This window comes from Falco cherrug, chromosome 3, assembly GCF_023634085.1.
Source record: "Falco cherrug isolate bFalChe1 chromosome 3, bFalChe1.pri, whole genome shotgun sequence".
NCBI classification, from domain to species: domain Eukaryota; kingdom Metazoa; phylum Chordata; class Aves; order Falconiformes; family Falconidae; genus Falco; species Falco cherrug.
The window spans coordinates 102,073,547-102,215,678 of record NC_073699.1 but is presented as its reverse complement, the minus strand read 5'-3'; the positions used below and the strand labels follow the sequence as shown (position 1 = coordinate 102,215,678).

General features: G+C 42.8%; 5 protein-coding genes across 17 annotated transcripts in view; 3 read left to right on the top strand and 2 right to left on the bottom strand.

The window, feature by feature from the left end:
- Window positions 1-23,681: 23,681 nt before the first annotated feature.
- On the top strand, window positions 23,682-27,648 carry LOC102052753 (U6 snRNA-associated Sm-like protein LSm5). 6 transcript variants are annotated; one of them, XM_055705753.1, is made up of 5 exons: window positions 23,682-23,765; window positions 24,459-24,554; window positions 24,770-24,797; window positions 25,450-25,522; window positions 27,335-27,648. In XM_055705753.1, exons 2-5 carry the CDS (start codon window positions 24,500-24,502, stop codon window positions 27,365-27,367), a joined length of 189 nt encoding a protein of 62 aa, XP_055561728.1. In that variant the 5' UTR covers window positions 23,682-23,765; window positions 24,459-24,499; the 3' UTR covers window positions 27,368-27,648. The 6 variants fall into 6 exon arrangements, with proteins under 6 accessions (XP_055561728.1, XP_055561726.1, XP_055561725.1 ...); XM_055705751.1 differs by lacking the exon at window positions 23,682-23,765 and adding an exon at window positions 23,810-24,032 and having other exon boundaries at window positions 26,798-27,648; XM_055705750.1 differs by lacking the exon at window positions 23,682-23,765 and adding an exon at window positions 23,821-24,032.
- A 15,717-nt stretch (window positions 27,649-43,365) lies between these two features.
- On the top strand, window positions 43,366-102,729 carry KIAA0319 (KIAA0319 ortholog). Of its 2 annotated transcripts, none has more exons than XM_055706277.1 (21): window positions 43,366-43,588; window positions 56,078-56,243; window positions 64,082-64,854; window positions 73,125-73,308; window positions 75,509-75,613; window positions 76,270-76,367; window positions 76,749-76,836; window positions 77,402-77,494; window positions 78,096-78,228; window positions 80,104-80,332; window positions 82,145-82,268; window positions 83,334-83,466; window positions 84,346-84,494; window positions 87,577-87,728; window positions 88,851-88,989; window positions 90,803-90,962; window positions 92,231-92,373; window positions 93,734-93,856; window positions 95,272-95,362; window positions 96,938-97,026; window positions 97,907-102,729. In XM_055706277.1, the coding sequence occupies exons 2-21, from the start codon at window positions 56,195-56,197 to the stop codon at window positions 98,083-98,085; spliced, it is 3,234 nt and encodes a 1,077-aa protein (XP_055562252.1). In that variant the 5' UTR covers window positions 43,366-43,588; window positions 56,078-56,194; the 3' UTR covers window positions 98,086-102,729. The 2 variants fall into 2 exon arrangements, with proteins under 2 accessions (XP_055562252.1, XP_055562250.1); XM_055706275.1 differs by having other exon boundaries at window positions 96,935-97,026.
- A 2,116-nt stretch (window positions 102,730-104,845) lies between these two features.
- Window positions 104,846-115,683, bottom strand: ALDH5A1 (aldehyde dehydrogenase 5 family member A1). Its single transcript, XM_055706278.1, has 10 exons — window positions 115,359-115,683; window positions 115,180-115,263; window positions 113,554-113,724; window positions 113,144-113,260; window positions 112,565-112,708; window positions 111,541-111,684; window positions 110,109-110,267; window positions 108,573-108,742; window positions 107,750-107,808; window positions 104,846-107,595 (listed from the first exon to the last, which is right to left on the bottom strand). The coding sequence occupies exons 1-10, from the start codon at window positions 115,656-115,658 to the stop codon at window positions 107,390-107,392; spliced, it is 1,554 nt and encodes a 517-aa protein (XP_055562253.1). The 5' UTR covers window positions 115,659-115,683; the 3' UTR covers window positions 104,846-107,389.
- Window positions 115,684-116,649: 966 nt separating this feature from the next.
- Window positions 116,650-140,872, top strand: GPLD1 (glycosylphosphatidylinositol specific phospholipase D1). Of its 6 annotated transcripts, none has more exons than XM_005434923.3 (25): window positions 116,653-117,218; window positions 120,015-120,070; window positions 121,110-121,188; window positions 123,726-123,823; window positions 125,011-125,121; window positions 125,398-125,446; window positions 125,952-126,006; window positions 126,894-127,001; window positions 127,717-127,744; window positions 127,832-127,971; window positions 128,892-128,957; window positions 129,286-129,406; window positions 130,139-130,278; window positions 131,426-131,612; window positions 132,625-132,735; window positions 133,751-133,825; window positions 134,200-134,356; window positions 136,218-136,359; window positions 136,888-136,987; window positions 137,069-137,162; window positions 137,765-137,941; window positions 138,245-138,405; window positions 138,675-138,701; window positions 138,827-138,877; window positions 140,004-140,872. In XM_005434923.3, exons 1-25 carry the CDS (start codon window positions 117,122-117,124, stop codon window positions 140,079-140,081), a joined length of 2,508 nt encoding a protein of 835 aa, XP_005434980.1. In that variant the 5' UTR covers window positions 116,653-117,121; the 3' UTR covers window positions 140,082-140,872. The 6 variants fall into 6 exon arrangements, with proteins under 6 accessions (XP_027654991.1, XP_005434980.1, XP_027654990.1 ...); XM_027799189.2 differs by having other exon boundaries at window positions 116,656-117,218; window positions 129,283-129,406; XM_027799190.2 differs by lacking the exon at window positions 132,625-132,735 and having other exon boundaries at window positions 116,650-117,218; window positions 129,283-129,406.
- Window positions 140,873-141,966: 1,094 nt separating this feature from the next.
- The window catches only part of MRS2 (magnesium transporter MRS2), a 12,231-nt gene continuing 12,065 nt past the window's right edge, over window positions 141,967-142,132 (bottom strand). For both annotated transcript variants that reach the window (XM_055706281.1, XM_055706282.1), the window contains exon 11: window positions 141,967-142,132. This exon is cut by the window's right edge and continues 1,192 nt beyond it. The gene's annotated coding sequence lies outside the window, so the exon portion shown is untranslated.

The window sequence follows — 142,132 nt, the reverse complement described above, 5'->3', positions numbered from 1 at the left end:
GAAAAAAATGTTATTTGTCCTTGTTGCAGGCAGAGTATATCAAGCCTAAATGCATATAGAGAGCTGTTGCCTGAAAGCCATGATATCATAAGAAATGTGTGGACTTTTTATTTCCTTTCATATAGATCTGAAGTCCAACAAGCACTTGAATGTCCCAGCAGAAAACGTTCCATGTTGGCTGGTGAATCAAGAGTACTGTTTGGTGCTGCAATGCGCAGCAGAAACAATTATTGCTATACGAGCTACCACATGGGTATGATGCCCTTTAAAAAGTGCTAACTTTGAGAAACTATGAATGTATCAAATGAATAGACACCATCCATTTGAACAATTAAAGCAGCTTTGTCACAGGCATATGCTTTGAATATCATTAAAAGATCACAGCCCCTCTATTCCTAAAAGGGATAAGAACAACCAAATGCCTGAGGGCACACACATCCAGAACTGGAAACCTCACCACCACCTCCCGGCTAACCGCAAACCCTCCCCAATACTCATTCTTGTAACATTAATTTTTCCAAGTCACCCATTTGGATACACAAACCCTGCCACGACCACGCTGAACAGCCTTTTGTCACTCCTCCATGTAAAGTGGGGAGAAGCTACACGTGTCGGCATTTTCATTGCTCAGAGTCAAAACCAGACTAACACAGCCACCAGTTTAACCCAGAAGTGCTTACGTGCCATAATAACATTAATACCAATAGGATTTATCAGCTCCCAGGAAACACATAAAAAGTTAGCAGCTTTGTGTATGGAAGTGCTGCCGCTTCTGAGCTCACCCGCAGCAAAATGCTGCTGCGAGGGCTGATGCTCTGCTGGCCCAGTTCATTCTTGCAGTAAAATATATATTATACAGGCTCACACTGTCCATCGCCCGAAAGGCCCCACAGCCAGGAGAGCTGCAATTATGGTGAAACTGAACTACAACTAATGTTATGAAAGGGACCAGCAGCTCCCTCATTAGTGGGCACAGCATGAAACTTCCTACAGAGGGCTTAACCACATCACACTCCCAACTGTAACCAGGAGAGCTGGAAAGTCAGTTGGATGGGCAACAACAGCCAAGCTGCTCAGGGGCCCCAGCACACATTGCACCTTCGCCTGGTATCGGGGTGTAACCCCGGCCGGCAACCAAACCCCGCGCAGCCACTCACTCACTGCCCCAGTGGGATCAGGAAGAGGATCAGAAGGGTAAAAGTGAGAAAACTGGTGGGTTGAGATAAAGACAGTGTAATAGGTAAAGCAAAAGCTGTGCACACAAGCAAAGCAGCAGGAGGCACCCATTCCCCACTCCCCAGGGGCGGGCAGGAGGGGCTCAGCCATGCCAGGACAGCCGGGCTCCAGCCTGACGGGGGCTTGGGGAGGCAAACGCCATCACTCCGTATGTCCCCCCTTCCTCCTCCTTCCCCAGCTGTACATGCTGAGCATGAGGGCGCATGGCCTGGGACAGCCCTCGGTCGGGGGGGCAGCTGTCCCAACCGTGTCCCCTCCCCATGTCCCGTGCCCCTCCAGCCCTCTCGCTGGCAGAGGCCGAGAAATGGAAAAGTCCTTGACTTGGTATAAGCATCACCCAGCAACCGCCAAAACCATCAGTGGGTTACCAGCCTTATTGTCACCCCAAATCCAAAGCACAGCACCGCACCAGCTACTGAGGAGAAAATCAGCTCCATCCCAGCTGAAACCAGGACACCCGGCTTGAGCACATTGGTCTTTGCCTGGTCGTGGCATGAGGAGGACTCTTCGCTTCCCAAAGCCAAGTGCCCTCATGCCCCCTACTGAACAAACACCATGTTGTATTTTTTTAATTTCTGTAAGCGGAACAAAAGGCAACACAGCAGAATTACAGTGTTTTACCCTTTCGTCTTCTTCATTTTATCAGCTAATTACCTGCTCAGACTTAGGATACAGTTTCTAGGTGGGGCTGGCCCATAACTCAGCCTGGAGTGCCCCCAGTTTCCAGTGAAAAGCCACCTGAGACACCTGAGCACCAGCGACCGCATCGAGCTCTTCCCTCCTGCAGCCAAACTCTGCCACAACCAACGCGAGCAATGAGCCAAGGGCACTTCAGCACAAATTAAAAAGCTTTCTTAGTACTATCTGTTACTCATCACCAACATTGAAATAATGACTTTTTATATATATGTATATTCACTTAAATTGCAAAAAGACTCTATTCCAGTGCACAAAGATGCTGCCGCTTCCTAGCAATGCTGCTAAAGCTCCGTATCTTCCGCCTTAGGCGTGTGCAGTCATGGGCACGTAACATTTCAGGGGTAAACTCCTGAAGCTGTACTGTGACTGGAAACATACCTCTGCATTCCACCACATCAGACTGAGATTTTTTTCAGCGGAACAAAACTTGTTACTTTTTCACATCTCTGCCACCACTTAAGTTACAGCAAAACTGCAAGGCGGCTCCCCACAAGTGCAACAAGTCCTTCATGATGTCAGGGGAAAGACAGTGTTAGAGTAATTGATTTCTTTCATGGATTGGAAGAGTGTTTTCAATATATTTTGATTTTTCTCCAGCGATTCCCCCTTTCTATTTGATTGTACCTGTACCAGATACGAGTGGCAGACACCATTTAAAAGGAAAAGGAAGGGGGGGGCTGTAATTGTCATTATTCTGCTCTGTTGCCATCTGTTCCACCTATGGAAGAAAAAAAACTTTTATTTCATTATCAAAAAGGTTGCAGAAGTGCAATTGATTTTGTTAAGAAGCAAAGACTCATTATCGTTCTGAAGACTGGAATTGTGCTCATTCCCTTGGACTCCCTAGATAACAAAGAAATAAAATTCAACCCAGCAATTCTTCCACCAGCAAAATTACTTGTAACTGAGGGAGGTCATCTTTTAGAAAGACTTCAAACTGAGTTTAAGTCCTCAGCCAATGAAGAATTTTCTTCGTCTCTTCAAAACTTTCCCCATTACTTAGTTATTGCCATTGTTTAAAATAACTGATTTATTACCAGACTGAGAGATACCCTCACATGTATTTCTTCATAGAACTAGATATGCTTTACTGTATTGTTATGTGTTTGTATTTTTCAAATGAGAAATGGGAAATAAAGTATATCATCAAATTTACAGCAGCAGCATGGAAAAATGAAGGGGAAAAAAACCAACCACAAACAAAGCACATCGGTTCTCTATACTGGAATACAAAAGATGATTTTAGTAGGATTAGCTATCCAGCTCTTCACACATTACTGCCTTCATTGTGGAAAGGTGACTTTTTTGCAAATGCTTGAACTTCAAAGTGTGGGAAATAGTTAAATATTTTGTATTAAAGTGTAACATCATCCCCCAAGGTATTTGGGAAAAGAAGGCAATAAGTCTTTGTCCCACCAAACAGAAGACACAATTGCTCGTGCCTGCAGTTAGCATGCTTCACGGTGCTTCTGAAATGAAGCGAATGGATTAGTCTTGTGAGCAGAACAATTTTTGCTACATATCTTATGGTTCCCAGGCTTCCTCCACTATTTAAAAACAATCTATATGATATTTTGCACCGTAAGCAAGCACAGGAGCGTGTCGGGGATGTGCAGGGAAGGGAAGGATGGAAGCTGTAAGGGAAGGAGACGTGGATGGACAGAAGGGAGATAAAATCTCCACTTACTAGTAACTCTTGTGGCACGGAGCTGACACGGGTAGGACGGACCCTGACTTGGGGCGTGGGTGGAGGTGAGTGGGCACCCCCTTAGCCTGGGCCCTGCAGCACCCAGGCGTTCTGTGATGCCAGGCTCCACAGCTCGCCGGCCATCCCCGCCACCAGCCCGCAGTGCCGGCAGCCGTTCAGCAGGCGGGCGACGTTGCAGCCTACGTGCTGAAAAAGAGGACGGGTGACCAAATCATAGGGCATAAAGGGTTAGTGTTAATGAATTTAAAGGAGAAACATGATCAGGAAATAATAGTGGTATTTTTTTATTATTATTATTTATTTATTTTTATTTTTTTAAAATATTTTTTAACTTTTTTAACTTTTTTAATTTTTTTAAAAAATTACACTCAGTAGAGCATTTCATTTACAGTCAGAATACTCTCCTCCTTTGCCAAGAATATTCACCTTGACTTCGTAAATATGCTGTCATACCTCAACATGATAAAACTAGTGAAATAAGTCATACAATGACACTAGCAATTTTTGTGATGTGTTTTTAGTGCTACTGCATTGCTTACTTTCAGTAAATTGGCTGTTCAGAGCTATTGCATTGCAGACCTGACTTTTTGTAAAGCTGCTGTTAACCGGGAACAAGTGGAAGCCCAGCAAATTAACTACCCAATTTAGAATGAGGGGTTGAGATGACAAAAACAGAGCAAAAATTAAAATTAAAACTAACTAAAGCAATTTTCAGTACTTCACCAACATAGGGATGGAGGGGAAGCTTCTGTTACTGTGACTGAAATAAATTCTAGAAATAGATTTATTTTAAGCCAGTGAGTGTTACTGACCACAAAAACAGGTATTTATGGCATTTATTCTAGAGATAGAGCAGTCTGCTATGAGAACGAAACCCAGAAAACTAGCCCTGATGGAGCTGAAAAGGGTCTTTCAGAGAAGTGTTTAAAATGTTCCCGTCTTTTTGCATCCACGTCGCTGCAGTTGCAGGCAGAGGAAAACGCAGCTCTGACAATCCCTCGTGGCATGAGATGGCCAGGGTCAAATCCAGGGCCACTATCCCTTGTGCCAAAAGATCCCAGGAGATGCCTCCAGCTTCTCTTAAACCTGTAGGAAGGAACCAGTTGCCACTGAAGGGGGAAGGTGACTCATGATCAGCGATTTTTTCCTATGCCTTCAGAGATACGGGTCATTGATACTAAAATAATAGAGTAGGATCAAGGCAAGAGACATATTTCATCTCTGACACAATGTTATGGGCAGAAAACTGATTTTTTATGTTTTCCCAACTATTTCAAATATTCACAAAAATAGTTTGAGCCTACTGTTAGTGAAATCCAAAACCAAACCCCTGGATTCTTCACAAATATCACCAACAGGATAGTACCCCATCACTTTGTGTGAGAGGGTTTTTTCACACACACACCCCATCGGGTTTTACGTTCATTTTGAAAAATCTGAAACTTAGTTGAAAGCCTTTGGTACCAGAAGCAATTTTGTTCCAGCAACAAACTTTGTTCTAAAATGTAGAGAGCAGGCAGAAGGAAACCTCCTTCGGTTAAGGAGCATTAAGAGCATTAAGGAAACATCTAAGAACCTTGCAGGTAAGGGAAAAAGCAGAGACACTAAGGACCGTGGCTGCTGTGTGATTAATTACTCATAAAGGCTGAACAGACAGGAGCGGATGAAGACTGCAACCGAGACAAAAGAAGCTAAAATACTCAAACCTGGCAGGGAACCCGATAACCTGCTAACACCATTCTGCATGAAGTTACACTCACGCCTCACTGTGCTCAGTGCTCAATTCCAGCACTGCTGGGGTTTTTTTATTGTTGTAGATTTTATTCCCCACTCTACTTATAATGAATAAGGTAATGATTAATGCTGCAAAGGAGAGGCTGTTGTTCAGTGCTGCCACAAAATCAGCATCTGGATCCCTAAATCTGTTAGTGAGGAGCATGGTAAGATACAAGTGATTGAATAGATTGAAATAATAAGAATATCCTAAAACTAAAAAATGGGGTTCAAAAGCAAAGCCTGTGATACTACACAGATTTACCACATGTGCTTTTGACCAGCTAACCTGTAAGACTTTCTCATGGCTCATCTCTAGTCCATAGGTCACTCATCAAAACAGTTGGAGAGATTTTCATATATACTGCAGGTTCTATATTTCATTGCATGCATTTCACAGGACATTGCTAAGTGACATCTGAGGAACTAGTTCTATATTTGGGGTAAGGGGACTCATTTTGATAGAGTTTATGTAAGGCCAGGCTTTGTACACCATGGCTTAATAGCCCCCAAAGATGAGTGTCCTATCATCAAAACACTATTTTTTTTTTTAATAAAAACTTTGTGATTTTTCAAATTAGTTTTCTCTCTCATCCCTAAATTTACACAGACTTCTTCCCATTCTTTCCCATTCCTTCCAGGGACATTTTCCTGGATGATAATGAGTGTCTCTATTCCCTTCAATTCTTGGGTCACTAGAGTGGCTAGCTTCATGTTGTGCAATTCTGTAACAGTTTTATAATTTCTCATACCGGTGGCTACTTGCTCACAAAATTCCTGAATCACAACTGATTTTTTTTATCTTGTTTTATTTATTTATAGGCTCTAAGCTGTTCAGTCTCTTCATAATATGTCTCAACCTAAAATAAAGCTCAATATTGTCCCAGTACCTGTTGCAGACAGCTGAGCTATGAAGATATATGTTAGGAAAATTAAAGAGACAATACATAATGGTCTGAAAATCACATCCCCGCAAACCCCTGTAGAATCTTCTATGCTTATTGGAATCTCAACAAAATTCAGAAGCTCACTGAAATCTTAAAAAGAGCCGCTACAGCTAGATAATTACACTGCTCTTCACTAACATTAAAAAAAACCCTCTGTACCATACCTACTTAAAATGACTGAAATATTTCAACTCTAAGAGACACGAGATCAGGCGCAAACTGGACAAATATCACATAGCTCACAATGTTACACAACTTTTCAGCCCTCCACATGAGATGGACTCAAGAGAGGGCTCTCATTACAACACTACTTAAAGCAGAAGCTCCCACCCTTCACTTTCTCCAGCTACTGTTCATCTCAGTTGATCCACAAAAGCCTTTCCACAGGCGACCGTCCCTCCAGGCTGATAACGTATTCGTGAATGCTCAGAAAGCAGCACCAACAGGGATGTAAGCTCAGCTACGAACTCACGCCCCAGCATTCCAGGCTGGACTTTGCATATATGCCGTCTGCTGGAAGAGCAATCCCTGAGACTCGCTGCGGAGGACAAAAGTGATTCTTGAAGAGCAGCAAGCACTCTGGAAATGTTTCTTCAGTTCATAAACTTTGCTTACTCCTCCACCTATTCCATTTATTTTAACGCCTTTAATTGCGCTGTGAAATGCAGTCTCTCACATGGCATGTCAGCTCTCAGAAAATCTAACACTGTTTGTCCAGTGCTCCCAGAGCAACATCCCAACCCTCAGCACCAGCTTTCCAGAAATACAAAAAACCCTTCAAAATATCACTTTTCCTCCAGGTCCATGCCACTCTTCAATTTCTCAAGCTACACCTTTCCACAACCAGCTGTTACTTTGGTATTCTTTAACATCACCAGCATTTAAAAGCATTTTTGAGTAATGCAGCCGTTTGCGAGACACACGTCTCATTTCAGTGGCTTGTGACTGTCGGTCCTGGGAAAAATTAACATGGATATCCATCCCCCTTCCCTCCCGCTGCCTAACACCAGGCATCCTGCCCTTCCACACCCCCCGCCCTGTCAGCTGCCAGCGGTGCTCGAGCCACCACCATGGGCACCGAGGGTGCTGGCTGCATCGCACCAGGGGAATGGCCCTGCCCCCGTGCCGCCAGCGGGCCCTGCGGATGGCTTTCACCCTCTGGCTGTAGAGATGCTGCCACTTCTAGTGGTCTGTATGCACATAGCACACTCCAGGACAATTTCATAAACCAAGAGCTGTATTTACATAGCAGCAAACAGCTATGGCTGTATTTCCTCAACTGCAACAATCAGACGGGACAGTGGACACCCAACACGCACACAAGGAGTGGCCTTGGCAGTTTATGTCTCCGTGCACGGTGTGCACCATACAGCAGGGGCATAGAAGTAACTAAAATATTACTTACAAAACAATCAGACTTAGATATTTAGGCACTCCAGGTTTTTATAAGTCACCATCAAAGGGCTAGCCCTGCTTCTGCAACACTCACGGTGACAGAAAATTCCTCTGCAGTCCTTACAGGCTCCATACGTGTGCAATAAAGCACATTTCATAACTGCAGAGCTCTGACCTACCTTGAGGCTGCTTTTCAGGAGCAGGTCATTTGTGACTACAGGAGTTTGCACCGGTGATCTCTTAGGGCTGTACATGATTCTAGGGCATTTTTAAGACATTTTCAGTTTATCAGCTGAGAAGAAATTTTGTGGCAGGAGGACATCTAGTGATGTGATATATATTTACATGCTTAGCTGCTTCCACGCACAGCTGAGTCATGGAGGGTTTGAAGGGTCTTTAAAATGTGCGGGTGTGCACTTGACTCTGCTAGGAAATAGACTCGGGGATTTGATAGGATAGCATCCGAAACCGCGGCAGCTATTTAACCACATAATCCCGAGATCAACCTTTTCAAAATGAAATGCTGCCAAGATTTAGTGATTATCGCCACACTTCTCACTGACATTGATATGCCACCTCCAAACCTGGATTTATACTGGCACTGATCACACAATCCATGCAAAATGACCATTAAAATCATGATACATTTAGCATCAAAAGCTTCCTATTGAACTACCCATAGGCTCAGCACAGCAGCAACTCTGACTGATGGCTCTTCTTAAATTTTCTCTTTTTAAAGACAGCTCTTTTAAAATTGTTTTTTAAATAGTCTTTTTTTTAATTCCCCTGAAAGCAAGAATTATTACATCTCAGACTGATAAAAATCAGAGTAGTTATTCTGCATTGTAACTCCCCTGAACTAAGGTTTTATCAGTGAAGCACTGGAAATTCAACACTATAGACAGACAAATACAATAAAAATCAAAATAGTCAGTTAGTACACGCTCGTGAACAGAACATTACTTGTAGAAAAAATGCCATATATCACAAGTGTAAAACAAATATCAGTATCAAAGTCATGTGGAACTATTAACATCTGCATTTATACATTTCCAGAGTGATATCAAAATATCCCTTACATATTTTTCAAAATAGAACAAAGTGATTATGGTAAAATAATTAAGGAAGAGAGTCAGTTAACCATTTATAAGAAAAAATAAAATACACTATCAAAGATGTTGGTTAAGTAAGGACTGATACATTTTTATAGCCGTAGAGAAAGTCTACAAAAACATGTATTTGCTTACATATATTTCTTCATTGTTTTGTGATTTAGGGGCTAAAACTATTGCACCAGTAAATCTATATGTGCATCTTGAATGTGCTGATTTTTCTATTGTACTCGCAGTGTGACCACCGTGTCCCACGGAATCCACTTTCATGCCTGATATAGAAGGATTACCTTTGAAGGATGTTGCCAAAAATGCATTTGCACGGTGGAGGAAACAAGAGCTGCTCATTGAGATGGCTCCCATCAATGTGCACAACAAAGAAAACACCCACAGCCAAGACAGCTTCTGATTTCAGCTTTTGCATGTGTATGCATGGGAGAATATCTCCGTAATTTGTATTACTAGTATTACAGAAAGAAATGACAATGAAAAAAATAATCAGAACACTGTATTTAGGAAGCAGCTCCTGGGAAAGCCACGTCATAGCAGAAACAGCAGAAATACCAGAACATCTGGGCAGCTGCGGTGCACTGCATGTGGCTACGAGCAAACCTCTCCAGCCTGAGCATCACCACCTCATCCCCTGTTCTGCAAGGCAGCACCCTCGCTCGCGATCTTGCTCAAAGTGGGCTCAGGGAGCTCATGAATGAGTAGGAGATACTGACATCACCACGGAGCCAGGCCAGCCCCTTTGCGGTAAGGTGCACTCCTGCACACCTTCGGTCTGGGGAACCCCTGCTAGCAGCACAGATCGTGGTGGGTGTGTTTGCAGAGCTGGGAACTGCCTGGGTTGCAGTTACACATGGCAAACGCAAATACAAGTAAATCTCAGAGTCACAGGGCACATCCAGAAGGATTAAAATGTTTTTTCAAATCATATTAAGTAATCACATCCCTGACTCTGGACTGAAACCCAACCGTTTGTACCAGAACAAAACACAAACTCAAAATGGATATTATTTTTTTTTTAAGAATCGCTTAGATTGGCAAGTCCTACAGAGTATGAACATTATAAGACGAGATATTCATAGATAATATCAGAACAAATAAAAAGTCATATTGGGGCAAGAAATTACCTGCTATTTACTTTGACAGTTAGCTGCTTACTGCTATAGCTTCAGACTTACACAGAAGGCAGTTCTCGGTATTTCAATGCCCCTTGAGTCATTAACACTTCAGATAAGCAGGACATGTGGGTGCACCACTTCAATCTTCTTCATAAGAACCATAAGCTGATGGAATATTCCTCAGGTGTTTTCCAAAACCTCTTAAAAAATCTCTGTAGTAACCACAGGACTGCAACTACTGTGTTTTTTCTTCAAATAATTCTATATTGCCTGATGCAGCTGTGAAAAGCTTTGTTATCCATCAAACTGGGGTAAAAGAAAAAAAATATTAAATTAATAATAAATAATTTATCACACATTATTAATTTTAGTTCTTTGCCTTGCTTCCTCTATTTCAATTATTCACACATATTATACAGCTTTTTTTTGAGGCTCAGAAGGTTCTGACCCAGAACCAGGAGCAGATTTGTGGGAAGGCAAGTCCTAATGGTGCTGAGCTGGTTAGATTGCCCAGGGCAGGACAGAGCACAGCACGCACTGGCACTGCTCTGACCATGTCGTAGTATTAATGACTGAATTTCTGATTCAGTTTGTATTGCATACAATTTACCATGATGAAAACCGAAATTAGGTTTTCAATGAGAAGATATGGAAATGTGAAAACTTTGGAGGTTTGGGGCAATACAGTGAATGAATACAAAGTAGTTTGCTTTTCAGCATGTTATTTATCAGATTTTTTTTACTGCTTTTAATTACTGTCCTCACATTCAAAATATCTTCTATTTCTGCTAATAGCAAAATTGTTACTGGAACAGAAATATTTCTTGTAGTTTATTCCAAGTTGTACACTGAAAGAATTAGGAACTATATCTCCAGCAGAAATAAAGTTAGATAAAAAGTAAAATCTCCCTTTATCCCATTGCAGAGCCAAACCAAGTGTTTTTCTCAGTTTATGCTACAGGAATTTATTATCCTGGAGACTGTCTGAAGACATCTTTAAGGAAATCAATTTAATTTTGTACCGATGCCTTTTGCTGCATTCCCTCAATAACTAACACTGGTATACAAAGCATATGGGTGTTTTATATATACAGAAAATGACTCTAAATTTTGTCTAAAAGACTAATTTTCTTTTATTTTAGTTGATATAGTCCACTGAAGTTGGCAGCAAGGAGAATACTGAGCAACTTTTTAAGGAAAAGTAATGCTGGGTGCCTTGCAGTCTTATTACCATAAATTATTCTTAAACCCCATTGATTATTGAAATAAAAATTCCATTTCCCTTACACACCAACAATTTCTTTCAGGGAAAGGGGAAGTTTCTTTGTCATACAGAAAATTTTCATTCCAAAGTTTTCTAAACAAAATTGGCATTGACATTGCTGTGATTATTACAGTCAAGCTTCTGATTTTTAATATTTTCAACCTGACAGATTTATTTCTTCTCAAATAAAAAAAAAAATCCTTCTCAGAATAAAAATATATAGCTTCCTTATATTTCCTGATTCTGAAAATTACCAGGTGCCAAGCTCTGAACATAAGGAAATTGAAGACCCTTGAGGGTGACCTTAAGAACCACAAAGGTGGGGAATTGTGATATAGTGGTTTAGGCAATTTCATTGCAGCTGCTTGGTGCTAGAAAAATGAGAAATGGGTTTTCTATTACTAAATATAATGAATTCCCTTTCTGTCCTGTCACAAATTGTCAAACTTCATTAATGAGAAGAAAGATGTGGTGCATACATATACAAAGGGTAATATGAATATACATAGTTAAAATGGAGAAATGCTGCATATTGCTACAGGAGGGTTCTTTCTCTGTATCAGATATTGCATAATTCTTTCTAAATAAGATATTTCAAAATTAGCTGGCATAGCAATCTAACGCAACTTCTTTATCTTCAAAGCAATTTGCTATTATTTGCAAAAAATGGCTACATGCCTTTCAGGTGCACAGATGCGGCTCAGTGGCTGTATTTCAAAGTAATATTTAAAGCACATTTAACTTTAACGCTGTGGCTATCCAACGGAACAAGGTAACTGCTTTTAGTTACAATTAAGTTTAAATATCTTGCTGAATCAGGGTATAAAATACATCATCATTCCATAATAAAATGACTTGCACTTTTAACTGTCTTTGCAATTACATTAAATTCAGCATGGCTCATCTTGATTTTTGAGGACGGTTATGGCTGTCTTTTATTCTTTTATGCAGTACAGGAATAAATGAACTGTCAATAAGAAATGCTCAGATTTCACTTGCTAATCACTGTAAAATACTCTTAAGTGTCATTTAATTTGGAGTTATGACAGTAACAAAAGTGAAGGAATCCAGCTCATAAAAATTTCAGTTTATCCCCAGTCTTAAGCCTAGACTTTTGCTAGTTAGGTCTTCTGGGGATGAAGGAGAGCCTGGAACCATGCAGGACCCTCCATCTGCCCATTCCATAGAGCTCTATCAACCCAGCAGGTACCCTGAGGGGCAATATGAGCTTACGTGTGTCTTATAGGCAGGATGAATTCCCCTGCGAACTGCAACCCTTTCTGGCACAAGACCCAACCTACATTTCTCAATTCTATCAAGAATAAATTATATCTAAACTTGCCAGAATGTAGGAGTAGTGTTTAGACATTTAGTAACAGCAAGACTTCTGCATCAACAGAAGTGAAGCATGCCATGCGCTTTTTGGGTCCTTGTCGGCAAGCAGAACACAACAGGTTTGTGTACAAACCTGTACCAAAACACAGGGACGCCGGCAGTCACTGAGCAACTTGAACACATCTAATGTCATAGTAGGAAAAGTGCTTCATGGTAATTCAAAATACCCTACTTATAGGAAACCTGAAACTGCAAGCTCTGAGCTAGCAGCAGCGGAGGAGTCTGGCCACCTGGGAAGGAGTTTTTCTTTATTCCTCACTGGGGTAGACCAACAAACCTGCAGTATGTGCTCAGAAACCATGCAGCCCTGGGTTGTATCGCTGTATTCTGGTCACGTCCTCTCCTCCAATAACCCTGCTCACAAAGTACCAGCTCTTGAGGTTCGCTGAAAGTGAGGATTTTTTTTCTTTCTGTGCTGTTCTGCAATCACAGGCTCCACAGGAGGTTGTGTCCCTGTATCTAACCTCTTTACTCACCACCCAAATCCTCCACAACATTAATTAGATTGATGCTGGTTTAGAAAGGATTTTTTTTCTTTTTTCTTGTCTTCTCTGCAGTTGCCTCAGAAGTGTCAAAGCTACATCAGAACTGATCACTGGATGTGCTCCATGGCCTCCCTCAGGGCTCCCGAGGTCCACCTGTCCTCAGCCCACACATCCAACCTTCCTACAAGTGGAAACCAAGGCAGAACACACACGGCAGGGGGTAGTTCAAATGCACCCAGCTGTTAGTTGTATGCAAAGTCAGCGCAACAGCCTTCCGATTTAAACCTAGCCAAAGGGGTTTTGCAAATCACTTATCCCTCAGCAATTTTGCTCTAGCACTTTTCCCTCTGTTATACACTTAGAGCATTCTCTGTCCCATTTATGCAGGACGTGCTCATTTCTGCTTCTTGCTTAGCAAATCTGAATTTGAGACAGTCTAGAAAATCTGGTAAATGTTTAAGTTCTGGGAATCAAAACAGAAACAGAATGTTTGCATGCAATAATAAATAGGAAATTAAATTTCAGTTCTGCAGAGAAAGACTATACCATCTTCCTGAAGCATGCAGGAGTCTGTTGCTGTTTGCGCCCATGTTCCACCTTATAATGCTCTTTGAAGCAAAGCAGGCTTAATTATCTAAATAAATGTGAATTAAGTTAGGGTGTGTACGATGTCAGGTATTTGTCATAAATGGCTACCCACACTGGAGACATCACACAAACAAATGCAGTTACACAGGTCTGAGAAAGGGAAGTTCCTCCCAGTAAATCCAGTTCAAGTCATCAGTAACCCTGCTAAAATTAACAGGATTAAAAAGTAGCGAAATCAGGATCTGTTAAGGGTAAAGGATCTGTTCTTAGAGTGAATGTCCTTAAGAAACCAAAGATGCCTCACTATTAATTTTTAAGAGTGGCTGCTGTTTGGTCCTTCTGGTGTTCATATACCCATGGAACAGGGATTAATCCTTTTAACTGACGATACCAGCTGAGGTCCTCACCTGGTGCAGCACCACAGAAAGCAATCAGTCACATGTAAACATTGCTACATATCAACGTTAGGGCAATCGGATCTACTTACACTACAATTATAAAGCAGCAATGCAGCAACTGTCTCTCAGGCAGTTGTTTGCATGGAAGCAGATACCACAGCAGCCGTTGGCAATGGACATTATTTTCAGATGTTTCTCAGTGCTGCCCGCAGAGACATCTAGCAGGGGAAGACCAGCAAGGCTTCAGTTCCTTCTGAGACCACAAAATTGGACAGACTTCATTTTTTTAACCGCCCTGCTAATCCATCAGCGCTCTAAACAGACCGCTGCTTTTCTGCATAAGGAGACCCAAAGCCCCATGAAGGAGCAGTGCCGGGTGATAAGCCGAAGCCATCAGCTCGTGTGGAGTGGGACGGAGATCCACTGGTGGCACAGCCACGCATGTGAGGTGGATCTCACCAGCAGCCGGGCTGAGATGTTCAGCCTGCCTGGCAGCTGGAGCTCGGATCCCAGTCTCCCCAGTTGCTGGCACCTGGGCATAGGGGACCTTAAGGCCACAGCCCTGCTCCAGGTGCTGGTACAGACCATTTCACCAGCACGTAGGCATGCACGGGCACCCAGGCTGCCCTGGTCCTGCAGGCACACACGTGCATAAGGGTCTCATTCCTAGAGACCCTATGGTCTCCCCATCAGCTAGCTGGGACTCTCCCGGTCCCCAGCAGTCCACTCCACTGTGGTCTCATCTTTTAGAGCCACCCACCTTTTTACCTACACCCTGTCTGGTCACACTTGATGTGTGCTAGTGTTCACACACCTACTTGCACACCCAGGTGCCCAGGGGAACACACATCCCTGTGGCCCATGGTCCTGTCCCAGGGGCTGGCACTTGGTTTCGGTCACTTCAGTCTCTCCAGTGGTTGGCACCAACTCTGACCCGTGGTCTGGCTTCAACCAGTGCCACCCAGAGTCCCCCCAGTGCAGAGTCCCTCATGCAGGGAAGTTGTTAGAAAGGGATTTAGTAAGAAGATGGGACAGACTACACTGGTCAGGAGCAGGGCATGGCCAAATATACATGCAACTAGCCCTTTTATTTCCTTATGCGTCTGTTTTCCCCATACTTCTTCCTCCCCAAATCATCTAAATTCCTCTCTTTTCTCACATTTGCTTTCTCCCCTAAGCACCCCATAATAATCTGTGCAATTTGAAAATGCTCTAGCCTTGCATCCCATAATGTGCCCCATTTCCCTAGGCAGCAACTTCCCTCAGTCCAAAGGTGCTGCAGGGTCGGCTCCTAGTGATGGGTATCACGCCGGCGGCACTGGGGCTGAGGCTCGCCTGGGACAGCCCTGGCAGGGACCAGGAAGGGTGTCCCCCCGCAAAAGCCACAGTTTGGGTTCCTGTCTGCCTTTGTGGATCCCTGGGCTCCTCTGGGCTTGTGGCAGTGGGCTTTTGGTGGGCTGCTGGCACCTGTGATGGGCCTGGGAGCAACCTGGCAGGGTATTATTTGGGTTCCCCCCACCCACCATTGTCTCCCTCTTCTCCTTTGTGGCTGTGCACAGGGAGCTTTTATTGCATAACCTAAAGGACAATACATTTATACTTTCTTTATATTTAAAATAACTTACAAATGTAATATCTCTTTAAAGTATTTTTCAGAAATATGAACACAGATGTTGTCAGTATTTCTTTCACTTTTTTTCAAAAATGTCTACATTAAAATCAAATAGAAGTTTTTGTTGAATTTCTTAAATGCAAAAAAGAACTTTAGTTACAGTATACCACACTTCCTAAATGGAGTATTTTGGGTATTTCAAAATACCTTGTTCAAATCAAATACCTTATTTAGAACTCATCAGAAATGCAAATCTGGAAAAAAAAAAAAAAAATTATATCCCTTTTTGTCCATGTTTTCTTAGATTTTTTTCCCTAAACATGATCCATTTGGGCTCCACAATATCCTCTAGCAACAACGAGACTCCAAGTCAGGAGACCAAGCTTGAGACCCGACGTCCTGTAAGAGCAGCTCAGGCTCCATCGGCCAGACCACCCCTACCACGTACAACTACTCCTGTGGGGCAGCAGACAAGTAAGGGGTGATGCTCCTGAGGATTTACTACTTCTGAGCTACTGCGATCTGTTCAGTGAATTTTAATGAATTGGCTTTCCAGTTGAAGTATCCTTTTCCAGTTATACAAAACTGAAGAAAAGAAAGAAAGACCAGAAACATTTCTTTACTCCTACGCTAAATGTGTGTATCTCGGCATCCTCAGGAAGTAGAGAGCTTTCTAGGAACAGGCATATATTCACGCATACTTGCCTTATGGATTATACTCCTATGAACAGCTCGAAGGTCATCTCTGAACAATCTTATACTCTCCATCTTCCACTTGGAAACAGAAGCACAGTGAGAAATCACGTTGCTTTACTCTGAGAAGATGCTGGGACAGCCTGATGCAATAAACTCACCTCCTCCCTGTAAACAATGGTGCCAACAGTAATAACTGGCAAAACCATTAACATGAGAAAGTACAGAACAGTTTTGCGTAAGATTCAAAGGTAATGAGTCAATAAATAGTTTACACTAAATTGTATTGCATGTTTCCTAGGGACACAACATGACTTGGGTAACTCCTACTGACAGATGACAGATTGTCTCCATAGAGTTATGGGAACGATGTTCTGCAAAATACTGCTCACTACAGCAAAAGCAGTGCTTAAGCTAAAATCTGATAGGTGCTTTTTCTTTTTGTCAGGGTTCTTAGGTTAAAGTATCTCAGTCCAACAAAGTGGGGCAAATAGTGTAAATGCAGATTTAGAAATATTAAATAAATTTTGTATCGACTAGTGTGCCAAAAGACAAGCACAGATGATTGATTTTTTTTTCTATGGATGTTCATAGTAATAAAAATTATTTTTCATTAAAGTATGACGTAGCCCTGGGATATCATGAATAACAGTGCTATACTACAGAAATTGCATCACATAACTGATAAACTACCTCACTGAGAACTGCCAGGCTGTAGCTTATTTTAGGCTGGTATGATAAGGAAATGTACAGGGACTTTTAACAATGAGATCTTATTAACACTTAAATGTTGTACAGAGCTTGTCACAGACCTATTTTTTATTGTTATTACACATCTATTTTTTTTATATAATATAATATATATATATATGTCACTGAGCAGTTATCACAAACTCAGCCCCAGATTTCCTTCAGGCTCTGTAACAGCCTGCCTCTGCTGTCTCGCCTGAGCACGGGGGGCTTTTTCAAGACCTGGGGTTTTCAGCTGACCCAACAGGTAGATGTTCTTAGCTGCACCAAGAGAATAAAATCATCTTTAATGAGTGAGAGGCAGCAAGTGGGCAGCATTAAAGTAGTTTCTTACAGGAACAGTCAGCCTCAGGAGCAACAAAACCGATGACCAGTATGATAATCCCAAGGCAGGGTCCCAAGAATCACACAACTTGCATTACATGCATTTGGTAGCCCTGTCCCAAAGGCCACCCCAGATCTCATGTATCTTGCTGTGCCATGGCTAGACAGCTGGAGTTTTTCTCTTACCACACACCCCCAGCCAGCAGAGGTCTTGACCAGGTAGGTTTTTGTATTTCTTTGCTTGCATTGTTTAATAAAAGAAGCCCGGGAGGCAATCAAAATTTCTGGCTGGGAGACATCCAGCCTGCAGTGAAGGGAGAATGGGGAGAAACTGGTAAAACTGACGAAAACATCCGAGGTTTACCCATGGTAAGAGGCAGGCAGAAGCGTTGTATGCCTTCAGCACCAGGTACATGCATTAAACAGCCTGTTCTAGTAGGCGGTTGTGCAAGACCTTAAGGTTGGGCAGGGGTTGTAGTTTATTTTTTAAAATGAGTGTTATACCACTCAGAAAGAATTAAGAGTACTAACTCCATTTATTTTCTCTGGTCTTAAAATTTAAGGTGTCCCTGAGAACCCTGGTGCTAGGCAACTTCTTTACACTTGCCTCCAGATAATTAATTATGTTCATCTGAGGAGACTGCAAACAATTCGTCAGTGTCAGTCATGACAAAACCAGTCATAGACAAAAAATCATACATGCTGAGTATTGAATTCATATGACATAATTTTCACAATTGATTTACAGGATAAACAAGCACAGAACAGGTAGTAATATTTTTTTAAAAAATGAAAAAATGAATCCACTTGTCTCGCTGCTTGGAGCCTTTCACAAAACAGAAAAAGCTTGTAATGTGCAATAAATTTACTACAAAATGCATCACGCACACATACTGAATTACATGTTTGTATTATCACAGCACTTCAGTAAGCCCTAATCATGAACCATGACAAGCCACTTCAATCAGCGTCATATAAATGAAAAAAATTCCACTATTCCAATGCAATTACTGTAAGAAATGTCCCAGGAGCAGAGTGCAACAAGTGCTTATAAGCATCTTCCCCACAGCTGAAATCTTAGCAGTATAATTGCGCTGCACTGGTAAGATTATGTTAACCTAGTTTTCAGAAGTCAGACACGAGAACAGTGAGGAACTGGATTACGGTATGTGTAAGAAGCCATGGGCGACCGAGCCAGCCCTCCAGAAACTCTTGATTATTCCATATCCGAAAAGCTGAGCCTCTTTGCTCTTTCTTGCAAGCAGTGTTTCACTGTGCCGCACTGACACGCCTTTGTGTCCCGTCCCAGAAGATGGCAGCAGTCCCACAGTTTTTCAGATTTAGAGCTACTGTTTGCTCTCCTCTGGATGTGCTTTTAACAGGTAACTTTCTCTATTTAACCACTAAAGAGCTAAATATTCTTTATCATCACTCTGCTGTTACATACAGTTTGTAGCCTGACAATTTATCACCTATTCAGTTTTTTTAAAATTTATTTTATATGAAACTAAACCTATTTGTTTTACAATATTTGATTAATGACCTTCTAAAAGGCCATGCAATGTTATTTATTTACTATTTACTGGCATTGAGATACTAAAAAACGCTAAAAGTTCTGTGCTCATCATAAGCATTACATTCTGCTCCTGCAGCTCTTCCATAGAGGTTCAACAGAAGCCTGACAGGACTATGAATACCAAATAATGTATTAAAAAAATAAAAAAACCCACAACAACATTTTCTCAGATTTGCAATGGAAGAGCATGCGCTTGGTTTCAACAAAACTGGTTGGTCTTTTTTTTTTAAGGAGGAATAGTTTAGGTTAACATAATGTCTGTATTAAAGCAATTACACTTTTTGTATCATGAAAGAAGGGATAAAATGTTCATACCATATATGACCTGTAACTAACTATAAGAATCTTATCATTGTTTATATGTCAGCAGTGCTAAATGACACACACTAAATGCTACAGAAGTGCAATCCCGTGACAATGAAGTGCCCTGAAATGCCTTGCTACAGGCCAGACGGGCACAGAAACAGCCCAGGACTGTATAGGGATTTAGTGTCACAGACTAGAACTGCAACTACTAACTTTATTTGCTCATAAATTTTAGAACCACACCTATGATCTCTCCTTAAAATCTGTTTCTTGGTTTCACAAGGAGCCTTCAGCACATCTTGGAATGCTCTGAGCATGAACTCAAGACTGAGAAAGACCCTCTAAACTAAAAATTTTCTGTAAGAAGTGAATAAATACAAAAAAAGTGAAGAAAAAGGTGGAAACAGACAATGTAAATACCTGCAAACACAGTCCTTACTACCAGCCGTGAAGAGGTCAGATAGCAGTGCTTGCAACCTTTAGCACGGAAAGATGGAATCTCACAATGTTCATATAGACCAAATACTTCAGAGCTTACCGTTCCAGTTTTCAAAGATCTTTTGATTATGTAAGGGAACTTCTGGCCTAAATAAGTGCAGAGATGATTTTGAAAAATATGTGCCAAACCAAGGTTCTAAAAAGCTACAAGGCAACCTCCACTGTGCTCTGTCCTTGCAGAGTTCTTGGGCACCTTGTCACCTGGCGTCTGCCTGGCAGTTCTGAAAGGGGCAATGAATGAAGCAACCGGAATTCATGTTTGGGACTGAAACCAGAACTTTGGGGTCTGTGGCATTTATCTCACTTACCTTTGAAGGAGCTTCGCTTAGAGAACCTGAAGTGAATACAAAACCACTGACCAAAACCTAAGAGCCTTCAAAGTCTGCCTTCAGCTTCTCCATTTCATAACTTCCCATAACACTCCCTAGAGCATCTCTGAGAGCTCTGATTCCTGAAATCTATACTAGATGTGAGGTCCACTAAAGAGCGATGCTGCTTCCCTCCTGGCACTGTATTCTTTCCCTTAAATGAGCTGGCATCAATGAAAAATGTTTCTTTACAAGGTTGATGGGGGGCTGGGGGAGCTGGGGGGAACTTGCAGGGGGCGGGGGTGGGCAGCCTGGAGAGGAGGGGGCTCATGGGTACCCTGATGGCTCCCTACAGCTGCCTGACAGGGGGCTGTGGGCAGGGGGTCGGTCTCTGCTCCCAGGGAAGGAGCGACAGGAGCAGAGGGAACGGCCTCGAGCTGCGCCAGGGCAGGGTTAGGGTGGGGGTGAGGGGACATTTCTTCCCTGGAAGGGTGGTCAGGCACCGGCACAGGCTGCCCGGGGAGGGGGCACCCACACTGGGGGCATTTCAGAGACACGTAGATGTGGCGCTTGGGGACAGGGTTTAGCGGTGGCCTTGGCAGAGCTGGGTTAAGGGTTGGGCTTGGTGACCTCAAAGGATCATTTCCAACCGAAATGGTTCTGCAATTCTGTTCTATGAAAAGTGATAAAAAGTGCTGGCCCTGAAACACCTTCACAACAACGCTATAGAAAGGTAGGAAATCTCTATTCTCCTTTCACTCTTAATGCAACAAACTTAGAGGTGGAAAAGATCAATTTTAAAAAAATAGTGTTTTCCTATCCAGCCATGGATGCTTTCTTTGAACTTGCAGAGTAGCCTTCATAAAGCAGTGAATTAACATAATGAGCTAATGAGAGTTAAATTTACACCTATTTTTTGGTTATAAGCATGTGTAGTTATTTACATTTCATACATAATAAAGTTAACAATTACAATTAATTTTTTTTGTCATAAACAAGAACATACCAAGGGAATGCTTCTTTCTCATACTTCCCCTCACACTTCCATATGAAATATGTCTTTATATCAATGAAACAAAAATTATGTGGCAAGCTATGAAATTTGCTGTCCAATAATTTTACTTTTATACTTGTCATGTGTTGGGAGAGAGGGGTTCTGTATGTGTCAGACTCCTGAGCAAGCAATGCAAAGCACTTATCATCTTGCACCGTCTACATTTCAAACAAACTGCTGTTGCGACGGAGGGAAGACACAGTCACTCAATATGAGTGATCAGCAGACTTCGTTTATTGTCTCTTACAGTCACCTTTTATGCCTTCTTATAATTAGCTCATACATATTACAAAAGTTAAGCTCATTATTGGTTAGTTGCCTAAATACCAAGCCCGCCCCTAGTTTCTCTTCTGTAGTTATCTGTTCCCACCTGCAACATTCTTTTCCCACCGCGATCTTCCTGTTATTATGTAACAAGAACAGCCAAGGATAGTGTATTTTGCTTTACTTCAGATAAGCTGAGAGCGATGTGCATTTTTGTTCAGCCAGCTGGACTATGTCTATGTGACCCTTTTCAGCTAGCCAGTTATCCACAAACTGCAAGCAGGGACTTTTGTGCTTGGTTCAAGTAAGCCAAACACCTGCCGGTGTGGCAAGATGGATCTGCTCCTTGCCCATCAAGGAAGTTTTAGGGAAGGATGGAAATGCATGGCTGGGTGAAATGGAGAAATGATGAAATGGGGAACAGAGGAGAGGGCAGAATTACCCCTTCCAAAAGGTGCGAACTGGAAGCTTGGATCAACCTATGTCATGGCGGGGATGCAGCTGCACAGTGCCTATGAACCCTCTGCTTAGCCTTTTAAAAGGACGGTCCTACAACGCTCAGGATCCATTCTCAATTAGGAAATATTTCTGTTTTGGCAATGTTTGGCACAGCTGAAATACAAAATGAAAGTAAAATAAAATCTCAAAAAGCTGATACCATCAGAAACTTGTTCTGGAAATACATAATGATTCTTCAGCTCAGGCTTCCACCTGCACACTGGTCATTCAATAGATGTATCAATACACAAATATATGTGGGTTTATTTGTGTTTAGGTCTTAGTTATAAAAATGGAGGGCTTGGGGTGTTGGCTATCCAGGATGTTTTAAGTATCTTTAAGTGTCTGTAAGCTTCACCTTTCTAATATTATTTTTTACATCCAGATTACGCAATATCCATATGATTGTTTCTTAGTGGATATATAGAAGTACATGTAAGGAAGCAAAGAAAACATGTTCTGTTGTACTTAAAATTGCTCTAAGGTAAATCATTACAATGCTATGAATCTTTTTACTTTTTTAAAATATTTAATATTAATTTTAACACTTCTCTCTTCTCCCCCAGTCACTGCTGAGTTACTAAGGCAAAGGTCAAGTGGCAAGAAAAAAAAGGAAGTAATCATCTCCTATTAGTCGCTGAGGTGGGGCCAACTTTATTAGTACAAGTTATTTATGTTTGAGGAAGACACATGCCAGTTATCTTCAGTCTGTCTCATTCACAAAGTGTCAATATTTTGGCATTTTATAATCAGTCAGGAAAATTTCTGTACCTCATTGTGAAATCACCTAGCACTAGATACATCTTCATATATTATTTTCAACGCAGAGAAATAGTTGGCAGTTAGATCATAGCAATCTTACTTACCGTTTAGAAATGTTGACATCCTGAAAAACTGAAATTTCACTTCACTAATTGGCATGATTAAAATCTCATAGTCAGGGGGCTTAATACGAAATGTTGCTGTAAGCTACATTAATCGTGTATTCTCAAACTGAGAGTCAACAGAAGGACTTATTCTGTCCTGATTAGTCAGAAATTAAATAAATAAATAAATATTGAAGGTACCTTGCAAGTGATTTACCTACAAGGGAGTAGGGTAACGTTTCTACATGGAATCAGAGGGATATCATAGGGAAGCAGTTCAATTTTAACAGCTAAAATGTTAATTTTAACATACGAAAGTCATTATACTATTACCAAGCAGAGATGTCATGAAAGCAATGGGCAAAACATCTCTAAAATTGTGATAGCACATAGAGATTGTTCTTTTACGATATTTCCTTTGGTAGCAAAGTCAGCTTATGAAGTTCCTGCTCCTCAGTGCTCCCCTGGCTCCTGCAGAACCCCTTTCCCTACCAGATGTGCTGGTAAAAATTTTATGGAGCACTTTGTCATTGCAATGATCTCCACTAAAATAATCAGCCCTCAAAAGCAAAGTCATATTTTTAGATGGTCTTTTCACCAGTCTTAGTCTTTTGTATGGGGAAAAAAAAAAAAAAAAGACTGGTGCAAATGAGGGACAGCAAGAGACAGCACACAAGCAGGTACCACAGGACAATGAGGCCCCGCGCTCGGGAGCCGTGCCTGCGGCCGCCCGGCCTCCCAGCGCCCGGCACCGCGGGGTGGGCACCGCCGGGCGGCTCCGGTCGGGCCCTCCCCGCCACCCGACATGGCGCCACCAGCCCTCCCCGCTGGGGCCTGAGGGCTGGGGAGCGCCCGAGGGGCCGCTGTAAGCAAGGCGGCGCTGCCGGCTGTAAGAGCGGGCAGGGGAACGGGGCTTTTCTTCTGAAACTCTACGGGGACGCACCGAACGCGCACGACTCGGAGGCGACAGGGCTGTCGCGCCTCCACCTCCCTCCCGGCACTTGCGGGGCAGCGCCGGCCGCGGAGCGATGGCTCTGCGATCGGCTCGGGGGGCTGCCGGGCCCTCGCACCTGCGCGCGGCGGCAGCGACTGGTCAGGCCTGGGCGCAACATGGCGGCCCCCGCGAGCACCAACCCCTCCCAGCTCCTGCCGCTCGGTAACCGGCGCGGCCGCCGCGCTCTCCCGGCGGGCGGGCAGGGGGAGCCCGGCTGCGGGCGCGGCGGGGTGAGGCGGCTGGCGGCGGGCGGAGCGGGGCTGGCCGGGCTGTGGCGGCTCGGCTCGGGGGGGCTGGCCTGGGCCCCGCCGCTCGCACCGCAGGGGCCCGTGCCTGCGCCGGTGGGCCTGATCGCCTCAGAACCGTCATCGCCAACGAGCAGCAGTCAAGTGTGCAATGAAACCCTCTTAAAATATATTTTTCTTGGTTTTGGGTGGTTTTTTTCCCTCTCTGTTTTTTGGGGTTTTTTTACTAGCGCCCGTGGCAATTACTTTTGTACCATCACAATGTCGGGGGGGTTGTTCTAAAAAGTACACGTTCTCTGAAATAATCTCTTGTACCTTTCAGTTTGTTTGTTTTTATTTTCAGAGCTTGTGGATAAGTGCATAGGTTCGCGCATTCACATTGTGATGAAGAGCGATAAAGAAATTGTTGGAACGCTCCTGGGATTTGATGACTTTGTCAGTATCCTTTGAGGGAGATGTGAGGCCGCTGTGGGCTGTTAATTCATTTGTTGCCTGTGAGAGGTTTGAGTTCACTGGATAAAACCTTTTTGTACGGTTTAATTGTATCTGTTTATTTTCCGGATAAAATCACAGTTCAGTATAAAATGAAAATAACTTTAAATATTTTGATTTTTAACTTTATGGGCCTCACTTTCCTTGAAAGTGGATTTTCAGATATGGTGTTAGAAGACGTTACGGAATTGTAAGTATAGTTTCTGCCTCTTGTTATTTAGTGCTTGGTTTCCTGAGGAAAAATACTGTGTAAAATTTGTAAGCGAAGTGGTTTTGTACTTTTTCGAATACTTCCCAGCTGAATAGTTTATACCATGGAGTTGAACTACAGCAAGTGATCTGTTCCAGCCAGCCGTGTCATAGAGTAGCTGTTGCATGATTTATACTTGTAATCAGGCTCCTAATTTGTAGCCTTAATTCTACACGGTTTGTATGTTGAACTTTCCAGTAGTTTGTTTGCTTTTACATCTCCTTGAGGCCTAGGCAAATACTTAAAAAGCCAGCAGACTTGGGGATCAGTATTTATTACTTTGTTATGCCATGTTGCTATTTGAAACCTATTTTGACTATAGGTGGTATGCCAGAAATTGCCAAGATTAGAGGCTAAATCTGTATAGCTTTATGTACTGAGCAGAAAATTACAATGTATCTTTTTAGTTGCCAGCTAGCTTTCTTGACCCAGCTGGTCAATTTAGCAAGATTATGCTGCGGTGTGGCTAATGTATTTGTGAGTTCCAACGAGTGTCATCTTAACGCAGAGATTTATGTCAGTTCTGTAATCAAAACTGTAGTCATTGTCCCTGGTTATGTGTTCTTACATAGTTTTTCTAATGCTGTTTCAGTGAGATTACACCTGAGGGCAGACGAATCACAAAGCTAGACCAGATTTTGCTAAATGGAAATAACATAACAATGGTAAGTCATCGTTGTTAAAAAGCTGCATGCATTTATCTTCTGTACTGTAAATTGACTAGTAATTGAGTTCGACTACTTCAGGCTTAGCTTCCCAGGCAGTTCTGTTAAGCTGTTTCCCAGTGGCTTCCAGGGTATGGGTGTGTATGAAAGTGCTGGAAAAGTGATCTTGCTGCCTTACTTGGTACATGTTGCTGTAAACATGAAAAGAGCATGGCCCTGATTTTTGTTTGGGTGAATACGTTTCTGGTCTTCAGGTGTGCAAGGGCATAGGTGATCTTGTTGTGCGCATTGTAGGCTGGTTCATTCAGTGGCTTTTAACTTCTGAGTGTTTGCCTGCACTAAATACGTAGGTGGGGTACATCTATGTTTCATCCATTATCTTACGTATAAATGTGTTTGCAGCAGTTTGGATGCTTCCAGACTCACCAAGTCATGCAGCAATTATGTGATGCCCAGAGAGCTGTACCTTAGTGTGCTCTGAAAATAATACTGGAGGTCTGTTGGATTACACCAAATTAGAAGTATTATGATTTTTAGTTTATCATGTGCTGGTGTATGTAGATCACAACTGAAACAGTAATTAAATATTGTAATTCCGCAGCTGCCGAGCTCTGCAGTTCCTAAGTACTGCAGAATCATACCCACAGCAGTTCCTTGTTGTCTGCATAAGTGTCTACAACATCTGGACTTCCTGCATAGGGGCATTCCTAATTTTGTGGGAAGGGGAAGACTGACTTGAGTCTTAAGTTGGCTCTGTATGAATGAAGAATAATCTCCATTTTGCAGTTTCACATACCTTGCATGTCCTTACTGTGTTTCTGAGCAAGTGCTGTCTTGGCTTAATTTCAAAGCCTTTTTCCAGTTTGCTTATCCTTCTGCATCCCTGAAGAATAGTGCATATTCTGGTAGAATTACAACTGTCCAGTTAAGCTGGTGGTATACTGCCCTCAAAGCAGAAGCTGCCAATAGTTAGAGTGCAGATTTTCAGCAGAACGTAGATATGTTTATGTATTAAACCTGTGTCTCATTTGGAGACGTATCTTTCCACATCAGGAAGGCTATGCTTTAGACTCTTTCTTGCTTCAGTCCGAAAAGCAGTGAAGCTCTTTGTCTTTAGAAGTGCTCAGCTAATTATTAAGAATATATGAAAAGAAATGATTAAAAAAAAAATATATAAATATATTAAAAGGAATATATAAAAAGTAAAAGGAATTATTATCCTCTTCTTCCCCCCCTTCATGTTTTTCCTTTTTTATTTCTTTTTCTATTGTTTAGTTCTTTACTTTCTTCATGCGAAAATGCTGACTTAATCCACACTGCCTGTGGAAGGGTTCAAGCTCTTTGTTATTTTTTGAGCTCTGTTCAGCAATAGAAGTTGAAAAGAGGGAACCAACTTCCCAGTATTGCAGCTTCTTCCCCAGAATGTCACTATTGGAGAAATTCTTCATGAAAGGAAGTATATTCTTTGTCTTTTTAAAAATTAACTGGTCTGAACATAGAATGTTTCTAGACAGAATCATCTCCTTAAAGTTCAGAACAAAAGACAAAAACCAAAATGTGTGTTATCTAGGATCTCCTTATGTTTTTTGTTAAACATTCTTTGTATTTTGGAGATTCTTTTTGGCATGGGCTTCTCTGGCAGTAACAAACTTCCTCTGTTGGGAGAGGAAGATAATACTGAATCTAAAAAACGTGTTTGTGGTCTACCATGAAGTCTCCATCTGCTAGAATGCTGTAAAGTGGTAACTGTTATATACAGGTTTGTAGAACTCGGATCTATGGCACTCACAAAATTGTCTTATTCTTTTATAGCTGGTTCCTGGAGGAGAAGGGCCTGAAGTATGAATTGATACAGTTGTTATCTATGAAGACATGGATTTTTTTTATATATATATATAATCTAAATAGAGCTTTTGGGGTATGGGTGTGGGTGGGTTTTGGTGTGGGTGGTTTGTTGGTTGGGTTGGGTTTTTTTTTTGTTTACACATTCTTGCAGTTGAGATTTGATAAAACACAAGGATTTCTTCTGGAAAGGTGCATTGATAATGATAATGCTTAAGTTGTGCTCTTTACTTTCTTGTAAAGATGCACTAATCTGTTCTGAATAAAAGGCTTTATTTTTGTTATTGTGTTCTAGTATGTATGTGTGCAAGTTGGATAGTTTTGTAACTGGCTGATGGAACAAAAAGCCAATTGTTAGATTTCAGTTGCTGTCAGTCTTCAGTTTTTCTACATCTGTTGCATTTGTTTGTCTATGTAAAACACAAGTCCTGAGCCAAGAGATTGTTATTGTTTGGAGTAGAAGCAGATACTAAACTGGATCGTTTGTTTAAACATGGCCTCCGGCTGTGTCACCAGAATCCGCGTGTTAGAGTGCTAGAGAATGCTGAAAGCTCTTCAAAGTGGATGCATCTGATGCTTAGCAGCTTTGGTTCTGCAGGCTTTGCCGTTCAGGTCTTCGGGACTTCTTTTGCTTGGTAGATATACTTTCTTACAGTAAAGGTACTTTCATGATATTTGGCCAGTGAGGATGGACAGACCAGATCTGGTTCATGTTCGGGGGGACGGGGGAAGTTTAAAACCAACCCCAAAAAAAAAAAAAAAAAAAAGGGCGGGGGTGGGGAAAGGCTGGTGTTAAAACTTGTCATTCTTGTCAGCGGTGCCTCCTCTTTCACCACGAAGTGGAGCTGTGCTGCCCATGCCTGCTTGTGTAGTTGGGAGTAGTCATTTTGGAGTAACTGTTCTTTTGGCTGCATCTGTTCTCCCGTGATAGAAAAAGCTGACAGATAGTGGGGGCAACTACTACTTTAGGAGAATTTATATAAAGTAAAGAATTTCCTTTTTTATTTTTTCATGATGGACAAAAACATAATTGAATCTAAATCCTGTTCACTGCACCTTATGCTTTCATAATAGCACTACTCAACTGATTTGTATGTGTAAATATCTTTGGAGAAGAATCACAGGTGCCCGCTGTTAGTGTAGGGACAAGCAGGGTACAGAGTGGGTTCACAGGGACAGGAAATGTTTTGCCTTCCCATCACCAGAAGAATAAAGAAAAGTTGAGTAAGGGGGTTCTTACAAGAGCTCTTATAATTTGCTTATAATAGCAAGCAGCGTCCTCTCTGTTTTCTTCTGTCCCTGATCTTCACTTTTAGTTACCTTTTGACTGTCCGCCTTTGAGGCAATTTTCTCCTCCTGTTTTCCTGTCTCATCATGAGCTGTGATAGAAGCAAAATAAGGGCACACTGACAAGATACTTTCAAAAGTGAAAAGCTACTCTCACAATTGCTATATGTGCTGTATCATACTAATTTATCTTGGAAAAGTGTATTTTTAAAGGCACATAGATGGCAGTTGCCAGTCCTTAGTGACCTTCTTTGCTTGTGGGGTGTTTTTGAAAATTGCCATACGTGTATTGCCATGGCAATGAATATTCCTCTTTCAGAAGTGGTATATTATTAATAGCTGATAACAATACGTACAAGTAGCTGCTTCTCTGCTTCCTCAAAGTGCTGTCCAAAATGCCACTCATGCCCTGCCCAGAACATTTTTGTTACCACAGTACTTAATGGCACTGTTATGGTTTTTGGCACCTGTCTAGCAAGAGCCAAACTGCTCTTTTCACAAGTAATTTGAGTAAATCACAGGCCTTCCTCTGATGCTTTGATTTAATTTTGCTTGTTATATCTATTGAATGAAAAATCAGAATTATATGTTACCAAAAGCAATCATTGTGTAAAAATTCTTGGCAGACATATTGCATCTCCTCTTTCTATTTATACATTATCCTATTAAGTATGGGCAGTAGATCCATGGCAGTGTAACTGTTTTACATGGAAACAACAGCAAAATTGTGGTGTGCTCACGCTACAAAGGTCCACCATAAGAGCAATGCAAGTCCTGTGTCTGCTTCCCAGCTTCTGTGGCTGTTTTCCAACATCCTGGGGTGAGCCTGGGGCAGTAAGCTAGCATGAATATACCCTTTTAGGTATTTTGAAGTTTCTGAAGTTTATTATATTTTTATTTAAAATATTTTAATTATTGCCTTTATGCTTTCCACTGGGATGCAGTAGCTGACCATCATGATGCAAAGACAGTTTTATGCGTATTAACTTTCAGCTGCAAGTTTCATTATCTCACCGCAGCAACTTGAGTCTCTCTGCTTTGTCCCTGCCATGTTCGCCCACCAGGCTTGGCAGTAAGGATTCCAGATCCACACAAAAGACGCAGCATGAGAATTTAAGGTGAAGAAAGAAAGGATCGAGCCTCCCACACCAGCTTTTAGCTCTCCTCCATGCCAGTTGATTCTCAAAGGATGTATTGTTGTTCCTAGATAAAAGTAGCCTGTAAAAACTAAGTTAAATGTCTTTTTCTTTAATGGAACTTAAACTTAGACTCGCTTCCTATAGCAGTTCTCTGAGTACAGCCGGAGCCAGTTGCAGTTTTCTGCTGCAACTGTAGAGAGCAGTCGGGACCAGACAGATTGGAGGATTTTCAGATTTCTTCTTTTAGGCTGTCTTCCCCCATTTTTCTGAGCATCTCACTCGAAACAGCAACAGATACCATTTTTCATTTTGAAAGTACTTTATGTGATTTGACTACTCTTAGTCCTTCAGAAACTTGTTTCTTGAATGACATGGGAGAATAAATTGTTTATTTCAAGGCCAGATCAGAATTCAGTAATTCCCTGACTGACATCTAAAACAGATATTGACAAAAGAATATCTGCACAGTGTAAGGGTATTTTATTCCTTCAGAGGGATGCTCCTGGGAAACATTTGCTCTGGTGTTTGTGTGATGCCAGTCTGTGCAGGGAGGTGCAGGAGTGTGTGTGCATTTGGTGCAGCGGGCTGGCAATGGAAGCCGTTGTGCAGGAATGCACAGGTGCTCTGCTGCCAGTGGTACCCATGTGGAACAACAGGATCAGTACTCTACCTGAGGGTCAGCAGGAAGGAAGAGAGAGCTCGTTTGTCTTTAGCGTATGTATTGTTATGTGGCTTTTTCCTTCACGTTTTATAATGGCAAGGCGTAACTCATTCCAAACAATTAATTTCAAGCTAGTGTCTCTAGGTGTTAAATATCAAGTATTTCTTATGGCATGTAGGTAGGTTAGATTATCCAGTTACCCATAAACATTGTTTCAGTCTCCATAGTTACTCAGGTGAATCTGGCATTTTTCTTCCACACCAGTGGTTGCCACGGATACAAGCTGTTATAAAATGCAGCAGCTACCAGTCCTTCCGCGTGTGGCAGTTGTCTGTAATAAAGCTTGTTTGACATGGCATTTGACTCTTGAAGGCATTCTTAGTGGAGTAACTTGAATTAACCAAGTTAATAAGTTTGTTGTAAAAGGAGAGGATGCTCACCAAAACTATCAAATGTAAAACATAGGGCATAACTACATTGCCTGAAATTAAGCACTTCAGTAACTTCTGGCAAAGACAGAGGAGTATCCTGATCCAAACTATATTCCTCTCAAATAGAATTCCAACCCAGACCAGAGGAGACTGAATCAGAGCAGAATGCTTTCTGCGTTTTAGGCCAGTATTACCTTACCAACAGGATAATCTCCTGCATTGTACAATAGCTACTTGTTAAAAAGAATCACAAGTATTTCCAAATGTCTGCTGCACTATGTAAACTGACAAAATGAGGCAAAACCGCCTATAAAACCAAAAAGGGGCAGAATAGAAAGTGCGCATAGCTGGGTTGACATTTTTCTAACCTCAAAATTGCGAAGACAGTTTTATGTGGACGTTCATGTTTAAGTATCTGAACTGTGGGAGGAATACATAGCTGCGATAACTGTATTTAGAAATTGAACCCTTAATGATCTACATCAGATTGCATGAAAGAAATGGATGCTGCTTGTAATTTTGCAGTTCATATATATTAAAAAATAAACCCCTGTATTTTCAGTAAACGCAGTTCTCCAAGATCTAAGCTTTTCAGTTCTTTCAAATTGAAGACAATAAAAGAATGCTGATACTTTTCAGACATGTGACCCCATAAAAACAACTTGCTGAAAATCTGTGGCTTCTTATTGTGTAAAAACTCAAAAATTGCTGATGTGCTATAGCACATGATATCGTCCTAGCAGCTGTAATATTTACTCTTAAAAGGACAAGCCAAAATATAATTTAAAAACTTTATGAATATTGTTGCTATCTGAAATGACAGTTCACATTTCTCACCAATAACATGACTCTGAAAAAAATATCCTTTCCTCCCATGAAAAAGAACATTTTAGTTTTTTAAGGATGGTCATTTTCTGCCTTAAGTTCTAGAAATCCTGAGTATCGAGTGTCTAAAATAAAATCTTGAATTGTTTTTGTTGTCTTGTCATTTTTTTTGAACTGTTCTTGTCAATGGATTTATTTCCTTTTATAAGATGCTATATTTAAATCTGATCACACAGAGAGAGGTTTTTTTAATCCATACAGAAAATTTTTAGGCATTTCTTCATATTGTTTAAAACATACTATTGACAGTAACTGTGGCATACAAGGCACGGACTTTGCAAGGATTGTGAAGCAAAGGCTTTTATTTTTAGTTAGTTAAAGCTCTCATAAGTTTATACTTTGTACACACGTTGCTAAAAGATTTATTATTGGTCAAACTCTACTGTCCACGTGCCCAGCCGCTGTTCACTATAGGTGACTCTTCTGCTGTTCATGCTGTTTCCTTATCTTCTAGAGGTGAGATCACATTCCTCCTTTGCTTCTGTCTCATCCAGGTTTCTTCTCGTACTCCCTCAAAGTTATTTACCTCTTTGCTGCAGGATCACAGCTACACATGGCCAAAGCAAGGCCACAGCTGCACATTATCAATGTCAAAACAACCCACTGTCTCTGTTCCCTACAAGTAACTTTCTTAATGCACAAAATGTATGCAATAATTAGAAAAAATAGAAATGGCTTTCATTTCTGAAACATACGCTGTCCTTTTAAAGCTAGACAGTCTTACCTTCTTCTTAGGAATATAATATAATTTCCAGAGACCCACAGTTTTCCCTTTAAAATAATATATTGCACTTTCAAATGGTTGACCATTCTTACACTAAGATATTAAAGAATCTGTGAGGGGAGTCTGATTAGCTGCAGAACAGGAAAGGTTGTTTGGGTTAATTTAATATAATTAGGTACTAATTTTTCTTTTCTCAATTGTGTGCTTTCCTTTTTTAAAAAAGATTTTAATGACTTACCTCCAGGTGTGCATTTTCAGCTTGTTAAGAATGCTAGTAGCCAGCTGATTAAACAGCTCCATGAAGAGATTTGAAAATTTATAATCATAATACTTTGTTTAAGATCAAATTCAAATCTATTAATTGTAATTGGGAAAAGACTTTTTAAGCTACCAGTGTTATAAACCGAAGGCATTAAAATTCTGTCAGGAATTCATTAGGAAGTTGCAAGTTTTATGTGCAAGCTAGTCCCCAAAACACCCCGAACCAAGCAGAAAGCACTCTAGTAACACTGTCAGAAGTGTTGATGTAAAAGAGCTAAATCTGTGCTGCTTTTAGGCTTGTCCTGAACATAAAAATAAAATCTGGGTGTTTAGCTCCAGCATAAGGGAGCTTTTGAGTCCAGGATTTTGATATGAGCTGTTATTCAAGAGCTGGCTGAAACCACCTTTCTAGACAGGTTGCACTCTAGCCCATGAGACATGCTTCTCTGCATCAGAGAATAGCTGCATAGGCCTATTAACAGAGAAACGTTTCAGCAACACTGAAGAAAGCAGTATAAAGGAAACTATGCTGCACAGTGCATGGTGTAGGTGTTCAGGAAATCAGATTTTTCTGATGCCTCTTCTGAGCCACTTCTTCGAAAATCCAACCTCCTTATGCTATCATCTACCAAGTTGTGGCAGTTTGAAGCTTTGGATCTCCTTCTTTCTATCTTAGGAAAAAAAGGAGCGTTTACCACCTCTGGAAGAAGGGGCAGGCAACTCAGGAGGACTATCAGGATGTTGCGAGGTTATGCAGGGAGATTAGAGGCGAAAGCCCAGCTAGGACTCAGGCTGGTCACTGCTGTAAAAGGTAACAAAAATGTTTCTACAAATCCATTAGAAACAAAAGGAGGGCCAAGGATAATCTCCATTCTTTATATGATGCTGGGGTGGGGGGCACATTGCCAAAAAGGCTGAGGTGCTTAATGCTGCCTTTGCCTCCGTCTTTAGTAGCAACTCCAGTTACCTCCAGGGTGCCCGGCTCCCTGAGTGGGAGGACAGGGACGAGGAGCAGAATGAAGTCCCCATGGTCCAGGAGGAAGCAGTCTGTGACCTGCTGCTCCCCTTGGACACGCACAGGTCTGTGGGGCCAGGTGGGATCCACCCAGGGTCCCGAGGGAGCTGGCGGAGGAGCTCGCCGAGCCACTCTCCACCATTTCTCAGCAGCCCTGGACCCCGGGGAGGTCCCGGCTGACGGGGGGTCAGCAGCCGCGTTGCCCACCCACAGGAAGGGTGGAAGGAGGATCCGGGGAGCTCCAGCCCTGTCAGCCTGACCTGGGTGCCGGGGAAGGTTCCGGAGCAGCTCACCCTGAGTGCCACCACACGACATGTGCGGGGCAGCCGGGGGATCAGGCCCAGCCAGCGTGGGGTCGTGGAAGGCAGGTCCTGCATGGCCAGCCTGCTCTCCTGTGGCAAGGTGACCCGCTCAGCGGATGGGGGCCAGGCTGTGGGGGTCTGCCTGGGCCTTGGTAGTATCTGCTCCCAGGGAAGGAGCGACAGGAGCAGAGGGAACGGCCTTGAGCTGCACCAGGGCAGGGTTAGGGTGGGGGTGAGGGGACATTTCTTCCCTGGAAGGGTGGTCAGGCACCGGCACAGGCTGCCCGGGGAGGGGGCACCCGCACTGGGGGCGTTTCAGAGACGCGTAGATGTGGCGCTTGGGGACAGGGTTTAGCGGTGGCCTTGGCAGAGCTGGGTTAAGGGTTGGGCTTGGTGATCTTAAAGGTCTTTTTCCACCTAAATGGTTCTATGATTCTATGACTCTTGCCAACGCATGGTATGGAAGCCAACAGCTAACACAGGTTCCAAAGGACTTTGGGTACTCACAGACTGGAAATACACAGACACAGAAATTCCACAATCAGCTCACAATGAGCCAAGTATGGCTACATGCTGGGCAGATGTTAAAGCTATGATGCATATTTTTCCTTAGCCATCTACTTCTGGCAACAGTATAGGACAGGGTACTATCGACCTTTGGTTTGACTGTGCTTATGTAAGAAATATTGACATATAATTTCAACAAACACGTCTCCAACATAAAAAGGAAATAAGAATGAAAGATTCTGCTCAAGATAAAATTACACTGTGAGATACAAAACCACTTGAAGCTCAGCCTGGCTAATTGCAAATAGCTTGGATTTCCTGTTCCAGGCCCTCCATCGCTCCTTATAACCATAAATGGTAGTGATATGGTTACAAAAATGGATCATGACAACATTTATTTTTTTGAAAAATATCTCTCTGCTTTAGTATTACTTATTGTATTATACATATTATATATAACATATAACAGTATTATAATATTATTAACAGATAATAATTTAGTAATTCCAGTCTGCTATTCCTTTTTGGAAGGGCAGCCTCACAGGGCCATGTCTGGTTGAGTACCTTTGCCAGCACCGACTAGAGGTCACAAAGCCAGCTGAGAAACTAGAAAGGGAGCAGGGCCAGTTGTTTTACTCTACTTAAAGGCACGTAAACTGTGCCAATCTCTTTTAGTTCCTCTGTTTCCATAGCCAACTTGTTTTTGAGGACTGAATAATACTATGCGAATCAACTATTGCATGCAACAGTGACAAACTTTTGAAATGAGAAAAAGACTGCTGTGGGGATCAGAAGCCCCTGTCCCAGCTCCTGTCAGCACCACATACCCCTCCTGCCGCCTGGGGGCCTGAACGCCCACCCTGGGGTGCCAGCCTGGCCTTGCTGAACAAGGCATTGTCGTGCCCTCTGGGGCACAGTTAACTGGGGCAGGGGGCTCGCCCATCATGCTCATGCTATAGGTTGCCCATGCCCTACGGCCACGGGGCTGCGTGCCTCTCTGCTGCAGTAGGTCGTGACATTAACCACAAATGGGAGATGACCAAGAACATTTGGATTGAGGAGAGGGTTAGCGAGTGTGAAGTAACCCTTCCTCTTAGGTCAGGAGCCCTGCTTACCTCCTGGCTTCAACAGGCTGCCCAGGTGTAAAGAAAAGCCACATCTAAACACAGCTCTCCATTATTTTTGGCTTCTTGAAGGGCAGCCATGATAGTACAATTGCAATAACATTGCCATAGTATTTTAAAGGAACTATTCTCACCATGCCCAAAAAGCTTCTCAGCAATAACACTCAGCTTAGAAACATCAGTGTGAAGCCCCATGAAAACTAAGGCAGAAAACTCAGCACTTGATTAATTTAATTATGTTCCCAAATAACTAAAATCTCATAAAATCCTAAGATACATGTTGCTTTTTACAGAACAGCTCTCAAACATACCAGAAGAAGAAAGAGTCCTTGGGTGTTTGGGGTTTTTTTTTTTTTCATTTTGAAAGGGTGTTTTGCTTGCTTAAGGAAATGATAATGTTAGAGAAAAGGGGGGTTTAACATTGCTCATCATTTCCCACATTGCCATACTGTGTCTTTTATACATGTCCTTTACACTCTTTTGGCCTACATATGTTTTTACAAGGAATGAATTTGATGTTAAATGAAATTAATCCCTCCCAGTTTAAGTAACTGGGAACATTGCTAAGTGAATTGGACTGAACCTAGTAGAAAGACCACTTTCTTGTACCAATATTCAGGTCTAATCCAAACCCTTGCATGGATATAAAAACTGGGACTGTGCCAGTAGTATGAAATTTGGAAGTCTAATATGAAATCGTTAGTGCCATGTAATGCAAAAAAGACAGCCTAGTTAGCCTTGCAATGTCAGTCCATATTTACTGGCATTTTTAAGGAGTTATTTCGGTACCAGTTGACTTTAGATCACCAGAGATGTTACCTCCCTGTATCAGTAACTTTGCCAGAGCAAGTCTTCCCTGTCCTCCTGCAGCTGGCTGTCAGCAACACGCCGGCACAAGCCACTAAAGCCAGCCCCAGCAAGCAGTGCCCACACCTTTTGCTTTGCTGCACGCTCTCTTCGTCCCCACTAAGAAGAACAAAATGTCATGAGGTTTACTTTCACCACTTACATCTCCTTCACCTCCCTGGTAGCTGCAGCCAAAGGATTCATGAGGAAAGTGAAGACAGGGGATGGCAATTTAACATTCCGAAGGATCCTGGAAAAAAGCAAAACACAATAAACTCATGCTTTGTCAAAGAAACACCAGTTTACATGGCCTCCTGCATTAGGGCTACTTCCGTTTATGTGGGTACCGGGTACCCTCTGGACTATTTTAAAAGATAGGAAAAAGGCTAATGGCTGATGTTGTAGGATAGGTTTTAATTTGTGGAAGAAAGGAAGAAAAAGGAAGATTCAGACCTGTGTGTGACTTGGGACAGTGCCTAAACTGTGGATCCATCTCTAGCATCGACTAACTGATCCCTCCTTTGATTGGCAAGTTTCTTCACCTTTGGAATGGTGAGTAAGTGGGGACATAATGCTTTTATTAGGAACAAACAAAGTCGTAACACCTTGTAAGGGACAATTTATTTGTCTACCTATAAAGACAGGCAAGAAGAAGACTATATTCAGTGTAATTAGTGGTTAGTCATTCTTCCAGAATGAGGAAATCATGCATACAGCTTTTAAAACTCTTCTTGCACTACAGTAAAAGCAATCATATTTAAAAAATATTAAGAGGTCATAAATGCTAAATGTTTTACTGAGTATGGAATGCTAAGCAAGCACTACCTCTTTAATTAAATACACTTTAAGCCACTTAATAAGTACCCAAATTGCTGACAATCAAGAGTCAGAGCCCTTATATCAATTTGCCTCTTACGTTGATGTAAAAGGTAAAATAGCTGCTGAATATGGCAACTAAAACTTGTAAGGAAACATCATAAATATTTAAAGGAATAGAAACAGCAAAGTGAAACCAAGCAAAACACTTACTGGGCTACAACTTATAATTTGATTTCTTTTCCTGATTCGGTGATATAATATTTGCCAACTATAAACCCCAAAGGACTTATACAAGCATGGGAATATAAGAAAATGCAGTAATTGTCTCCTATTAATAATCGGTGCTAACAATGGATCTTGAGGAATCCTGTGCTATCGGAGGCATTGTTTTATTAATGCTTTGATTCAGACATCAAGAGAAGCAGCTTCTTCTGAGGATCCAGGCAAAGTTTTAAACACCTCTACATCAAAATAGCTTGAAATTACTAAAAGAGAAGAGATATACATAGAACAAAATAGGGAAATGTTAAACATCAGTGGAGGTAAATAATAAATAGATGGATTAAAAAAAAAAAGGAGGCAAAACAACAGTAAGAGCAGAAAATCATGTTATCATGATTCAAAGTATACACCTGAAGAACATTTATGCTCTTAATTACATGGAGTAAACTGAAACCATAACTATAAAAATTTGTTTTACAAAGAGGAGGTACATGGAAGATTAAAGCTATAAATATCATACATCATATAAAGGTTTGGAAGTCAATTGACACAAGGACAAAGAAGACATATCCAAACCTACTAGATCAAAATACAAACATGACTACTTGTCTTATAGCAACACCTGAAAAAACATAACTATTGTTATGGTTTGTGCACAAAGTAAAAGGCTTTGCCCTATAGATCTTAACTAACTGAGAAATTAAAACAATGCAAAAAGTGGAAACTGTCAACCAGGAGAGAACAAAGATGGGAACAATTACACAGAAACAGATTGGTGTGTTTTGATGAGTAATTGGCATTATTTTCAACTGTATCAGCTGAATGTGATTTTAAAATCTCCATCTCTAAAGTCCTGTTACCACTTCTTTGTATTTTGGTGCATTTTACCTAGTGGCAGGCAATCCAATACAAAATCTTACCAAAGACACAGTGCATGCAGGTGCTGTCTTGAAACACCCAGTGCCCGTAAACCCCAAGCAGAGGTTACAGAGTGACTCCCCTGAACTTCATTAGGGTACAGGTTTCCAGGTTTTGTGTTCACTAAGAGTACAAAAAAAGACTAATTAATAAAGATTCATAAATCGCATCTTTTTACTTGGAGACTAGGCATGTTGTGGAACATCAGCTCAGAGGAAACAGCCCCAGCAACAGAGAAGCCGTCAGTGCAATGCTGCCATTCCAGTAACGGCCGAGAAAACGGGAGGCTTAAACAGGAGATGCAGTAGACAGGAGTTGCTGAATTACAACTGAAATGAAATTAATACCGTATTGCACCAACCCATGGTAAAGTCAGTAGTGTATCATTACTTATGGATTCATGCATACATGGCTAGAAATGGACCTACTAACATAAAGAAATGTTGTAAAACTACAGTTTTGGTTAAGGAAAAGGGTATACGTCTGCCTCAATGAAAGATAACATACTTCAATAAAAGAAAGAAGGAAAGGATTATACCATGTCACTCTAATCTTTTGCACTTCTACTAGATCTCCTGATACTGTCCCTCGTGGGACAGAGAAGCTAATAAAAACTTACTCGGACATCAGGTGTTGAGACAGAAGCTTTATGTGAACTGACACTGGAAATAACATGTGGCCAAATACAGCCCAGAAGGGGAACTCACCTCACTGAGACTTTCAAAAATTCTGACAAGTATTGGGGAATCAGAAATAAATCTGTCTCAGATACCTCGAAGGTGAATACTACCCTCCTTTTCACTGTCGGCAGACACTCCCTCCAACTGAAACAGATCAAGGTTTTTTTATCTATTTAAGATGCAAGGTGGGGAAAGGGCATTTTTGGAAAAGCACAGTACAGTCTAACAAAGGTTAAGTGTTGGCAACCAAAGCAGTGTATCTCCCAGAATTCTTTTTTTTGGAATAGATGTCACATAGAAAACTTCAAAGAAGCTGGTTCAGTGAAGCAGGCGAGAGGGGGAAGGAAGCAGGGTGCACGGTGAAGGGGAGGGCTGTGCCAGCCCCCCGGGATGCGAAGAACCTCTCTGCATGCCGCAGTGATGTTCTGCCTCAGGCCAGGGCTTCCCCGTCACAGCAGCAAGCTGCTCAGAAGGGCCATTTGGCAGTGATGGGGGGGTGCGTGTCAGAGGCAGACTCCGAAATGCCCCTGGATGTCTGGCAGTGAGTTAGCTGTGCTGGGTGATGACAGCTTCACAAGGCTTTTGTCTTACCAAATGAATGTGCTTACTGTGGGAAGGCAGCTGGAGGTAACCAGATTAACATTTACCTACATTTTGAAGTTTTAATGATTTTCAGATAGCGTTACAGCATGCTGAGCCTATTACTTCATGAGGGTTAAGCCTATTAGTTCATCAATGATACGAAAGGCAAGAGTTGGCTCAGCAAGAAAATGTCCTAGCCTCAGCCATCTGCAGCGCCCCTGGTTTCTCAGTCTGTTCCACCATTTCAGAGCGTTTCTAGAGTCTGCAGACTGTGAACAGGCACCAGGTGCTGCTGCTGGGTTTCTCGAACAGGAGCTGTTTGCTCTGGTGCCTTTGCATTTCTGTAGGACTAGCGGTGCCCCGTTCTTTTAATGGAGAAGGCAGTCTGCGTGAAAGAAAGTCAAGGGCACTGGATCAGCTCCTTCTGTGCAGAGAAAGCAAAAAGAGGGACAGTTACGGCTCTTGCCCCCTTCCCCCTGCTCTCGCTAAGGCGGTGGGAGGTGCCCCCTGACAGGGCTCACGGAGAACTTGCCTCCCTAAGCCTGTGCTGTGCTAAGGAGCCTTTTGGATCCTTGCACAGATGATTCAAAGAGCACTAGTGCTGAGTATACAAGTGAATAATCTTCCTCGCAGAAGAAATAAAAAAAAAATAACTGTGCCACTGTATCTGGTGCTTTTACGGTCAGTAAAATTAGGATCGCAGAACCACGCGAAGCATTGGAGGACAATCCTCTTCCCGCAGTGGGTCAGTAAATCAACCCTCAGTGCTGACAGGAAGGCTGCCAGGCAAGAGAAATGGGGCTGCCTCACAAGGGAAAGCTAGCCAGGCTTCCCTCCTATGCACACACCTCCTCTTCAAAGTCAAGTGGCCTTGGTCAACATCGGAAAAAATACAGCAGTTTTCTCATCAATCCTTTTGTGTTGTTATTATTCTGATAATTCTTAAGAATGCACATGATCCTTTTTACTTCAAATGAGCAACTTCAGCCTCCACAAGCTGGCTCAAACAGCCAACAAAGAAATCACAAAAAATGATCCTGTGGAATCAAAGGAATCCAAACTGGCATAACCACATAGCAAAAAATATATTTAAAAAAAAGTCAACAGACAATTTGTTTTGGCTCCTTTCCATATATTCACATGCAATCCACTATTAGAGTTCAGAGATTTAATTCCTTGCTTTACAGAGCAAGCACATGAGTTACGGGCTCCCCATGCCAAGAGTATTTAAGTAGCTTCGGGAAATGTCATACAGACTATTGTTAATAAAAGTCGGTAAAGTGGGAATCAGAAGAGGAGATAAAAGCAGCTGTATGCTCAAGAGATGACATTTTTACATCTTTACAGCACTTTTTTTTTCATCACCCTATAGCACCTGTGAAATACCATTTACCCTGAGTCAAGTGTTGGCAGTTCATTAAAGATTAAGCAGAACTTGGCAATACACTAGCATCACTAGCAGGTGGAAGAGAGGATTTGGGACACTGACAGACTGGTGCAAATCCACATGAAACCTTTGCAATTAAAACTTGAAACTCACAGCTCTATGCATGTTATTTTACTTGAAGTTTCTTGCTTAAAATTTTGCTAAGATGGACAAACTTAAAACTACTTATTTATGGCACATGGATTTTGGTGTTGAGTAGAAAAATGCCTCTTTCCAAAAGGAAATAGGCCAATTATTTCAGAGTGCAGTTGTAAAAATCAAAGACACGAACTATTTTTGCATGCTCTGACTGCAAACACTATAGAGTTCCTCAGCAGAAAATATGAATGAGGCGAGAACCAGGATAGAGCTAAATCAAAGATGCAGAAATGCTGAATATTTTATGGAAAACCTGTGCTGAACAAGCTATGGGTACTCTTATAGAGGGTCCAGAGATATTTATTAGGATGCAGAGCTTTGCCAGCTAAGCAACATCAGGTCTCTGGCCCAATGCTTTCCAGAAAATTGTAAAGAAGCAGAAGGTGCAAAGATGTGTAGACTGGAGGGCCTGCCCCAGCACAGCTCATGCCAGACGGGTGCGAGCCTCCCGCTGCAGTCCCCACGCAGCCCAGCCACTGCGGAACAGCCCCGCCAGCAGTGCCAGCGTCCCCAAGACACTGCGCGTGGACACGGGGCTGCCAAGCACCGCACAGGTGGTGGAGAGCTGGGGACCACGCAGCATGACCGTACACAGGTGGTGGCAACACCATAAAGTCAGTCATGGAGAAAAACCCTCTAAGACTTGATTTGAAGTTTTAGAAGGCAGGCATTCTTTATTACAGCCCTGGGAGCACGGGGGAATGCTTCTTCCAAGCGCACTCACCGAGTTACTCGAGGGTACACATTCGATACAGCAGAGCACTTGCACATCCACAGTGTGTTACATTTTCATTTTCATTCACATACAGGATTGCTTACAAGTTTCTGGGTTCTAATGCAAACTAGCACGCACCCTCACATAGCACTGCTGAAGTTTTTTATCAACTCCGCATGGTCCCCACGTGGGATCTGCCCTCTCTCGGGCAAGCCCCTTGAGTCGGAGGTCGTGGTCTCCCACTGCCACGATTACCTTTGTCCTACTTTCAACCAGCTTTCTGTGGATTGCAGACCTTATCAGCTTGTCCCCTCTTGCGGCCAGAACTTCCTCACTTGGAGGCTTCTTTCTGCATGACTCAAGATAACATAGTTCTTTTCCCCATCCATTCTTTGCTGCCCCTCCTTCCCAAGGCTGACTCCCTTGATTAGAAGTCTGTCCCTTCATTCATCACTTTTAACAGCTTCAGAAAGTCAGCTTGGCCTAAACTGCGTGCACACATTTGTTTAACATACAGCTAAACACTAAATCAGTGATTGATACCTGGGGGGTTTAGTCATCCTGTCCCTTATATGGCAAAAGTCTTTCAAGATAAACCTGAACACAACGAAAGGTTAAGACCTTTTGCTGAGCCAGCAACCTTCCCTTAACAGAATACGTAAACATATGTACAGTGACACCATGGGGACCCCCATCGAGGCCCGGTGGCAGGCTGACAAGGACACTGCCCTCGCCCTCTGAGCACTGGCACACAAAGCTGGGCAGTATGGAGGGCTCGGCTACCTTGTCACAAAGGCTTGTTGAGTCCACGCCTTTAAGAATTTCTATGTAAGGCCTTAAGGCCTGCGAGGCTCTCGCTGCTTTACCTATCTCCAGCAGAGCAGCACCGCGGTAGAGCCTCTGGACCGGTAAAACTCCTCATAGCGGAGCCCTGTGGGAGGTAACCGGCTCCACAGCCGCTGGACCCCGCTGCGGCGGGCAAGCAGCCGGGCCCACACACCGCGGGCCCCGTGCCGGGCTGGCGGCCCTACCGGCGGGCGGCGCCATTTTCTGCCCCCTGCGCCCGGCGTCTCTCCCGCGCCCCCTCCTCAAGATGGACGCGCGGCAGCTCCCCGCCTTGCCGGCGGCGAGAAGCTCCCGCGTCCCTGCCTGGGGGCCGGTTCCCGCCTCTTCTCCCCTCCGCTGAGGCAGCCGCTGCCCACAGGTACAGCTCCCCACCGCTGCAGCGGGCGCGGCCGCCACAGCGCCGGGTCGGCGGTGGGCGGTGCGTGCCGAGCTGAGGGTGGGGGTCTCTGGGCCGTGATCCTGCGCGAAACGCGGTGGCCGCCCCCGGGAGGCTGCGGGGAGGGAAGGCGCCTGCTCCTGAGTCAGCAGCGGGGAGGAGGCGGGCGGCACCTCGCCGCCCGGGCCGGCCCCGCCGAGCTCCACCGGCACCTCGCCGGCTTCCAGCCCCTCCCTGGCACCGAGCACCGGGGGAGGAAGCGGGCCGCGGCGGCCCCGCCGGCTCCTGCCCTCCGCCAGGTAGGCTGGTCGTCGCGGCCTGGGCGCGGCCGCAGGTGCCGCCGCAGGTGGGGAGCGGGTGGAAAACCGGGCTCGGTGCTGGCCGGCTCCTCGCTTGGGCAGCGGCTGAGTGCCTCCCCGAGCTGAGCTACCGCGGCTGCCCGCAGAGGCGCTGGGCTCCGCGGGGCAGCGCCGCCCGCAGCCGGCCCGCAGGGCGCCGGGGCAGCAGGAGCCGGGCTGCGGGGAGCGCTGCGCCCTGCCCCGGGGCGGCGCGGGGGGGCAGCCGGGGGGGCCGGGAGCCGGCAGGAGCAGCCGTGCGCTGCTTGCGGGGAAGGTGTGTGTGGTTTGGTATTTCATTGCAGGTAGATCTACTCATATGGATATATAAAAGTATACCTTGCTATATATATGTGCGTATGAAGGATCAAATAGTTTTGCTGGGATGTTTCCTAAGCGAGCCTGTCCGTGTGGCAATATCTGATTTGAACTAAGAAATCATAGCTTTGTTGTCCTCCATGTATATGTGTGTGTATATAGATACTTGAATATTTACATATCCAAAGAATGTAAGAATATTACTCTTGTCTCCAGTCTTCTGACAAAGTGCGTTTGTTGCAGCCTAAATATGTAATTTCTGTGTGACCGGTGGGCACAGTGCTCATGTGTTGGGTGTCAGGTGCATTGTCGGATTGTGTTCTGAGTGGTAGAGCAGAGCTTAAATACATGAAAATACTATGTGTGAATTTTATATCACTGCAGTTTTGGGTGCCGTCTATGTTGTGATCGCTTACAAAACCAGAAGGCAGTTCAGTCACTCCCCTGACCGCCTTCAGGAGCATATCACAGATAACCTATGAACAGCCACATAGCTGAGCGAACAAAATCAGGCACCAACTGCTTTGCCCTGTGTTCCTTCTCTCTGTTTGTGCTGTAGGAGCGCTCTCAGTGTCTTCCCCCCACGGCAGGGGGCTTGGAACTACATGATCTTTGAGGTCCAAACCATTCTATGTGCCTCATGCTGACTCTACTGACGAGATAGTGGAGTTCATACAGGATATATTGGCTTTTAAACTCAGGGGTAGGGTCTGTATCTGCCTTTGCCTTTACAATATCTTGCATAGCTGAGGATCAGTCCCCTACTAAAAGTCTAACGGACGTTTGTCTTGTTTAATTACCCACTCATGTTTCAGAAGGTTGAGTGTTGCAGTTGATATTTCACATTTAGGCATTTTCTTGGGCTGCATCTGAATCTTTAAAAACCTGGCATAATACAAAGTTTGTAGTTGATACTGGCCATACTAAATTTTGGTACCTCAGATGATGGGGGTTGAGCTGCTCAGCATGTTGCACGTCAAATAGTGTGTCTGAGTGGTGCAGGTAGGGTGAGCACAGAAAATGCAATGTAGCCTGGATTTTACATTATTGAAGCTAATTGGAGTTATGGTTGTGGTCTGTGGAGGAGTCTGTGCTCTGGGGATGCTTACCCAGTTTAGTCTTTCCCCACATTTTCTTTCAGGGAGTACTGTGATGGAGGGCTGGAGGTGCACTTCTGTAACACTTTGAAAACTTCAGATTCCACAGAAAACGGATGTAAGCAAGTATGAATCTGTTACATCTTCATTAGTTGCCTACCAATGAGCTGCAATTCTGGCAATTCTAATGAGCTACGTGGAGTGAAGTTTTGTTAACCTGAAGATGCTGTATTTTAATTCAGCTTTGCATACGGCTGACTTCTTGCTGTATTGGTTTTGGATGCTGTCTGAGCAGGCTGCAGGTTTCAGTGGCGTGGAGATGACAGAGTTTGCATGGTCAGGTTTCTGAGTCTGCTAGTGAAATCTCCATCAGGAATGCTTCAAAACCAGTTGATTCTCTCTCCTCCCCAGGTGCACAGGCATGGTATTGGTTTCAAGTAGGGAGTCCTTCAGGTTCTTTCCAGCTGTACCTTCTGTGATGTTGAAAAAGTAGCCTTGCTGTGGGCTTCTTCACATACTGGTTAGTTATATGGACTTTGCTTCTAGGCCTTTCCTTTAAGAAAGCATGTGGTGATGCTTTATGTTTGCTAGTAGTACCAAATGTATGTCCTTACTAGGAAATTGGCAATTAAAGGTGGGGTTGTGATCAAGTGCTGTATATCCAGCAGTCTCCAATTTCAACACTGTAGAGGAAGCACAGAACCACTGTAATGGATATTGTACCCATGGGGAGAAATCCTTCCTACTGTCAGGCAGTTAGCTTTCAATTTCTGTCACAAAGTGTCTTTCTGTACAATTTTATAATCTAATTTAACTGCAGATATAGTTGCTTTTCCATTTAAGTACCTAATCTTTTTCTGAATGGTGCCAGGGCATGACTGTTGAGTATTTTTCAGGGTGATCTGACTTTGAGCAGATAGGAATTCAGTCAATCCAGTTGGAAGTAATATGAATGCGGTTAGCCTAATGCTGATGAAGGGGCAGTTTAGTGGATTTTTCCTGTCCTGATGTGTTTTCCTTGATAAATCTGTCCTCTGTACAGTTTATCAGCTTATCTGCACAGTACAAGGAGTTCCACTGGTTAAATAATAGATGGATTTTAAAGAAGTAAAATGTGCTTAGTCAGTCATCTGAGGTGGGGCTCCAGGGTTTTGCATCTTAGGGGAGTGGCTGTGCATGGGCACATGTGCTTTATCTGTTTATAAAAAGCAAGTAGTTTTCTGAACAGGAGAGCTAATGAAGAAGATTGCGCTTAATTTGTGTCTCGAGGTCAAACAAGGATTTTTCCATTGTGTTTGCAGGTGCCTGTATGTTTTTTGCATGCAATTCCCCCTTTCCACAGACTGCACTGACAGGGTGACATGTGGGCTACCATTTTCAGTTACGGAAACTGGATGACATGCTTTGGGGTTGAGCCTGTAGAAGTTCATATTGCAATTTTGCCTTCTCTGGCTTGGCTGTTTTTATAGAAGTGATAGGAACTTAATTACATGCTGGCAATCTGTTCTTCTCTGGCTGAAATCAGGTGATGGTGTAAAAGGGTACTGTAAGTAAAAAAAAAAAAAAAAAAATCTATTTACACAGTGGTCAAGTAAGCTTTTTCTCTGCAGGAGACCAAGCTAACAATGGACATAAAACTTGGCATGGTTATGTGGGTGAAAAGACTTCCCCATCCTCCCCCTGCCCTTCCTTAGCCATGGAAATTTACTCATTTCTCTGCTCTTAAATCAACACACAAGATTTCAAGTCTATAAATGGATGTACAGCATCCAACTGCATTAAGAGTCTTTTCTTGGTGATAAAATAGCAAGACACAAATGGAGAGAGTGCTTATATACTTCACTTGCAAGATTTCGGCTTTTCTGGCTATCTGCTGTTATACCCATACCACCTTATGCAAGGTTTTTTTCTATAGTGTGTGTGATTGTATCTCGGGCAGTGACTATCTGCATGTTCAATATTCCAATCTCAAAAATGGTCAGTTAGCTTTGTTGACATAACTACTTGTATTGCTTGAGCCAGTCTCTGCCAATCAGTCAGTGAACAGCACTTGAAAGCTGTAATAAATTAGATGTACTTATATAACTTTTAATTCTGGCTTTATAACACCATAGTCTTTTTATACAAAAATATTACCTGAAATCCTAGCACATCCATTTGACTTTGTGTCAGACTGTTGTTTCTTCTGCTGTATGGTGTATTGTTAATTAGTGACGGTAATACTGATTGCCTGAAGTCCATAGACCAGAAAGTTTTGCTTTTCTCTGGAACCAACTTCACTTACAATGAACTTTTGCAGTAAAATTTTAATGTATTCATTCTGCATTGTCTTCCTCCACAATGTTTGCAGGGTAAGTACTATTGCCACTATAAAGTTAAAGTAAAATCTAGTAGTTGATTTAATTGCAGCAATTCAGATTGCACTGGGCAATAAATAACATAAAAGCTTTTGCTACCCTTTCTGTAGCTGGTATTGCTTTGGTTGAAGTTGTAAACTTTAGTTGTTTCAAGTCAACCTCATGTTTTACGTGGTAGCTACCCTCTACGTTGTGGAGATAGCAAGTGTCTGCGGTGTCCTTTGAACTGTGAACATGTCTGTGTTCAGCACTTCTGAGATCAGTGTCCAGGGTTCCTACATAGCATATTTACCAGCTTTCATCCTCCGGATCTGTAAAGATTAGCTTTGATACTTAGGTAGAGATCAAATTACAAGAAGAGTTGATTATTTTTAAGTATTAGTTATTGAATAGCAGTATTAACAATTGCAAGGCTTCATGTATTATAAATGAGATCTCCTAAATCCTGACACTGACTTAAAATTCATGCCTCATAAAGTTTTCCTTTAAAAAAACACACCCAAAACCCTGTATTTAAAGTCTTGATAGTCTGTGAAAGACAGCGAATCTCGTAGGTTCAGATTTATAGGGCTTTCTCTGCATTTATGAGAGAGAGTGTGGTTTGGTTTTTTTTCCTGCTGATGACTGAGGCTTTTTCAAGAATTACTGTAGTTTAGAAAACAGTACTTAAGGAAGAATTGTCAAAATCCTGAGAAATGCAGTACAAAGGTGCTTTGAATCAACTAATAGTTCCTTTTTATTTCTGAGGGTTTATCATTTTAGAAGAGAAAAACACTCATTTTCAACCCAGCACTATAGCAAATTTTTTATTGTAGTTTTAGTATGGTCATTTTTTACCTTGAACGAGTGCAAAATAGGTAAATTATTGTGTTCTGTGCACTTCTGTGATCCAGCTTAAACCATTTGTATCTGTCTTCTAACTCTCCTTATAATTTATGTGAGTTTCTCCAGAAGCATCAGCCCTCACCTGCAAATTGTAGTTCTGCTGCAAAAGGATGTCTTGGTCTCTAGTTGGAGCCCGCTGTGCAGAGCAGCTTGCTCTGTGTGTTGCTTTCTGTCATAATGGCACTTAGAAGTGGATTGAGACCACGCAAAGTTGTCACACAAGCCTTCAGTCAGCTGTTGGACAGCAACAACTTTAAGCTCTGCAAGTTTGGAAAATATTTGTACCATCTCTTCCATGTTATGTCTCCTTCCTCCAGGCAGTCTACTAAATCTTTTTTTTTTTTTTTTTTTTTCCCCATCCAAAGCTCAAAACTGTTGTTGTGTATACCTGATGGATAGATTTATTCTGTGGTCTGTTTTCCTGCTGTAAAAATAGCTAAATAGTGAGAGAAGATAGGTAGAGAAATTCTGCAATAACCTTCGTGGGAAGCTTAGGGACAGGTTAGATAACAATCCAGAGGAGGATGTAAGGATGCTTGTCTTGCTTCTGGGCCGTGGAAGGGACAAGATACAGTCTTGTTCCTTCAAGCTTTCCCTTTCCAGGTCTCACTTCATTTTCACTGCAGAGTACTTACTTGATGACAGCAGAGAGAATTGGTAAGTGAGGCCATCTTCCTGTGAAAATGGAAAACATATGGAAGCCAGAGTATGTTGTTTTAGAGGAACTGTCTGATAGTTTGCCTCTCTTCTGAGGTGAGATACTTCTGCATCCCTGGCCTGTCACTGGGGAGTGTGGGGCTCTCAGGTGTCTAAAGATCTCACTCTGTCCTGCTAACTCTTAGTAAGGGTAGTTTTAGATTAGTTGCTGCCCCCTCCCAGCTGGTCTGGCTGACCTCAGGGCTATAGAAATGTCTGTATTACAAATCAAGGAGTAACAATCCTGAATTATTCTGAACTTTGGAAATGTATTATTGTATGCCATAATATGATGTAAATCCTGACACCAATAATAGTGTTTTAATTTCTCAGCAGAGCAGTTCCACCATTCAGTTCAAATCTTTTTTTTTCTTCCCTGTAAGTAATCCTTGACACTACATACACCTGCTAACCTTTAGGATTTCCACTGTTTGCTCTCTCCACAGCAGTTGTAATGAAGGCTGCTTTGTAATCTTGTAGAATAGAATGATTCTTTTCATGAAGCACTATTGGTTTTGTTTTTATTTGTCTGGTTGGTGTCACTTAGCAGTTGACAGAGCTGGGATGTCAGTGGAGCTAGTGGAGCATGTAGTCCATTCGGGGCTAGTGGAAGGTGTCCCTCCCCGCTGCAGGCGGGTTGGAAGCAGATGATCTTCAAGGTCCCTTCCAACTAAAACCGTTCTACTTAACATGTAGCATGTTAATGTTAAATTAACATGTTACATGTTAAAGTAACATGGCAGGATGTTTTCAGCTATTCAGTTTGTTATCTGTCACCATTAACTTGCTGTTTGTGCCCTGAACTTGATTGAGGAAATTGATTTAGAGTTGGGATGTAATGCCAATCTAATGTCAGCCTTCAGCAAGACCTGTGGGAGCCCCTCTGAATAAAGCAGAGAGATGTTTGCAATTATAGCTATATCCTGTAGCTGCAATAACTTTTCATCAGTAGTCATGGTTTTGTTTTCAAGTATAGGTACCTACTGTTAGAAAATTTTTTGAGAGAGGAAGGTTACTGTGCACAGGTGATAAGCATTGATGAGACCGATGTCTTCCACATCTGCTGAAGGGCTTGAAAATTATCCCCTTTATTTAGATGCCTAACCTGTGGCTCTTTTGGTAGTATGTGTTTGTACAGTACCTGTTTAATGTTAGAACTCCTAGTGCCTGCACATGTCCTGTTTTTCTCTGTTATTAGGGACATATTAAAGTTATATTTTTCTTTCTTCTGCAGTATTAATGCTCAGCTGTTAACTAACTGGCTTGAGTATTAATGCAGGTGCAATAGCTGATGAAATAACTAATTTCATTTTTTCATGAGATTTCCTGAAGGATTGTCTTGTGTTTAATAGAAATATTGATGTGTGTGTATATATGTATACAGACACTTTCATTAAGTGTAGGACCACCAGATCGGTAATGTGTTCATTTACTCAGCCACCCTGCTTTTTAAGAGATGCTGTCAGCTGAAAAATAGGGGGGTTGCTTTAGCTGTGGCTTGACTGTCAGATGCTGTTTCAGTATTTCTTTTGGCATGTTGCCTAGCTCTGCTAAGGTCTGAAAGGGCAAGGAGGTGAGAAGCCCTTGCTTGCCTTTCCCACCGATGCAAGTGTGGCTGGGCCCAGCATTCAGGGCCATCGCTGTCCCAGAGGTTTCTGTTGTCTGGCATTGCTCTCTGCCTGATTTCATGGCACTACTTGTTCCTGCCTCTGATTCTGTTAGCGTGAAGGGGTTCGGCTACACCTTTTGTAGGGTGCCAGTGTACTGCCTGATGCTGTATTTGCTGTTTGGCAGCTCTAGGATTTGAATGTAATCCCAGATACAGGTAATTTGGTCCATACGCTTTTTTTACTGTTTGAGCCCTGCCCTGGCCTTATTATGTGTTCGAGGTAGCAACATAGTTCTGCTTGGCTGACCTCTTTCTCTCTCTAAGGGAGAAAATTGAGTCTGCATTGAAGTCCAGGTGAATAAAATGCAGAGTGAGATTTGGATTGGAGAAGACTGAGACAATAGAGGCAATTCCTTTTCCATGGAAAGCTGTTGTAATTCCTGTGTTACCTGCCAAAAGATGTTGTGGTCCTGACCAGCAACTGCAGATGTTTAAAACTTTGTGAAGTTGAAATGCTTGTATTGGGAGATCAGTTCAGAATTCCCCTTCTATTGGCTAGAGCGCTGCCAAAGCTGCCAGCTGCAGCAGAAAAAATCCATTGCTTTCAGAGTAAGGCAATATGAGTGTAACATAGTTACTGTACCTGCCTATATAATTCTCAAGGCTGCCATATCTCACCTAGGTAAGAGTGCCAAGACATTCCAAAGTCATTACCAGCAGTGCTGTCTGCTCATATTGTTACAAAAATAATGGGCTTTTTGATATCAGTGAAGGATAGAGATTCAGCTAGAAAATTAATCTTGTGGCCTTAGTTATTTTTAACTGCTGAAATCTTAAGGCTGGCTGCCTTCTTAAATTTTAATGTCTCTTGCGTTTGTGATGAAAGTTGCACTTGTGGGGGATAGTACCAGGGGGAAGATAGGAGCATTGCACGTGTACACTGCAGCAGTGTTTACTATCTTAACTGCTTAAGAAAGCATGCAGGTTTTGGTAGCTGTGTTCTCATCTGTGGATCAGAAACTATGCACTGAATTGTGACCGTGTATGAGCTTGATCCTAACATTAGGAAATGCAAGCCAATTTTGCAGTGAATGCAAGCTCTTCTATTATGTGGAAATTAAACATTAATAGATGCGTAGCCACAAAAAAGCATGGGAGGACACAGTGCTGGTTTTGTGCATTCACTGTATCCTCATATGGTATGTTCCGTAAGGATTCAATCAAGAGCATGCAGTCCAAAGTCTGGCATTTTGTAACTTGGGTAACATATTTTTCTTAATATAAATTTAAAACAAAACACCACCACAACTGTTTATCACAGCTGTTTGCTACAACTACTTGTGTTTCTGAACTCAGGACAAGTAATGCTTCAAAAATCTGGATCATTTGCATTGTCAGTGGTTTTATTCATGTTGCTGGAAGTAATCACGTGGATTTCTCATTCAACTGTTCTGTAGGATATGGAAGCTGCTACTTGTTTCATTTTAGCAGCAGTGAGATAGCAAATATGGCCTTGCAGAGGAAAAAGACCTATAAAAACAACAAAATTATTTTTCTGCCTTTAACTGCAGTTAGTTGTGACCTCCTGATGTTCTGATACTGAGCCTGATGTGTTTTTCCTTGGACCAGATGTCTAAGAGAGAGTTTCAATCCTTTAGCCCATTTGCCTGCTTCTGGGAATGAATGAAGGTTACAGCAAACGCACAATATCTCAGAAACCTTGTGTTTCAGTGATGAGCTCTTCTGCAAATCAATTTTTGATGGCTAACAACTTTTCCAAATCTAGGCAGATATCCATAGAATCAGGAAAAAGGCTGCATGTGGAATTAACGGTCTCACTATATCATCTTCTCTTCTCCTCAGTCTGCTGAGATACATGGAGTTTTTGCATTAATAGGTTGTAAATACTTACTCAGTTGTCTATCCTATCTATGTTCCTCTGTTCTCATTCTCAAAAGCAACAGAAACACTCCAAAAACTGTTGGAAGGTAGAGTTTATACAAATTGTATGTTCTGTACAGCTCTGTGGTTTAGTTTAAATGTTCTGAAGTACAACACTAAATAAAAATAATCACTTTGAGCAATGTGTTAGAATAAATGAGCAGATGCTAAGCATGGGCAGGCATATGCTAGTGGGTTCAGCTGGAAAGGCTTAAGAAATCTGTTTTCACTGGAGATCACTGCCTGCATAGCTGAGAGCCGGGATAGATTCACCAGGGGAAAGTTATGCTCGACCAACCTCTTAGTCATTTCATTATAGAAATCTGGCTTGGTAGATGAGGGGAGAACAGTGGATGTTGCCTGCCTTGACTTCAGTAAGGCTTTTGACACTGTCCCATAACATCATTGTAGAGAAGCTGTTGAAGTATGGGCTGGAATAAGCAAGACAGTGAAGTGGATTGAAAACTGGCTGAATGGCTGTGCCTGGAGCATGATGGTTGGTGGCACAAAGTCTAGTTGGAGGCCAGTAACTAGAGGTGTACCCCAGGGGTCAATACTAGGTCCATCTTCAGTACTGGTTAACATCTTCATTAATGATCTGGATGATGGGACAAAACTGTACCCTCAGCAAGTTTGCTGATGACACGAAACTGGGAGGAGTGGTGAGTGGAGGGCAGAGGGTTGTGCTGCTATCCAGAGTGACCTCGACAGGCTGGAGAGATGGGCTGTCAGGAACCTCATGAAGTTCAGCAAGTGGATGTGCCCATGGGGGAGATCAGCTCCGTTGGGATCACCCAGCTGTAAATAAGATTGTCAGAAAAGGACCTAGGGGTCCTGGTGGACACCAGGTTGACTGTGAGCCAGCACTGTGCCCTTGCCACAAAGAAAGCTGATGATATCCTGGGCTGTGTTAGGATGAACATTGCTAGCAGGTCAAGGGAGGTGATCTTTCCTCTCTACTCAGCATGGTGAGGCCACACCTTGAGTACTGTGCCCAATGCTGCGTTCCCCAGTACAGGACTAATATGGAGCTATGGGAGGGAGTCTACTGAAGATGACTAAGGGACTGGAGCATCTCTCCTATGAGGAAAGGCTAAGAGAGCTGGGGCTGTTCAGCCTGAAGAAAGCTTGGGGGGAACCCTTCAGTGTTTACAAGTGCCTGGAGGGAGGATGTAAAGAAGATTGAGCCAGGTGGAGCCCAGTGACAGGTCAGCAGGCAACACAAACTGAAACATAGGAGGCTCCCCCTGAACATTCGGGAAACACTTTCTTACTGTGAGGGTGAGCACTTACTGGCACAGGTTGTCCAGGGAGGTTGTGGAGCCTCCATCCTTGGAGATAGTGGGATCTGTCAGAATGTGGTCCTTGGCAGCCTGCTCCAGGCTGCCCTGCTTGAGTGGGAGTGGAGACAAGGTGACCTCCAGAAGTCCCTTCCAAACTCAGCAATTCTGTGGATTGATTGTGTGAGTCTGTGTAATCCATTGTAGCGCAAAATGGAACAATTCTCTGTGCATCACCCTTACAGTGAAATAAAGAGGATGCTCCACAGTGTGGGACCTTCAGGACTGACTTAAACACTTTCCCTCGTATGCTCAAGTGCTCATTTCTGTTCAGTTGTTGATGATACTGTACCCTGACACTGCTCAGGGCTCAGCTGTTTCAGTGCCTGCCTTCCAAGTGGGACATTTGGAATGACATGGCTTAAAGTTTTGAAGAATTCTGGGGCTTTTTGTCTGTTACAGAACCAAGTAACTTTATAATTGATGGAAGGACAGAAGAGCAATTGGGAAATGCAAGACAGTAAAAAAAGGCCCTGTTGCTGAAGCGTGCTATCTTGGAGCATCCGGACAACCTGTTGCTCCTTCTGAAGTGTGCAGCCTTGCTAAATGAGTCCTGTTCGCCGCAGAGAAACACAGCTATGTGTGTTCTGTCAGGAGCTGCTTCCTGAGAGAATATCTAGCTGCAGATATCAAAACAAGGTTATACTAGAAGCAGCGTAGTGTCTGGTGCATTTTGGTGGTGGTTTTGTGTTCTTGGGGTTTTTTTGTGACAGTTCAGTTATTCCTTGTGATCAGAGATAGTTTTTCTAATTGTGCAACATGTGAGGGAATTGGGAGACCAGCTTACTCTTCAGTGTTCTGGCTGCTTTGCAGCTGCCTTAGGAGGGGGACTTGTTGATGTTGGATAGAAAAAAGGTCACAAAAGTGAAGCTGTATTTTAAATCAAATATCAGGCATTTGGAAAGTTAATAATACAATCTTTCCTGGTTTAGTGGGGAGCTTGCCCCAAGTCTTACATTTTTGTACTTGGGAGTTGTTCCTAAATCTAAGGGGTTTCCTTCCCCTTCCCCTAGTGACGTTCTGTGGTCATTTTGTTTATGTCTTGAGCAGAATTAGTGTTTGTGCCACAGACCTGAGGAGAAGTTGTCAGAGTCCAGTACTCTCTGATGGGGTTCTTTTAGATATTCCATGTGTGGAGGATGTGATGTTTAATATCAAATTTTTTTTAATTTCAGGTACTTGATGTGACAGCGGATTTCTGGTTTAGAACAATACAAAATATACTGAAATCACAATGTAAATGTACATTACGCTTGGCAAAATACAGCAGTGGCAGTATACAGTTCAATCACAGTACTGATGTGATTCTCATTACCGGTCTTAAATTTTCCAAATAAGACAGCCTAAGCAACAAATAGGTCTACTGAGGAGTGAGTAGTTCAGGGGAGAAAAGCAAGATGGTCTTTCATCGTATAAAATTATGTGTGGTAAGGAACCGGCCAAAAGCAGCCAGTTAGCAGCATTTCTATCATATGTAGATCCAGGCAACTGAAATATGAAAGTCATTACCTTTACCAAGTCATGTAATGAACGTCAAAGGGAATTTACTGGGATATTTTGCCTTGAGAATGGCTGTTCTTTGGCAAAAGCACTGCCTGTGTTCTCATTTACAGAAGTGGTTATTTGGTCAAGCATCTACTTAAGTTCTTAAGATCCTTGGGGGGAGCAGGGGTGGGCGGGGGGTGAGGGAATTGTGAGTTTGGCTGAACTGCCTTTTTTTGTTGCTTAGGCTGCTTTATGTGGCAAATTTAGTGTCCTGTCAAGGAATATCTCCTTAGAAGTTTTGGAGAAGTGTCTGCTTGTGTTACCTTGATAGCTGGGAGAGAACAGCTTGAGGGCTGCCTCAAGAGCTGACTTAGTACTGCATGGATTTTAACATGGATGATACTGTCTGTGATTCCTCAGGTAAGGGTACCTGCTAGTCAGAGCAAAACCAGGTCTGGGTAACTGCAGACAGAATATTTGTGGGTTTTGAGGTACAGGAGCCCAAGCATGAAAATCTTCCTAGCACATTTTCTCATCTTCAGAGAATGAGATTTCCAGGTAAGTAGTTTGTTCTCGATCTTCAGCTTGCCTGATCTGCTACGTCATCCATCAAGAAGTCAGGAAATAATAATAAAGACTGCATTTAACTTATCTATTGGCTCTTACTGTGACATTCCAATTAATGCTCACATCTGACCTATTTTTTCCTATGCTGTCTGTTGCAGTGCTTCATGGCCACAGCAGGGTACTAAACGATAATAGAGGAAACCGACATTAAGACATACGGCTTAAATCCACACGGCTGGTTAGAAAAGCAGTTGTCACTGCCTTCCTGGTGCAGCATGGCATTTGGACTTGGTGTTCTCTGCCTGTTACTGTGGGCAATAACAGGTAGGAGTTTACTACTTGTGTGTCTTGAGTCACATGGAATGAGTGAGACATGCTCCTGGAGTGTGTATACAGGTGCAAATGAAATATGAATAAGGCATGAGCTGGGAAATCTCGTGACTCCTCAGTGCAAAAAGTTCTTGTAAGGTACAGCTTTGTAACTGGCGGTTGATTGCAATGCAGGGAGGCAGTTGTGAGTAGCTGGAGCCAATCTCAGTAGGGCTGTTTCAGGAGAGATGCATGGGGCAAGAAGGGGTAGTGGGAGGGTTCAGAGTTCTCCTTTCTCTTGCAGGACAGCAGTTAAAGAATGACATGTTGTTTGTGTTCTAAGCTACATTTTTCCTTAAGTATTATAGAATGATTTATGAGAAGCATAAATGCATTTGTTTATCTCTCACCTCATGATCAGATTTACAGACATGTATTTCTTTTCGAAGACCACAGGGAAGTTCTGTAAGATTCTGCTTCAGCTGCACATATAGGTAAATTATTTCCATAATCAGATGAAGAATGATAGTAATTCTTAATACTGCCCCCATGTCACAGGAAGACTTAATCTGGCAAAGGCAGTTTCGACAGGGTGCCTACAGAACAATATATGCAAAGATGAGGTTTATTTCTTTAAAAGCCAGTGTTTGAATTCTGGCTGTTGAGATACTGGCAGAGTCTATATTGGCAAGAATTGGGAAAATAATCCTCGGTAATCTGGTTTTCATCTCCTGTGGTATAAACAGGTATGGCTGTTTCATGAGAGAGAGCCTTTATAATGTGCTAAGAATTAAACTGACTACTGAATTTGGAAATGTTGGGTGATGGGGGGGATAGCTAGATCACCCTGAGGATCTCATCATGCTAAGTTTTTTGAAGGGAACATGGAGCTGATGGTTTTATTGCTGTAGTAAACAATAAATATGCCTTCTGTAAATAAATAAAATGCTGTCCTATGGCATAATGAGTACCAGCTATAGGGTCTATGCCCTATCTTTAAAAAAACCAAACCACAGCCACTTCAATAAAAGGTAATAATGTGCAGTAAATACTGAATTTTGGCTGTAGACCATGTCAAAATTTTGTGCTTTTTATAATGCTGGTAATTGTTAGCAGGCTAGAATATCCTCCATGTGCATATAAAAAGTCTTGTTTTCATTCTTTAATTGCAATTTTGCTAAGTTCTCTTGATTTATCTGAAAACATGACCATTATACTCAGGTGCTGGCTGTATTCCAAGCCTCTCACTGTGTCTCAGGTACCAGCAATAATGTTTAGGGGCTAATACTTTCCAGTGTCAGATATTATTTTAGTAAAGATTTTAGTATTTATTTCCATCTTGAGTATTTACAGTATTTTCTGTCCAATTAATATTACCCCTTACCTAAAATGGAAGGTACTTGCTGGTTCCAGGATATGTTTGCTGAAATAAATCAGCAATGGATGCTCACCTTTAAGTCAGAAGGACTTATTTTTAGTGCAAGCTTTAAGGTGAACTGGCTCAGGCTCAGAATTTTCTGGATGTTCATTTAGCAATTTTTCCTCTGCATATGAGCTTGTGCTTTTTTAGCATCGAAACCTGTGTATGCAGCTCCCAATTTCTCCATGTAGGTGTTCTTTGTAATGCCAGTCTCATTTCACTGGCTTATATCCATTCATTGATGAAATCAGCTTGTATGGAAACAGATTTAAATTATTCTGGCCGTTAATAAAATCAATAGTTTTTAAGCTAATGCATCCAAGTTTTTGTTTTTGGTTTTTTTCCTATGAGAGATATAGAAGACTTTGCTTTCCACCACAGAAACAAGGGTTTATTTTGCAACTCGGAATACACCTTGAAATCCATTCAGTCTAGCTCTCATCTTTATCAGGCATATTCTAATCTGGCATTTGAGGCAGAACTTGCAGATACTGCTATTGAAATGCATTTCTGCACATATAATAGCATTCTCATGGCTGATTCTCAGTTTTCTCGTACTGTGTGTTCATACTGTAGTGCTTTGTTCTGAGACTAGCCACTCCAACAAAGGCACAAAGATGGATTAGTGGGTAATTGCAGTCACAGGTGTTGTGCAGTCTAGTCTCCATGCAGCCCAGCTGTAGATTACATGACCTCCCAGAGTCTTTGCTGCACATCGCTAGTATACTTTTCTTTGCTCTAGGGGAGTGTTTTTCTAAATACATTACAAGCCATCAATTTTCAACACATTTCATTATTGCTGGTCTTGGACTTTGAAGAACAAGATGAATACTGTTTTCTTCCCATGTATTTAATGCATGAAAGTTCATGGAGTGTCAAAGGATGCCTTAAAACGTAGTATGCCTCTGAAATGCCAGTTAGAATGCACTGTGACCCCAGGTTAGCAGTTCTTCTCGCTTGTACTGCCATGGCTAGATGTTCTAGTAATGTGTTCTGATTCACACAGATCTTTCCAGAGAGACAAGATGGTGAAGTGCCTGATTATGATCTCTGAGATTATAGTGAGTTATGCAGTATGTCAGGTTAGTTTACATTGTCCATGTCTGTTAGAAGTGGTCTGGTGTTTCCTGGTGGAGGGATGTAATGGCTGCACCTATGCATCGACCCTTCTAGCCTCCAACTGCAAATATCCTGTGTCCTTGATGGGGCAGACAAGCTGTCTGTTGAGTGGTTCATTGGGCTTAGATGCTTGTGTGTAAATGAAGGGAAGAATGGGGCCATGGGTTGGATGAATTGTTTTGACAGGCTAGATCCTGGTCTGCAGTTTGGGCCTGTTTGGATCGTGAGCATATCCACAGCCTGCTTTACAAAAAAAAAAAAAATAAAAAAAAAATTGGGGGAGGGAGATGTGTTCTTTAGGGGCTGGGTAGTTGTTTTTAGGTGGGGTTTTTTTTGTCTTTAGATAGCACTTGGTTGATTTATCAGTGGCAAACAGGGATGATAACAATTCATGCAATGAAAACAATACTTGGAGAGGACTGTCAGGCCCACTGAACTAATTAGGGAGCTTTAACTGATCCTGAACACCAAGTGAATGATAAACATCATGAAGGCTGCTATAATGGCCAGAAATACTTTGCAGCTTCATTGTTTGTAGATTTAACTAGAATGCTCTTGGCTTTAGCTTTGTGTTGAGAATTTGCTTTTATGTAACTGAGCTTTTTTCTTTTTTGTCTGTTTGTTCTCCTTCTCCTCCTCTTGCAGTGATTAATCTGCAGTCAGCATCGTTACTGAGGCCCAAAAGAACACTTTGGTATGCCAGATGTGTCCCTGTTTAAAGTCCTGTGAGATTTCAGGGAAAGGGAGGGGAAACACCAAATAACCTAAAAGCAGCCTGTAGAAAAAAGAATGAAAACATATTTGTGGTGTACAGAGGTGTTAGCTGTTGTTAGAGGAACTAATGCAGTGACTTTTTAGTTATTGATGAAGTTCTCAGTAATACAGCTTTTCTGGTTTCTAGGACAGTACTTTCTATAGGCCTTTGCTAAAGCTGCTGGAAAATAAGTCTTTTTCAGCATTTATGATATAAAGTGTGTTCTTCGGTGGTTTGTAACTCTGCTGTGGGATTGGCCCTAGCTTGAAAATTGGAGTTCAAGTTCTCCTCTGAAGCAACTGAAATTTTTTTTTTGCTTCCAGAACTTTAAAAAAATTGTTTCAACGTGTTATGGTGGTAGGAAAAAAAGTTATTTCTTAGTGATACAGCATCTTTCATCTCAAAACTCAACAAAATAAGGTAAAAGTTACTTGGATAGATTTTTAAAAAAATAATTAACCCTAAAAATGGAATACAACTAGTTTGTTGCTTAGAGTGGAGGGAGCAGATGTCAAGAAAGCAGGGACAATCCTGATCTTCCTGTAGGAAACTGCTGTAGGACCTTCCATGTGCACATCATTCAGAGGCTCTCAGGCTGTGAGAACAGTGTGCCACATGGGCTCTCAGTGCTGTGCTGCTAGCAAGAAGGTAGTGGGAGGTGATTCTGGTCAAATGTGACTATTCTTGGTGCAGGGTCTGAATCTGAGCTCTCCTCTATTGCACATTTCCTCAATCCCATTTCTGCTGCTTATACTGCTTGCTGCTAGGGAAAACAAATAAACCAGCCCACAAAGTGGGTCGCTCTGTCCTTGTAGGGTTTCATACTGGGGTAGTTAGCCATGGTAAACCCAGCATTAGTGCGCTGTCAGTTTCCTAATTACTGACTGAAGAATATTTGCCTCCAGGTCATTCAGGTGCTCCAGGCCCTCATGGTTGTGTGAGCCTGCTGGAGATGGGAGAGAGCATCTGTTAGGCTTTGCAGCTACTCTCCATGTCCAGTTGAGGAAAGGTCTCCAGCCAGCTGTGACAGGAACAGCTGTGTTCCTGCTGGGCTCCTGACATCCGTGGGCTTGTGCACCAAGATATGAAAGATTTGTAGCATACAGCTCCAAGAAGGGTGTGGATGTTTCCTCACTAAAGGAAGGAATCTCTTTAAAATGAAGCTGTATTCCACAGTGTGACTCTTTTTATTAGGGTTTTGGTGGAGTGTATGGATTTGGGATTTTAGGGTAACCAGCTTGCCTGACTATGTCTCTGGGTCAGTGCTGACGTGCTTTAGACATAACAAGGTACAGCTAAAAGGGAGGGGAACACTTGGTTTGCAGAACCTTTAGGATATTGCTAGCCCAGGCACCAGAAGGCTTTCAGGGCTCATAATAAAGGGAGGCAGTCTTTCTGTTGGTAACACAGATGAGTACTTCTGAAACAATAAACAGGATTGCATGATGCTGGGTTTTTTTGCCATTACTGGTTAAAATAGAACAGTGTTTTAATTTCTGAGTTCGGTTAACTAATGGAAAACAGCTGTGCTATGACCTCAGACAGCAGGTAATGGGCAGGTAATGTGTTAATAGACACAGACCTCACTTTGTGACCATTCATGTGGCACGCTTTCAGTAAATTTTCTGTAAATAAGAGACCTTGCTATCTCTTAGTTGAGCTCATTGCAGGCTGGAGATTGGACAGTGTGAGGGGAATATGAAATCAGAGATCAGACTAAGTTCACTCGAAGTAGATCTTACCTGTTTTCTATCTGAACACAATTAATGGACATACCTAGTGTCAGGCTGAAATAGCCTGCTAAATTCACCCTTTCTTGCCCATCTACTGCTAGAATTTTACTCAGGTAAAACCCTAGTTGAAGCAAAACATGAAACCTTGATTACTTTGATATTTGGATTACACTGTTACGTTTAATTTAGAGTTGGTAGGGAAATAATTTTCCTGTTGTACAGAAATTCTGAAGTTTAATTTTTTTTCCATTTTATATTGGGATGAAACCAAGGCCTTCTGACATTTGAAAAAGGGAGCAGCTAAGGCTTGTGGCTAGGATGCTTGCTTGGGGGAAGTCATGCATTACCTTAGGAATATGCTGGGCTTGTTTCTCTGGATAAAGAAACACCGTTAATTTTGTGGGAGCTTGACTATGCAGTGTGGTAGCTGGTGTGTCAAACTGAACATGGCAGTGTGAGACCTGAAGCTTTGTTTGTCATCAGGCTGAGTGAGGACTTGAAGTCTGGCCTCAGGTTAGAGGTTTGGATTATTCCAGTTGTGTAAGTCTGTTTCTAAGACAAGAATTTTTGGCCATTCTTTTCTGAACAAATAAATAATGAAACCTCAAAACTTCTTAACAGGTTGGTCACTTTCTCCTTCAGGGGTGAGGTAAAGAAGGGAAGGGATGAAAACAGCCCTCAGAGGAGTTTCGACCCACCTCAATAGTGCTGGTCCTAAGGAATTAATTGTGATGAGTTGTTATTGACCTAATATTGCACATTCACACAGAGTTGTGTTTCTGTTTTACCCTGTTTTAAAGGCCTGTTTCTCATATCCCTACTGATTTACAGGATTAACTAAATTGATATGGGTTGAAAAAGGACCAAATGGTTAAGTGGACAGCCTGACTCCTATACTTCATTTTAACCCAGAGCTCTGCTGGCTCCCCTGTCCTAAGTTGTGCAGACGACTTAAAGGAAAGACTTGTGATGACAGTTCAGAGTCTCTGCCAGGTTCTTACATTTCTGGAGGTGAAAGGGAATGTAGAGGAACTATTTACATGCAGTGTGAAAATAAATAAATAAATAAATGCACAAATTCTGAGCATCTCCTGGGTACAGGTAAAGAAACTTCATGTTGGGGCTATATTAGAACAGGATAGGTTGTTTTAAATTCATGTTCCCCTGGGCAGATTTTTCACTGAAAGTGTAAAATAGAAGAGTAAATAGCATCCCAGCTGTGTGTGAGGGAGCAGCTGCAGTCAGAAAAATGGTACTTGAAGCTGTTTATCCTTTTTGTCAGCTTCCTATTCAGTTATACCTGTATGCAAGTCATTGATGTTTTCTTGAAATTTGTTTTTGTTTCTTGTCTTTTCCTCATCCCAAATAGCCAGCTCTGCAAAACCTTTGTAAAGTCTTGTCCTCTCTATCCCTCAGTGTGTGGTGCAATTTTTATTTTTTTTAGGGGGGGGTGGGGGTTGTTTGGTTTGGGGTTTTTGCATTGAACTTAACCTACTTTGGAAGCTGTACATTCATCCCGGGCAGTATGATGCCCCACAAGTATTTCAGTAGCTGTATTCAGGTCATGTATGGTGAGGGACCAAACTACAGTTCAGCCCAGAAGATGTGGGTGGAACTGTAGGGCGGTGGTTAAATGTACTGCATGTGCGGGAGAATCTCTGCATCTCTAAGGTCATGGTCAGACCTAACCCCGATTGCCAGCCTATTCCTACTTGATTTCATTTTTCCTGCCCATCAGCTCAACAGATTTGAGCTGGGATCCGTTAGTCAAGCTGCTTTTTTTCTTTTTCCCCTGCCATATACTGTTGTGAATAATGAGGTTTCTGCAGCCATAATTCAACTGTTAATGAAATGCAAAGGCAGAATAATTCTGTCTTCCATTACTGTCTTAGCTCCACAGTGGTGACATCTTGTTTTCATTGATTGAGTTAACATGATTTTCATCAAGACTTGCTAAGAAGAATGTCCTGGGTTTACTCAAGTGTTTTTTGTAGCCTGATTAGATTTTTTTTAAGTTGCATTTTGGAGAGAGGAGTTCTGAAGAGCTGTTATAACCAGGAGAAAAACACCTAGAAGAGATGTTAAAAATTCCCTCAGATATACGGTATGTAGATTCATGCCTGACTTGAACACTTCACGCTCAGTCTGTGATGTGCTATGAAAATAATTCTGTTGTCATACGAAAAGATGACCACTTCACTGCAAAGGAAGGAAAGATGCTCCCTATTGGAGCAAGTTCTTAGGATTTCACAAGAACTAGTGGGTAAAGTAGCAAGAGTTTGAGAATTTGATCCAGGTTTTATATTAAGCCCAGCAATTATGTTGGTGTGAGGGCCTCTTCATGAAGTTCAGGTGAGATGGTAAATGTTTCTCTTATGTAGATTTCTGCTTCCTTCTCCTTCAGATGAAACAATGACATGTTACAGAATATTACTTGAGTTTTGTTTTAAAACATGTTTTGCTCACTGTGCTGTGGGGGTAATGGAGATACTCCATGATTTATTTTTTGTATGTTCCCTGCTCTGCTCCAGTTTTTAAGTATTGGCAACTCACTTTCATTTGTATGTATTTGTAGCAAGGGAGCAAGAGGTATGATGAAAAACATACAGAGATCCTACACTGAAAAATCCTCTAAAGTATAAATACTACTGCAAAGGGGCATGCTGAAACAAAAGTAGTAGTGACATTAGTGAAAGGAAATTACTTTATTTAAGGAGGTACCACCTGTCTTTATTTTGTCTCCTGTGATAAGCCATTTTTTGGTCACAGTAAACTATATTATGGCTTGGTTGTAGTGTTGTGTCTTATGTTGGTGGTGTTGTTTCAGGTTCCAGTTGTGAGCAGTGCAGAGAAGGAGCCACTTACTCAGGTGCAGTAATATCTCCCAACTTAGAAAACACAAAAATTATGCGAGTTCCTCGTGCTATGTCAGTGTCCGACTGCATCGCAGCATGTTGTGACCTCTCTGGTTGTGACTTGTCCTGGATGTTTGAACGACGCTGTTACATCGTGAACTGCCAACACAAAGAGAATTGTGAACCTAAAAAAATTGAAACTGTGAAGTCCTATCTTACTTTTGTGCTGAGGCCTTCTCAGAGGCAAGCCTCACTGCTAGGATTTGGGCAAGCGATCCCAGGCATGGTCCACTCTGTGGGACTCCAGAATGAGCTGTCTGAGGAAGTGAGTAGCCTGAAGGAGCTGTCTCTGCTTGGCAAAGATCCCGGCCTTGAGGAGATACCTGAATACATTGATGATTATAAAGAGTTGGAACAGGACCCCTTTCAGGTGAGCATCAAACATGAGCAGAAGGAGAGCACGGATTATGCTGACTGGAGCCTCATGGTGGCAGGTGAAAATGGCTTCAACTCTTCCATGGGTGGTGATGGAGATAATCAGGAAGACTTTTCTGAAAACAAAGGGGAGACTGGGAAGGTGGAAAGCCTTCTGAATAAAAACAGCTCTGAATTGAACTCTGCCACTGAATACTCCATAGAGAGGTGGTCATCTCTCCCAGAGATTACACCGTTCCCCAGGAAGGCATTTGAAGGTGAAGCAGCTGTTCAACTTCTTGCACAACCTGATGATGCTTTGCAAGAAGAGGTATGTTTGCCCTTCAGGAAGCAGGCAGAGTATGGTGAGGCCACTTGGCAATGTTTTGTTTTTCAAATCAAATTAGGTTATTGCTGTGTTATGTAACCCCAACACTCACATAACTTAGTGCTGTTACAGTGTAGAAAATGCTGAAGGGGAGAGGATTGTCTTAATAGGCAGATGAATCGCTAAAGGACTCTTAATTTTTCTGTTATATAAGGAGCAGAGCTCCTTTGGGGACATTGTGGGGTCTGCTTGAAAGTATACAGATGATTGGGCTTGGACCTGGTGTAATAACGTTACAATATTCTTCCTTCTGACCCTTGGTGACTCATTAGAAGTTAGCTGAGCAATCGTGGATTATCTGGTATCCAAAGGCCAAGACCAGTAAGCATAAGCTCCTCCACCAATAAAATCCACCCTGTTTTGGGGGTTTCATGTTACTAACACATAGTGGTGTTACAGGTGTAATGGTGCTGGGTAAACACCTGTTGTAATGCTTTTAAAACATCTGAGAGGCAGGCATAAGGAGGGACAGTGGTGGGTTTGGACCATGATGTGCAGTGGGGTAAAGTGGATAAGATGTTTTTAGTCTCAGAATCCTTTTTGTGAGTCTGGCAATAAGAAAAATAAGTTAAATACTTCAACCCTAAATACTTCAGTGAGATGCACTTGTTTTCTATTTATGCCACCCAGGTAGATCAGTTGAGACTAAAGGGGCTCTGGTTCCTGAAGAACAGAGTGGGATCAGTTAGAAAGTTGAAACTCAGCATTTACTGGGTTTGACACACGCTCCAGCTAGAGGGAAGAGGAAATTAAGCAATGTTAGCTGGATTGCTCTAAACTCCACTAGATTTTTGTAACCAGCAACTACCTATCTCTTGCTGTATAAAGATAATGTATTGCCATTACTGTAGGGAAGAAAAATACATGTAAGTAAGAAAGTTGCATGACATCTGTGACAACTGAGGTTCTTAGAGGGGGTGACTGAAATGGCAAAATTGTGTGGAGAACAGCAAGGCTTAAGATACAATATGTCTTGGATACCATTGCAGCGTAGAGGTGCGGCAGTTCCTGGGCTCTGCTTCAAGATCTTCTAGATATTCTGAGAAGTTCTGGGATTCTTGCTGTGAGGAATTTAAGTGGTTCCTGCAGCTGGAAGAAGGACGACTAGCAGGGGCTGGGGCCTCTAGCAGCTTCTCAGAAGCTCTGTCAGCTGCTCTTGATCAAAGAATGCTTTGGGCTTTTGCCCTAGCTGGCTCATGATCACGGAGGGTTCTTCTTCAGCATGTTCTAAGGCAAGGCTTAGGAGCTCTGCCTAAAGACAGCAATGAGCTAGTCAAGAGTTTATATGGGTTGGGGCTGGCAGGCCAGCTGTTGTGGGCACCATTAGGGTGCATGTCTGCTCCAGACTGCCTGGTCAGGAAGAAGCAGGTGAAGCCTTCAGGCAGCTGGGAGGAGCCTCATATTTACAGTCCCTTGGCCTTACTGGAGGATTTAAACCACCTCGGTACCTACTGGGAGGGCAAGAGAGCAGGGTGCAAGAAATGTGGGAGGTTTCTGGAGTGTGTTGGTGATAACTTCTTGAAGTTGTCAGAGGTGATTGTGGACTGACAAGGAGAGAGGTTCTGCTGGTTCTCACCCTTGCAGGCAAGGAGGCATTGGTCAGGGATGGTGGAGTGGCCATGAAGTGGAGGTGGAGTTCAGACTCCTGAGAGGGGCAGGAATGAGTCAAAAAGCAGTGTCACAGCCACGGGCTTCAGGAGAGCAGCCTTTGGCCTGTTGTGGGATCTGCTTGGAAGAATCCCAAGGGGGACTGTCCTGGGGATAAGTGGGGACCATGAGAGCGGGTTGCTTTTCAGGGATCACCTCCTCCAGGCTCAAGATAGCCTGCAGCTTTTATGATTGACCAAGTTGTCTGGAATGTGTTGGCACGAGTGAGAAGAGATTAGAACTTGTCTCCATACATATGGAAGAATACTTGATAAAGTGCTACTGCAAGTTCAAAAGTGGGTGCTGCTTCTGCAAGCAGAGCTCACTACAGAAGATTTGTTTTTAAAAGTATCTACCATGCAGACCTTGAAATGAGCATAAATAAATATGGGAGTTTAGGTGAGAGGGGTAGATACTAGGGTTTTTTTTCTATTAGTATGGAAAAAGTACATATAAATGCACATATGAAAAGTGTGATCCTGAAGTATACTGTTCCCACGGATAAACTTGGTGTGACATTCTGTCATGTACTAGAGTTGCATAACAAAGAGCAATAGCTGAGCTGTTCTTAAAAAGTTAAAAATAAGGAAACCAACCACTGCTGTACCAAGGTCATCTCCTGTTTCTTGTTCCACCTGCTAGGGAAAACAAACAAGCATCTTCTGGTTACTGCCAGTGCTGTGTGCTGGAAGTCAAGTCGTGGAAAGAACCTGCAGTAGCTTCACGCACCACCATGTTTGTGCACTTTGGGTGTGCGGTAAGACTTGAAGCTTGTCCCCATTGTACGTTGCTGCCAAATGGCAGCCACATGGGCACTGTGCTAAGCTTTAGCCAGTTGCCAGGATCCTTGCCGACTGAACTGCTTATGCCTTGTGCCATACAACTTTGAGTTCACCTGAAGTGTGACAAACGGAGCTGAGCGAATTTGTTCCCATCTCTTAAGGGATCATGTGACTACAGCTTTATGAAAGTTGAAATTTCACATCTTGTAATGGTAATGATATTATCTGGCCAAGCCTACTTTTAAGTCTTTACTTTCATTTTTTGCCATCCCAGCCAGCATAGAAAGATTTTTCTTTTTGTTCATGCACCACTTGTGGGTAGATGGGAGTTTATTGTGAAGTGAAATGCAGAGAAAACTATTTCTCACTGGGACACAGCAGAGGCATTCCTGTGTGGCCTTTACATTATGCTAATGTTATGCTAACAGAGCTGTTGAAATTCCTGTGGAAAGGCTGAGGAATGAGCTTGCTTCTTGCAGAAGGGATGAAGCTCCACAACTGGGTCAGTTTTTAGCTCTACCTGGTAGTGACGTTGAAGAGCTGATAAGACAGTAGTTAGAACTAAGGTGATAGGGCAGTGCTCCGTTAGCAGAGCTGTAGAGAGTTGATGGAATAGCATTGAAAGCTGTTCATTAAATGAATCGTGAAATGACTCTAAATGACTCTATTAACGTCGAGAAAAGTATAGAATCTGGAGAAGCAGAAGGCTTTGAGAAACTGCCAAAGCCTGTGCAGCCTTTGTTTCCCAAGTGGGAATCCTTTGAATTTAGACATCCATAAAGAAGTGAAGATGGCAAGCGGTTTTGGCAAATGCCTTTCCCTGGCATTCCCCAGGTTCAACTTCAGTCCAGACGCATCTCCTTTCCCCTTCCTAGTCTCCACTGCCCTTCTTTTCACTGCATGTTATGCTCGGCCCTTTTGGTAAGGTGACAGGCAGCACAGGAGGTTGGGGTCAGTATGCAGAAATTTTCTTTTGCCACTTGTTGGCTCTTACTCTTTTCTGCCACTGTTCCTTCCTCCTTGTTTCCTCTGCTCCGGTGTGGGCTTCTCTGTGTGCCTTAGTCCCCTGGGAGGTGGCGTGAAGTCTTCTTCCAAGAGTCTGTCTCCAGCCCTGTGCCCAATAATGACCCTTCCACATCACCCCTCTCCTGCTGTCCATCCCACCCACCTCCTCCCGTGTTCCTGCCCCCAGTGGATATTGCCCTTTCTTAATTGTGTCCAAGTGGTTGCAGTGTTGGTGTGTGGTGGATTGTTTTCATCCACTGCCAAAACAGGGACCGCAGGGGTGACCCCTGTAGCCAGTCCCCTGACACCCAAACCCTGCCAGTTATGTCTAACACAAACTTCTGGCTTGCCTTCAAGTTTTTTTGGTTTGGGAATGGCACTTGTGACTCTAGTAAAATAAGATGCTGCCTGCGATAAATTCTGGTGATAGGTTTTCCTTTTTAATGTGCCTCTTTGTCCAGCAAGCAGATATTTTAATCAAATCTCATATGGAGATATTTGTGTTTCCTTCTCAAAAAAAGTTTCTTTGGAAACTAAATTTTGTTATTAAGGAAATCTTAAGTTTTTATACTGGGGTGAAAAGGCTGGGATGCCTCCAAATAGTTTGGATTATATACCAGCAAGAAAACTCTCAAACTGTGGTCTTTTTATATAGATTAAGAAAATATGAAGGTCTTAAAAACGTTTTTGCTAATAACTTTAATGAAATACCCTCTGTTCATTGCATGTTATACACTTTCCTATCCTCTGCTTAATTCTACCACAGCTATTCTATAGCTCTGTTCCTAAATCCATGCTGACACACTGTTCTGCAGCTTCCAGACAAAGCTGTTTTGACAAGCAAGACAGAGCAGGTGGCAAAAATGCTGTTCCTCCCTTCACAGTAGTCATCAGGATGCAGTGTCCTTGGGTGCTGTGTTCTTTGAGCAAGAACCTGAAGAGAGATTTTAAACTGCGAGACCAACCAAACACAGGCCTCCAGAGTCTGTGCCCTGGGAGCATCCTTGCCATAAATGCAGTCAGGTATAGGGGGTTCTGTATGTGACTTGGGATAGAGCATTGAGTTCAGAGTGATCTTATGGACTGCCACCCTCTAGCAGCTCAGTAACTTGTATACATTTAGAAATCTGTAGAGACTAAATGTTGTCAAGCTGGCCAAGTCAGAAATCTGCAGTGCTCCCATCCTTGAAGTGAGATACCTGTGAAATATTCATTGTCTTTCTAAAATTTCCAGTTACCTGCTGATCTGTTAAGCAAGGTAAAGTTTTTGAAGTCTTAGATTCCAGCTACTGCTCTGTTGATAATGCAGTGTGTCAAACATTTATTTAGTAGGTTAGGCCTGACTTGTCCTGAGTGTATTGGATTTGCAGGAATAATGGTGCGCTCAAAATACATAAAGCTCTACCTAAGAAAGCTTAAGATGGCTAAGAGAATATAAGTAATGAGCCTTTTAATGTCTAATTGGTATGCCTTCAGAATTTATATTTAAGGGTTAGAATGAAGTGAAATATCAGAGATGTTCATATCTTATTTTGGCTTTATTTCAGTTTTGAGGCCTGTGAATGCTCAACAGTTGTGTTTGGTTAAAAATGCATTTACTTAATCCCTAGGGGATCCTAGGATCAGGAATAAGAGCCCTGAAGGATATTTTGATATTTAGATTTACTTGTCAAAAATATTTATTTCTTTCTCGAAGTCTGCACTTCTTGTCATACAGTATGATGATTTGCTCTTCTGCAGCTCCCCAAGTACATAATTAGTAGAGGTCATACTTGCTTGAAATCATTAGATAATTGAATGCAGAGAAGGATGGAAAAGCATATCAGTGAAAGAGCAGAGTTTCACTGCTGACAGGGCTGCTCCTCGTGTGATTTTCCAGGTGAACAAGAAAACTGTAGTACCACTTGCTCTGTGTAGTAGTCATGTGCAGAGGGGCATGGAGGAAACAGTGCTGGGGAAGCAGTCGTAAAAAATGCAACACCAGCAGCTATTGACTCACCAGAGTCCTGACCAGTTGTCTTTAGGAGTTCTTCATGCTTCCTTGAGGGGGAAAGGAGAGTTGCCTTGGAGGATCAGGATGGAGCAAGGCAACATGGCTGGACTCATCCCTCCCATCCACAGGGAGAAATGAGAGTGCCAATCTACGAGGTCAGCCAGGGACCAGAAGTGGGGAAGGATTTCTCCTTGGTGTGATGCTGTTGCCAGCACGGGAACTTTGAGCTTCTCCAGGGAACTGCATGACTATGTTTCTTTCCTTTTGGATTATGAAGGTGTTCTTGTTTTCTCTTGGAATTCTCAAGAGATTTGTGCTCAAGTCAAACCCTGAGAACTGAAGGATGTGGGCCCTCATGGTTGGTGTGTTTATTTTGTAACAAGCAACAGTGGCTGTACAGGTGGGTTAAAGCAAACAAAAAGCCCCCAAAGCCCATATCAGCCAAACTGCCTACTCTGCTCACTCCCAGGAGGAGTCTTTCTTTTCTTCCTTTTTCCATTCAGTTCCGAAGCTGGAATTTAGGTTAATCTTGCCCTCCACATCTGTTCTAGCCCATCTCTCCATAATAGTTTCTGCCTGAGAGCTCAATTTCTGGCTGCCCTTGCCCCAGTTACCTGCTAGGCAGTTCGCTGCCTGCTAACATTCGTAGTTTAAGCTCTTCTGTTGGCTGTGACACTGCTTCAGGCATGACAGTGCCACAGGGCACCTTTTTTGACTGCAGAGCCTTGCTGAGGCTTGCTGACTGGAGAGCTCCTCTGTGCTGCTGCAGAACACTGTGTCCCAGGAAAGGTGCTTTGGAGGTGCCTTTGTCTCCATCTGTCCTACAAAGCCAGGATGGCTACTTCTCAGTTGATAGATTGGCAAAGAGCCAGGAAAGGAGGAGAGCCAGAGGAAGCTCCAAGAAGTAGATTTCCCTGAAATGTGGAAGGCAAAGAAACACTTTGCTTTGCCGTAGTGTGGTAAAAGATGATCTTTTTGGAAGATGTGGGTTGGAGTGAGTATGTAGAGGAGAGGTGTCTGGAGGAAAGGCCTTTAGACAAGTTATGAGGCTTGAGTCTGTGTGTGATCATGTCGTTGAGGGCGAGATTCCTGCCTAGGGTCTAGGGCTGGCATGCTGAAGGCACTGCCTTGGCAGAGCTGCAGTCCCTGGTCCTGCTGCCTGTCCCAGCTGCTCAGACAGATCTTGCTGTCTGCATAATGAGCACAGCTGGAGGTTTGGCCACAAAAGAGCTCACGTTACCTGTGTTATGGGCCCATCTGGAGATGCAGTTCTTGGTGTGGTTCTCAGCCACTCCCACTGAGTAGGCAGCCGCAGTCCCCAGCGCTGTGTCACTGTCCCAGCTGTTCAGGGATGTTTTCTCTCTGTCCTTGTTGAAGGCAGAGAGGGGGTTCTCTGACTTCCACACTTTCTGTGCCCTCACAGGCTGGGAAGCAAGAGTCCCTGACTTTGCTTTCCCATTCCCAGCTGCACGGGGAGCTTTCCATCCTGCACAAATCTAAGGCAGAGCTGCTCTTGTTACCTAGGAGGCAACAGGCTGCAGAATGAAAGTGGAGCACCTGAAATACAGAGAGAAGCTGAGAACTGGGACTGTTCAGCATTGGGCAGAGAGGGTTCAGGGGGATCTTACCAATGTGTATAAATGACTATGGCAGGAGTGAAGAAGATGGAGCCAGGCTCTTTCCAGCACTGTCCAGTGACAGGACAAGAAGCAATGGGCACAAACTGAAGTACAAGGAATTCTGTTTGAACACTGAAAATGGTTCTCTTTTTTCTTGTGAGGATGGTCAAACAGAAGATGAAAGAACAGACTTTCCAGACAGGTAGTGGATTCTCTGTCCTTGGATATATTCAGCACCTGACTGGACGTGTTTCTGAGCAGCCTGCTGTAGTGGACCCTGCTTTGAGGAGCGGGGTTGGGCTAGGCTGTCTGCAGAGGTCCCTTCACACCTCAGCCATTCTGTGATAAGAGTGTACATTTTACCAACCTTAATAATCCTATTCTTCATTTAACAGATTATGTACAAATATTAGCAGTATGTGATGTCTTCATGTGCCACACAGTAGCCATAATTGGCAAAATGCTTTTCTCTAAATTTCAGTCAGAAATAAACCTTGAGAATGGAAGGAAGAGCTATTGGCCTGGTGAGACTTACGTGTCATTGAAAGGTGTTGGGGCATGAGAGAGAGGGACAAGGTGATGGGCAAGGTTAACGGAGTGCTGAGATCTGCAAAACTTGCTGTGTGCATTGCTGCAGTTCTGATTTACTAACATGGTGGGTCAGTGAGAACAACACTACTGCTTGGTGACCAAAGTAGAGATTTAGGGTGTTAGTGGTGAGGAAGTAAGACATGAGCAAGTGTTGGTCAGAACAGATGTAGTAGGCGGCAGGGATGCTCTTAACATTTCCGTGTGTACAGCATGAAGACAATAATACCACACAGACTTTCTGTCATTGGTTTTTAAAGGTTTATGACTATTTAGACCTGTCCTACTGTTCTTTCTTGAGATTGTTAGCTTTAGTTGTATTCCAGGTTACCTTGTTTTGATGACTGTAGGCTACACTGCTCGGCATCTGAAACTTGGCAAATAATTAGCATTGCTTACAAAGCCTGATGGGAAAAAAACAGTCCTCCTTTCATAAATATTCTGTATGAATAAAACATCCTAGTAACATCAATCAATAGGTGTACCCTACGTGCTATTTAAAAAGAGCATACCTCTAGATCAAGAAACGTGGAAAACGGCTCACTTATGACAACTCTTTCCCTATAATTAATTTTTCAGACTGCTATGCCTTCCCCTTCTTCAGACAAACCGGATTTTCCCCCACATGTGTCAGAGAAAACGCAGACTCCCACAGCGGCCCCAGAGAATGTCACTGAAGATGGGATCATGCTGCTTCCCACTAATACTGTGCCATCTGAGCCCATGCAGCAGTTCACACTGCCTGCTACTGCTGCTAAAGCAGGTAATGTTTCAGCATAGCTGGAGATCTGAGGGGTACCTGCAGGTTGGACAGCGGGCGGGGATTGCTTTACTACCGTCAGGCTTCCAACCTGTTAGTTATGAGCTTGCTCTTAATCCAAATGTAACATCATTGCACTTTAAGCCTGTAGATTTACAGTAATGCTGCGAACTCCAGACCTCTTGGACAGTTACTTCTGAGGCCAAACTCTCACCAGGGCCGTTAATGGGAAATGATAACTCAAGTAAATACAGCAAAGTAAAAAGCGGAGGTTAAAAGCCTTTTTGAAATGGGTTCATTTTTATACTTGGTGAGAAATACCTGAGGCTTTCCAGAGTTTCAGAACAGGCTATTCTAGCCATGCTGTTATTTTTGTGTGACTCTTCAGAACACTAGCCCCTCTCAGCAGCTCTTCAGTAGAGTTCCCACTACATATAGTCAGATATCATGCAGCAACATAGGTGGGACCAGAGGAAGCTCAGCCCTTAGTAGAAGAGAAGCCTAGCCCTTAGTAGGGGAGAAGGTGGCCTCCTCATATTGGAGGGGAAAAAAGTTTTGCTCTGATTTCAAAGCTGTGAGGAAGCTTATCAGACTTCTAACCGTAGAGCAAAAGTGTTTATTTTGAAAAGGGCATGTTTAACAATGATGTCCTCTGTAGCTGTGTTAAATTCTGTGTGTATGTTAGTGGATTTCCTTTTTCCTGCTGAGTTCCCTGCCTCCCTGTGCACCCTGACAAAAGGTGGAGGGGCCATAAGAAGCAGAGCAGCACGGATGTGTGTTCTTCTGCACTCCTGATGTACTGAGGGATATGGAGAGCTAAGCTCTTTGTTTCCTGGTAGAGCAGATCTGGTTTGGGATGTTCTTGGCACCATCTGCCAGACTTCAACCTGCCAGCCAGGATAGTGGTAACAGGTAACAGGGAGATGAGCTACAAGAGATCCCTCTCCAAGATCATTATTACCTTTGAGTGTTGACTAGGCAGCTCCTCCTTCACTGGGGGAGGCTGAAGAGTACTCAAAAAGGAGCTTAGAAGAAGAAGCTGAAGGGAAGGTTGTGATAAATCTCACTGTAAGTACTGATTTGTGCAAGGATTGCCTCAAGTTTGTGTGTTCTCAGCCCTACTGTCTCGGAAGTCTTCAAGCCTCTCCTTTGGTCATCACCCTCATCTGGCCATTTTTATTCTCACCTCATGTGGAGGTCCAGGTACAAACCTCCACTCCACTGGTGTCCTGTGAGCCATTATGGAGCTTTGGGTGCATTTAAATAGCAGTGGCAGAAAACATGCTGTCAATGTGGCCTCTTCATCCATTTTTAGACCTGTCCACTGCCACTGCTGAGTAGGTTCTTGCTCATCTATTCAGAGTTTGTAAGTTGGATGTTTAGATGCTAGAGAATGTTGCCATTGGAGAAACTTTGTTCTGTGGGTTCCCAATATTAAAAGGAAGACATTGAAAACCTTTGAAATACAGATTTGTGGGAACCTGTCCTGAAGTTGTGCTTGGTATGTTTCTGTTGCGGTCTGGATTTGTGAACTTTGGCATTTTTGAGAGAGGAAAGAGTTTTCACAGATGAGAAGCAGGAGGGTGTTCCTGGGTGGTGGATTGGTTGAACCTGCAGTTCAGCTATGAAGTAACACCTTTGCCCTGCTATACAAGTGGAATTTTTAAAAGGAACACTGAACTGGACATTGAGGCATGCCTCACAAGTGCCACACAAGCGCAGAAGTCATCTTCGTGAAAGAAGGTGTGATATTAGAGTTCTAGTATGGACTATGTTACTTTATTTAATGAGGTTTGTCCTGGTGCAGATGGCTTTGTCTTCTGTAATCACGTATTTTTTAATTCCTGCAGTCCCATCCAGTTACTAAGAAAAATGCATAATTCTTTTTGCAGAGCAATGTTACCTGTGATAGACAGAAATATTTAGAATGCTTTTCTCTAAAACAAAAGTAGGGGAAATGACACTTCATATTTTGGGAAGAAAAAAATTCTTTTTGTTTGGTAAAAGGTGAAGGAGCTGTAGTCATCATTATAAGAAGAAATTGCTCAATACATAAGCAAATAATATTTTTTTTTACTTATCTGTGCCTATTCACTGTAGAGTGTTTATCAGATTTTACTTAATCCATTACAAGTAATATTTGAAGATACTAAATTTATATCCATCCAATCTGTTAAAACATAGCATTCTCATTTTGTCTTAGATACAATAAAAGAACTTACTGTGTCTGCTGGAGATAACATACACGTGATGCTACCCAAAAATGAGGTTGAACTGAATGCCTTTGTTGTACCGCCACCACCTACAGGTGAGTTGCAAGGAGATGCACACACTACCAACCTGTAAATGCAGACAAGTCTGATGTTATGTGAACATCTGCACCTCAAGATAAAACCATCTTTCTCATCTCCTACTACTCCCTTTTTTGTGGCTCCAACTACAGAGAAGATTGCCTTCTTTGGATTTTTGAGGTTGCTGGGTTTTTTTAAGTGGCTTTTTGTTTTCAGAACCTCAACTTGTTAACCAGATGGTTCAAGAGAAGGCCTGTGGTTTCTACCAAAAGATGATGTGGTGCAGGTTATAGCATCTTGCTGTAAAGCAGAGGTGGGGAAAAGTAGGTTCTGAATACAATACTTACCTTAAAACTACAGCTTCCAAACTGCAGCTGCAAAGAATACGTATCTTGTAGGTAGGTATGTAACATGCATTTGCTTCACATGAAGCTGGTTTTTGTGAAGAAGTCAATTATTTGTGAAGTCTGTTGCATCCTTGCTGCTTTACCAAGTTACAGCATACTGTGGAAGTTTAACATGTATTGGTACTGCATTTTGCAGGCTAATCAGTAGCGGTCATGATTTCCTACTGTAGCATTTTATCTGACGGATGGTGAACTTGATTTCTTTGTTGCATGGGCTTACCTTGAAGGCAAAGCTGATTATTTTTATGCTGTTTTATTGCTCTTAGAAACAGCCTACACCTATGAGTGGAGCTTAATCAGTCACCCTGCTGACTATGGTGGTGAAATGGAGCGCAGGCACAGCCAGACCTTGAAGCTCTCTCATGTAAGTGAGCGTAAGCTCAGGCTCAAGGTGTTTGTGTGGTGCTTTCACAGGATTCTAACCTCTGGGGAAGGGCACCTTGATTCAAGGAGTTTGAATGACTGCCAGACTCTCTTCATTTGCATGTGTCACCAAATCCTTGCCAGATTAGAAGTGGCTTTTTTTAGAGTTCTCTAATAATTTTCTTAGAATAAAAATTCCTAAGTGTTTGCTTTGTATTCCCCACTTCTGAGCATTGACTTGTGGTCTTTTGTGTGTGTATTTGTAAAAGGAGCTCTAGATTTCAGATATCTGGTTTTTTCTGTTTAAAATATGATTGGCAGATTTATGCATACTGCTTTTGTATAATTCGACATGTAACCCAGTTTGTTCTGTTTGTCTCAGTTATCAGTGGGACTTTATGCCTTCAAAGTGACAGTTGCTGGTGAAAATGCCTTTGGTGAAGGTTTTGTAAACGTCACAGTCAAACCAGGTAAATCAGTTGGCTGAAGTAATGAAATTAGTTTCTTCAACACAAGTACAACATGCTTATCTAACAGTTTGTTATGTACTGTCTGTCAAGGACATCTGGTAGTCCAGTCACGCAGATATGTTTCAGATCTTGGTGCCTATAAAGCGTTTAAAGGAAATTGTGAAGGACCTTGCTCACTGTGTTAAAGTGCTCTCTGGTCTTGTAACCTCCCCAGGCAAGGCCTGAGATAGCATCATGTCACCTTTTATGGTTCCCTTCTCCAGTATTGCTAGGAACAGCAATTAAGTGCTGAACCACTCTAGCTGCAAGTTACAGGGCACAGATCTTATCTAAATTATACCAGTTAGAAGTGGCTGCAGCAGTTCTGCTGCATCAGCATACTCTTCAGTAACCTCTTCTCTCCCTTGTCCAAAAAAGACAGCAGATTCTGCAAAGCTGTCAATCCTAGATTTAAGTCACTAGGAAATGTTGGTCTGTAGAGTTAATATATTAGTTTTGCCAGGGCTTTCACTACTGTTTGTTTTCTTTTTTTCTTTTTTTCTTCCCTCTCCTCCCTGTCTCACAGCAGTCAGAGTTAACCAGCCACCTGTTGCCGTTGCTTCACCCGAAGTACAAGAAGTTTCTTTGCCTACAACTTCTACCTTCATTGATGGCAGTCGTATGTACTGGACCATCCTGTGCTTATATTCTGGATTTATAATACACCATTACAACAGTATTTGTCAATTACAAGTGAAATTCCTTCTTGCTCTATGCAGAAGTCTTCTGAATCATTATTTACTGTAGGAATTTGATTTCAGTTATAAATTACTTCAAACAAAAAAAGTGGTAAAATCCCTGCTTGGGGATTGAGGTGCAGTGTGTCGGAGGCTGCTGTATCCAGGGAGCAGCTATTCCTACAGCCTCTTGTCCTGCCCAGAAGGCCTTGGTGCCAGTACAGCTGGGGCCGTGGTGGAGAGCTGTCACACAGGGTGTGAAGAGATGTCATAATTACATTCATAATTACTGAGAGCAGGCAAGTTGGAATGTGCGGAGTCTGAGACTGATTTTTGTGTGTGTGAAGAATTGTTTGTTTAGACAAACCATACCAAATGGAACTTGTAATCTGTGGTTTAACAGCTATGGTACATAAATCCTGTTTGAATATGCTTGAAAAGATAATTGTAGAAAATGTGTTAGGGATCAGTGCATGAAAGGTTTAGTATTCATTTCAGCAATTGCTACAAGAAACTGATACGGTTTTCCTTTAATGAATATAGAAAGTATAGATGATATGAAGATAGTGAGTTACCACTGGGAGGAAATTAAAGGTCCTTTACGAGAGCAGAAGGCATCTGCTGACACACCTGTCTTGCACTTGTCTAACCTTGTTCCTGGAAACTACACCTTCAGGTACTGGCACAGATGCTTTCCTTTGGTGTTTTAACTATTTCTGTGATGTCAGTTAAATGTTTCTCATTGTGCTTACATATATTTCCTTAAACAAAAAACTAAATGTTTCTTCTGCGTGCTGTTACCCTTCATTTTGCATAGTGGAAAGGCATAGGAAGCAGTTTTATTAAAAAGTGCTTGCAGTGATTTTGTGATTCTGGTGAAGTGATACTTCACAGCACGACGTTATGCAAAACAAGGCATCTGAAATGAAATACCTCCCGCTCCCACCAATAACAACTGTGACAGAACACTTTTATTTTTTTTATTTTTATTTTTTTCCAGCTTACAAGTTGGCAAGTGTCCTGAGATGAAAATCTGCAGTCAGACTGTGAAAGTCATCCCCTGAAGGGTGGTGGCAGACAGAACAATATTGGGAGACTGATCCCTGCAAGGCATCGTTGTGTGCTGATTTCAATAAGTCATTCTGTTCTTCATAAAAGCCTTTGCCTTGCTACTCTTTTCCTCCATTTATGCATTGCTGAAGCTGGATTTTGTCCAGACAGTGGAAGCGATGTTTGCAGTTCTGGGTGCTTTAATTAAAATCAAAGTTCATTTTCTGAACTCTTTAACTTAAAGCTTAGTCTGTGCAGAGGCAGACTTCCCACTGACGCAGCCTGGGTTATTTGGCTGCCAGTGGGTGACAGCCTACCAGTCACTGTATTATGTATCAGTGTAGCATCAGCAGAATGTTGAAGCCAGTATATGCATACGTTAAATGTGGTGCTTTGCATAAGCTTCACCAAAAATTGCATAGCTTCACCTTTCATTATATGTTCTTTACTGAAGTTGTTCCTTATTATACAGAGGCAGAAATGACCATAGGATTTTTTTTCTGTATTAAGAGGGGCTGAGCTTGCTTACAAGCAGTGCTCTTAATTGTGTTCCAAACCTCAGGGAAATAAGAAATCACTTGCTGTATCTGTGTACCTCTGGGGGAGGCTGAGGTACTTGAACAAATAGAGCAGCATGTTCAGACTTAAAGGAAATGAGCTGGTCAACAAAATCTAGTGCTTCTGATGAATGGATGTGCACTGACAGCAAAAGTATGTGTTCCGCAAGAATTATCGAGCACTAACGTTTTTTCAAACATAAACAACAGAATTAACTAGGTTTGTTGCCATTTGGGAAAAGCTTCAAGAGTGGCTCCCTTTTCACAGCAGAGGTGAATTAGAGATGTAGTTGGTTCCCATACTACGGAGGACAGTCTTCCATCGCTTTCAGGTGTCTGCAGCAATCTCATTTGAAGCTGATCTGTCCTCGTGTTTCTGAGAGGTAGTAGTGGTTCTTTTTAAACCCTGAACTTCTTTAGTTTTGTGACTTGACATATTTAAAAATCTGAGCTGATACAAAGCTTCATTAAAATCAGTAGCAGTGTGCCACAGAGAATTAAGAAGTTAGGAACCACTGCTGTGCTATAAGCAGAGCTTCTGAACATCCACAGTAGTTTTGGATATAGGTGTTAACTGGGACTGTTCTGCTGTGGCTGATGAATGAAATCCCTGTTTCTCACCAAGTAATTTTTTTAAAGAATTTGCATTGAAATCTGTTGGAAATTGGCGAAGTTGCCAGGGGAAGGGTTTCATCTGGGATCCAGAATACAGAATAGCTAGGGTTTTGGTTTGGTTTTTTTTTTTTAAAGGTTGAAAGCTGTGTTTGAAAACGGTCTTCTGAATTTCCTTTCTACCTCAGCTGAGCGATACGTGTTTCTGAAGCTGAAGTTCATAGAATCTAATCAGTGGCTCGGTGTTAGGTGGTGTTTGAAAAAGTGCTTTGAACTTGGACTTGGCAGAGATCCACCTTAACAGATTTCCAATATTGTTTTTACTGTTGCAGACTCACAGTGATTGATTCAGATGGAGCAGCCAACTCCACCATTGCATCTCTGACTGTTAACAAACCGGTGGATTACCCACCTATTGCCAATGCTGGACCTAATCAGGCAGTCACCTTGCCCCAGAACTTCATTACGCTGAATGGAAACCAGAGCAGTGATGACCATGAAATTGTCAGCTATGAGTGGTCACTCAGTCCCAAAAGCAAAGGCAAGGTTGTAGCAATGCAGGTATGTCTTTCTTCTTGCATAGGATTGAAAAGCTCTTTCATCTCCAACATGAGTAAACATATACCTAAGTAACTACTCGGAAGCACTGAAATATCTAGAGTGCTGTTATTCTTTTTTTTTGTATTTTTTTTCCCTCTGATGTATTCACCACTTATTTTAGATACAACTTTTAATTTCTTCTCATCACTTTTTTTCATTCCTTATGGCCATTTCTGATTCCTGCTGTTGTTTGTTCCCTGGTGGTTTGGAAAGACTTTGAGTTCCCTATATCCGTCACTGGACCCTGCTCCACAGGTTTCTCTTCTGAGACACGGAACATGCTGAAAACTGGTTTGGGGAGAATGTGGTGGTTGCCAGGGTTTTCTTGTAACACTTGCTCCTGGAGAAAGTAGGACTCACAGAAACTTAATTCTCTGAGTGAAAGATGACAAGACTTGTGGCAATGTTATGCAGCCATGCACTGTGGTGGGGGTTTTTATGCTCGGTAAAACACGGGTTTCCTGTGAAGGCTAACTGAATTTATTTGCATGGCTGTATTTTTTTTTTTATTTTTAATCTGAGAAAAGCTAATAAAAATTTTCAGTGGACTTGCACTCAGTAAGTTGGAGATTCTTGTAGCTCTGTAGGTAGTTGAGGTAATTTGCATAATGAAGCCACCTGAAACTCAGAAGCCATTGTTTATAAGAAATTATTTCTGCTACGTTGCCAATGCTCTAGACCTTCAGAACTGGAAAGAGATCACTTTGTAGATCATTTTAGGAAAGGAATGATATCGATACAAGCCTATGCTGTAGAGGCATTTACAAATCTATGGAAGGGCTGATAGCATAATGGTTTATTTCTATTCATTTACCAAGACAAAAACTTTCCAAAAGCATCCATGCAGCCTGAACTTGTAGTTTTTAAGAGCTTTTCAATCATAAAGAAGCCTTCTTGAGAGAAGGGAATGACTGTTTGACATATCTAATGGATTTATTGGGTATTTAATGTGGAAATGCAAGAGCATTTTACAGTTTTTTCAAGAGCCTAGTAATCTTCATGTCCCTAAAGCTGAGGTTGCCGGTCTCAGGTGTGTTACATGTCACATTGTACACTAACTGTGGGTAATAAGTACCTCTGCTTGTCAGTTAATCGTTTATCAAGGCCCTTAGTTCTCATTATCATCTTTATATAAAAAAAACCAAACCCCTAATTGCATTGTGATTCGTTATTCCTCATATGAGAGATGCCACAAACGTTTATTTTATTAACAAAATGACCTATAGCTGAGCCTGGTCATTTTACGAGTTTGTATAGCTATTAATCAATACTGCTGGAAGAGTGTACTTGGGACAGTCATCTTGTTTAGTATTCCATAAGCCTGGGATCAAATCAAGATTGGTCTTTTATTTAACATTTTTTTGTAAATATTGAATAATGTAATGATGTTTGTTTTTAAAATACCTCTAAGGAAATGGAATAAACTAGCAATTTTCGACAGTGTTTAACTTCCTAATTAAGAAAGTTTATCCCATGTGTTTCACAATTATTGTTGTTCAGAAAAACTGCAGTCAACATAAGAAACTAAGGTTTATTGTCTACAGGTATCTTTATTGTCTACAGGTATTTCTCTGGATTGGTAGGGACAATTGTAATAGTGAATACATTACATCTGTTATCAAATTTTAAGTCTTTGTCTACAAAGTGCTTGAACTGCTTGCTCAAACTTCTTAGTTGTGAAGGGTTTAATTAGTATTTGCTCTGTAAGGTGTTTCATAATAATGAGCATTTCTGTTTTATCTCACACTCTCCGTCTTCATAAATGCCACGTAGGGAGTGCGGACACCGTACCTCCAATTATCTGCAATGCAGGAAGGAGATTATACATTTCAGCTGACTGTCACAGACTCTGCGAGGCAGCGGTCCACAGCTGAGGTCACACTGATTGTACAGCCTGGTAAGTCAGCTGCCAGGCATGTCTGGGTCCCTCGGGGTGGGCCTGCCTGATGCCTTAGCACTGTCCTCAAATGCCTCACCTCCTGGCATTGCACCACTGAAACGACAGTCAGAATGTCTGGTATCCCTGCACCAAGGACTCTTCCGGCTCCATATTCTGTCAAAGCAAACAGTTAAAACAGGTGTAGAATCATAGAAAGTCTAGGTGATGGTCCTGAGAGCTCACACTGGCCTTGTTACATAAGGAAACCTACACAGAGATGTGTTTGAGTGTGCTGCTAAGTGCTAAAATGTAGCTCTTGAGTTTAATGTCCTACAAAGTCTGTTTTTGCAAAGCTGTTCAATCAGTGCTGTGCTCAGTTTTCTTAGTGTTTTGCAGTCCTCCTTCAAGAATCCTTGTGTGGTTTGAATTAGAACTGTGTTGTACTTTCTAGGGAAAAGTATCAAGCCAGGAATTTTCAAAAGCTACATCTCTCACATGTCTGTTTAGATCTGGGAGCAAAGTGATGAATAGGCCCAAATGGTCTGGGCCTCATGAGATATTTTTTTTTGTGCTTTTCTTTGTCTTTGCCGATTACATTCAAAGTGGCCTTTTCTGCCCACCTGAAGGTCTTGCATTCCACCATGGGGTAGTGCTTTATTTTTCTTGTTGTTGCTTATTTCACATCTTTTTGTAGATGACCCCTTCTCAGAAAACTTTACAGTGGGCGTTTGCCACAGAAATCAAGAACACAGATTGGAAGTACAGTGTGTGGTGGTGCCTTTTGGTGGGAAACTAGAAAGGTGCTATTGCTGAAGTCAACTCTAAGGGTATAATAAATACGCAGGAAAATGGTAGCATTGCCAGTTCTACCATGCCACAAAAGCAGAGGGTGAAAAAAAAATAATAAGTTATACGTTCCTGTACTAAATCCTCCAAGGCTCTGAATTGGCACCAATTCGTGGCATGCTGCTGGCCCTGAGTAGCAGAAAACCTGGGCCAGTGTCTTCCTCAAGGGCAAAGAGATTGGCAGTCCTTGCCAGTGACTGCCTAGCAAATGTCATACACTAAATATTACTTTTACAGAAAATAACAGTCCTCCAGTAGCAGTGGCTGGCCCTGACAAGGAATTGATCTTCCCAGTAGAAAGTGCTACACTGGATGGAAGCAAAAGCCAAGATGACCAAGGCATCGTCTTCTATCATTGGGAAAATGTCAGGTATCTAGATGTTTTACTAATCTTCTGTAAAATAGAGAACAATGTGAAAGTAATTGGGTGCCAGAGCCTCTTATGCAGTTGTGTTAGGTGATGCACTGTTGGAGAACTGCTTTGAGGATCTTCCCATGCAGGTGGATATAGGGTAAGAGACAGGTATTTTAAAGTCAACTTGGAAAGCTGAGGCAATCTCTGCCTCTGTTTTGCAATGTGTCATCTTGAGGCCTACTGTTACAAAGTTAAGTTCCTGCCATTTTCTCTTCTGTCTCCTGTTAAAAAGCGAGTAACAGGCTTGGGTACCCTCTTGTAATACACCAAGTTTTCCCATTTGTCCTTAGAACTAGGTTTTCTTACTCACTTGTTTGTTGAATAATAAGGTAAAGTGAAATCTCTTTAGCCTGAGCTTTCAATAGTAAGTGACTAAAGTGCTCTTGAATGATCATTGAAAGTGTTTTACAAAAGTTTGTTATATGCAAAACAATTGATCCTTACTAAAAGAACAAGGTATTTGCTCACACAACTGTCACGTCTATGGTACAAGAGGAGGTTTGCTGGCACCCTGTACATGTTTTGAGTGGCTCTTAGAGCAACAGCATTTGCCTCCTCCCATAAAATAGTGTAGTGAGGAGGCTGAACTTTTAGGGTACTTTTTTCTACTCTTCTGATACCTGGGTATGTGATGTTTGAATGCTTTGAATGTCTTGAAAAAATGGATTTAGGAATTCTTTGAACTAAACTCATGTCTCATCTAGTTCTTTAACCATCAGTTCTTATAGTGGTTGTAGAACTACAATATGCATAAAAGCAAACGATACAAGCAATACTGCTGAAAGAACGATTTGGTTCGCTGTGCAGGATTATTTTTGAGATGTTTTGTTTCAGTGGACCAAGCTCTGTACAGATGGAAAATGGTGACAAAGCAATAGCAACCGTGACTGGTCTTCAGGTTGGTACCTATCGCTTCAGGTTGACCGTGAAAGACCAACAGGGCTTAAGCAGCGCATCTGTGCTGTCTATTACTGTGAAGGAAGGTAAGCCTAGCTGCTGCTGCTTGGAATATCATAGGCACCTTGCAGGTTGGTTCAGTCACTGACAGGCTGTGAAGGAAACCAGACGGAAAGGGATAATGTATTTCTTGTCATATTTCAAGGGTATTCAAGAAGAGTTAACTGCTATTTTGTAACAAAGTAGTATGTGATTGGTAGAATCAACTTAACTTATTGCAAGCTTTTTAAAAGTTAAGTATGTGCAGAATTAGTTGTAACAAAAATGCTCCACAATACTGCTTTTGACCACTGTGTGTCTAGTTTGTTAAGAGGATATGTTTTTTATTTTATTCTCATTAAGCTTTGAGCAGAAATGCAATTTTACTGTGGTTTTTAAGTAACATCCAAGAAATGAGGTCTCAGAGTATACCAATTTGCATTTAAAATCTTAATATTAAAAGACCTGTATTTGTTTGGGGGTTTTGATACAGAGAAACAGTCACTGTCCTGGATTTCTGTATTAACTTTTCCCCCTAACATGCATGCTGTAGAGGAGGCTTTATGAAAATAATACCTGTTCCCTGAGATCGTAGAATTGTGTAGGTAGGCAAAGACCCACTGTTAAGATAATGTCCAACCATTAACCCAGCTCTGCCCAGCCCACCACTAAACCCTGTCCCTGAGTGTTGCATCTACAAACATCCCCAGTGCCGGTGCCCCCTCCCCGGGCAGCCTGTGCCGGTGCCTGACCACCCTTCCAGGGAAGAAATGTCCCCTCACCCCCACCCTAACCCTGCCCTGGCGCAGCTCGAGGCCGTTCCCTCTGCTCCTGTCGCTCCTTCCCTGGGAGCAGAGACCGACCCCCTGCCCACAGCCCCCTGTCAGGCAGCTGTAGGGAGCCATCAGGGCCCCCCGAGCCCCCTCCTCTCCAGGCTGCCTCCCCCCTCAGCCTGGTGCCCCAACCCCTTCCATGGCTCCATTGCTCTTCTGACAGAGGTACTGTCAGGTACTTCTGACAGATTTTATGGCTTTGACTTACATTGCATCCTCAAGTTTGCAGGTGGTGATAATCCAACCATCTTTTGCCTCATGTTCCTTATGAGTGATTTTAGCGGTCTCTGTGGACCTATGCCTCATTTTAAAGAAGGTGGCATAATACATTTCAAATATTGTTTGGTCCGGAGTTTGGTGCTCTGTTGCATACCTTGTTTTCTGAGGGTAGCGATGCACTCTGGCTCTGCAAGTGTGGTACCTATACCATTTATGAAATGATAGTAGAGTTTCATTAGACTTGTAGATGCTACTGTCTTGAAAACAGTGCAGCCTTGTTTCTCTTTCACTTGGTATCACTGCAGAATGAGTTAATTGGAATCACAGAATGGTTTGGGTTGGCAGGGACCTTCAAGACCATCTAGTCCCAACCCCCCTGGCGTGGGCAGGGACACCTTCCACCAGACCAGGCTGCTCCCAGCCCCATCCAGCCTGGCCTTGAACACTGCCAGTGATGGGGCACCCACAGCTGCTCTGGGCAGCCTGTGCGGGTGCCTCACCACCCTGTAGTAAAGAATTTCTTCCTAATATCTAATCTAAATCTGCCCTCTTTCGGTTTGGAGCCATCACCCCTTGTCTTATCACTTCATGCCTTTGTAAAAAGTCCCTCTCCAGCTTTGTCAGCCCCTTTAGGCACTGGCAGGTGCTGTAAGGTCTCCCTGGAGCCTTCTCTTCTCGAGGCTGAACATCCCCAACACTCTCAGCCTGTCTCCATAGGAGAGGTGCTCCATCCCTCTGAGCATCTTCATGGCCTCCTCTGGACCTGTTCCAACAGGTCTGTGTCCTTCTCATCTTGGGGACCCCAGAGCTGGATGCAGCACTGCAGGTGGGGTCTCATGGGAGCAGATTAGAGAGGGAGAATCGCCTCCCTCACCCTGCTGGCCATGCTTCTTCTGATGCAGCCCAGGATTTGGTTGGCTTTCTGGGCTGTAAGCGTGCAGTGCCAGGCCACGTTGAGCTTTTCATCCACCAGCACCCATACATCCTCCTCAGAGCAGCTCTCAAACCATTCTCCACCCAGCCTGTATTTGTGCTTGGGATTGCCCCAATATGCATCTCGGAGAAGCAGCTGAACTCAGTTTTACCCGTGTCCATTATTGGCTGAACTGTTTCAGGATTTCAGTTAGGTGTTTAGTCAGAAACACATGGCAACAGCTCTGCCCAAATGTGCCTCATGGCCTCATTGATGCTGTGAAGTGTAGCCACAGTATGTACTGAATGCAGTCACAGGTTCAGTATGGAAAATACTCAGTGCTCCCAAGTTTAATCAACTGGCTTATTTTGAAGAGACAAGATCACTTGTATCACAGAGAACTCTGCTATTCTAGAGTTACAGCCAATGCCCTAGAGATCTGCCCAAAATCGAATTATTTATGTCCAACCTAATACTCAGACCAGCAAGGTATTTCACTCAGCCTCACAGCTTCCTGGAGCTCTGTCGTATCAGTTGTGTTCTACACAAAGATCAGTGATGTCTCATTTCTGGGAAGAGAATGCGTTTGTGTTTCTTTGGTGTTCTTTGGCTGTACTCCCAATGCATGCCTTAATTTCACTGCTAGCAGTAAGCAAAAAGCATTCGGGAACTGGGTTTACTCTGAAGTTTCCCGATTACACTTTGCCTTAAATACAGGCATTGTGAAGATATAAGACCTTACACAAGCTTCTATCAGGTAATAAGTGATTCTGAAGATGAGAAGAGCCCAGCAAGGTGATCTCTTGCTGGGCTGTGTTTCCGAGTAAGAAAATCTTTTTGATTGACTAAGAAGACCTGATGGTTGAGTTATTGTGGACTGTAAATAGAGTACCCCACAATGCTTTTTGAAAAAGATCTGTTTGGATCGTACCTCCTATTGGTATTCTCCTCATAGTGCGGCTTTGCTTTTGTAAGGTTGTATTAATCCTGGAGCCGAATTCTGTGTACGCACTCATCCTCTCCCTGTACCTTTGTCATGAGATTCTGTCGTTACTGCCTGTAATCGTCAGATAAAGAATTGCAGTGTGGGTGTACTGGCAATGGCATGTCACATTTCGCATGTTTTGAAAGCAAATCCTTCTCCTCCACTGTTTTTATGGCTAGAAAACAACAGTCCACCCCGGGCGCATGCTGGTGGGAAGCATGTTCTAGTGCTTCCAAATAACTCTGTTACCTTGGATGGCTCAAGGTCTGCTGATGACCAGGGGATTGTCTCGTATTTGTGGATTCGGGATGGTCGAAGCCCAGCAGCTGGGGTAAGTTTCTTGAAGGTTGTAGCAAGTCAGATTTGGCTCTTGTTACTCGTGTAGCGTTAGTGCAGCAGGGCAAGCACGTACAACTTAAAAGATGGTATGAGGCATGGTGTCTGTGTCTGGTTTGTCTCCCCTGCACACTCTAATGCTTTGGTTCTAGGAGCTTGTGGTATGTTCAGTACAGCTACAGAATATGGTAGCCAAGTGAGAGGACTGTAGCAGTGTAGACTTAGGTGGGTAAGACTTGAGATAGAAGAATAAAGTTGTGTCTCTTTAGGAGTATTTGGTGACAGTAGCAAGCTAATGTGTTTGAGAGAAAAATAATCTGAAATCCAAATAGTCCAAAAGAGGAAGGGTCTGAGAGTGCAAAAAGTGCTAATAAAGACTAAGGAATCATGTCTGGTGCCAGATGAGGGGAAACTTGCCGTTTACGATGAAAATGGTGTTTGGCACTAGACGTTAAGATACCTTGCCTGGCTGACCACGGTGAGTAGCCTGGGTCATTAGGGCAGTGGAGTCTGCTCTCTGAGTAGGGACTTCAGGAAGCTGAAGTTTCTATGTCAGCTACTAAAACTGTGATAACTTCTGTCTACCTGCACAAAGCGTTATGGATAGCTCTTTGCAGTCAGGAAGATAGTAGCGAATCAGCCAGAACTGGGAGAGGAGAAACAGCGCATGATAACTAATCTTCTAGAAGCAATTCATGTGAGTGTATGAGAAGAATTGAAGAGATTCAGCGTAATTATAGCTGGCAGAGATGATAGTTGGAAATACATGAAGTCTGAGGAAAGGTAGTAACTTGGAAGCTAAGAAAGCAGAACTAAGGATACTGTAGTGGAAATGAAGAATAATAATGTACCTGTTTCAGATTTTCAAGCTGATGAGTACTTGAGAATGTCAGCTGTTCTGCGGAGATTTTTTTTAAATGGAAATACCCATACTGTGCAGACGTCCTCATTAACTGCCACCTCAGAATTTGCATTGCTGGCTATAAACTGTGGGTAGCACCCATTTGTCCCAAAAGCCAAAGCAAGAACTCACGCTGTCATACCAGATACCCAACTTGATAGTGATACCTGCAACTTTCTCTGAGGTTATAGTCATCCCGCTACCTTTTTTTTGCAGGATGTGATCCACGGCTCAGACCACGAGGCAGTACTGCAGCTAACCAATCTGGTGGAAGGAACCTATACTTTCCACTTGAAAGTGACGGATGCCAAAGGAGACTCAGATGTTGATTCAGCAACTGTTGAAGTGCGGCCTGGTATGACAATTAAAAGGTCATCGATACGTTGTGGATACCCCATCTTTTGTTCTCCTTTTCACTTATTTCAATGTTGACAAGATTGTCTCAAGTTAAAACACAAAAGCAAACAGACCTCTCTCTTCCTACCTTCTTATTGTAGGGCTGAGGGAGTTAGAAAAAGACATCAGGCTTCTTAACTATCAATTACACCATTGCCTTACTGGAAGCATAAATAAATAAAAATAATACTTCCTAGTTAATATATTCATTAGGGTTTTTTGTTGCTTTTCATTCACTGTAGATTTTTGTTTACTTTTTTATAGTTAATTAGTTTGGTCAATGGAAAGAGATGGGAGCTGAGCCTTAAGTTTAGGTTCAAATGCTGCAATTGTGTGTTTGATGGTTGAAAGCATGTTTTTATACTTGTTTTCCTTCTTTCATCATGAAGGACAAAAACATCAAAGGCTTCAAGGATTTTTAAATTGTCTTTTCATGGTTTGATATTGTTGATATATAGACTTATTTTCAAGTGCACGATAAATGGCTTTGTGATGGAAGCATAAGTTGGCATTTTGGGAAATGAGTCTGAAACCTTCCATCTGTCAGAGATTTCTTGTTTGTCTGGTTCCCAGGCAATGATTTTATTTCTGTTCCTCACTTTATTGTGACTACATTCAGTGATAATTGGCACAGGATTCTCATTGGATATCTGTGAAGCTTGTTTTTTTTTGCAAGGCACTCTAGAAGTTCAAGTATTACTTAACAGAACCCTCAGTTTGTGAAGGTAAACATATTTGATATTTCTCAGATCGACAATCCTCATTTAGAGTTGCTCACACAGTCTTGCATGCCACCATGTGAGTCCATCTTTGCCTCCCTTTTCCTAGGTGGTAGCCAGCAGTAGATAACTAGCAGGGGACTTAAGAATTAGGCTTGCCTAGCACTTACCTCTGACCTTAAGATGACAGCATTTAGGGGAACAGAACTTGCTGTTCTGCACAGAAATGTGGTAACGCTGAACTGAAGTACACACTGAAGCGCTTTCTTCCAACTGGTGAGGTGGGTTGCTATCTTAGGACCCACCAGGTTTGTTACAGAGGGAATATGAAAATGTAGGTTAAGTACTTTTGTAAGAACACAAAAGGTTTGGGTTTATAAGGGATATGGGTCTTATGCAGGAAAACATAGTATTAATAAATACTTTTGAGTACTGCATGTTGTCTTAGAATCACAGAACCATTTCGGTGGGAAAAGACCTTTGAGGTCACCAAGCCCAACCATTAACCCAGCACTGCCAAGGCCACCACTAAACCCTGTCCCCAAGTGCCGCATCAACACATTTTTTAAACGCCCCCAGTGCGGGTGCCCCCTCCCCAGGCAGCCTGTGCCGGTGCCTGACCACCCTTCCAGGGAAGAAATGTCCCCTCACCCCCACCCTAACCCTGCCCTGGCGCAGCTCGAGGCCGTTCCCTCTGCTCCTGTCGCTCCTTCCCTGGGAGCAGAGACCGACCCCCTGCCCACAGCCCCCTGTCAGGCAGCTGTAGGGAGCCATCAGGGCCCCCCCGAGCCCCCTCCTCTCCAGGCTGCCCCCCCTCAGCTCCCCCTGCTTCCCACCTCAGCCTGGTGCCCGAAACCCATTGCCTGTCTCTGGACCTCGATGTCCCTCTGGCAGCGAGGGGCCAGAACTGAGCCCAGGATTTAAGGTGCAGCCTCACCAGTGCCAGGTACAGGGAGATGGTCACTGCTCTGGTCCTGCTGGCCATACTGTATTTCAGGTGGTACTGAAATATTTGCCAGGCTCTGAAAGAATAGCATGTTTGTCTTCTGCCAGATCCCAAAAGGAGTGGTCTGGTGGAGCTGATTCTGCAAGTTGGAGTGGGACAGCTGAGTGAGCAGCAGAAGGACACCCTGGTGAGACAGCTGGCTGTATTGCTGAATGTTTTGGATTCAGATATCAAAGTTCAGAAGATACAAGCCTACTCAGATATAAGGTACAAAGATATCCTGCTATGTCTGGAAGATCTGTGATTTTCATTGACTCACAGCTCGGAAAAGATCATTTTGCAGCTAATTGTAAGATGACAAAAAATGCTATAGCTCTCAAGTGAATTTCTTCTGCTGTTGTAGAAATTGATGAATTAAGCTCTCTGGAGACTCAGAACACTCTTCTGAGTAATAATAACTTAATTCTGTATATAGTTTTTATTATTTATTCTTTTAAAGAAAGTATACGTGTATATGGCAGTGTCTTTGTTTCATACAGTGCTGCTAGTTTTTCCTAAATATTGGATGGAGACAGGCAGACTTTTTCACAGTGAAGCAAGTATTATATTTCAAATTAGGGTTCTAGCTGTATCTATTCCCCTTTTCTACTTCCTGTCTAAAGTTTTGATACTCTTAATTATTTTATAAACATATTCCCATATAACCAGTGACGAAAATCCATTAATTGCAGAAAAAAACCTACACAGTGGGTACTCCTAAGTGTGTTATCTTACTCTGAAGTAGAAATACCCCCTCTACTTGATGTAGGGGGCTAGAGGTGGCTGTGCGTACCCAGAGAAGCTTCTCAGCATGATTGGTAGAACCTGTTGACACAAGTTATCTTTAAATTGCTTCTTGTTAACTATTTGGTAATTTAAAACCTATTTTGGTGTCTATTTAGCTCTTGGGGAATTTCTTAAAATTTAAAACCAAAGAGTTTGGAAAATCTGGCATTTATAGCTATGATATTTTTGATCGCAGCTTCCAATTACTGCTTTTCAGATAAAGATGTTCCCTGAAATGTTTGATACAGGATGAGATCGACACCATCTTAGTGAAGGGGTGGGAGGAGGGCTGCTGCATGAAGTTCTCTGGCTCCCTTGCTTCCAAGCTTTTCCGCGCCTCAAATTCAGGGTTTTTTTAAGTTCCTCAAACTGCATTGGAGTGCTTTCTGACAGGTTATAGATGAGAGTGGGGAAAGCAAATGTGTACGTATGGCTCTTAGAGCAAGACTCAGGAAGACCGAAGAGGGAATTACATTTGCTCTTGTCCTCACCTTCTCTGAAACTGAGAAGCCAGAGAACTGCTGGTCCTGCCAGCTCAGGGTGAAGTCCATGGCGTTTGGATGGAGTTGACTGATCCATGGACAGAGTTCCCTAATCATTATCAGTGGTGATACTTACTTCCCAGAAACAAACAGAACGAAAGGCTGTATACTGCATGCCTGACAAAAGTGCTCTGACAGTAGTCGTGACCTTAGCTGTTCTTTCTGCAGCACCGCGGTTGTGTTCTACGTGCAGAACGGGCATCCTTCCAAGGTGATCGAGGCATCGGATGTCTCACGAACTCTGCACATGCAGCTTTTGAAAGAAAAGGCTGACTTTCTGCTTTTTAAAGTCCTGAGGGTTGACACTGCTGGTATGTTTTGGATCGTGCTTGATCATCTTGGATCTTTGTAGGTATTTGGCTAACACAGCACCTAGAAACAGTGCATGAAGGCCTTCTGTCTGCCATCTGGTGCCTGGCCTTGGATGTAGCTTTCTGAAAGACGACACTGAAGCCAATACTTAAAATGCTTGTTCATTTGTGGTTCTCTGGCGCCAGTTACTTCTGTTCTTTTGAAAGGCAAAATCTGTAACAGAGGTTAAAAGCACACCTTAATCTGGTCTGCATCAGGAGGGCCTAGGGAATGAGGGTGAAGATATCCCACTCATTGCATCTTTTGTTGGAAGATGAGCGAAACTTAATGCAGCCGTAATATAGAATATTTCCTGTCTCTGGTTCATTCAGGCCTTTTAGCGTTCAGTAATGGGCTTGTAACGTAACTTGTTCTTGTCTGTCTGTATGGGGCAAAATGGTTGGGCAACCACTGTTATAACTTAGTCTAATATGTAGACAGGCTGCTGGGGTTTTTTATAAAGACCCTTTTATTTTCCACAAAAAGGTGCATGAACTTCTAAGCTTATTCTAAACCACTAATAATTTGAATCCTTTGTGATACCCATATATTATAGATATAACTTCTCCATAATTTAAAATCAGGACATAATGATCCAAATACAAAGTGAGTGAGCTCTAGTAATAAAATAGTCATTGATTCTATAGTAAATTCTGTCTTTATTTACCTGTTGAAAAGGACTGCTGTTCTGTTGTAAATGTACTTGGATTACTGAAATGCATAGGGTCACTTGAAAATATGCATTAACGTTTTTCTCAACATGGCAAATCTGCTACCCTTAAGTTTTAAGGGGCATAACTTTTTATTTTAATCTGATAAGACATATTGATCTAGCAATAGTTACTACTGTAAGCATATGAGTTATGTAAATGTTCTGGCCTCAGATGCTGTAATTCTGTTTTGAAATACTGACATACACTCTAGTTTATTGGTATGATGTTTGGCTTCTGGTACCTGAGAACGCTGATATTCTTCAGTTCTCAGGTACTTCAGAAGTTCTTACAAATGCCATAAAGAAAGGAGCCAGGTCTGAATTCCATCACTTAAACTCATCTTCATTTCTGTTTAGAATAAACTGTTCTTGACTTGAATACAACTTTGATGTTGTATGCATAAGATACATTCTTATCGTTCTTTTCACAGCCAGGGTCTGTTGAACTATAAATTTATTTAAAATGTAACCGCAAAGGAAAGGGAGATTTAAAATGTATCAGGATGTTATGAGCTAGATGCTTTACCACCAATCTAATCTCACAGCAAGAGGATGTGTGACAAGTTGCCCATTTACACAACTGACCCTATGTTTGGTTTTGTTCTTAGCCTGTCTTTTAAAGTGCTCTGGGCACGGACACTGTGACCCCATAACAAAGCGCTGCATTTGCTACCAGCTATGGATGGAAAATGTGATCCATCGTTACCTAAATGATGGAGAGAGTAATTGTGGTGAGTTTGGGTGTTGTGGGATGTATTTCAGGAATAACTCATCTTGTGAGACTGTTGATTATTTGCTGTCAGAATGGGGAGTACTTGGGAGGTAGATGCTGAGGGAAGACTCAAACTGTCTCTTTGTTTTCCAGCCCAGCAGTATCTATAGAAAGATATTCAAATAACATCTTGAAATGATATCTTGATAGTGATAGCCTGTATTTAAAATATTTTTATATGTTAAAATCTAAAAAGTGTTGCTATTTGAGGAGGAAAAAAAAAGCATGAAAACTTTGTCATGTGGGAGAGATCTTGCAACAGTTTGGGGCCGGTTAGAAGGATTGCTGAATAGCCTGGGCATTGTGAAGCTGCTGAGTAGTGTTCATCTGACAGTTGCAAAGCTGAAAAATAGGCAACAATTTAGATTCTTTGAGTAGGTGATTGATGCTTTTGTGCCAGAAATGTGATCTGAGCTAAGGAAGGAAAACACCGGCGTTCTGGACTAACCAGTATAGTCATGTTTAAAATGTCAGCTTTTTATCATGATTAATTTTGCTGTTTCTTTCCATTTGCCTGTTGCATCCAGGAAATGCAATTTAGTTTCATCAGCTTAATCACGTTTATATTTTGTAGCACACCTAACATATCAGCTAAAACTATTTCAGATGTTTAATAGTTTTATTTTAACTAAATTGGTCTTCTGCTTAAGCTGGAATAAAGCTCAGCTTGTAGTACTCTGCAGGCTTGGAGACATTTGCTGAGCAATGCACTAGTCTTCAAGTAAATCTATAGACATTTATAAGGAGCTTGCTACAAGCCATTAGAGGATCATGTGTCTGTGTCTTAGTGAGGAAAGACTAATTGACCAACTAAAATGGCACAATAGGTTTTAAGCCTGAGGCTGGGATCTCCCGCAGCCCTGCCCTAATGCTGTGTTGTTCCGTAGCATAATAGTAACACTGAAATAGTGACTATTCACATGTTGGAGTTCACATCATTGCACATCTCTGTATCCTTCTCATGTTGTCCTGGATTTACAAATGTAAGCATGCAGGTAGAAGGGTGTATCTCTAACCCACCGTTCTCTTAAAGTACTGCTAAAATGCCAGAGCCAGAGTATACCTGTGTTTATTTCAGTTAGAGAATAACTGAGGTGGTAGCGATGCCCTCTTGATTTTCAGTTCCCACATAGGCTTCAGGTATCTTGGGGAATGGTAAAATGTATTGGAGTGGAAGAAAATTTTCCGATGTGCACTTCCACTCTGGAAGCTTAAGAATTATTAGGGATTTTTCTGAGAATATGAAGGTGCCAAGTTTTCCTAAACCCCTGTTGCCACTCCCCATTCCTCAGGATTGGTTCTTTTAATAAAGTTGCATTAGAAATTATCTTATTCATACCACTTTACAAAGCACTGATGTTTTTCTTTTTTCAGAGTGGAGTATACTCTATGTGACTGTATCTGTTTTCATTTTGATTGTGGTCATGATAGGGCTTGCCTGGTTCTGCATCTGCTGCTGCAAAAGGTACATGATTTCTGTCTCTTTTTGATGGGGTACACACAAAAACTGCACAGAACTGCAACATTTTAGTCCAGTCCTTAGTACTATACCACTGAACTCTTTACAGACGTTTGAGGAGCTTCCTGTAGCTATTTCTGTATAGACACACTTTCACTGAAAAAAAAAGGAGTATCCATTTGTGGCGCTGTGATCTTCTGCATTTTGAACACCAAAAAGCTGATATTGGAGTATCTTTCATATTAAGAGATAATTTATGTAAAAATGCTGAGAATACACTGCAGATCTTCATGTCTCCCCCTGAGTCCTCCAGGTACTCTATGCTAAGAAAAAATAGGCATGTCTTGAAGGTTGCTTGTGTAGGAATGTTGGGAAGGGAGCTGCTCCCGACCTGGTGTCTCCCTTGGACGGGAAGGGTGGGCAGGTGGGCTGCATCTGGCTGACAGGCAAGGAGAGGAGTCCAGTGGTCTCAGTCACACAGACTTCTTACTTCCTCTTCCCTTAAACAGTTTTGCCAACTACTGTAAGTCATTTCCCTCTCTGCCCCGCCACCCCTTCCAGTCTTTCCTAGTGAGCCAGCAAGAAATTCTCTTTTAACTGACAAGCCCCTGCAACTTCTGTCAGTAGAGCAAGTGTTCTTGCTGCTGCTCAGAAAGCTCAGCAAATAAATAGCTTGTTCAGGTGTTAGCAAAAATGAAATGCTGTCAAAATATTTCCAGGTTTTCGACTTTTTCTAGGGTGTCTTCGCAGTATATAAAGGATGCGGTTTGAAATGCATGGGAGTTGATACTGATTTCCTTATTGTGATTGAAGGAACAGTGTTGTTAGTGGAAAGGTTTAAATAAAAGTGTGTCCCCACTTCACCCCCACAGCTGTGGGGTGGAGCCTCACAGGCTTGTGTGGATTTGATGAGAAAGGGATAGTTTATTGAGTTTCTGTCCTTTGTCCTTATGTGGCTTGTGCCAGTGAGCGAGAGCTTATTGATAGAGATACACGTAAAAAAAGAGGGACATGCTGCACAGGACAGAATGGGAGGAGATGCCCTTTGCCTTGTGGAACCTACAGGGAAAATACATGCTGTAGTCCAAGATTTGGCTGGGGTTTTGGGGGTTTTAAAGGCTTTGAGTTATATATGCGGGAGCCCGTCTCTGTTTTTGTCTGGTCTTCTCTATCAGCATCACCAGACAAGCACCACTTAAATGCTCTTCAGTTAAAAATATAAAAATTGGGACTAACCAATTCTTACAGAAATTTTATTTGGAAACGAATGAATATATGTCTACCTTGTGTCTAGTTACTATGTTGAAATTGAACAAACTGAACCCATCTGGCCTAGGAAAACAAGTCACTTTCTTGCTTTTTTGCATTTTGGAAATCAGAGAAAAATTTAAGTTATACCCTCTGGTCAAGATTGCACAGCTGCTTCATACAGGTATAAACTGGAACAGCTCTTTTTGAGTGGAGGTGCAGAAGTACAATGAGGTTCTGTGTATTGGGCTATGTAGCTATGTGTATGAAAAGGGAGAGGGAGCAGGTTTATGTGAGAACTGAATGTCTTTGTGGTAACTTTCTTTTTAGCAGGAAGAGGACTAAGATAAGAAAGAAAACAAAATACACCATCCTAGATAATATAGATGAGCAGGAGAGAATGGAGCTACGACCCAAATACGGTAAGTGTTTCAGCTAGGAGCTCACCCACCAAGCTTACAGTCAGTGTGTTTGGGTTGACACCCGCAGCTGGGAGGAGCTCAGAAGCTGGCTTAGAAGTTTGGGAATGGCAGGCACAAGTATAAACAACGAAAGGGTTGGAGGAGAATCTCTTCCTTTCTTTCATGAGGCCTTGCGCTTAGCCACTGCTCTGACCTTCTTTGTTAGTCTTAATTTAGACCATCTAATTGTCCCACACGCTTTCTCCATGTAACCCCTCCTCTCCTGCACCCACTTCTATGTGGAGCTGGTTTTGTTGCTATGCAGCAATTCCCTCCTGGCCTGTAAGTGCCCTGTTAAAGGGCTGTAAACTTCAGCAGCAACCCTCTCATTTACACTTTATTTAATTTACCTGGGTTTCAGTTTTTAGCAGGGGAAATACTGGAATCCAGGGAAATAAAATCATCCTGAGAAACTGCTGCCCTAGAAAGACAGACATCACATTTCTGTAGCAACCATGACCTTTCATTGCCGTTCATGTTAATCAGATAGTTGAGTGGACAGACTAATTTCCAAATTCAGTCTATTAGAAGTCTACTAGCTATGTGCTAAGATCATCTGATTGTTTCAAATTGAAACACACACATTCACATTTCGGAGCCCCAAAGTGATGGGCCTTCAGTGAACTCACAAGAGTATCTGCCCAACTGTACATGGTACCTCCTAGGCCAGGTTTTGTATCGATGGTGGTGGTGGCGCACACTATTGTGCTGGATTGCAGAGAATGTTTTCATTTACCTTTCATACCACAGCAGAGGAGAGGATGGTTAGTTGTTACTAATAAGTGAAACCTTTCAAATGAGCTTGTTTTGCCTTTTTTTTTTTTTTTTTTTTTATTGTCAGGTATAAAACACAGAAGTACAGAACACAACTCCAGTCTGATGGTCTCTGAATCAGAGTTTGACAGTGATCAGGACACTATCTTCAGCAGAGCAAAGATTGAAAGAGAGAATCCTAAAACTCTCATGAATGGATCCATCAGAAATGGAGTTTCCTTCAACTACAGCTCCAAAGACAGATAACTGAATGAGGGTAAAAGCACAGAACACACTCGTCCAACACATCTGAAACATGTTGGCCCACCTCTGTTTTTCCAGAACCGAAAGCTTCCTAAAATACCAACTAATTGCAGATGAAAGGGTAGATTTCTAGCACAGTTAGGGGAAGGAAGAAGGAAAGATTAGATGGTCAGCTAACTCCTCTTATCACTGTTATAGGAACAAGGAAAAGCACGTCTTATTTCTTGCATGTTCCATGCTGAGTGTTTGTCTGAACTTCAGAAGGCCTCTTTTCCTGTATCGCTGCTACAAAACTAGCCAGGGCAGTTACACTACTAAGAGTAGTAACTAAGATGCATACAGATTCGTGTCCTGTGCTCCTCCCTCTCTCTGTCAGAGAAGCAATGTGATTATGATGCTGGCCTAAAGCAGCAAAAGCCAATATAAGTAAATTCCCCTGCAACTATGGAGAGCAATATGTGACCACAGGTTCCGTCTTCATTTTCAGTTTAGGTTGGGAACACAGAGAGCACTTCTGTGCATTGTATTTATCTCTGACTGTGCTTTGTGACCTCCTTTTCTAGGGTAGTGCTCATCAGATGGGAATGTCTTTGTTTCAAAGAAAGTTTACAATTAGCAGTTGCATTTAATCATCTGTACTGTGATACATCTGTGTCCTGTAGGATGCAGCGTTCCCTGTATTTACGTAGAAAGGATGGTGCTTGCAGGGAAGTCCAGCCTTAGGTTGCTTCTGTGATGGTGAAGGTGTTTTGGTTCTCTGGAGTCTGCCACATCCAGCCAGGAAATGGCAGCAGAAAGGCAGGAAGGACTCAGTGAGATGTGCCTCCAGAAGAATTTTGAGCACCCTTCAAACAACGTTTTGCTGAGGGAGCACTTCTGAAGAGCTCTGGAACTTTTGAGACTGAACCCTCAGCTGAGATGGGTTTTCATTGTCAGCTTCACTGCTCAATTACAGAATGTGCCAGGTGTTTGTGTGGTGAACTGATTGTGGCAAAATATGCTATGTGGAGCCGGAGGTTCAACACCTACCTCCATTGTCATGAGAACTGGTGCTGAGGAAGGTTTTAGCTTGAACATTAGATTGTTTTACTCTTTCTTCTTGCTATTCAGTGACTAGAGAGATCCCTTGCAGTGTTCAGGAAGGGTAGATGTGTTGGAGTTCTGATGTTCTTGTTCGCAATCTGGATAATTTCTTCACAGCATGCTTGTTAGGCTTTAAAGCCATGCCACCAATACTTTTCTTGAAATCCCAAACTGAAATCCTGACTTTTATATGTAAAACTCATTTGTGGGGGCATCTGTGTCAGTAGTACTATCTGGCCACGATGTCGGTCTTTCCTGGGGTTGCTTTACTGACTTGCAGGAGTCGTGAACTGAGCTGGAGGAATCGTGTGTTCTGATGGAGAAAACATGCCTCTGGACAGGTAGTTTTGTTGGGTTTAAATATAAACCTTTTTGGGTTTTAGATCTGGTGGTGGAGAATCCATTAACAGAAGGGTGGAGCAGTATAGAAATCAGGGGGAGGAGATGGGAAGGGTCAGTGAGGGGACTGACCTCCATCGCAAGGAATGATTTGATGGAGAATTTGGGGGCTTTCTCTATCCTTTCATAGAAGTCTGCCACAACAGAGTAGTTGGGTTGAACACTGGGCAAAATTCAGAATAACTGTCTGGGTTGGAAGGAATTGGTAGTCAAAAGTTGCAGCAACATGGCATGCTCCTAACTGCTTTCATACTTTTGGTTCTCAAATGCAGCCAGCAACAGTCCCTGAGGCTGCACTGAGGAACACTTATCCTGTGCCCAGCCCTGCATTTCTCTGGAGAGCTGTGTGAGCTGTGTGGCCACAGGAGTCATAGTGGTGGGAGAGGCTGTGAAGACCCAGAAAGGGCTAATGCAAGTGTTTTCCACGTTTTCCCCATGCCCACCAGCAAGATGCAGTATAAATGGTATGATTTGTGTTCTTCAGAAGCCAAGTTTTAACTCATTGTGTGTGGAGGTTGTAGACTATTGAAACAAGTTACTTTATCTCACCCTCTCCTTTCTTGAGTGTGTGTATATATTTATTTTTAAATAACTTGGTCAGTAAAAGTAAGGTCAGCTTGTATCAAACGCCTTTCAATTTCTGCTCCAGATGCATTAACATCATAACACAATGTTCACTTTAAAACATTCCTGAAGAAAGTTAAGGCCCACTCAAAATACTAATTTGTTTTTCCTTTTTAAATTAAATTGTTAGGCTTAATCCATTCTGCACAAATACCAAAAATGTTGTAGCAGGAATTATGCTTTAGGAAACATGCATTTTTAAGCAAACAAAGAACGTTGCATTAGGAACCACAACTTTGTATTGGCCACAGTGCCATTAATGCTTCTGCTAAATACTGTATCCAGTGTGCCTTCATCTATAAACTTAGCTTAATTCATACCTTTGTTGTTGTTGTTAAAAACAAACTTAAAGAATGATTCTCTTGTAAAACAACTACAGGAATCATAAACCTGCTTTCCTCAAAGCTGCAGAGTTCCCAGAGCTATTCCCCCCTCCCACACAAACATATGCTGTGGGTTCAGATCTTTGTTGGATCAGTGGTAAGTTCGTGTGCCATGAGAACATAAGCATGATCTGGCTAAGTATTTCTGACTTGAACAAATAAGAAACATTTGACCAATTCTCAATGTATAAGTTCCTAGCGAGTGGAAGTTGCTTATTAAATTGTTCCCTAGATGATGGTTTGATATCTTTGTTGCTAATGGTATTTTAGGTATGTTTTGAAAGTTGAATATAGTTTACATTTGTGATCTGCTTCTAATTCTACTAGTTTGATCCTTCCACCTCCTTGGAAGGAGAACTCATTCCTCTTACATAAAATCAGGCTTGCTCTTAATATGAAACTTGCACAGAAGTTGAAACTAATAGTTTCTGGCTCTGTGAATTTGTGATACTGTGTGTGTGTCACATGACCAAGCATTTTTATCAGCACTTTAGGAGATACTGTAGCAAGCCTTGTATCTTGATTCAGTATAATCTCTAGAACTGTTGCTTTCTTGCAGAATGTCAGGTCATACCTGGACTGAAAGGGTCAGAGGGCTAGCTGTTAAGGTGCAAACACAACGGTAGATTCTGATGCTAGCCTTCTGGTTTGGGTTATGGTGCGATTGAAGAAGGTTCTCAGTCCTCACATGTACTTCCACATGCCTTTTTCCTTCACATACAGAAGGTGTGCTGGCAGCTTCTTTGTGAAATAAGGATGAGGATATTCCCAACAGTCTTGTCTGCACTGAAAAGCAGAGGAAACCAGATACAACTTGTCATGTATGGCTCAAAGTTCACTGAAAATAAAGAATAAATTCAGTGTGGCACTGCTAAGATACTGCCTGTCTTTGAAGGCAGACAGTGTGCTGATAAGTAAGGAGTATATTTTGGAAAAAAAATTCCTTAGCATTACTTCCAGCAGTGTTAAACAGGTTCAGTACTTAACACAGTGGATATGGAGCATGAAACTGCCATGCTGCGAACAGGTTCTTGGCTTGTGTTTTTAATTTTCTTAACCGAAATGCTACTGCAGTATGAAACAGAATTTACCTTGGCAAATCTGCTGAGATGCACATCCAGATTCTCTGTCCTGTGGTTCAGCTTTTCATATTAACTGAGTAAATTGCTGAGAAATTCAAGCAAAATGTGAACAGTCTAATTGTAGAGGTTTGTTTATTTGGGGAGGAGAAAAAAGGTTATTCTTGTTTCATGTGTAAGAGTACATTTTCAACTGTGTCCTTTTAGGTAAACAGTCTTAGCAGTCTGTGATGCATCAGGTACAGGTACTGTTCAAGCATCTGGTTTTGTGCTGTCAGGCTGTGTTTGCTTGTATGATGCTAATTTTCCTTGCTTGGTCTTTAGTGGGCAAACAGAAGTGCGCACACATGCCAAGGAGCTTGACAGAAAGAGAGTCAATGCGTGCGTGCGTTCTCTATGCTGAATTTAAATGTTCCTTAGACAGTTACGATGATCTTGAAATCATCAAGTTCTTGGGCAAATTTCCTATTCCTGTTTTAAGCCTCAAGTGAAACTAGTTTCGCCCCTCAATATAATGATAATGGGCAGTAGTCAGCTGGACCTTTGGGATGGTGGTAATAAGATGACAGCTACCTTAGTCTTTGTGAGCCATTTATGTGACGTTTGAGAGACTTTTAAACATTCCTCTAGAAGAAGGGAAATGCGATAGAGGTGAATTAGTTTCCTAATACCAGCTATTGCTTATCATTGATCCCTAACTAGAATACTAGTCCCATACTTCTGCAGCCAAGGAGAACCTATTTTACATCCCTTTTGGTCCTGAACTCCCCAAGGCAAGGGAGGGAACCTTAAAGCTTAGAAATAAAATGTAAAAAAGGGGGCAGAAAAGGCAAATCATTTTCTCTTGCACAGGCTACAAATCAGCTGCAGATGAGCCACACATCAGGCGCTTGTCTCTGTATGGAAACGCTTCTCCCTGTGGGTGGATGGGTGAGCAATTACAGAATTTATATTAGGAATCTGTTTCTAGAAAATGTTATTTATTGCAAATGATAATGTATTGTAACTGGAACCATTTCTGAGCCAAAATTACTACATTTATGTAACTACTAATAAAGTTTTGTCTTTCCTTCTTGGAACTTGTCAGGTACTCTTTTAGACATGGTATTCTGTATTGGATGCAACACTCAGGTCAGCCCAGCAGAGGTAAGTTGTGTACCATCGCTCCTATCTGTACTCAAACATAGCAGCAGTGCACGATCTGATCCCTTCCCTTCCAACTGACAAAAGCAAAGAGGTGCTGCGATGGAGACGGGACGCAGCTTGATGCAAGCAAATGTCAATTTATTGTATAGAAACACAGGTATATATACTTTCAGAAGTCGTGCATTTTAAACAGATTGGTTCTTTTGAGCTAAGCATTGCATACTAGGCAATCCCTGATTGGTGGTTAACTACCATCAATCAACAGCAAGGTGTTACCTTTCCTTGGAGCCACCCTTGGTGCCATCTGTCCCCGCTCCCCTGTGCTCTCTCAGCATGACTCATCATGTTAATTGTTGTGTCTATACAAGCTCCAGCGCGCTCCCCTCAGCTGATTGCCACGCATGGTCCTAGTTTCCAGCCCGCTCCTGCAACGCATCAGGCAGCAGTAAGGGTATTTGGATGCACGGTGCCACACTTCACAGGGTACCTCCTCCCGTCACGCTCTGCCCCTGCTGGGGAATCATGGCTGCTGAGAGCTGGTGGGATAGTGTCCTCTGCTGAGGGATGGAGCCTGCCCGACCGTTCCTGCACTGTGATGGTGGTGACAGCAGCAGCCTCCCCCTGCGCTGTCAGGAACCTGCTGCAGTGATTCCTGACGCCTCCAGCCAGCAGGGTCAAGTAGCTTCAGCATTCGCTGATACAGTGAATTAAACCACCAACTTCTTGTGTCTTGGAAGGTCATAGGCAGAGAGTTTTGACATTGAAAACACTTTACACAAGTGTTAAATTTGAACTTGGAGCTTCTGAGCACCATATTTAAACCTCCTCCTTTAGGTAGCTCAATCATTCCCTCAGCTGTGGGGCTGGGACCAAGGGCATGACCGGTTACACTTCTGGCTCTGCCAGTTTCACCAAGACAGTTACTTCGATGCCAAGTCAAAGCATGGAGCTGCTTTTACTTAAAGGATGCCCCGTTGATTTAGAACAGTAAAAACTATTTTAGTCTGTGCAAACTATTTAAACTGCTATTGGCTTTCATAAGTAAGTCACAAAACATACAGGTAATCAGAAAAACGTGTCTAAAATCTTAAAATGTGTCTGAAACCACCAGTGTCTGGGAAATAGGCTGCAGAACACTGGCCTGCTTAAACATGTCTTTGACCTTGGTGACAAGAGGTAACTAGATGCAGTCTGCCAGCTACTGTGAACAAAATTAAGTACTAGGTAGTGGTTGGGCTTGACATACTTCTCAGTAAGCCTGACTGTCTGTCCTCACTGGTATTGGATCAATGTTAGCAGCATCAAAAGCCTCCCTCACCCATCCTGAGCACCCAGGGTAGCCTTGCCAGCTTAGCGTACCCATGGACAAGTGTTACTAGAGTGACTTGCAAAAAAAAAAAAAGCTTGTGCACTGTGGTTGGAGGTAACTTCTGCCTGTTAAAGCTAAAAATGCCAGTACCTAGTAGAACAGGTAAACATAGTTTCTCAAGAGTTTATTGCACAGAGAGGACAGGCAGTGGGGGATCAAACAACAGCTCTTTAAAGGGTAATACTGGAAAACAAAATGGAAATTGGCCATGACTAAGTCAGGATGGAAACTGAAGACGGTTTCTGAAGCTTCAAAACTGTATTAACTAAAAGAAAATAAAAAAGCTTCCAAAAATCTGTTTTAAATCTTAAGTAAAATCTGCAGTAAAGAATTATGTCAGTAATCATATCCTGAAAGCAGGGAAAGCCACTCTAATCCACAAAGCCTAGATCGTGTGGTAGAATGTTTGGTTCAGATAAAAGACTTGCACACAAAATGACTGATGGTGTGTTGGTATGTCACAGTAGTCTCATTGATTTGATGTAGGTGCAAGGGACCGTAATTGGGGTAACCAAAATCTTACACCTCATGAACATGTGGATGCAAAGAAGTGTCGTCTTTCCCGTGTTAAAGCTGGGTTAAAAATATACTCTGTGCAAATCTGAGACTGAACTTAATGTGGCTGCTGTCAGATTGTCGAGTCCACTTTTAATAAGGTAATAAACCACATAATCCAGTGCTTTCACAGAAGTTATTTATTAAATGAAAACATTTTTCCTATCACAGTTTTAACAGCCAGAAATTGCTAAACTATCACAGGTGTAATCAACATAACTGAGGTGTGAGAATTCCAGTGTATCTTTTGTTGAAGAATCACAGCTTTTGTCATGAAGACAACTTTAAGATTATTCTGTGCTTAACTGAAGTAGACCTTACTGACACAAGGATACTATGCTGGACTCCAACCACAATCCAATCTAGACAAAGATATTTTTAAAGTTTATTACATATGTTATCTTCAGTTATGGTTTGTGCTTCTTACCAGGCATAGTAAAAGGTATCATTTGCTAGAAAAAAAGTAAACATTTACTCATTAATTTTAACAGTGCTATTATGGGAAAGACATCAAGTTTTTAAATGTACCAATGCATCAGATCAATAACTTTGCAATGAATAGAGCATGGGTTAAAGAATTTATCCTCCAGCTGCACCGTGCCAACAAGTACACCCACATTCAAGACTGCACTGTCATACAGCAGTGTGCCTGCATCACTGCGCTCTGGTACCCAGGCACCAAGTTATGGCCGCCGCCTTCCTAGTTACTTTTCGAGTGATGGACAAACATGTAGTGGCAGCCAGGGCTGGCAAACAGCTGCCTCTTCCACACCACCGTATTCCCCAAATTCAGGCAGCCTTGTGCGCTCAATAGCATAAGCTTAGAAGTTGGCTGTTAAGATAAGTTTCTTGCAACTAGTGTATAAATTGGCCATCCTTTTTCTGTTCTTGACAAGCACATAATGCTGCAACTGATAACAGTATTAAGTCCTTGCTATCTTAAATGTGCATCTTTGGTGCGCTGGAAATTACTGGAAGGGCAGCAAGCATCCTATAACCACCCTTCGGTTGGCATCATGTGCACACACGCTCCACTGCCAGATAATGTGCTCCAGACCCACCTGGTCTCAAGTGTTACACAAATAGAACCATAAAAAATAGTTAGAAATAATAAGTAGCAATCAATGCTACCTTATGTGCGCTTTAAAAAACCCCATGAAACTCAGTTCTGACTCGCTTTTCTTCCCCCATGCCCCCCCCAGGTCTTTTGCTACCCGGTACCTCTTTTCCTGACTGGATAAAATACCTTAAAATATCCCATTTCACAGGGTACATTCATTACTGTATAGGAAGAAGAGCTCTGTTGCCTCCTTCTATTTATTTTTAATAATTAATGGGTAAAGCCCCACCAAGTAAAGTTAACCAACGCAAATGAAATTTATTCCCCTTAGCTTCTGTAGTGCTGACTTATTTGCCAAATTAACATTGCATGGTTTTTGAAGTGCTGCTTTTGACTGCCATTAAAACAGCATTGCTTTTGTATTAAAGAAGCTTTATGTCATCTTTTGAAGGTGATAAAATAGTGAGGCGATGTGTAGAAGTCTCACCTCTTATCACTTCTATTTAAATCTTTATTAGGTCACAAGTTTGCCAAGTTTAAAGGCTTTTAAACATTCCTCCCTAATGGACATTCACCTGTGTAACCACAAATCCAATTCAAGGCACAAAGCCCATGGAATGTAACCATCTCTCTGCTCGTGTTCTTTGGAGGTGGCGAGTCACGTTCCTTTGGACACTGAACAACATTTGCATCAGCGACTGTACTTCTCCCAAAGGAAAGCCAAGTTGTTTTCATGAAAGGGAGCTTATCTGTATCGTCCTGTCACCGTCTGCGCTTCCTTCATACAACTTTTACAGCATCCCCTTACAATTCTGCAAGTTATTCTTGCAAGTAAGCATCCCATCTGCCTCCTCCCACTCACTAAGCCAGCAAGTCCTCGTCCTGGACTGTCCTGTTTCCAGGATGCTGGGGCTCACAAACCATCAAACAAGGGCTGTTTGATGTTTAATTCCAGGTGTGCAAGCTGTTAGGCACAAACTACAGCTGAGCAGGTGGCAGCTCTACAGCCAGCATTAATGTGCGCTGAAAAAGCTGTCAGTTTGCCTGAGTGGATACCGAGCTGTAGCTAAAAGCAATTCCTTAGCTTTCATAAGCATCAGATTCTCCCAAAATTAAAAAAGAAAAGAAAAAGACACTCCTGCTTCTAAAAGAGACTCACATAACCACATTAGAAAAGGTGAGTATTTACACAAAATTCTAAAGGGGACACTGCCGTCCCCCAAAGCGTTCCACATCCACACTGAAACATTACAGGCAGTAGAAAATAGGGGTCTGATTTCCCCTTGCCATAGATTATGATCTGTTTTCATTACGCACAAGTCTCCAAGTCCTCCCAGTTACACAGAGGTAATCCGAGAATAATAAATGTGCATTCTTCCCTACTCCTTACTAAAAATGATGGACATTGTGATCACATTGCTGAAAAAACATACAAAGAACGTGTAAAAACACAGCAGCACATAATACTGTAAATAGCTCTACACATACAGAACAGGGTTGCTTAGTTTTAAAGGCAGAAGTTGCATTCATACTTATTTCTGGTTCAAGAAGCTTATTAAAACTACAGCACTCTTTTCCAAGCTGTTGGGATTGTGCTTTTTGAAGATTTTTATAAGCCTCCAAAGCAGACATATTTTATTTCTAAGTATTCATCAATGCCGTATTTTGAACCTTCTCGCCCTAAGCCAGACTCCTTTACGCCACCAAAAGGACTCTCCACTGCTGAGATTATGCCTTCATTAACACCAACCATTCCAACTTCCAGCTGTTCTGCAACTCTCCAGATCTGGGCTGGATCTTGGGAGTAGAAATATCCTGCCGTGCAGACACAGACATAACAGGAATGAAATTAAAATCAGGAAGAACAGTTGCAGAAGACTGTAAAAAACAGACTTACTGACATTAAGAATCATCACCCCATAACGCTCATAAACCCACAGAAATACATTTATCTGACAGAGAGACATACCTGCTAAACCCACATTAGCTGCGTTCGCTATAGCAATAGCTTCTGCTTCAGTCTCAAATCTGTCAATATAAAGAGAAAAAAAAAAAAAAATGAGGCCTGCGGTTCATCTACCGTCTTGCTGACTTACAAACAAGCAGCAGCCTTACCAGAAATAAGAAAGTCAAGATGCAGGCTTTTCCCAAAAGTGTATTTTAAACATCTAATGTAATTTTCACTTTGAAGCAATGGAGGAGTTCCTACCACTTCTTCTTAATTTAAACTGCGGTTAAGTCGTTCAGATTGCCTGTCTCCTCCCTAGATACTGGTAGCAAAAACATTTACTTCACATGGGTCACCCCACCAATTTCCCCAATTACACAAGCACTCTCAGCTAAGAGGTAACTGTATTTCTTCTATCCCATCCAGCTGCTCTGGATGGAGGCAGGGAAGGTTTTATGGAGAAAAGAGAGCTCTAAGTTACCCTTCATTAGAAAAACTTTGGACTAGCAAATCACAGGACAAACTGCAAAGTCCTGCCTCCTACTTCATAGCACTGATCATGAAGCTGATGAAAATTTTGTTGTTCTCTACCCTTGCTTAACTGCTAATACAATTTAAAATAAAATTTTCAAAAAGCTGCAGAGATGCTAAAATTGGGTCAGAAGAGAAACAAGCCACATAACCAAAGTAAGTCTTCACATGTGTAACCTAGTCTTATTACAAGACTTGTGTGATCCTACAAAAGCATCTTTTGGGAAACTGTCATTCAAATCTTATTTATTCAAAATAATCTTTCATTGGTTTTTTAATTGTGATTTTTAATCTGGAAAATGACTAATCTTACTTGATAACCGGTGCTAAAGGGCCAAATGTCTCCTCTTGGGTACAAAGCATTTTTGTTGTAACATTACTAAGTAATGTTGGCTCAAAGAAATTCTTCCCCAAGCTGTGTCGTTTCCCTCCAGTCACAACAGATGCTCCTTGAGAAACTGCATCATTTATGTGTCTCTCTACCTGAGGTAGGCAAAACAAAAATCAGAAACGCAGCATTTAGGAATGAACAATAGTGTATTTTCCACTGACAAAATTATTAATACTCTTCAGTATTAAATAGAAGATTTTTAGGAGGTTTATACTTTGTAGAACACCATTTTCAGTATTATTTAAAATTTCCCTTGGATTTTTATTTCTCTCAGTTTGACAATTTCAGAGGGATAAATTACAAGTATGGCCCCAGTCTCATGGATATTAAAGATTCAGCTTCTCTGTCGAAATGAAAAGGTTACATCTATTACGAGAACAAAAAAAAAGTCTTTGCAGGACTAAGTACACCTGGTATCAGTGATCAAGCATTATGAAAACAGATTTACATATCTGTCATTTAAAGAAAAACAGACAGCTTTCAAGATGGTACTGGCAAGAACATTTTCTACCCCCTACACCTACAATTCATCCAAAGATGAGAAAGTAATGAGAAGACTGAAGTAGCAGTCGCCACCTAGAATACTGTCCTTTGAAATTACAGAAAGGCAGGTAGTGACTATATACGTGTGTATATACAAGTCCTTGCTTATTTAGATGTATATCATACACACACACACTATACTTCTGTGATGCACAAAGGGAAGGCAGGAAGTAAAGACCTAAAGTACAGAGTATCCTCTGTCTCCCAAGTAACTCGGAATATTTCCATATTCTATTATTTGATAAGCAGAAAGATTCTGGCAGCGTTCGAGTGTAACGGGATTAAAACCAAGCCTGCGTATAACTGAGCCATAGTATCTTAGAAAGTATGAACCACATAATTTAATAATCTTTAATCTTAAGGAAAAGTAAAATATTACAGAAAATGTGACTTACTGTGATTTTACAAAAAAATAATTTCCTGAAGTCATGAGTCACCCACAACAGAAGACCCAAACCATGCACGTTAATGTTTCAAGTCATTACAACATCCAGAGTTCTAGTATTTTTAACTTCAATTTATTATTTGGCTTAGCTTTTTCCAAAACAGAGGCACTGTTCTTCCAAGTAAGTTGTCATTCACATTGCTTCAGAGCTGCAGGATCACCACACAACTCTCACAGTATATCCAATTTCAGTAAAGATTCCTGAGAACAGTTAGGAATAATCGGGAGGAATCTGTTTCTCCTAAAGCAGGAATCTCTTCTTCTCTTAATGGAAACAGGAATGATACATTAACTGGCTGCATCTGTTCGTCTGTCTGTGCACATGGACTTGGAGGAGGGAACATGCTTCCAGCCACACTGCAAATACATTCTATATTGCACTTTTTTACATGCTTGTTTTGTTAAATCTAGTTACTTTATAGCTCACAAAAAGAAAATTAAGATACCAAAAATGAAATATTTATTTATACCTTCTCCACTGCTTTTTCATTAATTAGTGGCCCTTGGGTAGTTTTTGCATCAAATCCACTTCCAACGTGTAGTTCTCTCTCTATAGCTTCTGCAAACTTTTCCACAAATTGGTCATGAATTCCCTTTTGTACTAGGAAACGGTTTGTGCAAACACAGGTCTGAAAACAAACACAAAAAGGAAAAACAAACAGTGGTTTATATTCTATTTAATCTATCCATTAATCAATTCTGGCCGCCAAGCCACAGTATCAGGTTACTACAGTGACCTGTCCTCTGCCTCCGATATATGGATCAACCAAGGTCCAGAAGCTGCAAGAAACGCCTTCTAATTAGACTGCAGAACGCTGGGCTGAGCAGCAGAACCTCAGATCACGCTTGGTGGTGTGGGGTCTTTTTTTCTAACTCCTTCATTAATTGAGTTTGAGTTTCCTTTCTTCCTGGAATTTGTCTTTAAGTGCTTTCAGTAGCCTACTTACTTGTGCTACCCCTTTGCTCTCACTGTGTCCTATTTTGATGGCTACAGTCTCTCACAAAGAACAGCTGCTTTATCTTTCTATGTAGCAGCAGAGGCACCTTTTACATTAGACCTTGTCCAATCTGTGACTGGTCACTCAGTGGTCCTTGTCCACATTCCATTGTTTTGTTTCTTTTCTTTCTCCCCAAGATCAGTCTTATTTTTAATTCTTGTGTTATTCAAGCAACGTTTTTCCAACCAAATGACCTCCCAATCCCACCAAAACCTTGCTGCTTCTCCAAAGCTGGAGTTCGTCAGCTCATGTGTAGGGCTAATACCTACAAGGCTGGACCAGTCTCCGCACAGCCCTACTCAGCTGTTCTGGAAAGTGATGCTCTTAAAAAGTTTTTTACTCCAAGTAAAATAAATTTGAAGCAATGTACAATTGAATCCTGTCTATCACTTTTTTAAGCTACTCAATGTGGAAAAATCTAGCCACGAGTGTCTTAACAGATTTCGATCCCCTTAACTCCTGCTGGGTGTTAAGGAAAGACTTGGATCAAACACACAGTCTTACAGATAGAAACATTTAACCATGAGCCTTGAAGCCATGATTTTAAGAAAGAGCTAGGCACATGTTACAAAATATAATCCTGAGGACTCAGGCAGGATGGTGTCTTTTCAGAGCTGTAGTTCTCCAATGAATGTAATGCTACTAAAGCGTATGACTGGTGAACATCTCCCTTCTCACGGATATTACTGACTGCCACTATGTTGTGAAAGCACACAGGATGTTACAGTGGTGTTACGCAGACTCGCTGACAACTCGCTCGAGCGCCCAGAGCCATGCATGACTCCAGCATCTTTCTCTTCTCAATGAAATGTTCTATGCTTTCCTTTAACATAAAATAACTTGTTTACAGCTTAAACTACAGCAATTCGCTTTGCAGAATCAAGGACAAAAAGGTTACTCTTACCTGCCCCGAGTTTCTATACTTGGAAGCAAGGGCTCCTGCAACAGCATGCTCCACGTTGGCGCTGTCAAACACTATAAAAGGAGCGTGTCCTCCAAGCTCCATGGAAACTCGCTTCACAGTGCCAGCTGCGTGTTTCAGCAGTATCTGCAGGCAACAGAGGAGACAGAGGAGTCTGTACCTCTACCACATGTAAAGTGTGGAACCACAGATGGAAAGCAGTGAAAAACTAACTCTGGCAGGGAATTAATCTGCATCTTCTCTATAATGCTGGACCATCTGCCTTCTCATACAAAACAAGGACTAATTTCATTCAGTAAAATCTTTACAGATCAAATTCTGGTCAAGAAATAACAAAGAGAAGGATTTTCATCAATTTCAGGTCAGGTCAGGCTTTTATACACTAATATTGTCACTCTTGTTTGCTCGTTCTTTTCATTTTTTGGTAATAAAAATCTTGACTATTCTTAGAAAATTCTTCCACGATACGACAGAACTTGGGATCAAGATTTGCCTTGATACCAAGAGTTCTTCATTCTGCATACAGCTATCCCATAGAATTCTATAATCTTCTTGTCACTCTGCTGTTTTACTGATTTCATTTGAGATGGTGACAAGATTGCTTATTGACTAAGGTTGACAGGAGAGATTCAAGGGCCTCACTTCTCTAATACTTTCTCTCAACTGCAGAAGCCGTTCCTGAATAGCACCTTTGAACTCAACTGCAGTGTTCTTATCAGTATGTTGTCATGCTATGATATGGAACAAGAGCATCTCTACAGAACTGTTCACATTATAATTTAATAAAGGGCAGTTATCCGAAGCTGCACACAGGCATCCTTCTGTGAAGTACTGATACTAAAGTAAACAGACAGTATCTCAAGCACACAATTATTTGGACAATCTGACAATCTGTGTACAGCAGCCAGAAAAGAAGAAGGCTCTGTATAAAGGCACAAACTTTGCCCCTACCTTTCCAGTATAACCACAGTAATAATCTTCAAGGATATTCTGTGCCCTTATGTACCTTTCCTGTTGCTGTAGAGCCAGTAAAAGATATTTTGGCTACCAATGGGTCAGTGCACAGAACCTCCCCTACAACCGGTGTCTGTTCTCTGGAACAAGGAACAACATTATACACTCCCGCTGGAATTCCAGCCTGGTTTGCAAGCTGCGACAAAAGAAACAGAGAATTTGCATTATCAGTGCATTTAGTATGAGGAATAGTCACTTAACATTTGTTTGTTTTGAAGAAGTCAGTCTGTAAGTCAGTGGAAGCCCAAAGTGCACAGCACAACTAGTAACAGATGCCATGGTGTCAAAAGAGCGGTTTCACTCTGGTTTAAGGCTGGCTGTCATTCAAAGTAACCAAGGGAAAAAGATAAAGATGTTTTGAGTAGCTAAACGGCCAGGTCCTCCTTGAGGCTCTAGGCCATGTCAGAGGCAACTTTCAGAGATTCTTACTAAATTAAAACCTGCAGCTCAAGTCAGCCAGTTTGCCCTTTCTTCATGTATGAAGCTGGCCGGAGTTATCTTCAAAGCCCACCAGACTCCCCACTTACAGCTGCAGCTCACTGCTAAGGTACACCTCCGCACAAAAGCTCACCTCCCCAAGAGCTAATGCTGATAAAGGTGTGTCCTCTGCAGGTTTCACCACCACCGTACAGCCAGCTGCCAGAGCTGCACCAACCTTCCGGGTAATCATAGCGCTGGGGAAATTCCACTGGATGAAAGAAAAAAGTACAATCAAACTGGAGAAAAGTTTGCCTCCCGTTCTTGCAGAAGTAGCTGATGTTTTCTGTGATTATGCGCTAACTTAAACAGACCTGCATCGCGTGCTTTGTCTAACTAAACATTACAGAGAAGCACTGCCAACCCAGGAAGAAGTGAGTAGAAGGCACAAAAGAAGCTTCACAAGGGTGTTCACCAGAGCTGGAGGAGACATAAGGCCACAGCCCCACACTGCGGGCTGAGCCAAAAACCCTCGCATGACTTGAAAAACTCAGCTATGCTTACTGGGGTTATAATGGCTGCCACTCCTACTGGCTGCTTCAGCACCAGGATTCTTCTGTCTTTCGCAGATGCTGGAATGACATCACCATAAACCCGGCGAGCTTCCTCCGCAAACCATTCCAGAAACGAGGCAGAATACAGGATTTCACCCTGTGCTTCTTTCAGAGGCTTCCCCTTTGATTAGATCAGATTGAAGACACACTGTAAGCAGCAGACCAAAGCAATAAAACCAAATTCAAGTAATTTCGGAGTTTCTGTTCTTTTCAGAGTATGTTATAATACCTCCAACACGTACACTGTGATCTCCAAAAAAGATTATGTGATCACATCAGCAGTAGCTGCGCAGCTCAAATCCACCAGCATTGTATGTTCAACATTTTGCATGTTGGTTCATACCTGCCTTGTGACAAGGAGCTAGACTAGCAAACACAGCACGTGTCTCTGCAGTTAGCTGCTACTACCATTCTGAAGAAGATGCAACTCATGGCGAAAGAGTTCCAAGTTTATGCCAGGGACATTTGTTTTGGGGAAGTATTACTTTGGACTACCTCCAGGTCTGATGCCACAGACTGAATGACCATTAGCAGCTGGGACACCACAGAGGAGCTGCTGAAGTATCTTCCAGCATGGTTTCATCTAAAATGATACCAGTCTGCAAGCTCCCAGTTTGCTCTGTGATGCAAACCAAAGCGCACCGAGTGAGTCCAACTTGCTTTAATAGCACTGCAATTTTTTCCCCCGAGTTAATGAAACTGATAAAACACAAGTATTTCTGCTGTGAAGACCCATCTGGGTCGCCAAAACTGTCACCAATATTGGGAATAAGAAAGCTCCTTAACGCCAATGTAGCATTAAGCAGCCGGCAATCCTTTACTGCAGTGCTGGATGCACAGGGGATTGCTCCACCTAACGTGCGTGCCACATTTAGGCAAGGTTATATAGACCATACGTATGTTTATGCATTAGACCTGTCGGAAGAGCCATACATATTCATTCATTTCCCAGAAATAGGTGGTATTGTGTTAATTAGGTGTCATGCATGCTCCTTACATGCATTTTAGTCTTCTGGGGGTCTCAAAGAAACAGTGAACCCTCTAGTTACAGCTGTCGGGGACCGAACCTCCATTTGCTTTCCCCATACAGACTTATCTTGACCACGGCTGAACTTCTTTTGCCAAATCTGGTTTCAGATCTGGCTTCGCAAGAAGACTGTTTTAGTGTTTTCTTGGAATTATTGATTAACCTTCCCTTAATGACACAACGTCACACAACGAACGTTTGATGGTAATTATCTAGAGTAATTCTACCGAAGCAAAGCACAGGCGCACCAAGGCCGCAGAGCACAACACGGGCCCATTCCTGCTGGCCGGTGGGTCCCACCATCGCCGCAGTCAGTGTCCTGCGTGTGTCCGAGGGAGGCACCCGAGGTGTCACCCGCCGACCCAAGGGCGCGACGCCAGTGCACAACGTGTCCCCTGGGCTCGGCTTTTTTAAGTGATGAAGGAGGGAAGGTACTGTGGCTAGGGTGACGGGCACGCAGGGTGTTCTGGTGCTGCCGGCTTGGGGTTATCTCGGTGCCGGCAGCCCTGTCAGGCTGGGCTGGCGGGGCCACCCCACCGCCGCACTCACGTTCTCCGCCGTTATGATCCGCGCCAGCTCCTCCCGGCTCTCCACCACCAGCTCGTACCACCGCCGCAGCAGCCGGCTCCTCTCCTGGGGACAGAGAAGGCTGCCGTGGCCGCTGCCCGCGCCTCCCGGCCCGCCCGCCCCGGCGGGACCCCCCTCCGCCACCTTCCGCGGCCGCTCACCTTGGCGGGGAGGCGGCCCCAGGCGGCGCCGGCCCGGTGCGCGGCCCGCACGGCCTCCCGCGCCTCGGCCGCCCCGCAGTCGGTCACCCTGCACAGCTCCGCGCCGCTGGCCGGGTCCCGCACCGGGAAGGCGCCGGCAGCCTCCACCCAGCGGCCGCCCACCAGCCCGCCCCGGCGCACCAGGCCGGCGGGGAGCGCCCAGCTGCCGCCCCGCGCCGGGGCCGGGGCCGGGGCCGGCGGGGGGACGAGGAGCAGGCGGCGGCGGGCGGCGGCAGCCCGCCCCGGCAGCAGGCCCGCCATGGCCGCGCAGCGCTGACAGGCGGCGGCGCCGCGGCCCAGCCCGCCCCGGAGGCGGAGCTCGGAGGGGCCGGGGCACGGCGGCGAGGCGGGGGCGCCGGGGCTGCCCCGCGGAGGGGGGCGGGGGGTTCCGCGTCCCGGCGCCCCGTGTGCCGGCGGCTGGGGTGCTGGTGGCTGCGCTGCAGCGGTACCGGCCCGCGGGGGGCTGTGGTCGCGCTGGGGCCGTGGCCCTTGCCTTGGTCCCCTGGGTCCCGTGGCGGCAGTGGCCAGTGCCCCGTGGGGGCCGGTGGCCCTCGCCTCCGTCTGCTGGGTCCTATAATGGCTGTGGTTGATCGTCTGCCCTGAGGGCTACTGGCCCTCACCTCCGCCTGCTGGGTCCTGTGGTGGCCATGGTCGGTCTCTGCTGAGGGGGCTGGTGGCCCTCACCTCTGTCTGCTGGGTACCATAATGGCTGCGGTCAGCCTCTGCCACGAGGGCTAGTGGCCCCTGCCTCTCTCTGCTGGGTCCCGTGGTGGCCATGGTTGGTCTCTGTCATGGCCCTCACCTCCATCTGCTGGGTCCCATGGTGGCCATGGTCAGCCTCTGCCATGAGGGCTAGTGGCCCTCACCTCCATCTGCTGGGTCCCGTGGTGGCCATGGTTGGTCTCTGTCATGGCCCTCACCTCCATCTGCTGGGTCCCGTGGTGGCCATGGTCAGCCTCTGCCATGAGGGCTAGTGGCCCTCACCTCCATCTGCTGGGTCCCACAGCAGCCACGGTCAGCCCCTGCCACGAGGGCCATGTGAAGCCGGTGCTCGGTGCCACGGTCCCGCTGGGCACCAGCAGAGCAGCCCGGCCCAGCGGCCAGGCCCGGGGGACGGAGGATGGCTGGGAGCCGCAGCATGCCCAGCCGTTGCAGTCAGGCAGGCATTCGCAGCAATACGCACGGCAGGAGCGCGCAGGATTTCCCCCTGTATCAGTCTGCCTTTCAGTCTGGATTGCGAAACCCAAACGCACGTGTGTAATGGCCTGTCAGCTCAGCAAAGCATGAGAGTTTGTGCTGCCTACGGGTCGGGAGCGAGTGTGTTTCTATTAATCCTGCTTTGGCAATCGGCTTTGATTTTTTGTGAACTCTGACGTATCTGTTGTAAGGGCAGCTCACCATGAGCTGGGCAAACTGGGAGGATGCTCTTCTGTGCTGTGCTTTTGTACGTTAACAGAAAGCTGACTGCTGCTGTGCTGCCCAAACCCCGGAGAGGTTGCAGAATTCAAGAGCGAAGAACACCTCTAGGTAATTTCTTTTTTATAGGTGACTTTATCTGAGGTAAAGAAAAGCATTGGTATAAAACAGCCTTTCAAATAACGGCAGTCGTTTACTTGCTGTGTCAGCGATACGCCCGAAAGAAAAGGCATGCTCCGTAACCCACATTTCAAAGGTCACGGTGCTACCGCTCCAGGCATCTGGAAATCACCGTTGGAGCCAGCGTCATGGCTGGTTTGAAGATTTGGTCTGTTTTGCCGGTTATATTGTGCTATTGCTGTCAAAGATGTATCCCAAGTGGAATTTCAACACATGTTGAAATAGGTAAGTCATGTTTGGGATGAATTTTTTTGTCTTTTGAGTTGCTTGGGAAAAGTAAATTTGGATTTGGCTAGAAAGCTAAGGGAGGGAATAAAGTAATGAGCATTCTACATCATTTTAAAAAAAATGTGAATAGCACATAGGATAAATGAGTAGTTTGTCTTTGGAGTTCGAAAATTTACTGTTTTTTTAAGCAAAATGCTTGAATCAATTTGGTTGCGTATTTTTCCGTCTTCCAAAACACAGGCATTATGTAACTGGGATGTTTGTGTCAGTGAGGCTTAGGCAGACTGGGTTTGCTTTGGAGAAAGAAGAGGAATACTTTATGTGGTTTATGGGATTGTTATATTTAAACTAGAGAATAACACAGATCATCCGTGGTAGCTGTGTTTTCAAACCATCATGTATTAATTTTGCCATATCTGCATAAAACATATCTGCATAAAGTAGTGTAAGGGGGTTGTATCTACAACTAACATTGTGAACATTTTTTGTTCCGTGCCTCTTTCTGGTATGTTGCTATCTTTAGCCTGAACAGCCTAGATTTGTAGAAATGAAGGACAGAGCTGAGTGAACATCAAAGTGGGGAAATATTTCTGTTCTGAATTTCTTGTTTACATGTGTTATTTTTAAAATCTGGTTTCTGCTGTAGCTCTTGCAAAACACTCTTTGAGGAGTGTGAGGTTGTTCTGAAACATTTTCAATTGTTTGTTCTTCTGTTTCTGACTCTAAATCTGTTGCTCAAACATCGTAAAACGTATGATGTCTCTGTTTAGGTAATCTCAGACTTTACTGAATGCACACCACTTTGAACAAGTTAAAGGCTGGGATTATTAGTGGCATTCATTTGAGACTGAGAATATGTTCCCTTGCTGAGTGTTGTACCCTCGGTCAGAGTGCTGCAGCCATTTGCTTTTCTTAACCATACATTAAAAAACCCATAGCAATGGGTATACGTCGCGCTGCCTGAGGTTAGGCATGTGCATACATCATTGCAAGCTAGGGGGTCTAACTACTATGAGCTTCTGAAAACTTGAAATAACAGATTTGTTAGAATAGAGTGTATGTGCAAGAAATCTGCAAAGGGAAACAGTTTACAGATCTGTCCCAAAGCAGACATTTTTTTCTAATCAAGGAAGCATATTGTAGAAAACCTGGATTTATATAAATTAAAAATGTTGGTTGTCTGAGGGTAGTGCATACACTGAGCTGTTGGGTCATGGTTTACAACAACTTTTGTCTGTTTGTCTGAAAATGACATTAAACTGGGGTCAGCTCTGATGCTGCTAAAATCAGTGCTTTTGTTAATGTGCGAGTAAAAGCCCATGATGATAAATACTGAAAGCTATTACCAAATCCACACACTGAGTATTCCTAGGGGGGGAAAACCCAACAGTCTGAAGAAAGAAACTCCTCCGACTTAAACCCAGCACCAAAGTCTATCCAGGACAGACTTCCGAAAGTACTTTTAAAACAGTGAAAAGCTCTGCCTGTTCAAAATGTTGCTCATGTCCTGCATGCTGGGCAGAGCTGTGCTGTGCCCTACTTGCCACAGCCGTGCCGCTGGAGGCCGGGGCTGGTGGCGGGCTGCGGGCGCAGTGGGGCTGTGGGGCTCTGTGGGGCTGTGGGAGCGCTCACGGAATTCATTCCAAAGGTGAATGTGTAGGACCTGGACCCACAGGAGTAAGGAGAGAAGTTGGGGGGGATGAGACCTCCCACACTGGGAACGGAGATGTGTGTTGAAATGGCTGAGCCTTAAAATGCTTTTTTATTTCTATTTTTAAGTTATTCCTGTTTTGGTACAAGATTGGTCCTTAAGGTATCTCAACATATCTGTTAAGGATGGTTTAGATCAGTGAGTAAAATTCAAAGTCAAAGATCATTCAAACCCATACAGTTTTGTCTAGGTCTTATTCCAGATTGAAAGTGGGTTATTGGGGGTGAGGGGGGGTGTGCTTTTTTTTTTTTTTTTTTTTTTGTGTTGTGGTTTATTTAGTAAAGATTCAATTAAAATCAGCATATTCTGGGTTATCTTGATCAGCCTTAGTTTGTAAATAGTGTGGGAAGGCATGAAGATAACCTACATGTGCAGTTTCAACCAAATAGTTTTGAAGGCAACGCTGGGCATTTTTATAATAGTGTTAATAGATTATCCTTAGGATCTAACATTAATTAGAAGGAGACTTCATTAAAGAAAAGTGATGTCAGTGTATTTCATTGTCCTGTTATGCTTGCTCAAGAAATATTTTTGCATTAAGAATGTCTGCCTATTCAGTGAATAAATAGTATTATTTACCTTACTGACTTTAGATTTCTGTTTGTTTTCATACACGTTAAAAATTCATCAAATTGTTAAACATCCGCATTGATTCCTGAAGTACCTTTTTCAACATTAAGGGCAACAGTGATATTTAAATATGTTTAATGTGGGTCCTTTCCAGCTGGACCCTTAGGATCCACGCTGGGGCCGCGCTGGGGCTGATGGTGTCGGTCGTGGCTGTAGCTCAGTTCTGGATGTGGGGAGTTCCTTTTCCCTGGGGGTTCAGCTCTGTGGGTCGGCCTGGGAGCTGGGGCTTAGAGACAGACTGAGGAGACCTCAGTGCCCAGAGGTGCCACCGAAACGGCCTTTCCTCCCTGGGTCCCTCGGTGAGGAAATGTGCCCTCTGCCGCGTACAGGTGCACCTGTGCGGCTCGGCTTGGGGACGGCAATGCAGTGTGTTCGGGGATTGATAATGCTTCTAAAAACAGGGGCCTGGCCACACTACCTGTAAATCAATACTTCAATATGTTGTTTTTCAGCACATAGAGCTCTGGAATTTTTCACTAGGCGTGAAGGGAATGTTAATTATAGACAGGTAGGAAGCACATTATTGCTTAATTGTGTACACCTTTCTTCTGAATGTTTTTCTGTCTGTCTTCTTGCCTTTCTTTTCTTTATTATTTATTCTCAGTGATATGTGTGTAAATATTGTGCCTAGACTGTATTTTTGCATATTTTTTTTGTTGAAAATCTTCTGACTCCTTCTGAATACTATTACAAATATGTAGCAAATATAATGATGTGTTTATACTCTGTGTGTTTTCTCACGTTTTTCCATCTTCTTAAATCATGCTCATTATGAGTAGTTTTATTAGAATCGCTTGAGGACTTTTGGAATGGAGATGTAATAAACATAAGGACAGCAAAATGGCAGCAAGGTTTGGGATTTGGTGCACCGCATACATCACTGAACTGATTTCTGCTTGGTGCAAATAGCTTTTCCTGTTGTGGGCTGTATCCAGCTGAGCACTGTAAACACGTGGACAGTTTTCATAAATGTATGAGCAACCCCTATATGTGTTTTCTGTTTGAAGCGTTTTTAATATCCTTTAGGTCAGTGTGAAGAAGACGGTTTTATATAACTCGATCTTTTATCAAAGGAGATCGCTCCAGGGAAGTACTCCCATTGTAGACAGCTATGCTGTGATTCAGAGGATGGGAGTTAGCAGCCCAGGCTTTGTGCTTAGCCCAGGAGGAGGGCACCTTCAGAAGGTGAACTCGTGACTTCACCAGCTCCTAAAGTTAGATCATACGAATACTTGCCTAAATGGCCTTTCAAATTGCAGTGTATACCGATCAGTTTAGTTTTGCTTACAAGGATTGGGGGCCGGGAATGGTGTGAGATGCTGCTGCTGCTGAAGCTGGATATTTAAATTAAATAATTTATAGTTTTGGTATTTATATTTTATTATATTATATATTGCATACTGTATAATATATCACATAATATTATATAATATAAAATATTATATTGCTGGGTATTTATATTTCAAATTCTTCTATATTGGCAGTAAACTGTGTTTTCATGCTTTGCAAAGGCATTCTGATTCCTTTTTTCCCCATCCTTTCCCCAGTTATTACTAAACCACCAAGATGCATTTCAGGCTGGGAGTATTTATCCTGATGCCTTTTATCCTATGATCTGCAAAAGAGGTAAGAAAAGCTTTTAAGTAAAATATTGTAACACCTGTATTTTTATGTGAAAATCCTATAGATTTTGGTAGGGTTGAAAATAGCTATGTTGTAGGAAATGAAGTAGGGTCAAAAACACCTTCCTGCAAGAACATCTACCATTTTTGTTAGTATTTTGAGCCTTTTTGTAGAACTCTGTAAGAAAATAATACATTTGAAAATGTTTGTAGAAAGTAACTTTTGGGTAATTTCAACTAATGTGTAGGGCAGTTTGAGAGAAGGATGCTGTTTGATTAAATTAGGTCAGATTACTGAGTGCTGTCTTAGGGAGAAACTGAGAGGACAAATTTATCTTTTTTTCTAAGTCTTAGGGAAACCCTAGAGCTGATTTCTGTATTAGGAAGTATTGCTTGCTTTCAGATCAGTCACAAAGACAGTAAGAAAATATATAAAACAAACCCCACCAAACCAGAACAGTGTACTACTTACTGCGGGGGGAGTTACATCCTAGTTAGCCTTTCTTTTCCAGACTGCTGTCTTCTACATTTTACTGGTTCCTGTTTGAAATTAACGTCAGTCTTAGTTTTGCTGCTTGAAGATCTAAAGACTGCACTACAAAATTACCTCCCTGTTGCAATGGCTGTAAAAAGTATGTCTTGACTTGCAGGTGGTCCCCTGATTTTGCAGCTCTGGTGGATCAGCTCTTGAGCGTAATCAGCTTCTCCAGCAACACCAGAGGTGTAGAACAGCCAGCTAGGGCTTGCTCCAGGGTATTTGCTACTGAAGTGGTAAATCTGGATAGTGGCAATTAGCAAATGGGACAAAGGCAGCCCGTGCTCCAACAACAAGCTGTTGGTTTTTCAGGCACACAGCAGAGACAAGGCGTGATGCCTGGTTCGGGTGAGGGCATCTGGCCAGATGGTTGCTAAGATCTTACCGAAAGTGTGAAGCAGGGGAGGTGGTTTATGTTAGTGGGTCAGGCAAATTCAGGTCCATGAAATTCAAAGTGTTCTTAGGATCCTTGGTCTGCCTCATCTTTTATGGTTTTTTTTAGGTGATTGCCAGTGCCTCTGCTTACCTCAGTATTTGTTTTTCCTGCCTCAAGCTGCAAAATCCTTGTCTTTCCAAGGACACTTTCCTCATCTTTTCCCATTGCCTGCTTTACTCAGAGTCTAAAAGCACATAGTGGCAGCTAGACTTCTTGTTTCTCAGTCAGAGGTTGTTGATGCTGACTGTTGCTTATGCCAGCTACAGGCCGTTTGGTTTATATCCTTACAGGCAGGTTGCCCCATCTGCGTTGCCTAATGGGGGATCTTCTCTGTTGCTACGTCGTGGTACCCAGTTCAAATCCAGATTGCCCCTCTGCTCTGGCATTCAATACCAGTTTTGTCTGCTGTCACCAGGTCACTGTTCCTGGTGTTCTGCCTCGCTTTGCTTAAGATTGTGTCCCAAACTTCAGTCTCGCTTGCCCTGTTTTCAGGACTGATGTTCTCCTGGGATTTCTTCAATTCCTACCTTAAATTGATTATTTCCATCTCATCTTTCCCTTTCTAACAGTTTTGACTTCTGCCTTATAGCAGCCAGAGCCTCTCTACCTGCAGCCTCCAGCCCATATTCCCTCACTGAAGCTGGGGTCCTTCTTCCCTTGTTTTCACTTGGGGCACTTGTCAGCAGTCTCCTTAGTCAGTGTGGAAGAAATAGGGACCTCTGCAGATCTGAGCTGGTTTAGATCAAGAACAAAGCCATCCAGACCGCCTTTGCAGGCAGGAGACAAACTTAGGTGTAGAAGTCTACACTGTGAACATTTAATTTTGGTCTAGTGAATCCTACCTTCTTCCCCCTTAGAGAATTTAATATCATGCTGCTTGATCTTGTCACGTCTTCACTTTGCCCTTAGCTTTATGTAGGTACACAGAAATTTTTAGGCAAGGTCATTGTTAGGTCCTACATAATCTCTTCTGCATAAATCTAAGTGAGAGTAATAATTGATGCGTCAAAGGAAAACCTGATTTTTCCTGCTTTCCTCTGCCCTTCTGCTCCTACACTGACTGCATCTTGGCAAGTGTGCCTTTCTGCTGAAAATGATGATTATGATGACATAGCCCTCCTCCGCCCTGTGGAAACTGCTACCTGTCCGAAAGTATGGTATTTTGAGTTGGCTGCCATGCCCATCAGCCTCCCTGCCCTACAATTCGATGCATTCACTTAGTCAAAAGCTTCTCGGTCAGCTCTCTTTATCCTCTCCATCTGGGAGGCAGTTTTTCGTTGTACTGTACCTAGTCACAGGCACACAGAAAGGGAGCAGGCAAAAAACTTTCCAGTGCTTCATACTGAAATCTTAGAAGGTAAATCTAGTATCTTTTTTGACAATATAAATCATATAAAAATACATCTCATTTGGCTGTTCTCATGTAAGTGGATTGCAAAATGTATCGTCTCTATGATACGAAATTGAACAAGAGTCTGTATTTTTTTTCGTGGGGAAAACCTTTTCTATTTCTTTTTTCTTCTCCCACCCCAAGAATAGATCAAATACTGATACAATTTTATTGCAATAGGAATATTCCATGATGTGTCTGAAGATACTCACTGGTCACCATTTCTCAGCGCAAGTATTCACTACATCAGAAGGAATTACCCTCAGCCTTGGGAAGAAGTAAGAAAATTTCATTAACTTTTGACTTTGCTTTCTACTGTTTTCTTCACCTTCACTACTTGTTACAATTTGATCCTTTGGGAAGTGTAGAAAAAATAGATGTTTTTAAATTAAAGTCTGTGCTGATAGAGGAAAATTTGAAATCCTGTTTTCGTCTTTACCAGACAAAAATGTTACGGTTTTCCCATGACTATCAGTTATCTCCAGTGTGGTCTGGTGCTTATGATACACTTCTTGGGACCAAACATCCAAATGTGACTGGTGATCTTGAGTTATTCTCGGATCTGGTTGTGTGTTAGCCGCTTGAAAACCATGTGTCTTTTAGAATTCACACTTGTGAAACCTTGGACTTAGTCCTGATTTGCTTTTGTTTATGGTATATGAGCTACACAGGAGGAGAGGAAAAACAAACTTTCAGAAGTGAAAATTATTTTGAACGTAATATTTTCTTTTCCTTACTGGAGAATTTGCTGTTCTCTCTCTGCTCAGGAGAGTCATCCAGGTGGAGTAACATTTGAGAGTATGCACTCTTTAAAACCTAAACAAGTCTGCCTGCCTTTTGTCGGGCCAGCGGTGATACTGGCCTTGTGACTCTTGGGAAGTATCACTTCATCAAAAACTATGATTCAGTTACAGATTTTTTAAGACCTCTGGAAATTAGAGTGATTCAAGGCAAAGAAGACTTCTCTGGAGAAATTTAGTGTTGCTTATAAATTTATTCCAAGTAACTTTTCTGTTTGTGAGAATGAGTGATTTCATATCTGGACTTTAATCAGGTACTTTTGTGGTGAACAGCACTTGCACAGGAATGCCGGTCTCTCCTCTGTGTGCCCGTGCAACACCCACGGTGGCAGAGGGGCTTCGCTCCTTGGAAGTGGAATTGTTTGTCCCCAGTCCAGAAAAACACTTTAGTACACATCTAACTTGGAACCACACAAGGTGTCCTAATGTCAACCATGCAATTCTATGGCCTTGGACTGTATGAAGTGCTTAAAGCTTCTCAGGTCACAAAAACGTGTCTCCAGCATCAAGGAATGAGTGGTCAACACTTTCTCAGGCTAAATTCTTGGATTATAAGAGTTTCTCACCTTTATGCCTGTATAATGTACTTCTGTAAAATGCTCAACTCTTCTGAAGGATAGGAGTGAAATTACTGCTGTGACTACAAGTGGATTGTTGTTGTGTAGGCTACAGAGAAGCTGGTGGCTTTCCTGTTTGGAATTGCCTCACATATGGTGGCAGATGTTAGCTGGCATAGCCTGGGCATCGACCAAGGATTTCTCAAGGCCATGGGAGAAGTAAGCCTGTGTTATTTTATTTCTTGATATAACTGGGTTTATTGGAAGAGATAGCTTAGCTTTGGACATAGGTGAGGAGGGAAAAGAAAAGCTGGAGCCCTGTTTCAGGAAGGTTTTTGGAGACACGTAATGTCACAAACTCTGTAAGAATGAAGTTGGCCAGGTTTGGGACCTGTAAACATCAGGGCTGCTTGGATGATTTGTTGCTGCTTGTACATTTGTATGGAAGAATGAGTAAAATAAATGGACAGTGTTCTTGGTTTTCTTTTTCTCCAGATTGATTTTCATGGTTCATACTCAGAAGCTCACAATGTTGGCGATTTTGGTAATGTTTCCGTTTGCTGATTTTGGATCCTTCTATTGCAATAATATTGGAAGTCCTCTTCAAAACCATAGTGGGTGATTTTGGCTCCTACCCCATGCAGTGCAGGAGCCAGGAATGGGTCCTGTGGGCACTGTGTTCTCACTCTCCCCCCCAGCTTGTGAAGCTCTGCTATACCTGTCCCCATGCTGCATGTGGCAGGAGGTGTGGTAGGGCATATGGACACTTGTTCTAAAGCCAAAACACAGGCTGAAGGATGCTAATGTTGAAATGGAGTCACTACTGTGATTTTAAATTTTACAATATTCTTATTCTCTGGATGTATAATATATGCAGCATACTTTCAGGTGAACCATTTCTGTATTATAAATGTCTAGCTGGAGGATCTACCATATAAGCATAGATAGCATGGCCATACACAGCTTCAGTCATGCTGTTACCCACCATAGGTACTTACCAGGTTTGGATTGTTGGGCTCTGTGGGGTTTTTTCATTCTTCCATCCACAGGAGGAGATGTAGTGAGTCAGTTTGAGCTGGACTTCAGTTATCTGGCATCGAATTGGTAAGATAATGAGATTACTTTCTGTGTTTTAACAAAATGCTGTCCTTTATCTTTCTTTCAAAAGAAATCCTTGCAGCTCTTGGAATTTTTCTGTTTGGTATTCCTTGTATGCATATTTACTGTCCTCTGACATAAAAAAATGGAAAGAGAGAAGAAAAAAAGTGGTTTATGTATAGGAACAGCAAGAAGGATTTAATTTTTTTTATCTGAAGGGAATTATAAATAATTATATATAAAATAATCAGTGAAAAGGGTTTGCTGGAATGTCCTAGCAATTAGTTCAACAACTCTCACTTAGATTTCCATTTAAAGTTTTGGCAGTTGAGGATGTCTAAGGTTATAGATGCTGTGGAATTCAGACAGGTCGTAAAAGCATAAAAAGAAGCAGCAGTTTTAGATATACACTTTTTTTTTTCCCTCACAGTTTTTAACTGGAATAAAAAACTCTTTTCTTTTCCTGTTGATAAAGTAGGCCATTTGAGTTGTTTTGTTTGAGTAGGATGTGGTTGCTCCAGGTGTAGAAGGCACCATTCATTAATAAAACTCTGGCCCAGGTGTGGGAAATGCCTGTTTGGCCATGAGTAGATTCGGCACAGAGGAGAGCTGGAGGACATCCTCCAGGCTGAGGTGATCACCAAGCCGGGGATCCAGCGTGGGCAGTGTGGAAGCCACCAGCAGCAGCCCTAGGGGAATGGCTCTGTGGGCCACTGCCTTTGAGCCTCAACAGGAGAGCGCTGCAAAGAGTAACTGCGCCTGCAGTCCTGGGCTTGTGGGCATGACCTTCTTTTGAAATTTAGAACATTTTAAGGCAGGCTACTGTTGTTACAGAACCTTTTATCAGGGGATGTGGGAAATTTCTTGTTATAATACCTTCGTCTTGTTTTAAGGTATGTGCCAGTCAAAGACCTAGCAGCTATCTATAAAGAATTTTATGGAAAAGAGATCATAACTGAAAGCACAATTACTGACTGTACTTACCTGCTGTTTCTTGAACTGTAAGTAGAATAGCTTTGTCTGGTTTTTCATAAGTGAAAATTTTCATGTAGGAAAATTATGATGATACTATTTGATATGCCTTTTGCATTGATGCCAGCAATATAGACTCCCTACTAGACCCCAAAATAGTAAAACAGCTGATCTTTTTTTGATGGCTAGAATACAAATTTGGACTGCTTAATGACTGTTAAATTCATAATTACACCACATATTCAGCGTCTTAGCTATTTAATGCATGTATGCCTATTTATTTCAAAACAGCTGCATCTTCAGGTACCATTGCATTGTGGCATGTTAGCAATATAAATTTCATGTACTGGAGTAGTGTGCATACCTAAACAGATGGCTTACCTACACTTTGTGTAGATCCTTTCAAGTCCAAGAATAATTCAAAAGAGGCTTCAGATACCTGGCGATGTCTGCTTTTGAATATCATAAAGAGCCTAGCTGTATTCTTTATTTCAGTTAATTACCAATAGTCACACAGCATTTACAAATACCATGAATGAATCCCTCCAAACTAAGGGCAGCAATAAAGTTAATATTATTAATTCTCACATTACAGCTTTAAAAATTATGTTAACAACCAACAAGGAAATGTAATGACTTGCATAGTATTTCCCATACCAAAGCCTTGCAAAGAACTGTTTAAATAATTAAATATTATTAAATTAAGCAAATTTGTTTCTGATTTTTTTTTTCTTGTTGTTTCAGGTATGGAGAAAGGCTTGCTGTTAGCAGGGTTGGTTTTCAGTTTTCTTTATAAAAATGAACATACAGCATGAAGACAATGTAACCCATCTTATTAAGTATGTGGCTTGTCTCTTAGCTTTTTTCAACATATGCTAGTAAATCTCCGTTTCTGGTGGAGAAGTTCCACGAGTATTTCCTGGGAGGAGTGGACGACATGGCGTTCTGGACAAACAATATTTTTGAGCTGACAAGCCATATGCTGGAGAGTGGAACCAGGTACGGCGTGTTTCCTGCAATGAGCGCAGTAGTCCAATTCTGACACCCATTAATTGCTCTCCTGAAGGCAGGTTCTTTCCTAGAAAAGGTGCTGAGCTTTAAATCCTCACTGGGACAAAGGGATTTCTGTGGCTGTCTTTTACCTGGGCACGCAGGATGACGTAGACCTTGAATTCACATTTGTTACGTGTTCACCCTCCCTTCCCCAGGCAAGGCTCCGGGGTGCTGAGCGGTGCTCGAGGGGCTGCCTCAGCTTCGCATAGCCCTGCCCTGAGGTTCTGCCGGGCCTGGCTGGGGCTGGGGCTGCCCCTTCTGGCTGCTGTCATCAGCCAGCAAAGGTGGCCCTTCCTAGGGGAGGTCAAAGATTGCCTTCACACACTGAAGGAAAATTGGATGAGAAAGAGTAAGGGTATCTATTCTAGTGTTGGAAGCTCAGAATGCCCTGTTTTTATAGAAGTTCTAGTCTTGCACTGCTCTGTTACAAGTATAACTTTACCATAAATGACTTCGTAAGATCAACAGTGGCAATTAATCCATGCATTTATATGGAAAATACCACCGCAACTGTTTTGGAAAAATGATGTTGGAAATACAATATGGCATAATCTGTTGTGTTCTTTGTTCCAGAATGGCACTTTCATTAAAAGTGCTTTAGATCAATAGAATTAGCAGGACAAGTTGCAATACGCTTCCATTATATAAAGACATGTGAGATTCATGTAGAACCTAATGGAGGTCATTAAAATAAATGTCAAAGGGGTTCCTAAGGATCACGGTGGTGCTCTGAATTTGAATAAGCAGGCTTTCTTGAGGAATCTGACGACTTCTAACAGAGGAACCAGTAAGAATAGGATGGTGTATTTTTAGTTTCACTTCCATTGTGGGAAAACCTTTAAAATGCATTCTGCATGTTTCTTCAGTGGCTGCTTCCTGCCCGAGAACCCTCTGTTTATAAACTGCACAAGCGAGCACAAGGTCAGCTACGTGTAAGTACGGCTCTGAAGGTTCAACGATTTACTGATGAAAGGAGAGTCTTCCGCTAGTGTGGACAGTGAACTATTAATAACTAGAGATCTTTTGGGTTATGTACAGAAATACGGGACTCCGCTGTTTGGAGCACGAGTGTGTGTAGTCCTCTGGCAAAGATCTCGAGAGAAACCAGCTTAATTGGTTTCTTTTGAGAACTCTGTTTATATGTGGGAGAAATGGTCACCTGATTACATGCAATATATTTGCTTCTCCTAGCTTTGTCATAAAATACTCAAGCCATTAATTCAGTTATATTAATTGTTATGACTGCCTTTATTTTAGCAGAAGCAAACAGTCAAAACACGAACATCAGAAAAATGCGACTTCTTTGCTTACAAAAACACTTGAAAAGAATATCAGTTTTACAGAGAGAGGAGTTCAGTTCAACATGCAACCTTGGGCAACAGTAAGTGAGAAGCAACAAATGTGTCAGGTAGAATTCAGCTCTGTATGACACTTTTAACTTCTGTCTGAAGTGCTGCGTGGTGGAGCAGGGTCTCTGGATGTCAACAGTACTCTCTGACTTCACTTCATGGAGATTTCAGCACCATTGTTAATGTGTATATTTATGTGTACATTGTAAATACTAAATTTTTATGCTTTGCTCATTGTGTAATGAAGTTAGAATGCATCTTGCAGTGCTAAATATAACAGAAATGTATCCTTAGTATTTAAGAATCATACAATCACTTTTTGAGGGTAAGAAGTCCCAACAAAGCATAGCAGTGAGCAGTTAGCAGTGCTCCATTTAGAGCATACAGATCTTTGTCTTTCTAGAAAATGGTGCTCATGACCTGAGCCAGAGAGCACTTAGATCAATGTGGCGATTTCCACCGTTGGTGACTTGATTTTTGAGGTGCTCCATAATGTTCTAGAGCAGGAGTCCTCAAACATTTTAAACAGGGAGCCGGCGCGCAGATGAAGTGGCAGGCAGTCATCTGTGGCTGCTTGGTTTCCCCCCCCAACCCCCGGGGTGGGGGTGGAGGGGGGGCATGGGGGGTTCTGTAAATACCGGGGACCGGATTGAGGACCCTGGGGGGCTGTATCCAGTCCGCGGGCCGTAGTTTGAGGACCCCTGTTCTAGAGTTTCAGCCTGTCTTTTAACCATTCTTGTGTCTCTCCATTATTTTTAATTCAGAATTCCCTCCGCTTGCTAAACCGTGATTTTGCAACCAATGTCTGGAGAGCATTAGCAGCAACACCTTGGAAATCTTCTAAGCACATCTCCAAGCCATCAGCTTCATATTTTCTCACTTCACCCTACGCTAGACTTGGATGGTTGGTATTTTTTTCCCTCCCGCCTCCCTCTTAATTTCTGAAAATTTTGAGTACCCACCAAAATATTAATGTTTATTCCTTGGATACTCTTGAAAGGTGATAGTCCAAATCAATTAGTGGCAAATCTGGCTGAATGGCTTATTTTATCTGGCCAGAACAACAGGTTCACCCATAAGACCTTTCAGGTGTTAATGTAAGCCTCTTTGTGCCGATATTGCATAAAACTGTATCAAGAGCAAAATTTGCATTCAGTTGTGAGTTCTGGTCAGATAACCTCTTTCTGTGGAAGGGTGGTCTTGTAAATTTTTTTGCAGTCTCTCCTTAGTGAAGGAGCTCAGTGTTCTGTCTGTGATCAGGCTCTAGTTCTAAACAGCGTAGGAACATTGTTACCCTTTTTTGGTTATCAGTTGATGTTTGTGCAGAATTAATTGTTTGTCCCAAATTGATCACTGGTGGTGCCTAGCAGGTGTTCTTGGAAACACTGCAGGACCAGTAGGGAGACAGATTCAGGACGCAGAAAGAGGCATATTCTCTCTCCTTGCCTGAGAGGTTCTGGCTTGACCTGCCACAGGGAAGAGTAATAAAATAAATTTGGAATGCTGCTCATCTTGCTTTATTTCTTCTGGCTCAAAAACTGAAGTTTTAATTCTTGAGTTTACTTCACACCAGCCAAATTAAAAGTAGTTAGTTCTTCTGTCTCCGCATTCCCTGTCTAAACTCCAGCATGTTACTGAGACCCGTGATCCCTTTGCTTATCTCCTGTCAAGTCCATCGATTAAACCAGAGGTTCTGTTAAAAAGATACTTAATTTCATCTTTTATATTCTGTGTCATATGCAAGCAGCCTTTGTTCATGCTCCTTGCTCTGATTCCTCTCGGGTGCCTTGTGTCAGTAAGGAAAAAGCAGTTCCTACAGATCTCTGGTGCCGTAATGGAAGATGAATGTTCAAGGCTCTGGGGGGTTTTTTATTTAATTCAAGAAAACAAAAATCAAATATATAAAATGAAAAAAGCTGTTTAGATTTTTACAAAAATAGGTGGGAAAGACAAAGTCTTGGTTTACGTGAAAGAAGTGGAAGTATTTTCTGCTAATGTTGTGGTAGTCTGGAAGCTCACGCTATGATTCTGTTGCCTCCCTTGCTGAACAGGGCAGTGACCTCAGCTGACCTGGACCGGGACGGGTACGAGGACCTGGTGGCTGGAGCGCCAGGGTACAGCACGCTGGGCCACGTTCAGCTAGGGCGGGTGTATGTCATCTACGGCAACCAGTCAGGTTTGCCGCCAGAGGACATGGATCTGGATGAGAGAGCTGACCAAGTGCTCCAGGGTCATCAGGTGAGGGGTCACATCAGATATCTGGTGTTTGGTTTTTTTTTTTTTGCCTGAAAATGTGGTAAATTTTGACTGAGCAACAGTGTCATTAATATGGGTGAGGATTATGCCTGAAATACACCCCCCTGATAAAAGGATGCTGTATGCTTTTCAAGAAAAGGAACTGTTCCCGGAGTTACAGGAACAATTAAAGCAATGGTCACCTGTAGGTTCACTTTTATTGCTGTGCCAGATAAGTGGGTATTAGAACATAATTTGCCCTTGAATATAACTGAGGTAGTGTCTCTGTAAGTCACAGTATAGCTCATGCTGGTCCCTGCATTTAAGAAAATACTGTGATCTTTCCCCTCCTTTTTCATTGAAAATTATTAATTCAACTTAAGTTTCAATCCCTTCAAAGCTACATTTTTTCATTAATTGATAACTTCTCACAAAACAATTGTTTGTCCTTACTAAGAGTACATGTTATTTTAAAAAATGAGAAAACTACAATTCGACATGGTGACTGGCTTGTGACTGAGAAGCAGGATCAAATCATCTCTTTGCGTAATAAAGACGATCCTCTGTACAAAATCTTTATTTACAAAGAAGAGAATGGAGAGAGATGAGATACATTTCCCTTTAATCTCTTTCTGTGGTTTACACACTGTGGCGTTACCAGCTGCTGCCTTTCACCTTGTGGTGGTTCACAGCTATGATGCTGTTAACAGGAAGGGTCACAGGTATAACCCCAGGGGGGCATTAGGCTCGGCAGAGGCGACAGCGAAGCAGCACCACATCCTGCGGAGGTAGTGCACGTTTTAGCACCTCCATAGCCGAGTTAGTGTCTTAGTATGACAGCTGTGGCTTGGGAGAACAGTGACACTAAGAAAATCTGAAGGATTTTGGGGATAGATTTTTCTCATCTCTGCTTCCAGTTCTTCCCCGTGCTGTGGTTGCAGACGTGCATTAGGTTTTGATGGTTTCGTCTTGAAAGTGTCTGTTATTTTCATGGGAGCATTCCCTCTTCTTTCAGCCTTCAGGAAGATTTGGCTCTGCCTTGGCCATCCTGGACTTCAATGTGGATGGAGTGCCAGATCTGGCAGTTGGAGCCCCTTCTGTGGGATCTCAGTTTCTTACTTACAAAGTAAGCCACACACATGGGTTTCTTGGTTTTTTTTTCCCTCCGAGCAGAACATTTTTATTGATGCATTGGGTTTTTTTTGAACAGCAAAACGAGAATTTCTGTTGTTGCTCAAGGCACATTGCAATTTCAGCACAAAGGGTTATTAACCCTTGTGGGTACTTTGACTAGAGCAGTGGCAGCTGCCTGTGTGTCTCTTCCAGTGGCCTTTTTGCATGTTAGCAGTCCAAATCAGATTCCAACTTTGCAGCAGTGATGCGCTGGAAATGTAAGGAGCCGTTCATAAAATACAGGTGCACTCTTTTTGTTTGGGAACAGAGAGTCTGGAACGGGCATCATGGGTCAGTGAGCCTTGTCATCTGCTTGTCACTGTCACAGGCCAACAGATGATATCTAAAGTGCGATACAAACACAGACACACTTCATAAAATAATCAAGCTACAGAGGCTTAATGACTTGCAGCTTACCAGATAAGCCCACATAACGGTCCCTGAGTATTTTCAGCTCACACGAACTGAGAAGCAAAATGTTTTGGTTTAAACCACGTCCATTAAGCTTAAAACTCTTCAGAATTTCAGATCCTGAAATAGCTGCCTAAATAGGAATTTAAATGCTTTCACATAGACCCACTGGCATGGAAAATTGCATGCACCTGTTGTACTTGGCACTGTGCACCAGTGCATTAAATAGTACTTAACAAAATTTGAGCCACCTGAATGTGTGTATTAGCAAATATAAATATCCAGTATACTGTCCTTACCCACAGTATGAGGAAAATGTACTTCTCTGTACATCTCTAAGTTTGTTGCCAGGTTATAGCAGCACCCATTGCAGCACGGGTGTTATTAGGTTTGGGGTGGAAAAGACAGTATCAGGGGAAGGTTCTAATATTTTATATGTAAATTAATATTTATTAATAGCCCTTGCAGAACTGTTTTACTCCTTGTGCTTTGTCCCAGATTTCGGTCAGTGCAGACATGCGGGTGCTCTCATGTTGTGTTTGCTTTCCCTGCTGTAGGGTGCTGTGTATGTCTATTTTGGCACTGAGGGAAGAGGCTTGGCATCTCAGCCAAACGTTACCATAACTTGTCAGGTAAATGCGTCAGATTAACACAGGGCTACCCAGGCAGGAGGTGGGGGAAGGGCGCTTATGGGCTTAAAAAAAAAGAATGTTAAATTCTTAATTGCAAGGGGATTTAGACTGATGGGGATGATGCAAGCAGGTGCTTGCTTGGGTTGATTGTACGTGGGAAATACACTTGTACCCCAGTGCAGGGGAGGCAACAGGGTGAACAGAAAGATGGATAGCCCTCAAAAATCCCTCAAAGAAAATGAAATTGAAGTCAGAGAGTGGGAGGGTAATTTGATCAGGAGCAAAGTTAGCTCTTTAGAAGAAAATTGCTCTATTTTGTTACAGAACTGGTGGTTTCAGTTCAATGTCAGGCTTAAACTAATTGTTTATTGCAGTATTCCTACTGTAATCTTGGTTGGTCCCTCCTGGCAGCTGATGTTGATAGAGATGGAAATGCTGATCTGGTTGTGGGCTCTCCATACGCACCTGGTGGTGGGCAGCAGAGAGGATTTGTGGTTGCATTTTACTCTTATTTCAACAGGAGTGACCGAGGTAATATCTGTTGAGTAGATTAACCCACCCATATTTCATGTGACTGTTCATTTATTCCTAACTAATCGTAGGATAATTCAGGTTTGAAGGGATCTTGAGAGGTGCCTAGTCCAGCCTCCTACCCAAGGGGACAGCTGTGAAGTCAGACTGGATTGCTCAGGGCTTTGTCCAGTCAGAGCTTAAAAGCCCCCAGTGGTAGAGATTGTGCAGCCACTCTGGGCAGCTTTTCCACTCCTTGGTTGGCCTTATCGGGGAAAAATGTCTTGTTACAGCCAGTGTGAACCTCTCTTGCTTCAGCTTATGCCTGTTGTCCTCCCCGCACGCCCAGTGAAGTCAGAGGCACAGAAGGCATGGGTACCCCAGTGCACTGGGCACAGCCTGGCTCTGTCTCCTTGTTAACATCCTTATAGGTACTGGCAGGTGCCGTTAGGTCCTCTCAAAACCTCCTCTCCTCCAGGCTGAGTAAGTCCTGGTCCGCCAGTCTCAGCTCACAGCACAAGTGCTCCAGCCCCCGGCCATCTTGGGGGCCCTCTATTTGCTCCAGTTTATCAACATCTTTCTTGTTCTGTGGGGTTCAAAACTGAGCAATAGGTGTGGTCTAGGGAGGAGGGGAGGGGGAACAAGCCCTTCTCTCAGTCTCTTTGCCATGCTCCTGCTTGTGTAGCCTGGGATGCTGCTGGCCGTCTCTGCTGTCAGAGCCCTGTGCTCAGCACGCTGCCTGCCAGGCTCGCCAGGACATTTTCCACACAGCTGCTCCCCAGCCTGCGTCACTGCTGGAGCATCTCTTTCTCGGGGCAGGGCTTTGTGTTCATACTCGTGAGGTTTGTGAGGTTCCTGTCCAGTTCCCCAGCCTGTGTGGGGCCCTCTGAATGGTCGCCCTGCCCTCAAGCGATAGCCCCCAGTCTCCTGTCATCCACCAACCTCATGGAAGGGCACGTGGTTGCCTTTTCCCGATCATTTATAAAAGTGTTCAGCAGGATGAGCCTAAAGATCGATGCCCGAAGGCACTCCACTGTCCCAGCCCGCTAACCGCTGCCCTGTGAGGGCATCACAACCAGGAGTTTCCCCTCTGGTTTTCCACCCACACAGGCTGCAGTGTCCCAGCTGGGGTACAGCAGCACTGCGGGGGACGGCGCTGAAGGCCTTGCTAAAGCAGCCGAGTCCGCTGCGTGTTGGTGGTACCAGGGCAGGCTCACCTCTGCCTTGGGCATTGGCAAACGTACCTCCAAAGATGAATTTTTATCATTCTGTGTGCTCCTCAGGTGGCTAAAGGGGAACGCTACAAGTGAATACAGCTAATGAGTGCAGGCGGTGAGGACCGTTGTGCTGAGGGAGGGAAGGCCACATGTGGAGCTAAGCCGGGTCCAGAGGGGCTGGGCGGGATACGCAGGTGTTCAGAGCTTTGTCAGAGCCATGTAGCTGAGACTTCCAGGAAGGCTTAATTTCTGTGGCTTGTTCTACTTCATGTAAAATTAGAAGCCACAGGGAAAACGGGTTTGAAAACACTGCTGACTGACATTTTTGTGAAACCAAAACAGGATGATTTGCCTTAAAGCCAGGATTATCTGAAGCTACCCCACCCACCGCCTCTGACGAATTATGAGTCCTGGTAAATGGTTTCTGTGCTGGCCTGTCCCTAAGGAGGAGTCACTAGTTTGGGGCAGGCTTGACCGACAGCTCTCGCGTGAATAATGGCTGTCACTGGCCACCAGCTGCCGGCTGAGCAAGCTACGGCGCCGGGTCACGTGCGGTGTGACTGCATATAGAAACTTGTCCCACGGTGAATCAGTAGAAGGTTGCTGACAGATTTTTCTATGCCAGGGTACACCGAGATTAAATTCGTATTTTTCTGGTCTGTCAGGACTTTTGTCAGTACAGGATGCCAACTGGATGGTAACAGGGGAAGAAAACTATGCTTGGTTCGGATTTTCGCTTGGCAGCTGCCAGCTGGAGGACGTAACATTGCTGCTGATCGGTAGCCCTACATGGAAGAATTGTTCCAGGTGTGTGGTGTACGACAGCTTGCTCTCTCCTCCATTCTGCCCTACTTCTACAATGTTTAACATTTGTAATAATTACACTTCCAGCTTTTCAGGAAGTTTCCTCTTTGTCCTGCTTAGAATATTTTTGTTAAATTATATTTTCATGCCTTCAGCCTTCCTTATGGAGAGGGGTTTTTTAGACCCTCTATAGAGAGGGTCTTTGTTATTTAGAGATACTTGAGAATTTCTTGGGTTTTCTTGGGGAGGGGGAGAAGGGGCACAAAAGTGCAGCTAAAATAATCCTGTGGCGTTTATTTCAAGATAGCATTTTTAAAAGCAAACCAAACACAAAAATGTATTGGGTGGTAAATGGATAGACAGAGCAGGTCTGTGCTTTAAACGTTAACTAGTTAGAACAAGCATGGGAATCACTAAAATAGATTTCTGGAATTTGGCAGCTGCTATTATTCCAAACTTAAAAAGGGGAAAATATTTTAAGAGGAGCAAGCCTAGTCAAATATACAAATATCTTTTGCATCGTAATTCAAGCTGCAATCCCTTCTCATCGGCTGTGGGACAGAGCGTCGGGAAGGTGTATGGCTATAACCCCCCAAGCACAAAGCGCTGGTTTGCAGTGACTGGAGACAAGGTAGGGCTGCTTCTGTAGTCCGGGAGCTTAAGTGATGTGACAGTCTGTAGAAATGACATAGGTGTTTGAAAAATCTCACAGGCGATGGGCAGAACGGGTTTGTCTCTGGCCAGCGGTGTGATGTCTGTGGCTGGGATCACAAGGACAGTTTTGGTGGTGGGTGCCCCTACTGCAGGTACGTCCTGAAAGCTGGAGACCGTTTCTGTTTTGGGTTGTTTCTTTCTGCATGACCAGGGACAGATACAAAGTTAAAAGTTAGAAAAGGGACCTTTTTACTGCCACATAATTAAAAAAACCAACAAACCCAAAAGTGAGAAATAGTTGCTGTAGTCACCTGTAAGTGCCTGACATGTAGAGTTCTTTCTCTATACCTCAACTTCAACAGAGGTTTTTTTCCCTTCCTTAAAATCAGCTTAAGTGGCATTACCACCTTACATCATTTATGTGGCAGTGATTTGCTAGTAGACTGCGTATTTCTTGGAGTTAACAAAACACAGTATTTTGTCCTTATTCTGGCAGCGGGCAGTAAGGAACTAGGAAAGTAAAAATGCAGAATTCTAACCTGAACCCATTTCCCCCCCAGATGCTATTGTTAAGAGACTGTTTCTATGCTAGTTACTTTTAGTGCCATATAACGTTCAATCTTTTTTCATAAATTACATTAATTTTGTCCACATGATGTAATGCCAGCATTACCTGCTGTCAGTGTATTGCAGGTATTAAACCTGAGTTCCTATACCTGACGCTCACATTCTGTTACTGCTGGTGTTTTTGCAGACAGCCTGTCCAGGATTTCATTTATATCCTCGGTGCTGCACCAGGCTGGCCTGGCTCTGGTGTACGACCTGGCAGACAGCACCAAGCCTTCTTTGCTCAGCACCTTCAGTGGGGACAGGAGGTTTTCTCGCTTTGGAGGAGATGTATACTTGAGTGACCTGGATAATGACGGACTAGGTAAAGCTTGATGAATCTAGCTGAGAAGTGAAATGTTTTACATTTGGCAATGGGAAGACTGGTCACCTACGTATTGATACACGCGCTAAACACAGCCTGTGTCCTCAGTGGGCTTGTACCGTTATTCCATCGTGCTGTGGGGGGAGGCGGCTCTGAATTCCTAAGCAACTCAGCCAGAACTCATTTTAACTGTCTTTAATAGGAATTGTGGCATCTAGCGGTATGTAAATGCTGACTCTCTCGTGCTTTGATTTAGCATTATTTCACTTCTGATGTGTTACGTCATCCTTGTCATATTTGCAGATGAAATGATTGTGACATCCCCGCTGCGAACGAACGGTATCACCACGGTACTGTTCAGCGGGGCGGCTGGCCGCGTTTATATCTACAACGGAAAGCAGGCATCCACCGGGAACGTGACAAGCCACTGCAAATCATGGGTATCTCCCTGTCCTGAAGACTGGGTAAGAACACATAAAAAGCGTTTAAAAAATCAGGGCATGAGGTCATAATGACTGCTAGTTAATTACATCCAGTACAGGTATCTAGTGCATCCTGACTTGGTTTCAGAAAACAGGTGGTTTACTTACATTTCTGGACCTGTGTGATTTGGCTCCTCCTGTTTGTTCTTGAATTTCTTTGCTGTTCAGGAGCCAGGGTTACTGCACTGGTCTTACGCTATCCTAGTGTGGGTCTCTCCACTGATTTTTTTTTTTTTTTCTCCTTTCTTCAGGCCCAGTATGTCCTGATTTCTCCTGAGGTGAGTAACTAGAAAACAGACTACTGAAAGCAGTAAAAGTCCCACTTTAAAAAACACCTTTGCATGTTATATATATATATAAATATGTATATAATTGCATTATAACAAGCAATGTTATTTTACAGGAACTATCAAGATTTGGGAGTTCTGTTATCACTGTGAAATCGGAAAGAAAGGTGAGAAAAATGACTGTTGTCACTCACTTTGTGACATCTTTCTAACTCACATAACGAGAGGTGTTGGCTTGTATATGCATCTTACTCATTTGCAGAAGTCTTAAGTGCTTTACATAGATAAATCAGTCATTCTCTGAGCTGGTACATAAAACCATTTAAAAGGTGGATGAACTCCGGAGTTGCCAAAATTTTGGCACCTCACACCTGAATTGAAAGAGGTCATTTTAAAACAGCCCAAAATCTGAACAGCTGAGGAGCGTGCTGACGGGTGGCACGGGAGGCTGAGCATGGGTACCAGCGGGCGTGCAGAGGGGTGCTCAGTGAGGCAATACTGACCCGCTTGCTGTCCTGGCTACCGCTGGCAGCGAGCGCTGTTCATGTGCGGTGTATTTCCGAGCACAGAGAGGCCCAGTTCTTTCCTGAATGATTTTGGATGTGTTTGCGTACCCGTTTCTCTCTGTTTGCCTCAAGTGCCCATTATTTTATCAAAAGTCAATCCCTGTGTTTGTGTGATGCACTGAGGATCCTTTTTTGTTGCTGCTTGAAGGTTACTTAGTGCTTGTCCAGCTGAGGGGAGTCCAATGTTCTGCTCACCCTGCCATAACGGGTGTGGGAACTGGGGTTCTCTGTGCGAGTACGGAGAAAGCCTCAGCACCAGGCTGAGGGCTTCAGCGGTCAGTGTTTGGCTTCTTGCTGTTACAATGTGCAGCAGAGAAACACCTGGAACTGTAAACGCGTCTAAACGAGGTCAGGGTGCCTAATCCAACACCTGAAACCCAGGCAGCGGGGAGGGCTCCTGCAGCACCCTTCCCCCAGCAGCTGTGCTCCCTTGCCGTGGCACCAATCCAGTCCACACTCCTGCTTCATCTGTATCGATCTTATCCCAGAGCATTTGCATTGGCAGGGGAGTTATTTAACTGGTTCCAGCTTCTTCCAGTTTCCCAAACAAAATAAAGCCTGTTTGCCAGATGGTTTTGGTAACCGCTGTTCCGACGAGGTGGGTGACTCCCCATCGCAGTTCTGTGCGATGCCCATGACAGGGACACAGTCCGGTTTCCCCCAGGGAAGCTCACAGCGGTCAGGCCCCTGCAGTCGCCCTCAGTAACCCTTTGCTCTGTATCTGCAGAAGGAAGTTGTAGTGGCAGCAGAGAGAAGCTCGGCGAGAGCCCGGCTGGGCGGCCGGCTTTTCGTCTACTCGCTCTGAATGGGCGCGGCCGGTCTGGTGCTGGAGAATCTCCGTAGCGTCTGCGATACTTTCCTTCACAAACCAACGACCCCAGGACAGTGAGCTTTTGCCAGAGGGATGTCCCAGGCAGCTGGCCAGGGGCCTAGAGGGCACTAAGGGAGGGATGGGCACTGTTTTTAAGTGAAAGGGAATATGGGCCTTCCTGGTGGTTTAACTTACAAACCAGCCAAAGCTATGTCAGCCATGTAAAAGCACAAATTACTTCTGTTGTGAGCAGCAGCATCACTTAACCTACAACAAGCTGGTCTGAAAGCCTTTGAGAGGCCACAATGAGCGGGCGGGTGGACTTCTGGCAGTAATACTCGGCTGTGTAAGGAATATTCAGTGGTCACCTTCTTTACTGGTCAGGGTATTTACTTGACCAAACCGGGGACAAGTAGCATGTAACTTACAGCTCCTTGTATGCAGCAACACAGACGGGGATTCCAGGTGGCAGCAGGACTGCCTCCGCCTCCAGCAAGCCTCACAGCGGGCGCGCAGGCTGCGGAACAGCCGGGCTCTCCCAGAGAGAAAAAGCACAAGCAAGACTGGTTACGTTTAAGGAAACGCTTCTGCTTTCGCACTCGTGGCTGACACTATTCTGACACCCTTTCTTTGTGTTTTCATGTAAAATTCCATGACCATGGTAACTTAGAATTGTTAACAGCTTTTATTATTAACAGTATTGTCTTCAGCTAATTAACACTAATTTTGTATGATGCAGGTTTAACAGTGTGCATCAATTACCTATTAAACAACTTGAGCAGCAAGATGTGATGCTATTATTACCAACACCAATCCGTAGGCACATACATGTATGTATTCTCTCTCGCCTCCTTCACAAATCACTATTATCTTTAATAACACAAATCAGTGGAATAGCGTGGAATTCTAACAGTCAGATTCCACAATGACACACCTCAACTTACCTTCTTAGGCATTCTCTCTCTCAGGGATGTTGGTTGAATTATAAAAAGAAAACGGACCGAGGTGACTATTAGCTTGCTATATAATGCGTTCTGACATCTATTTTGGTTGAAAAAAAAAACCAAACAACCAGGGTTAAAATCTGAACTTTATGAAAGAATTGACTTGATGGAACTAGGAGTACAGTTACCTTACAGATCCATGAGGTGCGGTGTGAGGCAAAACAAGCAATGTGTGGTTACAGGGACAAAGCAGAGGTTTTCAATGAAAACTGATGAAACCAGTACGTTCTGTAGCAGCTTTGCTCTCAACACACAGCCTCTGCTGGCTTTGGGTTTTTTTCTGTGCATTATCTCAGATTAATTTTATGGCACATGGACACATTTTGGTTACTTGAATTGTAAGAAAACCATTGAACATTTGCACAGCAGTAGAGAGAAAGGCGGTCCTATAAAAGATGTGTGTCTCTGTGCTTTTATTGTGCTTTCAGTCAGTCACGTACAGGAAAAGGAGTCAGTACCGCTCACAGACGCCTCTCCGCACAAGACAGGGCTCGGGAAGCTGACGTGAAAGCTTCCCAAAGGCTTCAGCAGTGTGTTTCAGTACTGGCCTAATGCAACAACAACTTGATTAAACCATCCGCACCCGTATCGCTCCACACACTGGGTTCTCCTGGGTTTACCAGCCCACCTACAGGAGCCATTGTTTTTTTCCACTGGATTGCTCAGTTTAGAGGGTTTTTTACATCTCTACATGCCGGCAAAAAGGCTGCCAAAAAATACAGCTAAAAAATTCAAAAACACGACAAACCCCAGTAATTTTCTCACCTTCACATGTCTTTTACATCTACAGTTGAAATCACATAGAGCGCAAGAACAACTGTTTGAAAGTAAATGCGTACAACCAATTTAAATCAGACTAAGATCACAGGCCTGCATAATTTTAATTTACATACCTTTTTATTTCCATTTTTGACTCGTTAGTCCCGAGTAAAAAAGTTCACAGCTACAGATACTGTCTTTTCAACCCCTGCCAGGACAGTGATTTATCTGGTGGCACCTAAGGAGCTACTCACTGTATGGTACAGAGAGGTGAAAAAAAAA

Coding starts and splice junctions, on each gene's coding strand:
- GPLD1 (XM_027799189.2), top strand. CDS start 117,122: ATGGCTGGTTTGAAGATTTGGTCTGTTTTGCCGGTTATATTGTGCTAT. Junction 117,219..120,014: donor TTCAACACATGTTGAAATAG/GTAAGTCATGTT, acceptor GTTGTTTTTCAG/CACATAGAGCTCTGGAATTT. Junction 136,360..136,887: donor ACATGGAAGAATTGTTCCAG/GTGTGTGGTGTA, acceptor TCGTAATTCAAG/CTGCAATCCCTTCTCATCGG.
- KIAA0319 (XM_055706275.1), top strand. CDS start 56,195: ATGGCATTTGGACTTGGTGTTCTCTGCCTGTTACTGTGGGCAATAACA. Junction 76,837..77,401: donor AAACGTCACAGTCAAACCAG/GTAAATCAGTTG, acceptor CCTGTCTCACAG/CAGTCAGAGTTAACCAGCCA. Junction 82,269..83,333: donor CACACTGATTGTACAGCCTG/GTAAGTCAGCTG, acceptor TTACTTTTACAG/AAAATAACAGTCCTCCAGTA.
- LOC102052753 (XM_055705750.1), top strand. CDS start 23,987: ATGGCGGCCCCCGCGAGCACCAACCCCTCCCAGCTCCTGCCGCTCG. Junction 24,033..24,458: donor CTCCCAGCTCCTGCCGCTCG/GTAACCGGCGCG, acceptor TTTTATTTTCAG/AGCTTGTGGATAAGTGCATA. Junction 24,798..25,449: donor TTAGAAGACGTTACGGAATT/GTAAGTATAGTT, acceptor ATGCTGTTTCAG/TGAGATTACACCTGAGGGCA.
- ALDH5A1 (XM_055706278.1), bottom strand. CDS start 115,658: ATGGCGGGCCTGCTGCCGGGGCGGGCTGCCGCCGCCCGCCGCCGCCTG. Junction 115,264..115,358: donor GGGGCCGCCTCCCCGCCAAG/GTGAGCGGCCGC, acceptor CTCTGTCCCCAG/GAGAGGAGCCGGCTGCTGCG. Junction 112,709..113,143: donor CAGCATTAGCTCTTGGGGAG/GTGAGCTTTTGT, acceptor CTTTTGTCGCAG/CTTGCAAACCAGGCTGGAAT.